The sequence below is a fragment of the Balaenoptera ricei genome, chromosome 7 (genome assembly GCF_028023285.1).
Source record: "Balaenoptera ricei isolate mBalRic1 chromosome 7, mBalRic1.hap2, whole genome shotgun sequence".
NCBI lineage: Eukaryota > Metazoa > Chordata > Mammalia > Artiodactyla > Balaenopteridae > Balaenoptera > Balaenoptera ricei.
In genome coordinates this window covers 70,622,171-70,766,349 of record NC_082645.1, presented here as the reverse complement: position 1 = coordinate 70,766,349, position 144,179 = coordinate 70,622,171, and the positions used below count along the sequence as shown (strand labels likewise).

The 144,179-nt window shown below is 35.2% G+C and overlaps 2 protein-coding genes across 2 annotated transcripts; both read left to right on the top strand.

Annotated features, from left to right (window-relative positions):
- The first annotated feature begins 23,269 nt into the window (after window positions 1–23,269).
- On the top strand, window positions 23,270–118,675 carry NCKAP1 (NCK associated protein 1). Its single transcript, XM_059928282.1, has 31 exons — window positions 23,270–23,616; window positions 39,420–39,530; window positions 58,006–58,098; window positions 58,299–58,355; window positions 59,085–59,227; window positions 59,315–59,405; window positions 61,987–62,124; window positions 62,950–62,998; window positions 67,231–67,387; window positions 70,030–70,086; window positions 72,860–72,956; window positions 73,339–73,445; window positions 74,193–74,325; window positions 76,769–76,850; window positions 78,489–78,547; window positions 84,398–84,543; window positions 86,605–86,737; window positions 91,226–91,345; window positions 91,990–92,129; window positions 93,000–93,131; window positions 95,451–95,669; window positions 95,859–95,989; window positions 96,219–96,316; window positions 103,919–104,012; window positions 109,506–109,588; window positions 110,041–110,121; window positions 112,141–112,234; window positions 114,710–114,826; window positions 115,417–115,526; window positions 116,614–116,703; window positions 117,738–118,675. Exons 1-31 carry the CDS (start codon window positions 23,509–23,511, stop codon window positions 117,852–117,854), a joined length of 3,387 nt encoding a protein of 1,128 aa, XP_059784265.1. The 5' UTR covers window positions 23,270–23,508; the 3' UTR covers window positions 117,855–118,675.
- A 21,139-nt stretch (window positions 118,676–139,814) lies between these two features.
- On the top strand, window positions 139,815–142,038 carry CUZD1 (CUB and zona pellucida like domains 1). Its single transcript, XM_059927526.1, is given in 6 exon segments — window positions 139,815–139,892; window positions 141,458–141,588; window positions 141,590–141,657; window positions 141,660–141,888; window positions 141,890–141,986; window positions 141,988–142,038. Coding segments are annotated over 6 exon segments (654 nt in total).
- Window positions 142,039–144,179: the final 2,141 nt, after the last annotated feature.

Here is a 144,179-nt window from a genome sequence, read left to right as displayed (position 1 = left end):
AGGATTTATTAGTAGACAGATGTGGGAAAAATTAGGATAATTCCAAAGTTTTTTGGCCTGAGCCACTGAAAAGTAGATTTTCCATTTACCAAGAAAAGGATGGTGTGGAGATGAAAAGTTCAGTTTGGGACATGTTAAGTTTAATATGCCTATTAGTCTACCAAATGGAAATGTCAAGTGGGAAGCTATACTTAGGAATCTGGACTTCATAGAAGAGATCTCTGCTGGTGATGTAAGTTTTGGAGTAATCAGCTTAAAGATGCCATTTAAAGCCATGACGCTGAATGAGATGATCTAGTAGTGAAGGTTGATAGAGAAGCCTGATATGTGCCCTCATTTAGGGGTCAGGAAGGTGAGAAGGATCCAGCAAAGGAGATGAAGAAAGAGAGATCTCGGAAGTAGGAGGAAAAGAAAGAGAGAGAGGTTGGAGGGTATAAATAAAGTGTTTCAAGAAGGACAGTGTGATCAGCTGTGTCATATGCTGCTGATAGTGATGGGTGAGATGGAGACCGAGCTCTTACACTAGAGTAAAGGCCTCCTCAGCAAGACCAGATGCTATGTCCCAGCACTAAACAAACATTATTTGATTCAATCTTCATGACAACCCAGTGAGGGAAGTAATATCTACCACATTTTTACAGAGCAGGGCATTTAATGTGCAAGTTAGTCTAGTTTTTGGACACAGAGTTTGTGTTTGTTTGTTAGGTTCTAGTAGCAAAGATGGTTGAACACAGTTCCATCTTACTCAAAAAGCCATGTTCTTTGCACCACATCATTCTGTAATGCATGAGTAGAATTGTTGATTACAGATTGGTAGCTGCAGTCCCTGCTTATAATACCGTAATACTAACATGCCTGCAATAGCATTGGATACTAACATTGGATACTAACATTCTTAGACTCTATCCCACTTAGCTGTTCATTTTACAGAAGAGGAGCCAAGGTCCAGAGAAGTAAACTGATTTGCCCAATGTCACATCATTCATTGTCCCTGGTCTCTTAACTTAGTATCTAATGCTTGTTCTACTGCATTATATGGTTATCTAAAAAGTCCTTTAAGGGAAAAATTCCTTTTCATTAAGCTAGCCTGAGCGCAGAAGAGTTGGAGTTCTGGCAGGAGAAAAAGAAGAAACAAACTGTTAGGAGACCCAGGCCAGAGGAAGAGAGTAGGAGCCCACCCATGGGAGAGGCATTGTTTATCCTGGGACAGGTTTGGTAAAAGATTGTCCTGGAAGAGGGAGCACATCCTTACAAGGACTAAGGGGTCTGGGGAAAAGGGGAACGTGTGAATTGAATATATCCTGGAATTTGTTCCCATTCCCACCATATAATTTCTCTCTCCTAACAGATTTAAGGTGTCTATGCCAAATGCTATGCATTTTCCTAGTATTATCTCTAAGCATCACAAGAATCTCACTTTTGGATAAAGTACAGTTGACCGTTGAATAATACAAGTTTGAACTACAAGGGCCCCCTTATACACAGATTTTTGTCAATGAATACTGTACTATAGTACTACACAATTCAAGGTTGGTTGAATCCCCAGATATGGAACTATGGATACAGAGGGCCAACTGTAACGTTACATTCAGATTATTGACTACTTGGTGGCTCAGTGCCCCTAACCTTGCATTGTTCAAGGGTCAACTGTAATTGAAATGCAAAGAGCTAGTAAGCAGTGACTCTTGTACTCAATCTCAGATCTGTTGGATCCCAAGGCCCACGTTCATCCCACTACATTTACACATTCTGACATATCACATAATAAAATCACCCTGGAAATATTTAATCTTTATCATCTCAGATATGATTTATATGGGTAAAAAATATTTATAAATAATCAAAAATCCATTTTGCATTACAATTTTTGGCTGAGTTAATAGTCTCAATTCTGCATTTCACTGAGAACACAGACACAGCCTGAAATGAATACAGAAAAAAACCAAATTCCTTGCATGGTTATAACACTGCTCCCTTTGCAATCTTTTTAAAGACATTTTTTTTTAAAAATTAGCTCAGTTGAAAAAAGTTTGAATGCAAATTTTCTTTATGAATACAATGCCTCATATGAATTTGTTACTGGAGCATTTTGATTACAAAACATAGTTTGCTTATAAATGCATGGTTATAGTAATAATACAAAAGAAACAACAAAACAGAAGCAGGAACTTTCTGTATTTCCTTCCAAATATTAATTATTTGTACGTCTGTGGTGATATTTAAGGATTCATATAGCCCAAAACAAGTGAGGTCTTTTCCAAAGTCTGGAGCAAAAGAGCTTAGGATATAATTCAGAAATTCAAAGTTCAATCTTTTGTGATACACATTTTTTAAAAAGTAGGTGCCACATACTTGTCTAATTCCTTTTTATATTTTCTACCTCCACTCCAAAAAAAAAACACCATTTTTGTTTTCATTTTTGAAATTAGTAACACGCTGGATATGAAGGTTATCTTTATTGCAGCCACGTCTGTGGTTCAAAACCACATAACCAGGAACTAAATTAACCAACAACCATTTATGGAGTATCTGCAATGAGTTTAATACTTCACCAACGGCTGTGAAGTTACCAAAAAATGGTATTTTATTAAATTTAAGATACCATTGATTATAAGACACCATTATAAGACCATTATTTTATGTAACACCAGGAAACGGGAAGTACTGCCAATTACATTGTTACAATGTTTGACATGATTGATGTTAATTAAGATGCATCTTGACTTCAGGGAAGTTAATAGTATGAAAAAATGTGCATTTTGGAACAGATAAAATTCAATAACAATTAAAAATAGATCCTGATTTCTAAGAGCTTATAGTTCCATTTGGGAGGGGAAAAACATCAACAGAGAAAAAAATAAATCACAGAATAAGAAAACCAGTATTAGCAAAAACATGGAAGTGAAAATAATACATGTTTGGGGGGAAACTTTCTGGCTGTTTAAGAAGGGTGCTTCTTGGGAGTACAATTTACACGGTATGCTAGGTCTAGATTATGTAAGCCTCAAAAACCAGGTGGAGATGTTCGGGCTTGTAATGTTTATGAACAGTAAGAGTGATACAATAAGAAATATTACTGTACAAGCTGAAGAAAATAGGGGACCAATTAGGAAGCAAAGATAATAACCAAGGTATAAGGGACGTGGCAACTTGGATTATGTGGAAGCCCGTAAGAAAAACTGATCGCTCAAAAGGTACTTTTTAAAAATAAATGAAAGTTATTGAAAGAATGAATATAGGAATTGAAGAAAGAGGCTCATCAAAGATGACTTCACAGTTTCTAGTTAGTCTTCTAGCTAGTCACAGTTTCTAGTTAGTCTCATAACCTCTCTAGAGGGTTATGAGTTGTATTTTTACAGAGTGTTGAGGAACACAATTTATTTACTTAGTGCCTGCCACAATGTAAGAATTTAATAAATATTTCACAGATGGATGAGTGAGTGAGTGAGTGAAGCCAGAATATCTGAGTTGAGTTGAGATCATTCATGTAGAGGTGATGGCTTAAAGAGAAGAAATGAATTTCTCAAAGGAGTCAGTTTAGAGAAAGCCCAGCCAAGGACAACATCCTGGGGGACAAATCTTGGGGACCTAAAAAGCAAGTGAAACATGAAAAAAAAAAACACATAAGGAGAAGTTAAAGGAACCTATAGAAAACCTGGGCCATATAATCAAAGGCTAAATAGAGTTTAAAAAAATGTTGTATAAAAAACTACAGAGAAGCCAGGATACAGAGAACCAAGAAGAGAAACTTGACACAATAAAATGAAATCAACTGATGATTTTACATAGAAGAGCCTCAATAAAGTGGTAGGGACAGCTGTCAAATTAAAGAGATTAAAGGGATTTAATAGATTGGAAGTGGGGGCAGACAGAGGTCATATTCAGAAAGTGCTAGATTGTCAATGACAGAAAATTCCATTCCAGGGTGTAACCTCAAGGAATGTTGACCTCCTCACTTTCTGTCAGGAAGTTATTCTTCTTTAAACGTCTTTAATTACATTAATTATAAAAAAGGGGGGAAATAAAATATATGTGGTATTTTATTTAAAATGATAAAAAACTGAGAAATATGACCAAATTATTTTAAATCAGGAATAATATGGATCATGTCAACTAAGTTAATAAAATCCTAGAACATTTCAAATACTAAAGGGACTTCCCTGGTGGTCCAGTGGGTAAGACTCTGCGCTTCCAATGCAGGGGGCCCGGGTTCCATCTCTGGTCGGGGAGCTAGATCCCACCTGCATGCCACAACTAAGAGCCTGCGTGTCGCAACTAAGACCCAGAGCAGCCTAAAGAAATAAATAATAAAATAAATAAATATTTGCAAAAATAAAAATACTAAAGAGTGTATCTTGAAATTTGAAAGAAGTAACTTTGAGAACTCCCTGGTGGTCCAGTGGTTAGGACTTGGAGCTTTCACTGCCAGGGCCTGGGTTTGATCTCTGGTAGGGGAACTAAGATCCCACAAGCCACATAGCATGGCCAAAAAAGTAAATAAATAAAATAAAATGAAATAAGTAATTTTATGTCAACCAAAAAATCATGATCAGTGGTAAAGCTAACTGAATATGTTGTCTAAAGCACCGGAATAAGCAAACAACAGAAAAATGGTCAAGAAGTTTATAAAACATTTGGATCTTACGTTACATGATCCAGTTTATTAAGGAAACCATCTATTTTTCTGGATTTTTAGATGGATGAATTAGAAAGCCATAGTACTTCCCCTCAAAATGTATCTTAGTGTCAACGTTTAGCTGGATGACAAATTGGTCCAAAACAAAATGACATGTCATATTTTTATCTTCAATTCTCTCTCAATCGAGTCAGGAGTTCCACATAACTTTTTTTCCCCTAGAAATACTGCTAAAGAATAAATATTTCTCTGGTGACTTCCCTGGTGGCGCAGTGGTTAAGAATCCGCCTGCCAATGCAGGGGACACAGGTTCGAACCCTGGTCCAGGATGATCCCACATGCCGCAGAGCAACTAAGCCCATAAGCCACAACTACTGAGCCCACGTGCCACAACTACTGAAGCCCGTGCACGTAGAGTCCGTGCTCCGCAAGAAGAGAAGCCGCCGCAATGAGAAGCTCCGCAACCAAGAGCAGCCCCTGCTCGCCGCTAATCAATTAGCCCGCGTGCAGCAACGAAGACCAAATGCAGCCAAAAATCAATCAATCAATCAATTTATATAAAAAAAGAATAAATATTTCTCTGGGAATATCCCTATAGATATTCTATGATGATGAATAGTAGAAACTAGAATCACTACACCTATGCATATAGGAGAAAGCGCTCATTCTTTGTAAACAATGTGTATTCAAAATTATATTAATTACTTTAGGATGAGACTACATAGAGTGAAAGGATTTTTTTCTGATCTTGGAGAGGTATCTCATTCTATGATAATTAAGTCCTGTTACTTTTTGGTTTAAAAGATCAAGATGTAAAGACTTTAGATTTTTAAAGACTTGGATTTAATATAAATACATTATTAAATAAGTATTTAACAAGAACAGTAAGGCATATTCAATTGATGAATTTGAGGGGAAAATACAAATTTCACAAATCTTTCAGTACTGAAATTCAAGAAAGCAGTGTGAGAAGAGCACTAAAGTGAAAGGGAATAAAGATTATATTACCAGCTTTTTTGCTGATATCAGTTTTTGATTTTGTTGCTTTTCAGCTGAAGAATTTATCCCAGCTCTAAAACTACATGATGCTTCAGTTGGAAAATGGCAGCATTTTTTTGAAAAAAATTAAGAAGCTTTACATGACTATTTTTATGAAAAGACCGTGAAGGATGATGTGCTGTTTTATAGTTGTATTTTTTTGGTACTTTTTAGCAACTATAGAGTATTTGTTTACAAATCAAATATGTTAAAATAGTTGTCTTGGGGGAAAAAAGCAAAAACATATACTGATTTTGTTTATTTGATGTACATTTCTTATGTTTCTATAAAACAAGTCAAGGTGCATGGCTTCCTTTAAATATACTTCTAAATACATATGTACTAATTAGCCTTGAAAAAAATTAACTCTGTTATAAGAAAAGAAACACAAATGATGCTGTGTAGCTTCAAAGCTAAATGTGGCTAAATCATCAGTGTATTAAATTCCTTGAATGTTTGAGGAAACAAGATTATTATTGTTATTATTCTAGCTCTAGTCATTATTACATTACTGAATTTAGTGCTTCATGTTGCACCCTAGACACAATGAAACCTTTGAAATTTCCAAGAAAAGTAGAAAAAAATCCAAATTATGGAGGAAAAAAAGGTTTTTTATTGGCTACTGTAATTATTCAAAATAATCTCTTTCATGATGTTTTGGATTAGATTTAAAATGATGGGGGAAAGCAGATAACCAACACAACTGGCCTAATGGTTACAGGTATTGAAGCTGGGTGATGGATACATGGGGGGCGGTGTGTTTGAAAATTTGAAAATGTCCACTATAAAAAATAAACAAAAAAGTAAAAAAAAAACCAAACTTTTAATCAAAACATATGCCTTTGTAATCCCCTGAAAGTGGTCAGTCTTTCAGAAATTTAAGCATCTTAAAAAATATATTTATTGGGTTTCCCTGGTGGCACAGTGGTTAAGAATCTGCCTTCCAATGCAGGGGACATGGGTTCAAACCCTGGTCCGGGAAGATCCCACATGCTGCGGAGCAGCTAAGTCCGTGTGCCACAACTGCTGAGCCTGCGCTCTAGAGCCCACGAGCCACAACTACTGAGCCTGTGTGCCACAACTACTGAAGCCCGTGTGCCTAGAGACTGTGCTCTGCAGCAAGAGAAGCCACCACAATGAGAAGCCCGCGCACCACAACAAAAAGTAGCCCCCGCTCGTCACAACTAGAGAAAGCCTGCTTGCAGCAACGAAGACCCAACACAGCCAAAAATAAATAAATTTATTTTTAAATATATATATATATATATATTTATTGAAGGAAAAGAGAAGGCAAAAAAAGGAAAGGAAACAAAAGAAAAAAAAAAAAAGAAATGACATAGCCAACAAGATGGAGACAAAAACACTAGGCAAATAATTTTGCCTAGTATTATTGAAAGCTTTGGGAAAGTAACTCAAGAAACTTTCTGTAATATACTCTGGATTTTTTTTAATGTTCTTATTTTTATATTTCCACTTGAAAGAGCAGTGACATCTAAGAAGTATATTCACACTGTTTATTTTACAAGTTAAGTATGTTATTAGTCTTTAAGCTTGGTTTAGACTACTTTACAATGTTCTTAAAAAGTAATTTTTATATAATTGTACAATATTACTTTTTAAAATGTCTAGAATTTACAGGTTCTTCCATCACTGGAGATCAGCACTGCATGGAATTTTATTATTATTATATTACAAAAAGAGGGGAACAAGGTAACTTCAGTGTGCACGTGTGCCTGGGCTCCTGTGCATCTATGTGTATATATGGCTATTTATGTCTTAGTAGCATAGAAGACTCTAACTGGAAAGCTATAGAGTCATACAACATGTGCTCATCTCCATGGTAACCATTTCTAAGACAAATGCACTTCTGAACAATTGTCCCAAAATAGTCTATTACCCATTTTTGTAGATTTCCATCGTAGCAGCAAAAAATAATTTTGAAAAACTTTGTTCCATTTCTAACCAACAAAAAGAGAGACAACAAACATATACCCAAAACTGCAGAGAAAATATGTTTAAGTGTAATGACAATTTCTGCCGGGAAGTTATTCTTTCTGCCAGGAAGTTACTCAAGATTTCATTTGGTCTAATTTTCATTTTATGGATTATCTATACTTACTGCTTCTCTTGCAACTTTTTGGCTTCCTACAGTTGAGCCATTTATCCTTTCTGAAATTTCTGTGCTATAAAATGAAAAGGAAAAACTGATCTCCCAGGTCTATTTAGCTCTCAAATTTTACGATTTTCTTATTTCTCTACTCAATTTGAACCATTATGAGAACATGAGCTCAGGAAATAAAAACAATTGAAACCTAAGTCAGGCGATCTTTTCCCCTTACTAGGTTAGATAAAGGAGAGTTTTTAAACTACCATAATGACTGGATTGCCATTCCTACAAATCCTAAGTATTTCAGTCTTGCTTTTCCTATGAAAATTGGCTACATTTTCTTTGCATTAGAATATTCTGTAGCTTTAAAGATGCTCATTTTGCACTCACCCCTCCACATCTCCTCTGATGGAGTTTCAGAGTCAGAGCCCTCCAAGGAATTGGGAGAGTGTTGATGATCCTCAGATAGGCTGGGCCATAGCCTGTGCCAATGGAGAGAATGGTAAAAAGCAGGAGTTGGTTCTACCCAACTCTTTTCAGTTCCAGGGAAATGGAAAGCTGACTCCCTGGGTTTTGGTATCTCTACTACTTCCCCTCCCATCACAACCTCCAGTGACACTAAATTCTCTATGCTCCAAGATTTAGAGGAAGAAGGAGGAGGCAGGTGTCCTAAACCGTTATTCAGGCAGCTTTAGGCAGAATTATGGCACCACACATTTCCTTTGAGAGCAGTCCTTACTTTAAGCCCAACTCTACAGGCAAATTCCTTTTAAATTGCTTCCTGCCTTTGGAGTTCCACATCTACTCCCACAGCATTCTTGAATGCTGACTCTCTTTAGAGAAGGGAAACTTCCTCTTTCTCTTATCAGGGAAGACAGACTCCTTACAGCACAATCTGGCCAGACCACCAAGAGTATCACTGTCATTTTTCCCCTTAGTAAATATACTACGTTCTCTTCTGTCTTACCCTCAGTATGAAGCTGCCTCCTGACCTAATCCATGCTTCACAAAGGAAAAAGAGGGACTGGAGAATTTGCATTTACCTTTTGATATAAGTACGTTTTAAAGGCAGCTCTTTGTGGTCTGTGCGGCTACATTTTTGGGCTAAACTAAAGGATGATGGGGATTTTAAAAGGGTAGAGCAACACCATGGAATGCCTATGAAAGGGACAGTTTTGACAATGGCCTTTTCAGTCTATGAAAGGGATGGTTTTGGCATTGGGCTTTGTGGGTACCACAGAAGATACAAAGAATCCAGAGTGCAAACTTCATTTTGGTCCCCAGAGGTTAGTGGATTTTAGGCTTCAAAAGTCCACCTCTATCAGCCATTGTCCAAAGTCCAAGTGGCTCTTAAAGCTGCTGTGCCTGCCTTGTCCTGACCCCTTGTTAGACTACCAAGGTTTCAGATTCCCTTATTTGAAGGCCTATTTGTCTGAATAACTTAATCTTGGATTACGACCTTTAAAGGGGACTGAAAGATAGTTTAGTATTTCACTCACTTTCTCCCTTCTGCTGTAGAATCTGAGCTGAGGAAAAGTACCACTATAATACCTTGAGTACCAAGAGCTTATTGTGTTACTCATATCACATCAAGTTGGTGATGTACTTGGTTTCGGTACAGGGCCTACTCTACCTATAAAGACATAACTTTTAGTTCTCAGAAGCTAATAGAAGACCAGGAACTTTTATCAAAAGCCCCAGCTAGCAGGAGATCTACAACAGGTTTTGGTTAAGACATGGATAACCATGTTTTCTTTCATTGACATGGAATTGCTTAGAATTTTCTTGGTGTGGATGTTCTATAACTCCTGTAACTATTCCTTACCATGAGAATTTAGGTTGTGTCTCATCTATTTTATTATAAAAATATCCTTGTGCACAATTTTATTTTATTTAGGATTTTTTTTCCTTAGGGAATATTTCAGGAGCTGAATATATTAGTATGTATTCATATTTAGAAGGCTGGATATTTTGAATGTTCTTTATACATATGCCCAGATTAATCTTCAATGGGGTTTGAAAGTGCTCTTTTCACTACAAAAGCAGTTTAGTTTTTTTGTTTTTTTTTTTAAGTAAGATTTCTAGTGTGTTTTTCTTTTATTTATTTATTTATTTATTTATGGCTGTGTTGGGTCTTCGTTTCTGTGCGAGGGCTTTCTCTAGTTGCGGCAAGTGGGGGCCACTCTTCATCGCAGTGCGCGGGCCTCTCACTATCGCAGCCTCTCTTGTCGCGGAGCACAGGCTCCAGACGCGCACGCTCAGTAATTGTGGCTCATGGGCCCAGCCGCTCCGTGGCATGTGGGATCCTCCCAGACCAGGGCTCGAACCCGTGTCCCCTGCATTGGCAGGCAGATTCTCAACCACTGCGCCACCAGGGAAGCCCCAGGGAAGCCCCCAGTTTAGTTTTAAACTTATTTTTTCTTGTTGTCCAAAGTATGGAGTCTTGCTGCTCTAAATTTTAGAGACTTCTTTTTTTCCCACATTATAAATTCATGAAGAAAATACAGTTTGGATTTTTGTATGTTATAGAGAGAAAAAGGCACTTGATATCACAAACAATACAAAATTATAAAGACTAATATTTCTCTATTTTATTACAGCTTTTTTTCTTACAATGGATCTTAGGCTTAATTTAAAATTTAATAAACAAAAATTAAATGAAGAGTATATTAATCAAGCTTATCAATATAATAAGTTAAATATCCCAAAGATATAGCCAATACTGCCAGCAAAAATGCTCTTCTATGATTCTTTGAAAATAAAAAAAGGATAAACTATTCTTAGACTGAATCAATCAAAATGATTTTGTAATTTTTCTTGTCAATTAGTGCAAATTTCTAGTAAATGTTTAATACTAGCTGAAAAACGTTTTAATAAATAAAACACTATGATTCTGAAAATTATCTAATCTTTTAAAAATTGTTTCTGTTTACACCTACATACCAGTCAGAGAGCTTTTTACATAATCAACTTCCCATAATCAAAGTTGCCTGAGAGCAAAATATATGAAACAAGCACTGGGTGAATATTATTATAGACAGGACAGGTAGCACAATGCCTGGTGGCTTCATGCCTGCCAGTCTTCAAAGAATTGTGAATCACCTAGAAGAAAAAAATGTGATTGTTCAGTAGGTGGTTTATCTTCCTCTCTTTCAATCCAGTGACTCAGCACAATGAATACACTGAGTGCATTCTTCATTTGCTTCTTGAAGATAATCAAGATTTAGGAAGCCCAACTCACACAGTGGTGTATCACATGCTATTAGCTTAGCTTCAGTTTGATAGAAAGATATGTATTTAACTGATCTTAATAAGTTTGACCACTTGGTTTGGCTATTGCTAAGCATGTCACTTTGATATTTATTCTTACAGTCTCCTCTTTTAAAAATGTTTCTAAAAATTACCATTAAGCACCATGAAAATAAAATTAACTTCTGTTAAGAATTCTGCTAATAAGTCCAGTTCCTTTCTGAAGAAACAATAGTTGTCTTTTTAAAATAATTCAAAATGATCTCTTCCAAGAGTTTCTAATTATTTATCATTTATATTATTTATATTCTAATTATATATTACTTATTGCATAAATAAAAGAATTCTAGTTTTGATTACAGACACATTAAAACACTTTACAGTCAAGTTTGGGAAAATGTTAAGTGTCAAAGCTGAGTAATGAGTACATGGGAGGTCATTATACTCTTTATTTTTTTATGTTTGAAACAATTTGTAACAAAAAGCTAAAATAAAAAAAATCTTCCCACTAAAGGTAGGAACACCTCTTGAAATAAAAGAGACATAAAAGAAAAAGAAATCTTTCACATAAATTACTAATCTGTCTCCCATGGAGGGAAGAAAAACTACCCCTTAATCCTAGTTTTTGATTATCTTTTTCACATGATCTCATTCCACAAAGAATTTGAGCCACCTCACCTAACTGATAATTGTAGTCAAGTCCATTGTTTTGTGTCAAACAGTTATTTAATGTTAAATGATGGTGGTGGTCTTTACTATATATTTACTTTTTGCCTACCTGAAAAAGCAATAGCAGTATGAAACTTAGGGCATATTGTACAGTGTAAAGGGGGAAGTTGCCACCAGGCGTCGAGGTCAAGAGAGGGGACATTTCACTAACAACAGTATATTGTCAACATTCAAAGACATATAAATGTCTAGGTATTTGAAAACCTAACCAGTACTGGATTTTCTTAGAATTTATTGCTTTTTGCATTTTTGTGATCCTTTCATATATTCTATGTCCCTTTCTTCTTCATGTTAAGTTTTACTTGTTGTAAGTCCAGTATGAATACAGTGTACCAGCAACAGATTTCCAAATGTGCTGCTTTATACAAAGCAGCTTTGAAAGCTGAAAAGCTGGCTGGCTCTGCTTTAGCACCAGACTTCTGAGACTAAATTTACAATTTTTTCTGCAGTCATTCTGAGGCAGACTAACTATGGCTTACGTAATGTGCAGAAGCCATAGAATCTCTTTAAAGTACTGTACGTTTCATTAAGGAGGCAGCCAACCCTGAATTACACATAGCAGTAAGATAAAGGGCTACGTAGGCAAATGATAACTTGCATGCAATTCAAAAATTTAGTGCTAAATAGCAGTTTCCTTTGCACTAAACTGTTTAGTCAAGGTATTCAATTGAAAATAAAACAACTTGGGTTGCATGCTTTCGGCTCTCCTTCCTACCTTCTGTTGGAGGTGACAAAGGTCTGGCAGCCAGACCGAGGCAGATAAAGAGGGAACTTGAGTAATCTAACTGTGGTGGGATATTTTGTCCTGATAGAATGTAGATTACAAAGTCTACTCTATCACTTCTGTGGAAAGATTTCCATGGAGTTGGTTGTAATGCATTGAACTGATCAGGAAAGAGATACTTTTTGCATCTCTGGATGATGCTCTAAAAATTTGTTTTTCAACATTTATGTCAGATTAAACCTGGACATTTAACACATGATTACTTTGGGTATACAATTGCTCCTACTGTACCTTTTTGGATGGACGCGTTACAATCCAGAATGGCTCTGAATCTTATGTCCATGGGTCTTTATATTGGCTTTAGTGAGACCATGAACTCTTTAAAATTGCACTAAAATTTTGTATATTTTTATGGATAGGATGTCTAGTTTTACTAGACTTATATAAGGTCCATGAGCCAAAGCTAATTAGGAACCTTAGTTAGAACCAAGAATTAATTTGGCCTATAAAGACCAACATGTAAGGAAAAAATGATTGCAGCTTTGTTTTTGTTTCTGCTTCAACTCCTTGGGGGAAATGAGTAAAGATGAGTTGTTCACTTCATTCCTTTCTTCTGATTCAATTCATGAGCTTTAAGTCTATCACACCCTCTCCTAAAACAAGAGAGTGAGCTAGGCTAACTTTGTTATTTCCAGAATTGATTGACTACCAACCTTCCCTTCTGGTGTTTGGAAGTACTGTAGTTTGTAAATTAGTGGTTACATTTTTAGCTAATCTATTAGATAACAGAATGACTACCATTTTTAAAGCTAATATATTAGATAACATAAATATTTTCTATTTAAATCGAGTTACAAATATCAAACCATTCTATAATTAAAAGCTGACACAAGAAATTATTTATACGTATATATGTATATGCTAAAGTTTGTTTTAACATGCTCCTAATATTGTAAATGTGGAATCTATGATATGAAATAAGTAAAAAATTTGATACTAGCTGGGAAACATGGCTTTCCTCTCTTCACAAACTGAAAGTTAACTGTTCAAATACAGCACAAATAAAGACCATTGGGAATGGGAGAAATTCACAAAGTAATTGTGGAAAATTTGAATAAATTCTGATTCTAAAGTTTTGTTGGGAAAAGAGTAATCAGTTGAACTAATTAGAAATAATGGAAGAAATGGTAAAAATGTAATATGCAAATAATCTGGGTGGGACAGTGAATGTTCATAGTTTTAAAGCAGAGAAACAGTAGCAGTTTTGTATGATGGTGGTTAAGTAACACTGGATTTGAATTTAAGTGGGAATAGAAAGTTGAATTTAAGTATCAGTGAACACTTGACTTATTGTAAACATTTAGACTTCAGTGGTGTTTTAATGGAGGGAAATTATCTTATAATGAGTTTATAATATTTTAGCATAATGTATATTTTATAATAAGAAATTATTTAATGTCCCTAACATTTGCACATAATCAACACTTAGAAGCTTAATGATTATGCTGTGTGTCTAACATGAAATAGAGAAAATGTCGCTTTCAGAAATTATTACTTTGAAATAGAATTTGTCAAGCAAAGCAATGTTAATATAATTAGGTAGGTTTTTAAATTTTTAAATTTAAATTTTTACTTTGAAATAGAATTTGTCAAGCAAAGCAATGTTAATATAATTAGGTAGGTTTTTAAATTTTTAAATTTAAATTTTTAAATTTCTCTCTCTCCATGGCACTCAACTAAAAAAAGAAAAATCTACAACCCTCCATCTCTTTTGTGCCATGTACCAATGTAGAAAATCACACAACTGGGCAGACTGAGGCAGTAATAATAATCACCATAATAGTAGTAACGACAAACATTTATACTCACTGAATTACACAAGGTACAGTCCTAAAAATTATCCCATACATTCCTCAAACAATGTAGTGAGGTAAGTACAATCATTTCCATTTAAGGTGAAAAACTGAGGTTTAGAGTGCTTTGGTCACATATCCAAGGTCCACTGTAAGTGGCAAAACCAGGATTCCAACCCTGTTAGTCTGACCCCAGAGCCTAGGCTTACCTCTGTTAACCATTTAAATATATAACATCAAACTCAAATGAACATTCAACAATTTCTGACACATGACCTCCTGTTTAGGCTGATGAACTATTTCTAATTTATTGAGAAAATACAAGATATGAGAAAACTTTCTGATCTTCCACAAACCAGTTCTATTGACCTACATCAGTGTACACATCAAGTGGTTAATAGCCTGAGCTCCTCCCCTTACCAGTTGTGACCTTAGGTACAACTTCTTCATCTGTTTAATAGGAATGATTTAGTGTTCCTATTTCAGAGTTTGTTATGAAGATAAAAACACATTAATACATGCAAGACAGTTGGAACAGAGCATGACACATTGCAAGTACTCAATAAATGTTAGCTAGTATCATTATCCTGTCTTTTCCTGAAACACCCAGTCAACATTAGTTTGGCTGTTTATCATCTGCTTCCCCTTCACCTCTTTCCTTCCTGTTCTGTCAAGGCTTCTGTACCTTTGATGATGCTTTCTCTCTGTACTGGGTTATACATCTCTCCCTCTCTACAGGATAATCTGACAACTACCACTGAAAATAGACAAAGAACCCTCCCTTGACCCCTCCAGCTATTGCGCTAGTCTCTGGTTCCCTTCACACTCCTGTTCAGTCTTATTTGCTGACTACTCTTCTTGTATCTAATTCCTAAAAGTCAGAGTTCTTCAGGGCTTTGGACTAGGCCCTAGTTTCCTTTTTAAAATACTCTCTCCAAAAGTGATCTCATCTATTGCCATGATTCCAAATACCACCCACATTCTGATGATCCTAAATTTACATCTCTAGTCTAGAGCTCTTCTTGGAAGTCCAGTTCAGTATGTTCAATATCCTTCCCAATTTTTGAAAAACTGTTCATCTTTAAGGTAGACTAAATGTAAAAATATAAATGGATTTTATGTTCAGCTGGAAGTTGGTTATCATCACAGGCTTAGCCTGTATTCTAACTCAAATTTTTTTCTACCATTGTTTTTGCCAATTTTACAGGTAGCATTCTAATATTTTAAAAATACTTAAGATCAAACTCCAAAGATCAACCAATAAGTGTATGTATACACTGATACGTCATCTACTATTTAGGTATAAGTCTAAGCACAATACATTTCTTTAATAAAAACCCCAAAACTCACAAGTCCTTTGTACTGAAAAGAACCAAGAAAGTTTAAAACCAATCATAAACTGAAATTGTTCATTACATTAGAGTTTTTCCACAGAAAAAACTGAAGTTCTTTGAGTGACTTTAAAAGGAAAGATAAATCTATCTTCAGTTTGCAGAGCAGAAGCAAATAAACATGTGTGAAGTACATTATCAAGATCTGGCAGGCTGTAAGATGAATTTCATTGGATGTGAATGGTCAAGATCAAGGCTGTAATGAATTTTTCATTGTTTTCTTTTTGAACTCTTTGGATCAGTTCTATTTCTGGCATGTCTTCTGTTGACTACTGGAGACATCTTATGTTTCATTTAGACCTGTCTTGGTTACTCCTTTGCAATACCAAGTTGCAATCTCTGGTTAAGCCTTAACTCCTTATTCATTTACTATAGATACTGAGATACCATTGCTCCATCTTTTCCCTATTCATTTTCCTAATCGTTTTTAGTTGAGTAAATTTTCATACCCTGTGGTCTTTGGATATGTAGGAGAACAGAAGTTTAAGTATGGATTTAGCATATATCTTACTGTCTATCCTTTTTATGACCACAGTTAAACTACAGTGATACCTCCTATTGTCCTTTTCCACAGTTCTTCACCCAAAGTCGGTTCCTCTGTCTTCGGTATGGTCCAACTATATGCAGTCTTTATTTTTTATTTTATTTATTTATTCATTCATTCATTTATTTTTGGCTGCGTTGGGTCTTCATTTCTGTGCGTGGGCTTTTTCTAGTTGCAGCGAGCAGGGGCTACTCTTCATTGCGGTGCGCGTGCTTCTCATTGTGGTGGCTTCTCTTGTTGCCGAGCAGAGGCTCTAGGTGCGCAGGCTTCAGTAGTTGTGGCACATGGACTCAGTAGCCGTGGCTACGGGCTCCAGAGCGCAGGCTCAGTAGTTGTGGCGCATGGGCTTAGTGGCTCCGCGGCATGTGGGATCTTCCCAGACCAGGGATCAAACCCGTGTCCCCTGCATTGGCAGGTGGATTCTTAACCACTGCACCACCAGGGAAGTCCATGCAGTCTTCAAAACAATTTAAAAAGTAAAAATTCCTTGCAACACTCCATTGATTTCTTGTTTACATATGCCTGATCATTTTGCCCACAGCCTGACCCATTTTTTGCTTTCTGCACTCAATTTTGTCAGAAGGTAGCAGTTTCGCAAAAGGAAGGGATGGAGGACAGACAAAACCAATATATGTCTACTGCACTATTTCTAGGCTATTTTTCAGAGAAATTTCGTCATACTTTTCTAGTCATACATAGCTACCTGGTTTGAAGTCTGATGTGAGGGAAAATGTTGCATTTGTCTTTAAGAATTAGTGGAGAGGGCTTCCCTGGTGGCGCAGTGGTTGAGAATCTGCCTGCCAATGCAGGGGACACGGGTTCGAGCCCTGGTCTGGGAAGGTCCCACATGCCGCGGAGCGATTAGGCCCGTGAGCCACAACTACTGAGCCTGCGTGTCTGGAGCCTGTGCTCCGCAACAAGAGAGGCCACGATAGTGAGAGGCCCGCCCACCGCGATGAAGAGTGGCCCCCGCTTGCCGCAACTGGAGAAAGCCCTCGCACAGAAACGAAGACCCAACACAGCCATAAATAAATAAATAAATAAACTACATTCCTTTAAAAAAAAAAAAAGAATTAGTGGAGAGAAAGAGAAAAAAAAAAAATTAGTGGAACATTAACTTTGACAGGAGATATCCTAATCAAAGGGCTTTACCCTAAGAACCCAGGAAGAAGCTCTTCCTCAATTTTTCTTTCTTTTTGTCTTAAATAGGGAAGCAACAGAAGGCTGGGTGATTTAAAAAGGCAAACTGAAATATACTTCATGATTAGCAAAAAGTGTTACAGAAATAATTCCCATTCTAGTTTCTGGAGGAGGCAAAGCTAAAGAAAACCACATAAAAGACTGGTATACCAGTCTGGGAAGAATATGGCAGAGTCTAGCTGTTAACTGAAAAAAATTTAATGAAGGGACTGTTTATGAAGGTCTGGGCAGAGTTAAGGAACTCTAGCAGAAACTACAGAATCATGTTCACTTATGCATGCCAAATTTATGCCATCCAACTTGTTGTCAGTTACATCACAGTGGTTAAGAATATGCATGAACTTTGGAGTCAGACTGATAAAGAATCTAGTAACAGATTTATCACTTCCTATAAGTGTGACCTTCAGTAATTAAAAACGAAAAAACTATCTGCATTTCAGTTTCCTCACCTATAAAATGAGGATGATAATAGCTCAAAGGATTGTTGAGAGAGGTGATGAGAAAACTCAAATAGTAGCACTTGACACAGTGCAAAAACACTTAGTCAATATTAAATCTGATTATTAGTCCTTGTTTTATTCCTAGTAGTGATACTATAATGTTGACCTCAAAAACTGTTATCATTTAGGATCAGGTTTGGCTGTGAGTAATTAAAAAAAAAAGTCCCAGATAAAAGAAGCTTAAATAAAACTTTCTCTTTCAAACAAAATCCAGATGTAGAAAGGGCAGGTTTAGTATGGTAGTTCTGCTCTAAGAAGTCCGCTTATACCTTCTATTTCTATGTTCTGCCATCCTTAGTGAGTGGCCATTGTCTTCATGGCCTAAGATAGTGGTCATTGCATCCTTGTTTCATGTGGAAGAACGAAGAAGGGAAGACTGGCAAAAAGAGAGCACAGCAGTCTCTTAAGGAAGGTTCCTGAAAGCTTACATCCTAATGGCCACAACATTAGTCATATGGCCATACTAGGCTGCAAGGGAGACTGGGAGATGTAGTCTTTATTCTAAGAAAGAAAGAGAAATATACTGAACGATAATTAGGAATCCTTGTCACAGTCAGCAACTATTTCAAATTTTCTTTATTAACCTCAAGTTCCCAAAAGTTACCTTTAGTTCTCCCATTTTTTTTGGATATTTCTTCTTCTCCATTGAATTTTTTTCTCCTGCTTTAGCAGTCATAGGCCTACATATTTTCTGTTCTACCTCCAGCTTTATTTCCCATTGCTTCTTTCATGTACATAATGAGCATTCCTATTACTTTCCTGCACTTAAAAAAAAATTATTTTGCATTTATTAAAGTTGAACCTTCTGCTTAGAATGCCCTTTTCTATAAGTTTTTAAGTCCAAGACTTACTTCTCATTCAAAGTCCAAATGTAAGTTTTAGAATAACTCTTAGGAACTTCAGGTTGGAACTCTTCTCCCTAGGTTTCCCTTGTAGCCCTGTATCTCAGGCTGACTTATATTAGACTTCCTTACGTATATTTCTATTCTCACCGAGAATGAGAGCTCAAGGAGATTAAAATCTATATGATATAGATTTTAAAATCTATATCTTATAGATATCTTATAGATATCTTATCTTTATATCTCCTCCTAGAACAACAGCACTTTGCACAATTTAAGTATTTATTGTTCAATCAAACACATAAGTTTAATTATTATATAGAATAGAAAAATATTCTTTAAATCCATCCAGGATTGTTACTATGAATGACTGAACATTTTCCAATTAGGATTTTCAAATGTTTACTTTCCCTAGAGTGGGTACCATTATACTTCTCTCAATAAAAAAATAAATTTTCAAACATAGATATATAACTTTTAGTCAGATTTATTAAGATATACTTTATGTACAGTAAAATTCACATTTTTTAAGGTATACTGGTCTATACTAGCTAACTTTCTATGATTACTACAAATATGAAGCTATCATCTACTTTCTAAATCTCTCTGAAGGCTTATGTTCTGAGACAAACAGCAGAAATCTCTTAACTGAAGAGAAACTATTTGAAAATCTTTAGTACCAAAGGAACTGTGAAGAGCGTGCTTGATACGATGAGGGAAATAAAATCTTCAATCATGCTTTTTAAAACTTACTTTCCTAATGTCTTTTTTTTAACTTTCCTAATCACTCTTAAAATGTTATGCTTTTCCAGAAAACTATAGCAGGAAAAAAATCTACAAGAGGGACAATTCTTTTAATAACTTTATAGACTGATTCACATGGTATGAAAACTGAGAGGAAATATAAAATGACACATACTAGTTACACTTGCCATAAAATCGTACATGCATGGGAAAATATATGATTATTACCTTAGCACTGACAGTATAGTTTATACTACACATACAGTCAAACTTCCAAAGGGTTGGCTCTTAACAACAAAATGCTTTTTGATGGAAAATGTAGAGAAATGCAAGAATTGTGAATACTTCATCTAGACCTAATATCTTTTACTCGAATAGACATGCTTCATTCAATCTAGGGCCAATATGTCTAAAAGTTGGTTATAATAAAAATTCAATAATGAGATTAGAATCCACAGAGTTCTCCCTCTATTGGGTACTCTGAGTTATAAGCAGCTACAAATGTTCAAGTTCATATGGAAACATGACAGTGGCTTTTCTTGAGTGATAATTGTGTTCAAATTTTAATATGGCACCATTTTCTTGTTCTCTCTATACAGCATTTTGAAAAACTAGAAAATGATATAAACTTTCTTTGGTGTGATTCTGTAATTCTGCCTCTGGTTAAATTTGTCTGTGGTCCCTGAAGAGAGCACATCTTTACTCTCCAACCCCCTCCCTGGACCCTCTCCTTCCCAGGTCTGCTCTCACTATCTCAGGCTCCAGAATCTTACCTCCTCTAAATTAATATTTAAACTATCAGGTTGGAATGTAACCAGATAGATTAAATCCCCCCAACGTGCTAATGACTAATCATAGCTCAATAGGTGATCTCTCTGAGGTGTTTGCATTAAAAACCTTCATTCAAGTTAAGTTCTGTGTACAGGATTCCAAGCACAAAGGCAGGTAGGACTTTTTGGTGGACTTAGGACTCTATTTAAAGCTTCTTAAATCAAATTCAGTCCGTCTACGGCCTATCTCTCCTTGGCATATTAAAACGAAGATTTCTGTAGGAACTGTACGTATACTAGCTTAAAAAATGTTTCAAAAGATATTCGTCAAAATTTCCTTTCCCATTGGACAGGTACATGTAAAAGTATGAAATTAGAACACTCCCTGACACCATGCACAAAAATAAACTCCAAATGGATTAAAGACCTAAGTGTAAGGCCAGACACTATCAAACTCTTAGAGGAAAACATAGGCAGAACACTCTATGACATACATCACAGCAAGATTCTTTTTGACCCAGCTCCCAGAGAAATGGAAATAAGAACACAAATAAACAAATGGGACCTAATGAAACTTAAAAGCTTTTGCACAGCAAAGGAAACCATAAACAAGACCAAAAGACAACCCTTAGAATGGGAGAAAATATTTGCAAATGAAGCAACTGACAAAGGATTAATCTCCAAGATTTACAAGCAGCTCATGCAGCTCAATAACAAAAAAACGAACAACCCAATCCAAAAATGGGCAGAAGACCTAAATAGACATTTCTCCAAAGAAGATATACAGATGGCCTACAGACACATGAAAGAATGCTCAACATCATTAATCATTAGAGAAATGCAAATCAAAACTACAATGAGATATCATCTCACACCGGTCAGAATGGCCATCATCAAAAAATCTAGAAACAATAAATGCTGGAGAGGGTGTGGAGGAAAGGGAACACTCTTGCACTGTTGGTGGGAATGTAAATTGATACAGCCACTATGGAGAACAGTATGGAGGTTCCTTAAAAAACTACAAATAGAACTACCATACGACCCAGCAATCCCACTACTGGGCATATACCCTGAGAAAACCATAGGTCAAAAAGTGTCATGTACCACAATGTTCATTGCAGCTCTATTTACAATAGCCAGGACCTGGAAGCAACCTAAATGTCCATCGACAGACGAATGGATAAAGAAGATGTGGCACATATATACAATGGAATATTACTCAGCCATAAAAAGAAATGAAATGGAGGTATTTGTAATGAGGTGGATGGAGTTAGAGTCTGTCATACAGAGTGAAGTAAGTCAGAAAGAGAAAAACAAATACAGTATGCTAACACATATATACGGAATCTAAGGAAAAAAAAAAAAAAAAAAGGCCATGAAGAACCTAGTGGCAAGACGGGAATAAAGACACAGACCTACTAGAGAATGGACTTGAGGATATGGGGAGGGGGTGGGGTGAGATGTGACAGGGTAAGAGAGTGTCATGGACATATATACACTATCAAATGTAAAATAGATAGCTAGTGGGAAGCAGCCGCATAGCACAGGGAGATCAGCTCGGTGCTTTGTGACCACCTAGAGGGGTGGGATGGGGAGGGTGGGAGGGAGGGAGATGCAAGAGGGAAGAGAAATGGGAACATATTGTATATGTATAACTGATTCACTTTGTTATAAAGCAGAAGCTAACACACTATTGTAAGGCAATTATACTTCAATAAAGATGTTTAAAAAAAAAAAAAAAAATTTCCTTTCCCTAAAGTGTTTTGATCAATACAATGATATTTACTCTTACAATGTCGTTTATTGAAGGTGGCAGAATATTTTGTCATTCACTTAAAATTAATGAATATAATATAAAAGATTAATACATCAGAGGAAATTAGCGCGAAAAAAACCATCAGAACAGCTTGACTCCTATTTGCTGGAATTCCTCACCCCAGTCAATGACATAAATCCTTAATTTTGCTCACTTTTGGAACCATATCTAATATATTTGACCAGAGGGAGTAGCCTTCGGGGGTGACTGGGAGGAAATTGATCAGGAAAAAGAAAAGAAAGAGAGATGGAAAAGTAGAATGTTGCCAAGAAGGGGTGGGATTTGGGGTGGAGGCCAGAAAAAAAAATGGGACCGTTCCTTCATTCATTGAACAAACATTTATTTCTGCCTCCCACATGCCAGGGCCTCTTCTATTGGCGTCTTCTCCGGAAGGGTGATCCTCGTCGACAAATTCCAGATTCTGATTATCTCAGGAACTTGAGTTGCCCTCACTTCCGACCTCCTCTCTCACGAACTGCCTTGAGGCGGGGGAGTCAGGATGGGATGGGGAGGGAAAGAGAGGCGAGGCCTGCCTCGCAGAGCACATCTGCTGTGTTCAGCCGGGAACGTCTGTCAAGCAGTGGGAGGGAGAAGCGCATGGAGCCACCAGCCCACTCCCGGGAGAAACTCGCCAGAAAAACACCCGCCCTGCCCCCGCCCCACTCCTCCCCGCGGGCTTCTGCTGGTTTCTTTAGGGAGGTGGTGCGGAAAGGCAACTTTTGGGAACTTGAAGGAGAGGGGTGTGTGGCGAACAGAGAAACGTGACCTCATCGGATTCCGGCTTAGACTCCGCTGCCGGGATCAGGGGCAGTGGGCGGGCCAGGCCGGGTCGGGACGGGTGTTGGGCCGGGGCCGCGTCCCGAGCGGCGGCAGCAGCGAAGCCGGGCGGGGCGGGCGAGGGCCCCCAGGCGCAGTTCCCTGTCCGGCCTCGCGGGGGCGCCGGCGCGGCCGATCAGGTGACCGAGCGCTCGTCCCGGGCTGCGGGAAGCGGCCTCGTTCTCAGCCGCCGGAGACGCCGCCGCCGCCGCCACACCTAGTGGAGGAGCCCGGGAAGGCGGCTCGGTGGGGGCTGGGGCGGAGAGCGCCGGGGGTGGGGACGGAAGGGCGGCGGGCGGAAAGCAGGAGGTTGCCGGGGCGCGGGCTGCTGAGGGGAAAGGGACCCCAAGGTGTCCGCCGCGGCTCGCTCTGTCACCGGCGCGGGTTAAGGGCGCGAGGGCCATGGGCGAGCTCCCCTGAGGCGGAGGTCGCGGGCGGGAGGGGAGGAGGCCCGACAGAGGTAGCTGCGGAGGCCGCGGGCCGGTGACTGGGCGCCAGGCGGCCGGCGTCGGCGGCGGCACCACCACCAGCACCACCAGCACCTCCACCATGTCGCGCTCCGTGCTGCAGCCCAGTCAGCAGAAGCTGGCGGAGAAGCTCACCATCCTCAACGACCGGGGCGTCGGAATGCTCACCCGCCTCTACAACATCAAGAAGGTGCGCACGGGCCGGCGAGGCCGCGGCGGGGGCGGCGGGCGGGCTGAGGAGGGATGGAGAGCGGGGGAGGCCCGGGCGGTGGGGGCGGCGGGCGGCGCCCGGGACAGAAATCACCGCCTCGCGGCTGCAGGCCCGGCCGGGGTCGCCGGGATGCGCCGCGGCCTAATGCGGAGTCCCGGCGCCTCTCCCGCTGGCTCGCGGGCCGGCCAGGGGCGGAGAGGAGCCATTTCCCCGCTCCCAGCGGCCAGATCCGGCCGGCCCGGCGCGGGGTGAGGGGCGCTGCCGCCGCTGGCGCCCCCTCCTCGGCGCCCCGGCTCCCGGAACGAGCTCTACGGGAAAGAGAAGAGGGTCGGTGGGCGAGAGTCTAGGAGGGGGATAGGAAAACTTGGCTGTTCCATAACTGAGGTCGGATGGTAGGAACCTGGCGGAGATGGAAGCAGTTGTTTTCTGTTTGGGGTTTGTAAGTGTGGGAATGTGGGAAGGGAATGGCTAATCAGGATGAACCCCGCATCCCCTCCACTTTTGCCATTTTATTTTAGATTGCCAAATAAAAGCCATTTGAGAGCGTGTTGACGATTTGGAATTATTTCATTTTGAAGGTGGAGAGGAGGGGGAAGTGAGGGTGGAACCAGTTTTCTCCTGAAATACTTCTGGGTTGTGAGTCACTAGAACAGGAATAACAACCTTCTCTCCCTTCCCTCTTTACTCCTCCTCATCTTAGTTTTTCCAGCCATGTCTGATAATACCAAAACATCATTTCTTAAAGTTCGGTGTCTATACAAAATAAAAACTGTGAATATGTTGCTATTACTGCTGATTTTATCGCGTATTCTGATAATTTGAGTAGCTCTAGCTAATAGGCCTATTGAAAGTCTACGTGGCTTCAGCAGATTAAGGAATGAGGGGCTGAGTTGGAGTTAAGAAAAATAGATGCAAAGATAGAACAAATATTAATTTATCTTAGGAAAGAAAGACCAAAATCCTCTTTCTTTTAAGACAAAGTTAGTAAGTTTTAAATAATTTGATAAAGAGAAAGTTAAGATTTTTTTTGTTACAATCTAGATCCTGACAGTTTCCAATGTGTATTTGATGTTATATCTTCGTAATTATTTTTGTTGGCTTTTTATTGCATGCTGAATGTTTCCTTTTAGTTTAATCATAGCAGTAGAGTTGTAGCCCTTGTGAATTAGGACTCCTGAAGAAAGAATATTTAAAAAAAATTCATATCATGGGGTTCAGTGTAAAACTGACTTATTTGAACAATTTGATGTAGACACTGAATTCTAAAGGAGAAAACTATCCTGGCTTAATAGTGATAAATTTTGTGTAAAGATAGCTATGTTCCAGTCGCTTACCTGGATGTGAGGATTGGTTGACTTTATACGCAGTGCAATCTGGATAGTAACTGCAACATGACTGTTCACTTTGTTACATTTTATGTGGCAGGAGCTCGGGGTCTTTATAAAGAAGCCCTCTGCATTTACGAAAGAGCCTTGGTTATAAATTTATGTAAATTAGGAATAATTTAATTTTAGATAGTATTACTTATAGGTTTCATTGACCTGAACTTTTTTGTGAAATTATGCTCCTTAACAAACTTGGAAATTGGTTCCTATATGCCCTTTGTGCAAAAAACGAGCAAGTCAAACATTACTAAAAGTTTCTAGACATGTGGTATTGTGGTTAAAGGAAATGGTTATGATGGTTTCCAGAAGAGGAAGTGAGAGTAACATCAAAAGTGATTTGGGTATTTGGGCAAAATACCTCTTTTTAAAGAATTCATTGAACATTTTTATGGCATAAATACAATCAGACTTTACATGTTTCATCTTCATAAATGAAATAAGGTTGGACTAAATTCTAAGCATTTGAATGCTTATAATTCCAGTTCACTGCCTTTTCTCAAAAGCATATTTTTTTTCACTTCCTGTTTTGAGAAACTCCAGGCTCTTGTATTATTAAACTAGTAAAATTTAAAATGAGTTGAATGTGATCATTATATCCAAGTGGCTAATATTTTGAATTATTGAAATGTTATATTTCAGCACTTAATGGCATTTATAATTTCTTGAGAAATATTTTTCTACCTCGCTTGATTGATTATGAGTTCTCTCTAGGTGGAGACAGTGTTACTTATTTTTGAATTACTGGTACTTATTTTTGAATTACTGGTACCAGGTACTTACCTGGTCCATGAGGCCTTCAGTTAGGACTTGTTGAAAAGGATGAATACATTATGTATAGTGTATTTTATATATATGCAACATATATATGAATATGTGTATAATCTTGCTCTATTTTTAATAATAATAGCTTTTGCTCTGCTCTCCTTGTGTGATTTTGCATACAAATACATCAGATGGATTTTGAATCTTTTGGCCTGTATAGAGTTGTCTGTAAAGGCTGGCATAGCTTCCTGGCTGGCTAGGATTGAAACATTTGTTCAAAAATCTTGCCAAAAAAGTGAGTGAGATCTGTTTACCATGTGTTTATAAGGTTCCTGCTGTTTACATTTTTATGACAGTATAAACCACATAATCTTTTCAATCTCTATCTCTTATACCTCAAAAAAAACTTCTACCGCATAATACGTGCCTGCCAGTCAATTATCACATTTTTATTAATGCATGTGTGCATTAGATTGTCTATCAGATCTGATTGCTCTGTTTCAATTGAAAGTCTGCAATGGCAATATTTTAGTTAGCATACACAGTGAAAAATACTTCAGTGACCTAAGTAAAATAACTTTTTAAGTTACTGTAATCAAGAGTAATAGGCTTTAATGCTTATTAGGGGAATGTAACATGGTTTCTGGAAAATGTTTTGCTTTTTTAAATAAAATTTCATCAATTGAAAAATTTTTGAGATCCTTATATGTACAGGTTATGAAAATTTTAAGGAATTTGTAGTCTAATCAGGGATGGAAGAACACATAAAGGAGGATTTTAGGGAAAAGAGGTGAAGGTGGTAGGTAGTTTCACATTTAAATTTATTTATTGCATAATTCCTTAATTTTTTAAAAATTAAAAATATGTCTTCCCTTTTCTGGAAGCTAATAATGCTACTCACTTATATAGTGATTTTTAACATTTTCAGGCTACTTTTACATCTGCTACTGTGGCATGGCAGGCAGTGTGGTGGTGGAAATAAAGTGTACTGGGCCAGAAGTTAGGAGACCTGCCTTCCAATGTTTCAGTCTGTCTCTGAGAGATTTTGTAATATTGGGTAGGTGTCTTGACTTCCCTGAGCTTCCTTTTTCCTCATCTGTAAAATGGGGGAAAATTAACTGTGAAAGGAACACTAAGGTCTGTTCCAGCTCTGATTATATTATCTTTACAAGTAGATGTTAAGTCCTATTTTATTTTATTTTATTTTTTTAAAAGGCAGGTGGATTAGGGTCTGGAGGATATTTATTTATTTATTTATTTTATTTTTGGCTGTGTTGGGTCTTCGGTTCGTGCGAGGGCTTTCTCTAGTTGCGGCAAGCGGGGGCCACTCTTCATCGCGGTGCGGGGACCGCTCTTCATCGCGGTGCGCGGGCCTTTCACTATCACGGCCCCTCCCGTTGCGGGGCACAGGCTCCAGACGCGCAGGCTCAGTAGTTGTGGCTCACGGGCCCAGCTGCTCCGTGGCATGTGGGATCTTCCCAGACCAGGGCTCGAACCCGCGTCCCCTGCATTAGCAGGCAGATTCTCAACCACTGCGCCACCAGGGAAGCCCTAAGTCCTATTTTAAACAGTAACTGAGCTCAGTTTAGTTTTCCTTAATACAGGGATGGTAATGTGTGCTCTGCCTACTTCACAGAATTGTTTTTGTGAAGATAAAAGATAATAATGTGAAAACAGTTTAAAACTTCTATGAATGTAAGATAGTATTTGTTTAGGAGTCTCAGTAACTTTTTGGGGCAACATTTGTTTTTCTGAAATTTTACTGCTGCTTAGCAAACACATATGCCGAAATTCCAACAGAAGACGTTTTAGCTGACCTTAAAAATATTTTCTTCTTGTTTACTCTTTCTTGTTTTTTCTATTTTTTCCTACACCATCACCAACATGAACTTGATAACAACTGATAACAAAAGGTATCAGTTAATACTTTCATATTTTTCATCTTGTTAAATTATTGCTTCAATTTTAAAGGATAGAAAAGGAGAAAAGACCTACCCTACTATTGCAAACTTCTTTTTAATGGAGTATTTTTGCAGGTTTCAGTGTACTTTTACTTCTTTATTTGAGGAGTACTTCTTTTCCCACAGTCTTTTCCCCGCGATTTTGGATGAATCTATTTCATGAGGAAAGAAATTAATAGAATAGCAGTGTAAAATTGCAAGTCTTTAGCTGGTATCTGCTTATCTAATGGAGGAAAAAAAAATATATGTGAAGGATGCAGTCGAGGTAAAGCAAGGGGAATCAGATTTAGTCTTCCCTTTCAGTGTTACGTTTCTCTTCATTTAGGGCCTTATTTTCTGTGTTGGTTGATCAGGAGCAGAAGCATGTTCCAAAGATTGGGATTCTGGCAAGTTGTAGACTAATAAACATTGTTAGTATGCATAGGATTTTTTTTCCTTAGGGAGATTTCATTATCAAGATCCTTAAACGTGTTAAGAAGAAAACAGTCTCTTCATAAATCTGTATTTAAATAATATATATATTTACATAAACAAATCCTACTATATCTGTTTGTAACTTTCAAGGAAGCTGCCTGTAAAAATGAAGATTTGATAATTCTGTTTCTTGTTATGCTGGATGGTAGGCTGAGGAGATTAAGGTCACTGAAAAATTGCATGGGAAAAAAAATTATTTTTATTTTTTTAAGTGGCAGTGGTAGATTATCCATCCCGTGTTTCCTTTGTGGAATTGTTAGATAACTTAAATATTAATTTTTTTAATGATTATAAAAGGAATACATGTTTATTATCAAAAACTCAAACATGACTTCAGAAATTCTCTGCCTGCTCATCTCCCACTTTTAAAAATAAGCTGTATATAGTTAAACAATTTTCTGTACAAATGCTGACATATGTGCATGCATATTTTGTATTATGATTAAATTAAGTTCTTTCCAAAAGTAAAATTGAAAAAGTAGCATGGTACAGTTTTATATATCAATGAAATTAGGGTTCTTAATCTATTGCTTGTATACTTATATTTTAAGAAAATTACAGGGATGGACATATTTAGCTAGCTACATCCAATATGTTAAAAATGAGGGGAGCCAGATGAGAAAGTGTGTCAGTGTTGAAAATTCTTGTCCTTAACTGGCTAGGATGATTAAAAATTTAATTTGTATTCTTTGATAATTTACTAGCAGTGTTACTGTTAAGTAAAATTCTAACAATAATTTCAGATCACGTTCAGTAGACGTACATTTTATGTTAGAACTAAATAGTTTTCTCTCTTTATTGTTCAACAAAAATAATGTGTAATAAAAGTAATGCTAGCTGCTATTTATTGAGACTCTATTATATGCTAAATTAAAAAAAATTTTTTTTATTTCTTCATAGATCTGTGATGTAGGTACCTATTCTATAGATAAAGCAATTGAATTTAGAGAATTAAATTTGCCCAACCTTTACTCTTAAAAAATAAGAATTTGGATTGGCACCTTTCTTTCTTAACCCCTAAGTCTGAGCTCTTAATTTATTTTTGCCATTAGATTTATAGTCATTAGTGAAATTTTCATGGTAGATATAATTAGATTTTTAACACACAATAACCTTAAAGAAATATGCAGTTATATTACAGAAATAATTTTCCTCTTAGACTACTTTTGTATGAACTTTGTACGGATTTGTTATGAAAAGATCATTGAGATCATAATTATCAGTATACCAGTGATTATTAAAGACTTCTGTTTAGCTTCGTAATGTATTAAAATGAGAAATAGTTTAGAATTAGGAAATTTAAAATTCAGTTTATTAGCATTTTTGAGGACATGTATTTTGTATTTACTTTTCATATTATGTGCATTTTTCCTTTGTGATTATTTCTAATATTTAGTTCATGACATATTAAAAATACAAACTGAAAGAACTGACCATACAAGTAATACTAAGAAAACTAACAGGAAATTTTGCTTTAAACTGGGGGTAGAATATATATAAAGCAGGAAGGAAGGTGTAAACTCAAAGAAACAGTGAAATAGCATTTATCTTCCTTAATTTTAAGGACGCATACAATCATTTCCTCACTGAAGATATTCTATCTTTAATTTTGAGATTTTAAATATACTTTTTTCATTTTACATTTTGATTCCTGAAGTCAAATGGTAACACTTTTTTCATTGAAAAACCCTGCATGAATTATAAGAAATGCAATTAAGAAAGTGTAACCAGTAAGTGTGTTTCTTTCTGTCTTGGAGTTTACAAAAATAGCAATATTTTTTTCTATTCCCAAGGCATGTTTTTCTGTTGACTGTTTTTAGTATTGTCTTTATTAGTAAATGTAGTAAAATCTTCTTAATTTTGATCCTATTAGGAGTTTGCAGTACTGTAATTATTAGATTTTGATTTTCTTAATCTGACAGTGATGAGAGAATCTCCTCCTTAATCATTTTGTCGCATACTATTGTACTGAAATGTTTTACTTAAATAAGTTAAACTTAATAAGCTCTTGAATTGTTAGTTTGTCTATGTTGTTCAACTCCATTTGCAGCGACATAAACATCTTCTTGAGAATTGAATGGTAATTAGTAACTTTTATTTGAATCTTTAACATTTTTAATAATGAATTTTGAAATGTATAATGGGTTAAAGGTTTCGAAGGAATCTCTTGTTTTAAGTAAAAGAGCCTGTACTGGAAAATACTTTCTTATTGCATAGTTGATTATTTTAGGTACTTGACAGTAATAAACCTGTGTCTTTAAAACTATTTTATAAGTCACATGAACTATTCTTTTAGTTAGTACCAAAAACTGAGAGTTTCCTTTTCATTCATTCATTTACTCTTCATTTATTGAATGTCTTCTGGACACTGGGGAAACAGATACGTTAAGATACAGTTTCCAAGGCCAAGAAATTCATATTGTAGTGGGTGAGAGAGATGTATAGATAACTAACTAAAATGCAGTGTTTAAGTGTGGTTGTGGGTGTCTTGAGAAGGGAGTTAAAGATTCCTGTCTGGGAGAGATGGGAACAAGAGTTAGTGACTTTTGTGCTTGGTTTTGAAGTATGAATAGGAACTTTAGCTGGGCAGTGACAAGGAGTAGCCAGCCAGTCATTATTCAAGATTTCAGACATTTTTTCAGTGGAGTATATAAAGATACAAAATATAAAGTTATAAAATTCCCTGGTAATATCTAATGTCCTTCTTGCTGGCATATAGCCTCTAAACTTCTCTGTTATTTTCTCATACTTGTAGCATATTCTGTGGGTTGAGAGGGCTAGATTCTAGGTAAAGCTCTGATCCTTTTTTTTTTTTTTTTTTTTTTTTTTTACTTTGGACAAGTTGTTTAGTCTTTCTGAACTGAATTAGGGTTTCTTTATTTAGAAATTGAGGGGACCAGTGGTTCTTAGTCAGGGATACACAATATAATCATTTTAGAAGGTTTTTAAAAATACATACATCTGGGTCATGACCCAAACCTACTGAATAAGAAAAAGCCCCTGAAGTGGTTCTGATGTTAAGAACCACTAAAATAAGTAAAGTGTAACTTCTTAATACTTCTGATTTCTTTTTCTGATAATCGTTCGCTATAATGATTTAATTTTAGTTTTTGGGGATAACTAAATTTCTGTAATGCTAAGCTGCACGTAGACCCTATACTAGCAAAACCATCTATAGGGTACTTATTTGCTCTCAGCTTCTCTTATGCTTCAAGTTATATTTTTTGGTTTTCTAAGCCGTATTAGTCTTATTGATTCTAATTCTTGCAATCTTAGACAGATATTCCAGTTTTCCCACATTTGTGGAATACTCTTTAATTAGCCTTATAAGGTTGACAATTAAATGAGTTAATTCACATAAAGTGCTAGTTGTAGTGCCTGGCACAAGAGTAAGAAGTGAATAAATGTTAGCTATTAGTTCTATTTCTGGGGCTTGAAACATAGTGGACATTTACTAAATGTTCATTTTTTCCTATTAATCCAGCTCAAGACCACCTTTAGGAAACATTTCTTAATTATTCCTTTTTACTGTCTGATATTATAGTTTGATATCTACTTACTGCTAATACAAAATAACTATTTGTACTTCAGAAGTATGTTTCTCAGCAGTCCTTTAAAGAGCAACTTCTTTAGAGTAGTAAAAATGTGACCACATGTAACACTTTAAAAAAACTGTAACAGAATGCCTTTGTTTTATAAACTGAAATGTTTCTGTATATGAGAAGCTGAAAAATGAGAACAACAAGGACATAGACATCTTCTTGAGAATTGAATGGTAATTAGTAACTTTTATTTGAGTCATTAAAATTTTTAACAATGAATTTTGAAATATATAATGCATTGAAATATTTCTTAAGTTTATGGTTTTCCCAGAACCTGTGCTTAGGAAACAGTAATCATAATTTATATACCTTTAAATCTGCTACTGTTGACTCTAATTAAGAGGTAATGTATAAAATTACATTAATTTTAAAGCATTTCTAATAATTTCAGTATACTTTCCTATCAAGCTTCTTAATCCAAACTGTAGAAGTGGGTTACTTTTTTTTCCTTCCTTTTTTTTTTCCACCTACCCCAGCTCAAGGGAGAAACTGAAAGCAAATTGGTTGGCCAAAGTATAGGTGATACGAATGAGGGGAAAAAATGGAAAATTAATCAGTAATAATAGAATTTGAAGCTTGTTTTGGTCTTGATAGATTTTCCAATACTTACTGGAAAATTTCACACTGTATTTCATTATTTTTAAAATTAGAAAATAAAAGAATTATACACAAGTTCCTTTTACGGTCCATGATCTTATTGGGTGATGTCCATTTTTCCTCTAGGCATTAATTTCAATTTGCTGAAGACTCAAGGGAGAATCTTTGTCCCTTTATGACTTCAGTTTTGCAAAACCTGCTTTAAAACAGGTTTATTATTTCTTGTTTATTGAGTAAAAGTTAAATTCCTCTTTCTAGCATAAATTGGTCACATTTTGTATTTTTCTCCTCTTTCCTGATATTCAGATGAGGTTGATTTCTTTCCTGTGCTCTCAAAAATAGCATTCTCACTCTGATCCCTGGGATTTTGTTCATGGTCTTTTCAATTAAGTTATTGTATTAAAAGAAATCGTTTTGTTCTATAGTATTTTGGCAAAGGAATGTGTTTTATTGCTGAGTTAGACTAGAAATTAAAAAATAAAACATCGAAATAATCGGAATTTTCCTTTAATAGTGATTACTCCAATAAAAGTTTTGAGCAGCTGAGGTATTGAAAGAATGGAACTATTTTTATATACATTTTTGGGAGCATATATTTTTATTTTTTAAATTTACTTATGTATTTTTAATTAATTTTATTGGAGTATAGTTGATTTACAATATTGTGTTAGTTTCTGCTGTACAGCAAAGTGAATCAGTTTTACATACACATATATCCACTCTTTTTTAGATTCTTTTCCCATATAGGTTATTGCAGAGTATTGAGTAGAGTTCCCTGTGCTATACAGTAGGTTCTTTTTAGTTATTTATTTTATATATAGTAGTGTGTATATGTCAATCCCAGTCTCCCAATTTATCCCTCCCTCCCTTCCCCCTTGGTAACCATAAGTTTGTTTTCTACATCTGTGACTTTATTTCTGTTTTGTAAATAGGTTCATTTGTACCATTTTTTTAGATTCCACATATAAGCAATATCATACGATATTTGATATCATATGATATGATATCATACCTTTGTCTTCACTCAGTATGACAGTCTCTAGGTCCATCCATGTCACTGCAAATGGCATTATTTTGTTCTTTTTTATGACTGAGTAATATTCCATCATATATATGTACCACTTCTTCTTTATCCATTCCTCTGTTGATGGACATTTAGGTTGCTTCCATGCCTTGGCTATTGTGAGTAGTGCTGCAGTGAACATTGAGGTACATGTATCTTTTTGAATTATGGTTTTCTCCGGATATATGCACAGGAGTGGGATTGCTAGTTCATATGGTAGCTCTGTTTTTAGGTTTTTAAGGAACCTGCATACTGTTCTCCATAGTGGCTTTACCAATTGACATTCCCACCAACAGTGTAGGAGGGTTCCCTTTTCTCCACACCCTCTCCAGCATTTATTGTTTGTAGATTTTTTGATGGTGGCCATTCTGACCGGTGTGAGGTGATACCTCATTGTAGTTTTGATTTGCGTTTCTCTAATAATTAGTGATGTTGAGCATCTTTTCCTGTGCTTTTTGGCCATCTGTATGTCTTCTTTGGAGAAATGTCTATTTCGATCTCCTGCCCATTTTTTGATTGGGGTTTGTTTTTTTGATATTGAGCTGGGAGCATATGTTTTTATTTTTATTTCTTGAAAATTTTATTTATTTATTTATTTATTTATTTATTTATTTATTTATTTATTTATATCTTTGGCCACGTTGGATCTTCGTTGCTGTGCGTGGGCTTTCTCTAGTTGCGGCGAGCAGGGACTGCTCTTCGTTGCGGTGCGTGGGCTTCTCACTGTGGTGGCTTCTCTTGTTGCGGAGCACGGGCTCTAGGTGTGCGGCTTCAGTAGTTGTGGTGCACGGGCTCAGTAGCTGTGGCGCACGGGCTTAGTTGCTCTGCGGCATGTGGGATCTTCCGGACCAGGGTTTGAACCCGTGTCCCCTGCATTGGCAGGCGGATTCTTAACCACTGCGCCACCAGGGAAGTTGGAGCATATGTTTTTAAATAAGTGTTTTTAGTGTTTTGGAATCTTTGGGTACTCAAAGTTAGTAACTGTAAAACCCTGAGCAAGTCACTGAATTTCGGATGCTCCTTTCCTCTCTGTTGAGTGATGGTTTAGATAATTTCTAAACAAAGGTGTTTTGCACGCAACAGCTGCCCAGTAAATGTTCCTTTTACTCTCTACTCTTGTGTTTTTATTGTTTTCCTTTTTCATGATTGTTGTTTAATCTCTTATGAATAGAGAGAGGACTATTTCTATCTATATATTTTTTTAACATTGTGGTAAGGCAGTTCTTGAAAAAATACGTAACATTAACCATATGAAGTTAAGCTGTGGTACGTAATCTATATTGTGACAACTGAGGAAAGGCCTTGGGAAGGAATTTTGGTGGTAGATTGGCAGAAAGATTTGTTTTAAAGTCATATTTAAAATTACATGAAATCTGATTTTGAGGTTTCTAATCAAAGATGTTTATTTTGTGCCCTGAATAAAATATTATGTGGTTTTCTGAAACATCTTTGTTCTTTATTTTGGGTAATAACGTTATATTTGTGTTTTGTGAAAAAACGAATTAGGAAATACTGAATTGACAATACTGACATTGAATTGGTTAAATGGAAAATCTTATTTTGATAATTGGGAACTCACTATAGATATCCAGGTGTTTTGAAAAGTTTTATTTAAAAAAATAGAAGGTAATTGTTTAAAACTTATAAGTACTTGTGTGCCAGGCACCTGAAATAAGCACTTTATGTGCATTTTGTCTTTTAAAAATCTGAACAATCTACCCTATGAAGTAGGTAATAATAGTATCCTCAGTTTATGGGTTAGAGTACTGAGGCTTAGGTTAAGCAACTTGCCTAAGGTCATATGGGCTGTGATCCACTTAGAGACAAGAATTGTTAATTATTATGTTTAACAGTATTTCCTTTAACATTTGTGTAATTTTATCTGCCACATTAGTCTTAACTTTGTTGAATTTAAAGATAATTAGAATATTCATGGGAAATAAAGTTCTAATTCTGAAAACTGGAAATTTAAGTATATAAATATTTAAATTTGCTTAGATCTTCTGGGATTTTAAATTATAGTATTTTATGCATTATGAAATCATGCTGAGTCAAGATAAAGTAAAACATAAGGTTTTAGTGTGGTGCTTTTTAAAAAAATTCTGTAGTTCAGATATAGTTTCCTTTTTGTCTGGTGAAATAGCCCTTTTAGCCAATTATGCAAAAAACCTTTTATTGTAGGGCTTTTAAGATTCAGGGGTTTAGACACAGTTTTGCCCTCTACTCACCTTTTCTTTTTTTGGGGGGCGGGGGTGGCGGTTTGCAGGTTAGAAGTACTGAAGAGTTTTATTTAATTGAATTGGTAATTTGTTAAACCTTTTGATTCAATCTTTTTGGTAGCGTTTCTGGAATGTATTAGTCTAAAATGTATTGATAACTAAATATAGTAGTCTATATCATTTTCTTAAATGTGGTATTTCAAAGGGCGATACTTTTAAGAATGAAAGATTAATTTTGTGTAATATTGTTACTGCAGTAGGATAGGGTTTTAGGTGTATCAACTGCAGGCTGTGTTCTTAAAATATAAGTTGTTATCTTATGATTCCTTTGTCCTCAATGTCATCAAAATGAAATTTTTGAGTTAGAGTGGGAAAGAAGATTAATCTTTATAAAATGAGACATCTGGTTAGTTGGAATTTTGCTGTACTCTTTCAGTATAGTAGGACATTCTTCTTAACTGAATTATTCAGTATGGCTCTTTGCCAAGATGTACTTACCTAGATGACCTTAGGCAAGTTGCTTAACCTAAGCCTCAGTACTCTAACCCAAAAACTGAGGATACTATTATTACCTAGGTACTTTTAGTTAGGTTTTACTTTTTTCTTGCACTTTTTTTTTTTTCTTGGCCTGAGTATTTGCAAGTGTCTGTATTGGTGTTAAGTAAATAAATCAAGTAGGTTGATTTCAGAAAAAAATAAAACCTATAAAAAAGAAGTTTCATAACTTCTTCACACTTCTGTATAGTGTCTATTAACCTTATATTTTTTATTAGCATTTTTTGAATGCTTCTGGTATACCAGATACCTTTAAGAATTCTGCTCATGTACACACATACAGACACTCATGTAATGGGCTGAAAACCTTTTTGGGTACATTGTAATTATTATCACCTAATTAACAGATGAAGAACCTGAGGCACAGAAAATCACTTGGTTATGTTACAGTTAGGAGCCAGGATTTGAACATGGACAGCCTATATCCATGTTTTTAACTACTAGGCTAATCTTTTTCTATAAGTAAAACAAACTTGGTATGTCTAGACTTGGAGTAAATAAAGAAATAAGTGATTGGGGGAAGGAGTTGTAGTCATTATTACTAGTTCTGTATACTCTGATAAAGACTATTCTGTGGTTACTATTCATATGAGACTTTTAGGTAATTATAATTATAGCTATTGTTCACAACAGTTAACATTTTTAGAGCACTATGTGCCAGTCCTTTTGCTAAATACTGTACATGGCTTATCTATCTCTCTTCTAATCCTCATAATTACTCTATGAGGTAAGTACTGATTTCCCCATTTACACATGAAGAAACTGAGATTAGGAGATGTTAATGTAATATAGTCAAGGTTCGATGGATAGTAAGTGATGAAAATTGAAATTCAGCCAGTCTTATTCCAGAGTCTGTATTCTTAATCTTTATGGCATACTGCCTCCCAGTGTAGTTTGTTTAGATATGGCCCACTGAGTAGTGTGGAAAAAGATAAATTAATTCCAAGGAAAGACAATATAACCATTTATTTTTCCACTGAAATGAAATTCCATTCTTTATGTTTTCAGTGTAATAAGAGCCATTCATATATAGATATATGTTTAATTACTTGATTAAATTCTTACATAATAAAATTTGTGATCATTGGAAATGGGTATGATAGTCTATCATATTTTCATTTGTTGATTGCACTAATACTGTTAGGATGGATAACTGAATTTTTAAGTAATTAGAGTATGAAAGATAATACATATCATTTAAAAAGAATTTGGCATCACTTTGGGATTCTGCACTGCCTCAGGCATGTTTATGAAACTTGCTTTTCATTTTATCATTGATATAAGGAAATGCTAATATGTAACTATTTCTATTGGGACAAATTCTTAGTTATGTGGTTCTTAGTTATTCTTATTTTATAGTATAATATTTTTGGGGAAGTAGATTAATTGGAAGATTAATTTATGAGAAATAATATTTTAAGCAAATGATAGTCTACTCTGAGGAAAAGTCAGATATATTTTAATATTTATGATGTTGAAATGGAATTTACAAAATAGCCTTTTATCGGTGTGGTGAAGGATTACAAAGTTCTAAATTTCTTATCTAATTATGTTTGAGAATTAAGATAATTCTTATTGCATTCCTATTTCCATTTGGAAAATATAGGAATGTTTGCATTGATTTTTATACTTTGGCTTGGAAAGGAGTTAGTTGATATTTGAAAAATAGTTTTAATTTGAGCTGAAGTGCAAAAGTCATCCAATAACGATTTATTTTTATTCTTGGCTACCGTTTCTTTTTAAGGTATGTAAAATTTCACTGATGGTTTTGCTCCTGTTTTTATAGTTGCATGTAGTCTTTATTTTTCCTTCTAGTATTATTTTAAGTTGATTTAGAAAGAGCACCAAGAAACTGACATGGTTGTACACCTACACAGTAGTATTTAAATATATATAAATAATATAAACTTTATAAATCTATTGTATACTAAAACTTGCTACTTAAAATACCTTTAAAATTATAGCACCATATAGTTCTCATCTTGTTTTGTTATTCATAGTCTGCAGTGCATAAGTTCTCTACTGAAACGTATGTCATAGTTTGAGAATCATTGTTTACAAGTAATTTTCTCTCTTTTTATTACAATGCTTCCCCAGCAAGGACAAGTTTGGAAGGTTTGCAAAGCTTTTCACCTTCCCTCTGCCCGCTTGCCCGCTTTCAGATCAGTTTCATGTTTCATAACTTCTCTTTCTGCAATCCACAACATAGCCATAGTAAATGATAAAAAACATTAGATTGCAAAACTGTATTTCTTCACACAATAGTTAACTTTTCAAAGGACACATCCTCTTTAAAATGCAATAAAAAGAAGTTAAGTAAGAATGTTATAATTTTAGTAATTCCCTAAGAAATAGCATCTCACTAGAAAGCAGTTAATTAAATGTCACAGAATGAAACTGAACAATATTGAAGATTATTCTGTATTGCTAATAGTTGAGATAAAAAGTTCTGTCTAATAATAATACCTTACATTTGTACAATGCTTTACAGTTTACTAGAGAGAATGCTGTACTGCTGATGTGGTCAAAATGTAAACATTTCCATTTGTTCTGTGCTTAAGAGATATAGAATAGATGTAGATTTCATTGTTTGAAGTGCTGCTGGTATGATGGAAAACAATGTAACTCAGATGTTCGGAGGAACAGGCAACACAGCTTTAGTGCTGTAAAGACAATTTTAGCAGCTTCCACTTCTTTTGAACTAGGGCTCTTGTATTAAAATGTTTAAAGTGAATGAGGAAAACATTTTGGAAGAGACATTTAAACATAAGCTTTTATTATATAACACATAGAAAGAAACATTTCCAGTACTCTACTGAATATTTAATTTTGTAATATTTTAATAGCTTCAAATGAATACAGTCCTACCTCAAACCAAGAATTTTTTTTTTCTTTTTCTTTTTTTTTAGGTTTGAGCTTTTTCCTTCACTGCTGTTCTGCGCTAACTGCTTTGAAACTTTCCATGCATTTTTTTCAGTAGAAGAACATCTCTGTACTGTCTCCCATTGCATATTTCAGCTGTGACAGTCCCTGCACTTTGCCTATTCATTTTGTCACCTGCTCACCAAAAACAAATATCTCCTTAATTTCTGATTACAGATTTGCTATTATTCCTTGGTTTTAGAAGAAGGATGCATTTCACTTTTATTACTGTTGTTTTATAGGCTTGTGGAGACCCCAAGGCAAAACCATCCTACCTTATTGACAAAAACCTGGAATCTGCTGTGAAATTCATAGTCAGAAAATTCCCTGCTGTAGAAACCCGCAACAACAATGTAAGTCATTTAAATTTTTATATTACTTGATTTTAGCCATCTGTAGTGGTCAGTATAATGCTTGAAGTAGCTGTTATTTATCTGCTTCTTTATATTTAGACATACAAATTGCATACATTGATTAAGGGCTTTTAGAGATAATATTCTTATCTCTGAAACTGGAAAAAAAAATGACTGAGCTACATTGCCATTTTATTATAGAAAACATATGATCTTAATTTCTTATATACACTTATTACCTTTCAAATTGCAACAAAGAGTAAGGTAATAGATACATGTGTATTTCAAATATTTGCATGACTAGTTGGGGAGTTTTTTCTTATAGTCACAGACTTAACTTTGTCTTGAAGTTAGAAAATGTCTTCATAGGGCTTGTATTGTTTTTAGTAATTAGCTGTATTTAGCTTTAAAATGTATTTGTTTCTCTAGTTTTTTCTATAATTGAGAAAAACATTTTTGAAAAATTATATAACAAGCTGATGGTGTTAAGGATCTTTATTATCCCATATTACTTTTCTCAGATGGGAAAATTTTTCATAGTACTCTATTGAAATATTTAGAGTCTTCCCAATATGTTCACATATCTTTTGGTAATTACTTATAATAACTGCTATGAATAACTAATTTTAGGAAATCGGGGTTATTTTTCACCTTGCTGTGGCCTTTTCATTTAAATTTTGTTGACTTGGAATCTTTCTGCATGTCTTCTCTTTTTCTTTATTTTTTTCTTTGATGGTCTTATAATTCTTGCTATCTCTTTTTCTTAATGTACAAACTTAGTCTAGAAATTTCCTCTTACATGTGATTTCCCTACTTTTAAGAAGCTCTGCTTAAGAAATATTTTGTCATCTTTTGGTTTCCTCAAATCGTGTATGTTCATTGAAGATTTGTATTAGCCTGTTGATTCATCTTTCACTTAAAAATATTTTAATGTAGAGGAAAAATACCAGTCAGAATTAACAAAATACATCTGATAAAGTGCTTTTTAAAGAATTAATTTTAAAGTTTTTATGTTTTTTGTGAGTATGGGTTATTAGAAGTCTTTCTTTGTTTCACAGAAGATTGTGTTTTATCATTGGTATATTAAGGTATCACAGTTAGTTCCTGATTACAAGTGAGTGATTCAAAGCACACATCCTTAAGAACACTGTTATTTGTGTGGAGAACTCTTTTTTTAGTTATTGACGTTAATTAGCTAACTCATCTGAGAGATTATATACTCACTCTAAATTAAAGAGATTTTATAATAAAATCTGTCTTACATTTAATTTCATATACACTTCTCTTTCTCATGGCTCAAAATCTCTGTGATATGAGCTCTTCAGAGAATCTTTTCAGTTTAATTTGTATACATATATATGTAAATTTCTGTGTGAGAATGAGCATTTTCTTAGAGAATTAGCAAGATCTGATTAAATATAAATATATATTCACTGTTTCATAACAGTAAAATTTTTTGTTAAAGAATAAATGGAGAATCTTTGTTCTTGATTTGCTGGGCAAGCTGTTTACAATAATGCTGTTGGGTTTTTTTTTGCTTGTTTGTTTTTTAATAGTTTTACTTGCCTTTTCAACTTTTGCAGTACAAAATTGATTTTTTAAATAACAGCTTTATTGCAATATGATTTACATAGCACGCAGTTCACCCATTTAAAGTATACAATTCAGTGGTTTTTAGTACCTCCACAGAGTTGTGCATCCAATGCCACAATCAATTTTAGAACATTTTCATCATCCCCCAAAGAAAGCCCAGACCCAATAGCAGTCACTCCTGCCAACATCCACCCTCCCCCGCCTCCAACCCTAGGCAAACACGAATCTGCTTTCTGTATGCCTGCCTATCCTGGAGATTTTATATAGAGTCAAATAACATGTCTTTTTTGACTGTCTTCTTTCACTTAGTGTAATGTTTTCAGTTTATTCAAGTTGTAGCTTGTATCAGTACTTCATTTCTTTTTCTTGCCAAAAAATATTCCATTGTGTGGGTATATCACATTTTATTTATCCATTCATCAGTTGATGGATGCTTGAGTTGTTTCTGCTTTTTTGACTGTTATGAATAATGCTGCTGTGAATATTTGTGTAAAAGTTATGTGGACATATGTTTTTTATTTCTCTTGGATATATACCTAGGAGTGGAATTGCTGGGTTATGTGATAATTCTATGTTTAACCTATAAAATCAATTATACATCGTTGTTGAATGTTATGACTACTTGTAGAATGTACTCTGGTTGTTTTGTTTGCAAAGTCTGAGTTCTGTCATATGGTCTTTACAACTATTCTATGTAATGCTATTCTTTTTTTTGTTTTTTTTTAACCTGCTGAAGTACTGTGTAGTTTTTGAGTATTTGTGAAGTTTTGTGATCTTAGTTTTGATTTGGGACTGCTAAAATCCTTTGAGAAGTTCCTAGCCAGTTTGGGTTAGGAAATGAGAAGTGAGGAGTTTAGTTTTATTGTTACTTTTAATTCTAGAGAAATAGTTAATAGAAGCTTAAGGACAGGGAATGACAGTAGCATCTTGTATTGATAGGAGCTTGCAGATTTCTGGCTACTAAAGCACACTGAAGAAATGGCATGATATCAATGATATCACAGTTGGTTTTTTTCTTTCTTATTCCTTACTCTTTTCTTATTCTTTGGGCCATTGTATAAATACATGCTTCAGACCATGCTTACTTTATCTCAGGGATGAAGGAGATTACTGGTTAGCACTTTTTTGTTTTGATTTATGTTATACAAGCACCACTTGTCCCCAATTCCAGAAAAGGCAGTCACGAAAATTAAGATTGTTTCAGTGAAAAATTCAGCAAAATTTTTGCTTTCAAGTTTCTAAAATAGATTCTTACAAAAAAGCCAGTCTTATTTTGCAGCCAAAAAATTGTTGATTTTTGATTGTTTCTTTAGTAACTGCTCCTGCTTCCAGCTCCTATACTTTTAAATCCAGTAGAAGCTGGGAGCACATAGATATCTAGTATACAATGAAGGAAGGCAGTGCCAACTAATAGCAGAATTGGTTCCTAACATGGCTTCAATAAGTGATGATGTTGGACTCTGTTGAGTCACTTTTACTGTCTTGCTTAGGCCCCTTTGTGACCAGTTATAAACTTACAGACTTTTCCCCCCAATTCTGGACTTAGGGAGAGTCTGTACCAAGGAATATGATTTTGCTTTTTTCCTGGGTCATGGTGTTGAACTAAATGCCCTATATGCTTCAAAGCAGGTTGATTAAGTAAAATTCATATGAATAAAAGCCATCCAGTTTTATAATTATAACAGACACTTAATTGAGGGTCTAATATGTGCCAGGCTATATATTTTAATAGACTTTATAGATTTTCTTATTTAGTTTAGATTAAGGAAAGCATTTCTGAGCTGAGAGATTATTTAATTTGTCTATAACATGATATCTTCCATTATTTTGAAAGTGTAACTGTCAAATAGATTTATGATTTGTTTCTCATAGGTTTCTTATGAGTATATAGAGGGAAATCTGTTATTTCCCTGGATGGAGAAAATAGTAGAAACTCCTTATTTTATCAACAGGTAAAAATTGTTTTGCCCAAGAAATCCTAAAAGCTAATGTTCAGGTGTATGTTAAAACTTTTCTTAAGAAATTTTTTTTTCTAAAATTTAAGAAACTTAATCCCCCTTCCCCTTTCTTCCTATGTTGTATTTACATTGAAAAGCTAGTTTGTGTTTTTAAAACAGTAAAAGCATCTGGCACAAAAGTGTCGTTATGGGATTTTCCTCTTTGTTGTCCATTTTAGTACAAAGTTTTGGACTTGATTCCCAAATTAAGGGGGAAATGATATACTGTCCTGTATATGTTAAATTAGATCTTAACACCCTAAGAATGAAGACATTGTGAGTAGAGTGGCACAATAATAATATAGGGATTCTAGACTTAGATACAGGCCATTATTGAAATAATTTGAAATTAAGCTTTCAGACTTAGAGGAATATTTTGTGTTATAGATATTGTTTATTTCCTCTCTCAAGGAGCACAGTATTACAAGATACTATGTAATAAATTATATTTTTTATTTAAGTAGCTTACAAATGTCACTCAAGGCAAGACAAAATAAAGCAACTCTAAAGGTGTCGTCATTGCAGTAAGGTTTGTTCAGAGATACAGCATTAGAGTCTGTTTTTAGACACCATTTTATCCCTAGTGCTTGGCAGATAAGAGGCACTAAATAACGATGAGTGAATGAACCTAACTGATATGCTTTAATTTAGCTAGCTTTCATTTATTCAAACATTGTCTTAGAACTATGTCAGGATTCAAACTTACCAACACTTTTAAAAAAAACTTCATTATGTTATTAGCTATAAAAATAACTGTACCTTTTATTTTTAGTGGAGTCCCAGCTTCCTGAAAACATAAATGTGTTCTGGGGGTGGGGTGGTGGTATTGGGGATGGGGATGGGGAGGCTCTTGACACATGCACTGTGGTTTAGTCAGGAGTTAGAAGGAAAGGGTAAGAAAACTTGCTCGTTCCTAGTCTCTAAATGGGCATTACTTGTCTTATCATGGCTTCCATTATGATGGTGGTATACTAGTTAAGAGGATGGACAACAAACCAGAATTTGAATTTTGGTCTTTCCACTTATTAGCTGAATAATTTTGGGCAGATCATTCAACATCTTAAAGTCTCTTTGTTCTTATCTCTAAAGTGGTGATAGGGACTTTCCTGGTGGACAGTGGTTAAGAATCTGCCTGCCAATGCAGGGGACACGGGTTCGAGTCCTGGTATAAGAAGATCCCACATGCCGCAGAGCAACTAAGCCCGTGCGCCAGAATGACTGACCTTGTGCTCTAGAGCCTGTGAGCCACAACTACTGAGCCCACATGCCACAACTACTGAAGCCCGTGTGCCTAGAGCCCGTGCTCTGCAACAAGAGAAGCCACCGCAATGAGAAGCCTGCGCACCGCAACGAAGAGTAGCCCCCGCGCTCAGCAATGAAGACCCAACGCATCCAAAAATTAAATAAATTGATTAATTAATTTAATTTAATTAAAAAATAGATTAAAAATAATAAATAAATAAATGGTGATAATTCCAATCTTAAGAAGCAGTTTAATATCTCCTAAAGCACTTAGCAGATTTGTGTAACAAATTGCTTTTGAAAAATGGAAGCTGTTATATTACTTCTCTGACTTTTTGGTCTACTTTACTGGCCTTTCTTCTAGCAGCTCTTTCAATGTGGGTATTTCTAAATGACCTTTTTTTTCCACACCCTGCAGTATATATGTATGAAAACATTTTACTTCCATGGCTTCAACTAAGTAATATACTATCAACTAAGTAATATACTAGATACTATACTATCCAGTAATGTACTATCTGTAGTTACCGTTTGGACAGCTCCTCAAGCTAAATATCAAACATTGTATCCAGTGTTGAATACATGATTATCCTCCATTTTGTTTCTCTTCCGTGTTCTCTGTTTTGAGCCATCACCATTCACTTGGTTACCTAAACTAGAACCTTCGGAAACCCCTTTCACTTTTTTTAATATAAATTTATTTTATTTTATTTTATTTTATGTATTTTTGGCTGCGTTGGGTCTTTGTTGCTGCGCGTGGGCCTTCTCTAGTTGCGGCAAGTGGGGGCTACTCTTCATTGCAGTGCGTGGGCTTCTCATTGCAGTGGCTTCTCTTGTTGTGGAGCACAGGCTGTAGGCACGTGGCCTCGGTAGTTGTGGCGTGTGGGCTTAGTTGCTCCGCAGCATGTGGGATCTTCCCGGACCAGGGCTTGAACCCGTGTCCCCTGCACTGGCAGGTGGATTCTTAACCACTGCACCACCAGCAAAGCCCTGTAACAGAGTTTTGATGATGTACTTTTGTGAAGAAGTATGTGTGTGTATCCTAATGGCAACTTAAAGAAATATTGGTTTTGACCAATTAAACTTTACCAAAATTCAAAGAATTCTAATACAGTGAGAACTAACTTGTGTCAATATTCTTTTAAAAATATATCTTCAACATTTAGTTAATATCTCTTCTACATGTAATAGTCTTTAATTCTGGCTTGAATAAAGAAAGTAAATATAAGAATGAACCCCTCATTAGAAGAAACAACTAAGCCTTGCTTTGATATATTTGAAAAGTATTTGAAATAGGTCAAGTGATGGCAGGGAATTGCATCAGCACTAATGACCTACCTAAACTGGTTTAAATCTTTTTATTTTTATTTTTAATTTTTACCATGCTAACATGAATACATGATAGTGAATCGAATAGTCTAGAAGAATTTAGGATGAAAAGCGAGTGTATGTAATCCTACCCAACTCTCTCCCACCCTGCTCATATTTTTCAGGGGGAACTTCTGCTTTTAGTATATCTGGAGGTTACCTCCAGAATTATAAGGAATATGCTAATTCTTTTATATATTCATTTGCCAACTCTAGACAGGATCTATTAATTCTTTGCTACAAAATATGAAGATTTAGCTCATTAAGTTTCCTCCCCTCATTTACCCTCTCCCCTCTTCCTGATGTTTGATAGTTTTTTTGTTAACATTTTTGGATCATTGGTTACTTCCTTTTTAAATTTTAAATAGTATAGTTCTTTATATTTGTACCCTTACCCTTGGTCATTTATACTTTTATGTTGTCAAAATTGTTAATGCTTTCCTTTGGTTCTGTAACCATAAAGTGTTCTGAGATTGAATTATATGCTGATTCTAAAAATTAAGATTAATAAAGACCTGAGTGTTCGGTTTGCATTGCTGCACTCCATTATCACACTTTGCACTTTCTTATAAGTCCAAATAATATAATATGTTTACATTATATGTATTTTTATATACATAATGTCATATATTTATTATCAAAGTGAAATGGATTCTCTCTTCCAGAATATTTCACAGTTAAATTTGTTGCATAGATACATTGACTTTCTTGAATTAGTTGAGTGCCTTTATAGAATTTTAAAATTTATCCAGTCTAATAATCGTACCACCTTTCTGTAAGCTTTTTTTTTTTCCTGGGGCCCACTTTCCTATAACCCTCTGTCTTCTAACTTCCCTCTGGACAATTTGCATAAGCCTGCTGCATAGCTCTCGTCCTGGGACATATTTCTCTTTATTGTCCTGAGTGTAATGGTTTTCACCTGAACTTTCACACTGAGTTTCATAGAGTTTGGAAATCCTCTGAAATTGTGTATGGAGTTCTTGTGTGAATGTATTTTTCAGCTTTTGTCATGTTCCCAAGGGTGGTTCTTATGATCCCAAAACACATCTGTTTTAAAATCACCTTATGTTGTGAATCTTGCCCACTCTATATTCTAATCATACTAAACTGCAGTAATACCTTCTTCAGCTCAAGGATGCTGTCAGTTTTTCTGCAAATGAAATGACCAATGAGCATTATACTGGGGTTTCATAGCATAGTCCCCAAGGAGATGCATTCCTGCCATTTGCAATCATTTATCCATTTTCTTCAAATTTCCTGAAGTTATATCTTGCCAGTTTTTCAGCTATCTTCCAAATGTTGTTAGCCAATCCCTTTGGCTGCAATGGTGATTATGATTTCCTTCATAATAGCAAAGGATGTTACCAGTACCTAATCACCTGTTGATCTTTAGGTTTTGTTTTCTTGGTCATTTCTTTGAAGGGGCCTTTAGCCACTTTTAACCTGGTATCCTTTGAGTACCTTTGACATGGTATCTTATTATTGTTTTTCATGGCCAGTCCGTTTTTACCTGTTGTCAAATCAAAAGTTATTTGCCAAGATCCAAAATCGAAGACAGCAAAGGAAACTATAAGGGAATGAATAACAGACGTTGTAAAATACTTATTTTCTTTTGTTCTTCCTAGCACTCACTCATCTTGGCTAAAAATGTTTTAAATATGTACAGTAATGGTCTTTGGCCAAGAACATATAGGATAGTATACTGTGTTAGTCCTCATTGTCTGGTGTAGGATAGACTGTAGAAAATGGGGAAATAGATTTAATTGCTTTATTTTTTAAAGAAATATTTTATTTTGGGAGAGTATACACTTTCATGGCACAAATGGCCATTCTTTCTCTTGCCTCTGGGTCTTTTGTTTATGCTGTTTCTACTATCTAGAACGATCTTTCTCTCCCATATTCTTTCACTAGGATAATTTCTACTTGTCTTTCAGGTCTATCCTTAGATGTCACCATTCCAGAGAAGCTTTTTCTAACTCTTTCAAATTAGGTTAAGTGCTGCTTGTGTATGTTCTCATAGTCCTCTCTATTATTCATTTATTTATTTAAAACATTTACTGGATGCCTTCTATTAGCTAAGTCCTGTTCTGGGAGAGGGAATCCAGCAGTAAATAAACAAGTCACTGGGCTTTGTAGAGCTTACATTCTGCTGGACAGAGATAGACCAAAAAAAAACCCAAACAAACAAACGAAAAAACACATAATGCCACGTAGACTTGAGTTCTAAAAAGAACAAAGAGTGATAGTGGGAAGATGCTAATTTACTTGACCTGGGGAAGGCCTTACTGAGGAGGAGGCAGTATAGCAAAAGATTTAAAGATAGGAGGGAGTGAGGTGAGCTGGGGGAGGAGGCTTCTGTGGTGAGGGGGCAGCAGTGGCAAAGGCTCAGGTGGGAGCATGCCTATCTTGTTCATGGAACAGGAAGTAGGCCATTATGAATAGACCAGAGTGATTGGGGAAAGGGGCTGGGAGATAGTGGTAGGAGATAGGACAGTGATTGAAGGGGTAGACAGATGAGATAGGGCTTTCTAGGACATAGTAAGGACTTTGGCTAATTACTCTTGAGTTGAGATGTTATTGGATAAGAGTGGTAGAGGAATGAAGTGATATACCTATGATCACTGTGGTTGCTGGGTTGAGAAATAGTCTGCAGGGGAACAGAAGTAAAAACAAACTGGTTAGGAAATTTGCAGTCATTGAGAGGAGAGCTGATAGTCGCTTGGTCTAGGGTGGTAGAGGTGAGAAATGTTCAGATTCTGGATGTTTTGAAGACAGAGCCTACGGTATTTGCCAATGTATTGGGTATGGGGTATATAAGACAATGAGAAATTTAAGACCCCAAGGTTTTTGGATTGAGGAAATATCAAGATTTACTGGAGTGAAGAAGCAAGAGGAACTGGTTTGGGGTGGGAGTATAGAAGGGATAGTACTCAGTAGCTTGATATTAGATATGTTAAGTTTGAGAGGCCTACTAGAAGTCTGAGTGGAGATGTTGAGTAGCCAATTGTATATATAAGCCTAGGGCTCAGGCTAGCATTAAGCTGAGAATCAAGTTGAAGAGGAATTATTGAGAGAGGAGGAGTGGAATAATCACTGAGGAGAGTGGGAGAGTGAATTGATGGTGAAAATGGCATAATGTTGCTACTCAGTTACGTTTAATGATCGTGAATTCAGGTTGAGATGGAGTCAGCATAGACATAGGCTTTCTCCTGCTGTGGGTTTTATCAGGTAATTATAATAGAGGGAAAGAGGGACAAGGGAGTAATATAATGATGGGCCATTTAATCTTAAGATGGATAAAAGAGGAAACCGAACACGAGAGGGTGTGTTTCAATAAAAAGATAGTACGGTGAATGAATAGGAGCTCCCTCCGAGCTCAAAGAATTGATGAAGGTAGGGTATTAAGAGGGTATTAGAGATATCAAGTGGGAAGTATTCTTCCATTGATGCCACTTCACCTTATCTCCAAATCTCCCAAGAACAACAGATGTCCAAAAAGGCCAGAAAGAAGTCAAGACAGCTTAAGCATAAACTTTATTCCTCTTTACAGGCCTACTGATTGAGGCAATTTAATATGAGCCACCACTCTCTTGTCAGTATGTAATCAATTAACAGAAATAATCCCTGAGTGTTCTCTGAGTTTTAGGCCCTCTAATTTTCCCCATCTTGTTTCTCATCTTCACCACCCTTAGAAGCTCTGACCTTTCTTGTTATTGTCTTTCTCATACTATTTTGTGTGTGGGTTTTTTGTTTTTTTTTTATAAACCTCTTTCATGTTATTACAAATTGGTGAGGGTCTTTGTCTTGAAGGGAAGGTGGGAATTAATCATTGTAGTTTTTCACCATCTTTGAACCTTACACTTAGAAGTTAGTGTGGTGTAACCAGATTCTAAAACTGGATATTTATCTAAAAAAAGTGAGAGTTACCTGTATATCTAGATATACAGTCCTCACTAGATTGTATACTCATTTAGGGGCAGTGTCATCATTTTATTCATAGTTTTATCCCCAGCTCTTCCAGCAGTGTCTGACAATATAATATCAGGTTGGGGTATTTGTTGACTAAATGAATAATATAATTGTTAACTAAATAATTGTTAACTAAATGAATGAATAATATTATTACAGTAACTTGTCTCTTATTAGAGATTACTTTTCATATCACAAGCCTCTCTGAATCACATCTGGGAACTAGGAAGCAATACCACTCGTCGGAATCTGCTCAAGAAAAATGAAAGTACATTACATGTCCACATATAGATATGTTTATAGCAGCATTCATTGTTCATAATAGCTTAAAACTGGAAATAATTCAAATGCCCATCAACTGATGAATAAAGTAAATTGGTGGTATATGCATTTAATGGAGTACTATTTAGCAATTAAAAGAAACAAGCTACCAATACATGTTACAGCATGGATGAACTCCAGAAACATTAGGCTAAATGAAAGAAGCTAGATGTAGAAAGCTTATATATTATTTGATTTCATTTTATAGGGAATGTCTGGAAAAAGCAAATTTATCGAGGCAGAAAGCAAATCAGTAATTATTAGGGATGGGGATAAGAATGGGATTAACTGCAAATAGGCACAAGGGAACTTTTTGGGATAATGGAAATGTTCTAAAACCGGGTAGGGTTGGTGGTTGCACAACTCTGTAAATTTAGTAAAATTATTTAATTGTTCACTTACGATGGATGAATTTTATGATATATAAATTATACCTCAGTAAACCTGTAAAAAACAAATGATTTTGAGCAACCAGAAATGGTAGTTTATAAAAAATGAAGTTTATTCAGAAATAAGCTTTTTGGTTCTCACTCTGCCCAAGCTTGTTGAGTTTGCTTAGGTAAAATTGTAACACGTATATTTTCCAATGCATTGTACCTTAAAGGGTATTCTCATCAGGAGCAAATGATAATTGATAGGAAGAGAAATAAAAACTTTAAAAACTAAAAAGTATAGCCAGCAAGGACTGTTTAGTGTTGGCATGTTACCTTGCACATGTCAGTAGCACCTGAGGCCATCTTGACTTAATTAGCTCAGTATAATTATTGATTACAATTATGATATCTAATCAGTAAGAAAAGCCTGACTTATTTCTCTGTACCCAGGTTGTGAAAGCAAGCTAATCACATATTTGAAAGACTTTTAAAAAATATTATTAAAATTGAGTGTAAAGGGACTAGCTTCAATTACATTTTCATTCATAATGGAAAATGGTACCATTATATGAGGTAAATTGTATTTTTCATTAACACAGTGTGGTATCGTTTATACAAAGATGTTAGATCTGACCGACCACACTATACTGGGGCATATATTTAGTGCTTTTCTAGTACTAATGATAAAATTAGTTTCATCAGTTTGCATTAATTTAACAATCTTGTGACCAGAAATCTTAAACTTCCAAGATTCTTCCTGGTGCAAGTTAATGTGCTCAGGTGGTGAAATAGAGATTATTTTAATTTCTTTTATTGAACTTTATATTAATCTTTGTTTCAGTTACCTAGTGCTGCATAACAGACCACCCCAAATCTTAATGGACTTAAAACAATGACAACTTATTTCATATTCTGAGGTTGATTGGGCAGTTCCTCTGCTGGTCTCACCAGCCTTAGGTCACAGCTGTGTTCATCTGGTGGGTGGTTGGGGCATGGGGCCTGTTGGGATAGAGGATGTGGAACCTTTCTTTCCGTGGGATATGTTAGCTTTCCCACACATGACACTTTAGGACAGTGTTCCAAAAAAGAACAAAATGTGAAGCTATAAGGCCTTGTAAGTTAAGAGTATCACTTCCGCTGCTTTCTCTTGGTCAAAGCAAGTCACAAGGCCAGCTGAGATTGTAAGGGTGGGAAAATAAACTACATCTCTTGATGAGAGGAACAGTAAAGTCCTATTGCAAAGAGGCATGCATAAAACCTTTAATTTTTTTTGCCTTTCTGTTCTTTAAAAAACAAAACTCTTTGATTTTCAGAATTAATTTAAACAGATGACAGCAATATAAACTTGAAAAAGATCACTTTAGTATATAAAATGAAGAGGTTGAATTAGAGTTCTTAGAAGCTTCAATCTGTGAGATTGATGAAGCTACAAATTAAATAGGAGTATTTTCTGAGAAGAAAATAGCCTTAGCTTTGCTTATCCCTATACTACTTTTGTCATGGTATGGCAACTTGAATTTTAAAGTGTATTGAAGAGGTGTTTTGAACTTTGAAATCTGATTGACCTGGATTAACATCTTACCCTTTTCTAGTCTGTTTCTATATCTGGAAAATGAGGATAAATATATACCATGACTGGGAAGATGAAAAAAATTCTGGAGATAGGTGGGGTGATGGTTGCACAGCAATGCAGATATATTTGTAAGTGTGAACTGCACACTTATAAAGTATGGCTATAGTGGTAGACTTTGTTACGTTTTACCACAATTTAAAAAATGAACCTTGCAAAGTTGTTATGAGGATTAAGTTTAGTAACAAATATTAAACACTCAGTAATGCTTATTTACTAGGCAAGTGTTAGGATAACTTTCCCTAAAATTTATTTACTACCTTTTGCTCAGAAAAGTGCATTTATGAAATATTGAATGCCAATGGAATCATTTGTATATAATAAAATGAAAGTTCGACAAGGTCCCATGAACCTTTTTTAAAATGACTAATCTTTGTGTTAATTTGGATTTTCATATAATCTTAGGAGATTTGCTTATATTTGATATGAATATGTCATTCTCTTTAAATGTTTCTCATTTCTTATCCTGTAAGGACATAATGAAGTATTTTACCCAACAGGGATTTATTCAGGGGATTAAATCACCACTCTGTGTTAGGATACATAAACTCATTTGAGACATGAATTGATACCTGATATTGCATTCATTGATAATTAGTGCAATTTAAAAGTTGATTCTATGACTTACGTTGAGAAACTTGAAGATCATTTATTTATTCATTTAAAGTGCATCTACTGTGTGCTAGTATTCTAGACCTTGGATACAATAATAGCATGAAATAATACAAACCTCCTTGCCTCTGTGGAATTTCAATTCAAATTAGGATGTTAGACAACAAACAACTGAAGTGAATAAATACGTACTTTTATTTGGAGATAAGTGGTAGGAAGAAATAGAAAGCAGGATGAGGAGTAAGAGAGTAACGTGGGTGAGAAGACTATTTTAGGTAAGTGCACAACAGTGGCTTCTCTGAAGAGAAGTGAAGGATTGAGCTATGTGAAGAAGTAGAGAAGAGCATTCCAGACATGATAAAGAGCAAGTGCAAAGGCTCAGAGGTGGGACCAACCTTGGTGAATTTATTTGATGAACATAGCACGCAGACCAGTATGACAACTACTGAGAGAGGCTGGAGGAGCATGAGGGGAGATGAAGTTGTAGAGACAGGCAGGGGTCCTATTCAGATTTTATTCTGAGACATTGGTAAGGACTTTGTATTTTAAGTGTGATGGGAAACTATTAAAATTTTTTTTAAAACCGTTTATTTTGAAATAATATTAGACTTAAACAAAAATAATACAGTGAGTTCACGTATACTCTTCACCCAGAGTTAATATCTTGTATAACCTTCATTGGAATCATCTCTTCAGGGTAGTGTGTTACCTTATAATGTCCACTCTCCTGCTACTATATGGAGAAGACTGAAGAGGCAAGAGCAGAAGTACAGAGATCAGTTAGGAGGCTTCTATACTATAGTATTCCACATGAGTGTTGATGAGTAGAGTAGTGACTGGACAGTTCCTTAAAAGAGGTTTATGCAAATAGCCTCTCAGCACTCTTATTTTTAAAAGCCTGGTTTAGGGACTTCCCTGGTGGCGCAGTGGTTGGGAATCCGCCTGCCAATGCAGGGGACACGGGTTCAAGCCCTGGTCCGGGAGGATCCCACATGCCGTGGAGCAACTAAGACCATGTGCCACGACTACTGAGCGTGCACTCTAGAGCACGCAAGCCACAACTACTGAGCCCTTGCACTGCAATTGCTGAAGCCCGCAGGCCTAGAGCCCGTGCTCCGCAACAAGAGAAGCCACCACAATGAGAAGCCTGCGCACCACAACAAAGAGTAGCCCCTGCTCGCTGCAGCTAGGGAAAGCCTGCGTGCAGCAATGAAGACCCAACTTAGCCCCCCCAAAATAAATAAATAAATAATAATAAAATTTAAAAAAAAAAAGAAAGAAAAGCCTGATTTAGAATATCATACTAAGAAATTGAACAAAGCCTTCCCTGAACCAAACTTCTGTACTTGGTTGTTTTTTAAGAGGAACAAAATACTAGCATAGTTTAGGTCAAGAAAAATAATTTATTATGCATAAGCAGTTTCGATGATGAAAGAATATTTGAAATGGGTGAATAAAGGACTTCAGTCACTTTCCTTTATGTTGAAAATCTGTGAGTTAGCTCTCTTAGTCATTGGTTCCTTATTGTAATTTGCTAGTATCTTTTCTTTGAAAGAATGAAAGCTAGTAAATACTAAATTTCAATCAGTTTTTTAGATACTTAACATTTTGTGTAGAAAATGCTTCTTAATTGTACAGAGATTAATTACCAAGATTTTTCATTGCAAAGATATGATCTTATTTTGTGATCTGCATGGCTATTTATCCTGTTTATTTTGTTTCTACACATTTTACTTAAATTTTAAGAATAATGATCCACAGTTAGAAGCTTCAATGAAAGCATTTTACAGATATTTTGCTCATATAGTTAACCCATGTATCCATTATATGCTTTTAAAGTGTTAGCGAATATTGATAGAATCATTTCTCAAAATTGTACTTTTCTAATGTTCTGTTCTATAGCATCAAACAATCTATTACTGATCTGTATTCTTAAACCATTTCCTACTTTTTATTTACTATAAAACAAAGAGATAATGGGGAAAAAAAAACTTGTTCTGGATGTTGAACCTAGAAGTTAAATACTTTTTGGTAGTGTCTGCTCTACTTCACTTTAAAAACTAAAATGGAGCATTTTTTGCAGTTGAAGCCCAGGAGTTGTAGACACTTTTATTCTTTGTTGTTATAGTTGAACTTTCATGCAGAGCTTTATGGAATTTATTTTCATTAAATAGGAAACATAATTGTAACTATATGTAGAGATGTTGAGGGGATTTTGTGAAATACTTGTATGTTATTTGGAACACTGCCTGGCAAAGAGAGCATGCTCAGTTAATATCAGCTCTTATTAGAAGTACTATGAGTAGTATTGGGATTATTTAAAACAGCTTTATTTTTGCTTATTTTGGAGAAGTGGTCTGTGAACATCTTCTGTTATTCACTTAATATTTAATGAGCAGCTTCTGGGTGCCAGGCACTGTAAAGTGTTCTCATGTATATTATCTTGGCTAAACTGCCCACATTAGCTCCCAGTTTGATAATGAGGGTATTAGACTCTGAGAGGTTGAGTCATTTAGCCGTGATTTCACAGTAAGAGGTGGGTGTCACTTGCTAAAACATGTCATCTGATGCTGACATATAAAGGTCTTTTAAAATTGTCCTAATCACTCATCTGATAGATGTTTATATTGTGTACTTCTTTATGTGCAGAGCTGTATGATATGGGCTGTGGAGTTTGATACACTGTCTCATAGTGTTGGAGGTAACTGATATAAAGTAGAAAATGATATTATTATAAATTATACACATTTAGAGGAGGGAGATGTTATTTGCATTGAGGGAAAAAGTTCAATCAGGGATGTTTTCTTGAAAGTCAACATTTAAATTGAGTAGTTTAGGAGTAGTAGGATTTGGACATACATGAGTGGTGGAATTTGGACATCTCAAGAGAAGAAACAGTAAAGAAAACATGAGATGTGTATAGAAAATAGTGAATAGTTTGTTTTGGGTACTGTGTGTAGTGTGTGAATGGATGTAGGGGAAATTTAGATTGGAATGGTAAATTAGGACCAAATTATGTAGGGTCTTAAAAACTTGAGTAGTTATTTTGAATTCAGATATCCATTAGTTCAGTAAATTTGTTTTATCCAGTGTAGAGGCTAGTTACATACAATTTGGGGGGAAATAAAATTGAATGAGAAATTGAGACCATAATGAGATTTTACTATTAAAAAGGAAGATGGGGGGCATGTGGAATGGTAGAAAGAACACTTTATTAGGAGCATGGATATGAAATTTCTAATCCTGGCCTTGTCATGTTAAGTAGTTATATAACCTTGGGAAGATTCTTTTAAGTTCTGTGAGCATTAGCTTCTTAATATGCAAAATGAGAATTTTTTTTAAAAATTTTATTTATTTGTTTTTGGCTGCGTTGGGTCTTTGTTGCTGAGTGTGGGCTTTCTCTAGTTGCGGTGAGCGGTGGCTACTCTTCGTTGCGGTGCGCGGGCTTCTCATTGCGGTGGCTTCTCTTGTTGTGGAATACAGGCTCTAGGCACGCGGGCTCAGTAGTTGTGGCGCATGGGCTTAGTTGCTCCGTGGCATGTGGGATCTTCCCGGACCAGGGCTCGAACCCGTGTCCCCTGCATTGGCAGGCAGATTCTTAACCACTGCGCCACCAGGGAAGTCCCGCAAAATAAGAATTTGTATAAAAGATCCTTAAGGCCCATAATAAGATGGTGACTGTGTCATTTTTTTATCCAAACTAGGACACTGAAATTGAAAGGAGGCGCTATTAATAATTAACCCAGTAGCAACCAAATTATACTTTTGCTTTTTATCCTATTATATTATGAGTTTACTTTCACCTGTTACCTTGCAAAGTTCAAATTTAAAGTACTGAAAAGTAGGGGAAAGGATTAAGACATCAATTGTAAATATCTAATGTTATTGAACAGGGTAAAGGTAGTATAATCTGAGGAAACAGAATCATTTAAAAATGTGTCTGCTTGATGTTGTGAGTGGTAATGATTAAAAGTGTGCATATAAACATAGAATTGTTTTGAAACATATATTGTTCAAAATAAAGTCACCTACTCCCACAGATAAAGCTAGAACAGTTACATACGTCACTATAAGTATATATCTCAGTTTGCCTGGCATATAGGGGAAGTAGAGATACTTCGTTTATGCTTTTTTTAATGTCCTCAGGGACTGCCGTGTCTAGGGCACTTTATAATAGTTGGGTCTACCAGAATGCTGTGCTTGCTGTTTTTTAAATAGTCTTTTAATAGTTTTTTTAATCTCCTGATGTTATGCTCACTATTATAAATTTTCTGACTTATCATAATAGTTCAATACAATTATGTGTAGAAGCACCTCTCCCCCAACACTCCTGTGTAGGTGTAAGTATGAACTGATTGAGGGCCTCAAAACTGTATGGGCTTTGATAGCAAGTTTGATATTTTGAAGCACTTCCTCATATTTTCTGGTTTTCTCATGTTCTAGGTGAATTATTTTATATTTAATGTGCATTCAGATCACCTGGGTATCTTGTTAAATGGCAGATTCTGATTTGGTAGGTTTGAGGTGGGCCTGAGATTCTCCTCTTCTAACAGAAGTGGAAGTTTCTATTCTGTAGACTACATTCAGAGTATCAGATAGGTTCTAGATGTTTTTCTGGAATTCTGGCAGATGATGTTAAATATGGCTGGATTCTTTCAGAAATTATATTAATAGCTGTTTTAAAGAGAAAACTTAGGACTTTTGTAAATTTAATAATACAGTTGATTGAAACAATATTTGTCTTTTTTATTCACATTTCCTTCTTCATACGTTTACCAGTGTCTTAACTCTAGTTTTGCTTCTTTCTCATTTCTTTTTTGTTGTTTTGGTTTTTGCTTTTCTTTAATGTATTATTGTGTTTTGTGGATCTGGTCAGGGAACCGTTACTGTATTTTATGTTTGTATCTACATTTTATTTTGCATGCGTAACGTGGCTTTGCCTGGATGTTCTTTTTGGTAAGTTCCAAATTTATAAAGCATATTGTTTTTTGTAGTGTAAGTTACAGTGTTTTTCACCTTCTTTTCTACCACTTCTAGTAGTGTGGTCATGCTCATGAGTTGTTTTTAGTTTTTTTAAAGAGTTCATTTGATAATTATTTTTTCCTAACACTTTCCAATTTTCCTTAATAGTAGTGCACTTTGGTACTAATCTGCTTTGATTCGTTTTATAGCCTCACAATGTCAGTTGCTGGTCCCTATTAGCAGTTGCTGTCTCAAGTATATTGGTTTTTTAAAAGAGCCTTAATCATCTAGAAATATTGTCCTAAACGCTTGTGCTTCCATTTAGCAATCATAAAAGAAGATAGTTTGTAGTAAAACTAAATAATTTTGTTCTCAGTAAACAATGCATTCTAATTTTGTTTTCGCAGCAACAGCTTGCACAACTACAGAAAGAAAAATCAGAGATTCTGAAAAATCTGGCATTATATTACTTCACATTTGTAGATGTTATGGAATTTAAGGTATGTATTTTAATGTATAGAATTTAACATTTCAGAGATAGATTGATATTTGTTAATCATATAAATTGTTCTGTCACTTATAGATAATAAAATTAGAATTCTTCTAGAACAAAAATTCAAAATACATTTTATTTGTGTGTGTTTTCTGAATTTAGTAGTATTCGTATAGGTAAAAGGTTTAAATAAACTTTTATTTTCAGGACCATGTTTGTGAATTGCTGAATACTATTGATGTTTGCCAAGTCTTCTTTGATATTGTAAGTATTATTTTCAGAAAAATTTCCAATTTTTCTGTCTGTTTCTAGTAGAACCAAGGGGATCAAATGCTTTTCTTTAGAGAAAATATAAATGATTAGTATATAAAGTTTCAGCATTGTTAATTTGGCTTGTATTTTTTAAGGTAAGGAGTTATACTGTATTTTCACTTGTTTATTTGATTGTCATTGAATATAAATCTTGTACATATTCGGAAATAGTTGTTAATTTTAGTATTTATTTTAATAGGCCCAATTTTAAAAGGTTGCACAAGTAATCCTTTTCTCTCTAAAAAGCATACTTGATAAAATCTTTCTTAAGTCAATTTCTAGATATAGGAAGTCAAAGTGAAAAACGTCTCCACTGACTTAATGGTGAACCTATTTATCTATTTAATACTCCTTTTTTCTTGCTTGGTGAGATTTGCTTTCATGTTTATTATTTTTCTGGTTTTGGTTATTCTTTTAAACTGTTAGCAGTTTGAATAGGGTGATCACAGACTCTTTTTCATCCATAAAATTGTGTCACAAACACAAAACTATTATCTATAACTCCCAAATTTTAGGCATGTTTTTGGTGAAAGGACTTAGATAGAATTTCAGAAATGGGGATAAAACAAACAACTATAGAAAATTATTAGCTTTCAGTAGCTGCCATGAAGATTTTTGTGTGTGTGCTTAAAAGTTTGTGAAATAGGAAGGAGTTGAACTTAATGTTTTTTTTTTTCCTAGACTGTAAACTTTGATTTAACAAAGAACTACTTAGATTTGATCATAACATATACAACACTAATGATACTGCTGTCTCGAATTGAAGAAAGGAAGGCAATCATTGGATTATACAACTACGCTCATGAAATGACCCATGGAGCAAGGTAAACCTGCATTATAAAAATCTATGTGAAATTCCCAGTTAATTTTATGGCTTACAACTCAGTGATATTTGATATGTCTGTTTTAAGTGACCGAGAATACCCACGTCTTGGTCAGATGATTGTGGATTATGAAAACCCTTTAAAGAAGATGATGGAAGAATTTGTACCCCATAGCAAGGTAAGAGCTGGTTTTTAGGGGTGCTTCAAAAGGCATATGAGATAGCTTAAGGGTGGATAGTTAGAGTGATAAACTACTTTTAAGAAAGAAAATTATAATGAGATGTGAATAATAGTTATGCATGGTTTTATCTAATTGTGAACCAGAGAACTCATTAATTAGGTTCAGAATAGTGAATAGAGACTCAGGAATATATTGATCCATTGTAGTTTTTAGGTTCAGTATAGTGTATAGAGATAGTGAAGTTTAGTATTTGAGAATGTCTATACTCGTATCAGATTGCTTGGGTTCTAATCCCAACTCTGCCAATTACAGTGTAATATTGGGCAAGTTACTTAACCAACTTCAGTGTACCTCAGTTTTCTTACCTGTAAAAGTGCAGTATTAAATGAGTTACTTTGTAAAGAGTATTTAGGTACATAGTATTTAATAAATTTTAGCTATATTATTATAATATAGCCTCTTAATGAGAGAAATATTACAGGAGTTTTGTGATAATTTGGCATGTCTTTTATGGTATATTAAAAAAATAGTTCTTAATGAAATAGTTTTGGTTTAGAGTCTTGCCTTTATGGCTTCTCTGAGGGAGGGCTAGTTCCTAAGCACATCAAGGAAATTTACAGGTATCCTCATTATTTATAGATAAGGAAATTGAGGACTGGAGAAGTGATATGATGAAGTAAGCTATTTGGTAGCAATAGTGGCAAAACTAGAGCTAAAACCCAGGATATTAGAATCTTGGCCCATTGTTCTCTTTGAATGATGAGAGTTAGACTTTTTTTTTTTTAATTTATTTATTTGTTTTATTTTTGGCTGCACTGGGTCTTTGTTGCTGTGCGCGGGCTTTCTCTAGTTGCGAGTGGGGGCTACTCTTCGTTGTGGTGTGCAGGCTTCTCATTGTGGTGGCTTCTCTTGTTGCGGAGCACGGGCTCTAGGCACACGGGCTTCAGTAGTTGTGGCACGCAGGCTCAGTAGTTGTGGCTCGCGGGCTCTAGAGCACAGGCTCAGTAGTTGTGGCGCACGGGCTTAGTTGTTCCATGGCATGTGGGATCTTCCTGGACCAGGGCTCGAACCCATGTCCCCTGTCTTGGCAGGAGGATTCTTAACCATTGTGCCACCAGGGAAGCCCGGAGTCAGACTTCTTAGTAATACAGTATTTTTTATGAATCTATGCTTTTTTTTTTTGACATACAGCTGACAGCAAGAATTTTCCTTCAGTTTTCTTACTCCCATGAAAATTCTGAAGATGCATTTCCGGTTTAATTTCTTTGCATAGCTGTATTATACCTACAAATTTTTGTAGGTTTAATGTCTTGGAGTTAGTTGAATCATTAGTTTGAAAGAGGCTAGTAGATGACATCAGTTTTGAAGTAAAAATCAGCATTGTAGATGAAAGTGTCAGGATTCCTCAAAGTGCTGAGCAGATCATTGTTGTCTGTCTCTCTGATTTTGATAGTCCTTTTTCCTCACCTAGAAATGTCTTCCCTACTCCTTTCCTATCTTTTCTCTGGATCTGTTTCTAACTTCTTGCCAATCATGTATGGCCTTGTTTTTAGTTAGCCACTTCAGATTTGGTTCTTTTCCCAGTTAGATGATGAAAATTTCTTTTAAAGGCTGTTGGATCTCTATTTAAGTTCTCCATAGCCATTAGCATATATTAGACAATTAATAATTACTTGAGGAGAATTGTCCATTTGGATTAGACCAGTTTTCTCCTAATCTTGATTTTTCCAATGTTCTGTGATATCTCAGGGTTTTGATAGAAAGGCCATCATGTATTTGCTAGGATTTGTTAAAATTCAGTTAATTTAATTTAAAAAGCTATTCTGAATAACTTGGTGGAGTGTGATAAGAACAGATTCCTGGGCTTTACTCCCAGAGGTTCTGGTTCAGGCAGAGCCCTGGATTCTCTTTTTCTGAACAAACTTCCCTGGCAATTTATATGCAGCCAGATTAAAGAACCACTCGTACAGAATTTTTAGGAAGGAGGGATGAATAGCAAAGAATAGTTAAAAGCAAGCAAGAATCAGATGAGATGAAAAATTAAATACCTTGATGATAAAGCTGTAATTAATAGACCAAATGACAAGTAGAAGTTAAGTAATTTATTAAGATAAAGTACAATGGGTTATTTTTAGAAGGCATTCTTTGAAGAAATATGAAACATGTTGAGCTGTATTAACACTTAGTCATGTAACCCTAATGTCTTTTTCTTTCAGTGAGAGCTATTGAGTAGAAAGTGATGCACAAAATGATGACCCTAGACTCTCTACCCTTTTTGAAATAAAGATCTCAAGATTGCCAAACATTTTCACCTTAAGAAAGTAACATGATTTCTTGAGCTAAGCTTTTGCTGAGGAATGCAGAATCTATGTAGCTTCATGAAGTTAAAAAAAAAAAAATCTAGAGGAGGATAACTGGAACCCACCTCAAATATTATACGGAGCGTAGTTGTAATTAGGCTCTTGTTGTTTTACGATGATACAGTTAGAAACACACAGCAGTTGTAGCTGGAATTTAAATGGAAATTGAAAAAAAAAACCATTTTATTCCTCAACTTTCTTTTTTTCTATTTAATTAGTCTCTTTCAGATGCACTGATTTCTCTTCAGATGGTGTATCCACGAAGGAATCTTTCAGCTGACCAGTGGAGAAATGCTCAATTATTGAGTCTCATCAGTGCACCCAGTACAATGCTTAACCCTGCACAGTCTGACACTGTATGGTTCTGTATTTTCTTTTTTGAATGAAAATAGTAAAGTTGATTTTTTAAAAAAAATGTCAGTTAAGCAGTGCTATTGCAGTTTTTCTTCTAATTAGTATTAGCCTGTCAGTGAAGTTTATTTATTGTAAAATGCTCAGTATTTAAATCATACCATTTAGTTTTTGTATTTCTAGATTCTGATGCTAAGTTAGTAAAATTAGTAGTATGAGTATTTTCTTTTAAGGTTTAAAAATTTGCTTTGCCTTATTATGGTAGAAAATTTGGAAGATTCAGAAAATTATAAAGAAGAAAACAAAAATCATCCCAAATCTCACCAACTAGAGAAAATCGCTATTGTATTCTGTTACATTTCTTTTCAAGCTTTTTTCTGTGTATATGAACATAGATGTTATGCATATGGAGAATACACACACATAATTACTGATTTGGGTGAGACAGTGAACATCGAGGTACATAAATCTTTTCTTTAACTTGACTAAAATTTTATCCTTTGGAATACTGCAAACTCTGCAATAGACTTGGGAAATTTGGAAGTAGTCATTTACCAGATTGAACACAATTTAGCAACAGTGTTTTTTAAAGAGAGGTTTCAGGGTGTGTAAATGTGAAAGAGGCACAGCTTTCATTGTCCTTTATGGACTGCAAGTATAAATATAGGTTATAAAACTTTCATCCAACTTTTCAAATATGTTGTGGTGGTATATGAACCAAGAGTTGAGTAGTCAGACTTCTCAGGAGGAAGAGAAGGAGGAGTAACTCAGTACAGAATATTTTTTTAAGAATTTCTTTAAGCCACAAATTTATATTTTCTCTTTTTAAGATGCCTTGCGAATATCTCTCTTTGGATGCCATGGAAAAATGGATTATCTGTAAGTAAAATTGGTTAGTTTTTGATTACCCCTCACGTTTACATTTTAGAGAAAAATAACAAGTAACATGTATTACTTTTGTGCCAAGCACTGTGCTAAGCCTTCTATGTACATTACCTTATTCAATCCTTATACTCACCCTGTTAGGGTAGATGGTCTTTTTTACAGATGAGGAATCTAAAGTTTAGTCCACACAGCTAGTAAGTGACAAAGACAAAGAACCCACACTAAATCCAAGGCTGATGGTCTACGTTATATTCCCTCTCAACACGGCCATCCAAACTAAATTTTTATTTTATTTTTAATGATTTTCTTCATATTGCATTTATTCAGTTAAGGTTTTTGGTCTTAATTTACTTTAGTATATGTAATAGATGACTCATATGTTTGCATGGGAGATAAAATTACTTGTTTGCACTCCTAGGAAGTCCACAAACTATGGGAGAAATAGACACACAGATATAATATAAATGAGAATTGCTATAATATAATTTTTTCTACCACCCCAGGTCCACTGGCAGAGGGGAATAATTTTGAGCAGTTTGTGCTTTTTAGTTCTTATAAAATAAGATTTTAATAAAATAAATTTGTCTCTTAATTTATTAATATTTAGGTACTATTTGATGACTTTTTATTATACTGTTTCTAAAACTGGTGAAGGACCAATTTTTCTTTTTTAGTGATTTTTATTTTTTTTTTTTTTTTTATTTTTTTTTTTATAAATTTATTTATTTTATTTATTTATTTTTGGCTGTGTTGGGTCTTCGTTGCTGTGTGCGGGCTTTCTCTAGTTGCGGCGAGCGGGGGCTACTCTTCATTGCGGTGCGCAGGCTTCTCATTGTGGTGGCTTCTCTTGTTGTGGAGCACGGGCTCCAGGCGCATGGGCTTCAGTAGTTGTGGCACTTGGGCTCAGTAGTTGTGGCTCACGGGCTCTAGAGCGCAGGCTCAGTAGCTGTGGCGCACGAGCTTAGTTGCTCTGCGGCATGTGGGATCTTCCCGGACCAGGGCTCGAACCCGTGTCCCCTGCATTGGCAGGCGGATTCTTAACCACTGCGCCACCAGGGAAGCCCTTTAGTGATTTTTAGATTGATACTTTTATAAAATACAGTGGAACTGAATTATTGGAATTATCAGAAATAAAGTAATAAGCAAAGACAAAATAAAAGCCCACATTTTAATTATTAGATTCAATTTAATCTAACAATTTGATTGTTATTAGGTTTCTACTTATAAATTGCTGTCAATGAAAAGTTTTCTAAATGAAAGTTTCTAAATACTCTCAGTTCTCTACTTAATCTCAATATGCACTGGCAGTTTGAGTAGCACTGTTATTAGTATGAAAGAGGAAGAATTTAGCACATACTCCCTGCCCTTAGCCATTTTTATTAATTATAATTTTTATGTTGATCAGGTTTGGATGTTTATATTTTCTTTTATAATGGTAGTTAAGGTTTTCGTGCTTTGTTGATTTAAAAACACAACTTTCAGAGTATTGATTTTGCTCAAAAGTGTGGTGATCCTTGACTGTTTTATGTTTATGGATGTGTGGATAAAGAACTAGTGTGATTAGTAGAGTTAGGTGGCATGAGTGACCTCTAGCGTTAAATAGGACTGTTTCCCCCCAGTCTTTACCTTAAAAGGGAATGCTGAATGCAGGCTTTGTGTAATGAGCAGGGATGTGAGTCAGAAGGCAGACTACCCTAAGGGGAGGATACCTGGGCATGGAAAAGGCAAACAGATTTGGGATAACCACAATTGCCAAAAGTAAGGAATGTTTACTCAGTTTTGCTGCTTTCATTTATTTGAGCCTTGAGTAGAATTAATAGAATTAGGTCAAACTGTGCACTTCTCTTTTTGACACCAATTCCCACACTAGGACTTTCTATAGAAGATGGTCTACTTTCTTTAGAGCTTTGCTCTACATTAGTTCAAAGGCTAGCAACATCACCTAGGAACTTGTTAGATATGCAGAATATTGATCTCTACCCTAGACCTACTGAATGAGAAACTCTGAATGGATCCCAGCAACCTGTGATTTAATACGCCTTCCCAGTGATCCTGCTAGAAAGCTAAAGTTTCAGAGTCACTGGTCTAGATTATAGCCTAGAACCAAGCATTGTTGAGGGTCTGGAATGTTGAGGACCCCGCTCTTTTGAATGCAGTTACACCATAACTTATCCTGATATTCTTTTCAGGGTCTGTTCTTACTCTATTAATTACACTAAGAGGACTCCTTGGGAAAGACCTCTTTTAAAATTGATAGTACAGTCTTTCTTTCTTCAAAGATTTTCTCCAACTTTCTTGTCTAGTATTGGTCTTCTATCTTGTTTTCTAATATTTTTATTGCTTAAAACAATTTTTTTTTCTGTCCTTTTTTTGGGACCTTAGTGGGGAAAGGAGGTTAATGTGTGCTTCAATTAATAAATTGTCTTCCTAATCTTGGGCTATTTTAAATTAATTTACCTTTTATTGATCTTATCATAAACAAATGAATATATCTTAATGTATAATGTGACCCATATCTTAAAAAAGTAAAATATACAGTAACCCATAATGAAACTGATAATATTCTCAGAGAAATTTTATTATCAACAACAATCTTGTGAATCTAAGTATACATTGAGGTACAAGGCACTAAGTGAAATTTCATTGTACTAAGGGGATTAGAGTATAAAAAGTCAGTACATGGGACTTCCCTGGTGGTACAGTGGTTAAGAATCCGCCTGCTAATGCAGGGGACATGGGTTCGAGCCCTGGTCCAGGAAGATTCCCACATGCCACGGAGCAACTAAGCCCGTGCGCCACAACTACTGAGCCTGCGCTCTAGAGCCCTTGAGCCACAACTTCTGAGCCCGCGTGCCGCAACTACTGAAGCCTGTGTGCCTAGAGTCCATGCTCTGCAATAAGAGAAGCCACTGCAGTGAGAAGCCCACACACCGCAACGAAGAGTAGCCCCCCGCTCGCTGCAACTAGAGAAAGCCCGTGCACAGCAATGAAGACCCAACGCAGCCAAAAATAAATACATAAATTTATTTTTTTAAAAAAGTCAGTACACGAGGCAAAAATTTTTACAAAGCTTTTCTTGAGGATTTTTAAAACTTTCATACAGTATGTTCTATTTCTTTGGTTACGTACTAGATCAAATAATTAGGCTTGCATTTAGGGACCCTGTTGTATGAAAAACATCTTAATATATTTCAGGAAATTTAAGGAAGTTCAATGTACTCCTGTATGTAGGACTCTCAATATATGCTTAAGAGTTAGCTTGCTTGTATAGTGACCCTTTAAAAGGAAGGTTGAGCTAAGAATAAAAGACAAGTGGCAAGTTCAATGTTAACGATTCAGGAGTTTAAAGATGGGAGTGACGATTGAGAATCAGAGGGAAATCTCACAGAAAATAGGATTGAATTTGTAACTGGCCAGTACGGTACCTACTTTATAATATGCACTCAGTAAATGTTGAAGGAATGAAAGATGAGGTTTTATGGCCTAGAATATAGAGCGCTAGGGAAGACATCAACAAACATACAGGATTACACATTTGTGTAGGATTTCTAAATTAGATGACAGAAGGTAAAAGATACTCAAATTCATATGATAGAGAGCAGCGTAATATATTGAAAGAATATTGGACTTTAAGGGTAACTGCTTGAAGCAAAGTCTAGCTCTAATACTTTATTAGTATAACTTTAGGCAAGTCATTGACCTTCATTTCTTCAATTATAAGAAAAGGATACCACTGGTTCTTTCTACACTATAGGATAATCATGTCAAAGAACTTATTTAGTAAAAACTATAATTTGCTATGAAAATGTGAGATGCTATTTAATTTCTTCTAGAGATTTAGAAGAGTAGATTAGCTTTCTTTATCAGTTTTTGTAACAACTGTAATGATTACTGTATTACGTGTAAATTGGTAGCTTCTGATCTCTGGCTTAAAGTATCTTTTACTCATTTTTTAAAACCACTTCCTTCTCAACCCAGAAGTGACATTTTCCCCCATTTCATCAGTATAGGTTCAAAGCACTGGTTTTGCAGAGTACAGAAAATTATTATTGAAAAAGAGAAATATTGCTGGCATCTTATGTGTATATGTATTATTAGCTGTCACTTAAAAGCCTCGGTTTAGTGATTTGTTAATGTTTCTTTACTTTTAAAAAGCTACCCTGTAACTGAAATAATCTAACTTTGGAATACTTTTATATTTGCACTTCTTTTTCATTTGTTTAAAGTTGGCTTTATTTTGTGCCATGGGATCCTAAATACTGATGCAACAGCACTGAACCTTTGGAAGCTAGCTCTTCAAAGTAGCTCTTGCCTCTCTCTCTTTCGGGATGAAGTTTTCCACATTCACAAAGCTGCGGAAGACTTATTCGTAAACATACGAGGGTATGGCATTTTCAATTATTTTGTCTTTTTTGGAGAAGAGTAGTGAGTGGAATATCTATTAAAGTTTTGGGGATAGAGAAGGATCATATTACACAAGAAGATATAGCCTGTACCAACTTACCAGTCACACCAAGTTGTTTTTAGCAATGATCCTGATATTTTTTACAGGTAATTTCACAGCTTAAAAAATCTAGTGTTCCTGCCCTTTCAAAATGTACATTCTAGGAGAAAGAAAATATGTACTGTTTTGCATATTGTAATATGGTTTTAGACATTACTAAAAGCACAATGTACATTTTAAGAGTTGAAATTTTTAGAAGTGCTATTTTAGAAGTGTATTTTAGAATATCTTGCATTTAGAAAAGTATATGAATCAATCAAAGACACGTCATTAAATTAATTATAACAAGTACAGAAGTCAGACACTGCAAAAAGGAAATCATGTTTCCTTATAATAAGGAAGTATTCTAAGTGATTCATTCCCTGTAACACAAATGATCCTCAAATTTGTTTTCTTGGAATTTTTAATGCCTGCATTTGTTGAACTCAGACTTGGTTATAAAATGCTTTGAAATTAGGAGCATCTAAAATATCCTGGGGTCCCCCGAACCTGAAAATATTGAATAATTGTGTTGGGTTTGTCAGCTTCATAGAAGTGAAATTTACCTACATTTATTTCATATCCAATTCAGTAATGTCCTAAAGAAATTGAGATTTTAAAAAATCTATTAGTTATTAAAATGTAAAGCTATGTCTAGTACTGACAGTTTAAGCCACTATACTGTCTCAAATTTTAGTGTGCATGTGAAGTACCCTGGGATGCGAATTAAAATCCAGGTTCCTGGGCATCACCTCTAATGTTCTATATCTCCTTTATCTGTATCTTAGAGAGATTAAAGAAATGCCCTTCCTCCCCCCCCCAGTAGTTTATTGAGGTAAATTTATGAACAGAAGAATGCATAAATTTTAGGTGTACAGCTCAACAAGTTTGCATATGAATACTCTTGGTGACCACTTAGATGAAGATACAGAGTATTTCCATTATCCCCAGAAAATTCTCTTGTGCCTCTTTCTGATCAGTACTGCCACCCCTGATCCCTCTCCCTCTAGCCTTCTCAAGTGATCACTGTTTTGATTTCTGTCACCATAAGTGATTCTGACATTCTCATGCAGGTAGTCTCTCAGTCATAGTACAAGAAACAGTGCCCTCTGTATTTTTCAACTCTTAGTTCACCTTTTATTTTATATGGTGGAGTACCTGGAAATATCCTGTGTCGTTGTGGGCTTTGTCATTTTCTGATTGATTCAGTTCAAAAATCCTGAAACTTATGTGATGTCTTAGCATACTGACATCCTCTCTGTGGAATTATATTTAAATATATGTAAACATTTAGAACCAGACAGTCTCCATATATTGAGTGAGCAGATGGTATATATGGTACAGATAAGTTTAATGGCATCATGAAACTGATTGTCTTTTTGTTACGCCTTTTTTTTTGTCCATGCCACACGGCTTTCAGGATCTTAGTTTCCTGACCAGGGATTGAACCTGGGCCCACGGCAGTGAAAGCACTGCATCCTAACCACTGGACTGCCCGGGAATTCCCTTGTTACGCAAATTTTTGTTAAATTTACCATTTAAGAATCTCTGTATTTAAAGTTGAAAAGTTTTAATTTTTTATTAAATCGTGAGTGATCGATCCAACTTAAAATGTGAATTATTATAGTAATTACAAGTCAGACCACAAGTATAAAAGCTCATTATTTATACAGGTCAGTGATTACAGAATTAGTGTATTTTGGACATTTCCCTAAAGAACACAGAAATCTTAGCGTACTTAATTTTGAAGTTGAAGTTCTTGGTCTAAGTGGTTTTAGCCAGGTGGTCAGGAAGATAATTTTTCTTTAACATTTTAGGAATTTTGAGTTTTTGCGTTTACTAGTAAGGAAATTAACATGTATTTATTAGCGTTTATTTTTCAGATGGCACCTTTAAACTGTTTGATGTTGGTGTTCGGTTCCTTTTATTTAAATGTTTTTAATTTGAAAAAAAAAGTGTTTTTTTAAAAATGGTGAGTAAAAATCACCCATAATTCTGTTCCTTAAAATGATTTAAAGTAGTCAAATGCTTTCCTGCCCCAGTTTTCTCCACCACAAAAGCCGTATTCCCAAACAGTCACTAGTATTGATCACTAGTATATGTCCTTTGAGAAATTTTTTTATGGTTACGAGATGGCATAAAAAGTCAGAAGTGATAAAAAGCCAGAAGTAATAGCTTTGTCAGCACTTCCAATTTTTGGAAATCACTGCTAATTATATCAGAAGTATAATTTTAATGTCTCTATTGGGGGTTTAAGGAAGTGTATTTAATAAAATAAAAATCTGCATGGTAAATTTTAATTTTATTACTGGATTTTAATATAATATGAGATTTATTTTTCTAGGAAGAGTTGATTGGATACTTAAGGTGCTAGAAAAGGATGTGGATAGACTTCTTCCATGTATTTCCAGTTTGAAGGCCAGTTTTTCTTGTTGATAATAAGACATTTTTAATTGACTAGTATCTGACTAACTTATTTTTACTGTTATTGACCAAATTAAGTTTAACATATTTCCTTTTTTTTTTTTTTTTTTGCTCATAGCTATAATAAGCGTATTAATGACATAAGAGAATGCAAAGAGGCAGCCGTGTCACATGCGTAAGTAGTTCTAACTTACCTGTGGAACTTTTAATCAGGAATTCCTTTATTAAAGCATTATTTTGTTGAAGTGAGTGCAGATTAATGGTGTGTAAGATATGGTCATAGAAGTGAAGGACTTTCAACCAATGAGGAATAAGTTTATAACCTCTGTATCTGTACCAGAGTACAGTGTATTAACACCAACACCTCTGTATTGGTGTTAATGCAGACAGATTTTAAATATTTTTGAATTGTTTTTAAAAATGCTCTAAGGAATACCATACAGAGGACTTTATTTTGGTATCATTCAGTTCTCTTATTGCCACTATGCTTTGGTGCCAGTATTTTGCAAGTTATGATGATTTTTATGATACTTCATGAAAATTGACATATCTTTACACTCTCCCAAATAATATTTACTTTTCAAAGTATGTTAATCCCATACCTTTCCCAAATTTTAGTAAATATATTTTATTAGTAAATATATAGATAACTTAAATTAGAAATTAATGTATTTAAGATGTTTGAACAACTTTTCAATTTTCTCATGAATAATTTGATATTTCATTTAATTGTTATATATGATATACTTATATAGAATAGTTTCTCCTGTAAGTCTAGGTAATGTAGAGATAACATCTGATCCATCAGTATTTCTATAAGGCAGAGAAAAGATAAGCACCATTAGTCACAGGTAAAAATATAAAACCACAAGAAGTTTTAGAATTTAGGTTTAGGCTGTAAAATGGATATTGGGAATTTAAATCATCTTTATTCATTGCTAACTGTAGTATATTATTTCCCGTGCATTTTTTTCACTTGAATAAAGTGCTTATATTATTATAAAATCATTCTCTAGTACAAATAACATACTTTGGAGCGTGTTAGAATTTCTTTCCTGACCTACATAAAATATGATTATGATTTATTCATGTGTTAGACCCTAGGCAGATATATGGTGTCTCAGCTATCTTTTATAAAGATCTTTTAAAAGTAAGACATTTTGGATAAAGAAGATGTGGCTCATATATATATGATGGAATATTACGCAGCCATAAAAAGAAATGAAATGGAGGTATTTGTAATGAGGTGGATGGAGTTAGAGTCTGTCATAGAGAGTGAAGTAAGTCAGAAAGAGAAAAACAAATACAGTATGCTAACACATATATATGGAATCTAAGGGAAAAAAAATAAAGGTCATGAAGAACCTAGTGGCAAGACGGGAATAAAGACACAGACCTACTAGAGAATGGACTTGAGGATATGGGGAGGGGGAGGGGTGAAATGTGACAGGGTGAGAGAGTGTCATGGACATATATACACTACTAAATGTAAAATAGATAGCTAGTGGGAAGCAGCCTCATAGCACAGGGAGATCAGCTCGGTGCTTTGTGACCACCTAGAGGGGTGGGAGGGAGGGAGATGCAAGAGGGAAGAGATATGGGAACATATGTATATGTATAACTGATTGACTTCGTTATAAAGCAGAAACTAACACACCATTGTAAAGCAATTATACTTCAATAAAGATGTTTAAAAAAAAAAAAAGTAAGGCATTTTTATTCCCTTTATTTATTATATAAAACAGTTATAAATAGTAAGGAGTAGTAATTCTTATCCTTCATTAACACGTGCCATAGTACTCCATATTTTCTCTCGATGTTAATATTCCTTGCAGCGACCCTGTGTAGTAAAATAATCAAAACATTTGCCCACTTTCTTCTTAGATATTACACCAGATGAGTTTATTATTGTCAGTTAAAAGAGAGCTTGTCGTTAGAATTATACTGGCATTGTAAAGGTACTATATATTAGGCATCATGAAAGATGTATTTTTTGAGTCAGCTGTCATCATCCCTGCTTTATAGATGAGAAGCTGAAACTTAGAGAGGTGGAACCTAAGGTCACATAGGCAAAGATTGGGTTTTAATGTGTCTTCTAAAATTAATCTGTTGTGTCACAGCTTAATTTCTGGTGTTGCATATTTCTTCTATCAATACTTAGTTTGTTGGCATATGGTGTGTGTGTGGCCATTTATTTTTTGCAACTATCTAAATTTTAAAACTTTTTTGGAATGGTGTATATTTTGAATAGTATGAGGAGTTGGAATTTTTAGAATATTCTATGATTTTTTTTTCCTTGTTAGTGTGTGAGAATAAATTTTTCTAATTTGTATTTTATTTTTAAGATACCTAGTACATGAATATTTATAATTATCCTTTCCTCATCTTTCTGTTTTTGAACAGTAGCACCAAATAGATTTCATCCCAATACCTTAATTGAATATAGCTTTTATTTAGTCAGTTTTATATATTTAATAGGAATATACTTAATAAAGGAGGATATAGATTGTCAGATATTTATTAAGTTATATTTATTGACTCTATGTGGGGGTGACAAATGTATACAGTAGAACAGTGCTTACTTTTGAGGATTTCACAGTCTAGTTTATAGAGTGCTAGTCTCTATGGTACTAAACTGGCAGAAATTATTCAGAAATAGACATCTGTATATTGGGAAATACTTCTTGAAGGACTGGTCTTGAAGTTTGGGTAGGATTTTGATAGCTAGAGAGAAGAAAATAAACATAGTTAAAAAAGCAGCACAAGTAAGGCAGAGATAAAGATGAGATTGGAAAGTCACTTAATGACAAACACATAGAAGATATTTGTAAGGGCTTCTGTTTCCTAAGAAAACTTTGGAAGTTGACCCTGAAATGATGTTATTTAATTGCCAATAATAAGTTTACTAGAAACAGATAAACTGTAATGGTGAGTGTCTTTCCCTGTAGTGGTTCAATGCACAGAGAAAGACGCAAGTTTTTAAGGTCTGCACTGAAAGAATTGGCTACTGTCCTCTCTGATCAACCTGGCTTGCTAGGTCCCAAGGTAATTGATTTAATTCTTATTTCAGCTACAACAAGTGTCTCATATTAAAATTTAAAAAAATTTTTTCTTCTCTCTCTGTGAAATTTTACTAAACTTTGAGTCAGGGACTACATAAGAGGATTTTATATTTAGCTGAGAGTGGATTTGCTGACTTGGCACTCGTAAATCAGACCTTCCTGCATTTTCCTCACATCCTGCTTATGTGCATGCTTTCCCTGATACATACTTTGAAGTTTTCTTCTGTTTTCTCATTTCTGTCTTTTAAAGTTGGTATTATCAGTTTTGCTAATGACTTTTCACTTGGAGAAAGATTATGAATACGTTTTGTTTTTAATTGTTGCATGAGAGTAAATAATGTTATTATTTTTTTAATATCTATCAGGCACTTTTTGTTTTTATGGCATTATCCTTTGCCCGTGATGAAATTATCTGGCTACTTCGTCATGCAGATAACATGCCAAAGAAGAGTGCAGATGACTTTATAGATAAGTAAGTTAGCAGCATTTAAAAAAAATATTTTTTGTATATTTTGATTTATGGGCTATAGAATTTGGGGACTAAAGTGACATTATTTTTAAAAACATTTTTTAAGGCTTTTCATATTTGTCATAATGGAGGAATATTTATAATATATCGTTAGGTGGTATGAATTACAGTGCAAAGTCAACTTTAGCTTAGAATTAGGGCTTTAAATGTTTTCTCTTTAGTACTCTAGGTGGTCATAGACATCTTGTTTGTTTTCTTGCTATAGTATAGTATTTCTTATGGAATTCATGTTTCAAAATTATGTACTACACAGAAATTTGAATAAGAATCCTAACAGAGTTGGAACTGTGTCGTTTGTAATATCTTTCTCTCATTTTAGTCCACGGTCCCTCAATACAAGTTAGATAAATGAATCAGAGAAATAAGAGCATACAGAAAAATCTTACTTCTCCCTAATACTGTAATCTTCTTTCATTTATGATTTTTTAATGATGTATTTATGAGATGTCCTCATTTTATTTTTATTTTGTATTTTCCTTTATCAGTTTTTTATTCTTAGCTTTTTTTTTGCTTTCCATGATTTCTTTATTTATATGAAATAATATAAAAAGAAATTAGTTGACATTAAATATTTAACAATGCTTTTTCTAAGGAAAAAACTTAATGTAGCAATATCAAAGGCATTTCATATTTTCCTTGATGACAGTGAATTTAATTTTTGCAATATTTTTCTTGAATTTTTTTAAAAAGGCACATTGCTGAATTAATATTTTACATGGAAGAGCTTAGAGCACATGTAAGGAAATATGGACCTGTAATGCAGAGGTATTACGTGCAGTACCTTTCTGGCTTTGATGCTGTTGTCCTCAATGAACTTGTGCAGGTAAAAAATTATGTCATATTCTCCCTTTTGTTCCTTATTTCCCGCCTCTCTAATAACTGATTTGTTTGCTCAGTAAACATTTACGAAATTAATCTTTTACCAAGTGGTGAAGATACAAATGTAAATAAGTCATGGTCATATTTTGTCAAGGGGATCATCGTCTAGAGGGGCAAAAACATTTTGTTGTAGTACAGTGTGATGGGCATTATGCTTACTTACGTGTGTATAAAGCTCATAGTGAACACATGCAAGGAATAATTCTTTATCTTGGGGGTGGAGGTGTATGGTAACCAAATTATAGAGGGTCTTGCAAAAGAGGAGGTTAGTCATAAATCAGATTTAATACTTAGGAAGATCACCCTGACTCAGTGTTGGCGATAGATTGCTGGGGGCCAAGTGAGGATGCAGAGAGATCAGAAGAAAAATTACTATAGTAGGCTAAGTGAGAGCTATTGGGAGCCTGAACTTGGGCAGTGGCTATGGAGATAAAGAAGAGTTGATGGAGACATTATAATTGATAATTAAGTATTAGAGGAAAACAGAAGATAAATCTTTTTGCATAGTGTGTTAGAGAATGGCCAGTAAAAAAAAATTCATCTAGATATCATAGTTTAATAAAATGTCCTAATTTTATTTTCAATTTGGATTTTCCTCTATTGATTTTTAGTCTTAGCTTTTTTTCATTTTTTTGCTTTCCATAATTTCTTGATTCAGTCTTTTTAATCTTAATATAGATTTCTTTTTATTTTTATTCCAAATAAATTGACTGTAAGGAAAATAATATTTCAGTGTTTTCATTTTAAAAAATCACAGATGTCTATAAACTACTATAAGCTAACATATGTAAGCTAAGAGAGGAAGAGCAGCACGAATTCTCTTTACATTAAGACTACTCTAAAACTACTCATTTTCCACATAAATAACCGTACTTTGAAATCCGAATTTTCTTTCAAACTTACCTAAAAATGCAAATAAAAAAAAAATTGTTCATGTAATTGTTTGCCCTGGATTTTATACAGCTTATAGTTTACTATCCTAAACTACTTTATTTCTTTTATCCACTAGATGGAGCTCATATGCTTCCTTTAATAATGGCTATTAAAAGGGGGAATAGAAAAGCTGATTTTATCCTTAGAGTGTTATTGCTTTGCTGCAGTTTTTTTTTGAATAGTTATTACTTACCAGATAAACCAAAGGCTACTGTGCTATCACAATCTAAAAAGTAAACCAGACTCCTGGTTTCATGGCATTTTGAAACTTACTATGACTAGTTGGATATTTATTAATAAATTTTACAGATTTATGTTAAAGTGTTAGAATTTTTAAGTCACTCCATGTCTTTTGGTGTCTTTTATATAAACTGGATTTTAACAATACTGAGAAAATTAATTTTTTATTTTTTCTGGGATTATAGTAATAGTAGTAGTAGCAGCAGCACTAATAATACTAATATTAATAATTGGCAAATTTATTGATAGTATATTACTTCTGTACAACAACTCTGTGACGGTAGGTATAGTGAAGAAAAAAGACCTTATGTAACTTGATCAGTATTGCACAGTTCATGAGTAATAGAGCCACTATTTGAACTCAAGTCTTAACTCAAATGTCTGAGCTTTTTACCACCCACTTCTGTTGTAAAGTATATGCATAGTGTTTTTAACCATTTGTTACGATTTAAATTTAGAACTAAGATTAACCTGTTAAAATAATTCATTGTATTAGGTATTAGTTTTTTTTTAATTGTGGTAAAATATACATAACATAAAAGTTACCATTTTAACCATTTTTAAGTGTACAGTATAGGACATTGTGTACGTTTACATTGTTGTATAAGTCTTAATGTTTTGAAAATTGTTTATGCTTTTTGTGAGTTAAGCATCCACTTTTTAAAAAGTTTATCATTTAGCATCTACTTTACATGCAGTTATCAAATATTCACTTTTTTTAGCCAGTTTGAGAGGGCTTTTTTTTGGCCCTAATTTTGTTGAGGTAAAATTTATATACGATAAAAATCATCCATTTTTAGTGTACTGTTTGAATTTGGGCAACTGTATTCATTCATGTACCATCACCAGTCAAGATGTAGAGCATTTCCAACACTACAAGTTTTCTTCTGCACCTTTGTAGTTGATTCCCTCTCTAGACCCCCAGCAACCCCTTGTCTGCTTTTTGTCACCTTTTGCCTTTTAAAAAAGTTTTTCCTATAAATGAAATTGTCATGATATAATTTTTTGTTTTTCATTTCTTTCAATTAGCATAATGTTTTTGAGATTCATCCATGTTATTGTGTGTATCAACCTTCCATTCCAGAAAGGAATGTTTTTTGCAGAAAAATATTCCATACTATGGATATGCCAGTTTGTTTATCCATCTACCAGTTGATGGACCTATGAGTTTTTTTCCCAGCTGGATGTTTTTATCATTATTTTTTGTTTTTCAGAATCTTTCTGTTTGCCCTGAAGATGAATCAATCATCATGTCCTCTTTTGTGAACACTATGACTTCTCTAAGTGTAAAACAAGGTAATAAGTCTTTTAAATAAAAACATATTTTCTTGTAATCAGGTTTCAAATTCGATTATTAAAGAGAGGATTTAGCAGTTAGTTTTTACAGAATTACTTACCTTATTTTTGGGCATGTTTAACCTGTTCTCTTTTGTTTTAACTTTGTTCGTACTGAAGCAAAGGTTTCCAAAATGGATGTGTGATGATTATAAAAATCATGAGACATACAGCTTAACATTTCTTATTATTCAGCAGGGGGGAAAAAGCATTTTGTAATATAAAAAAAAAAATAAAGAAAAATGAGCACCCCACATCGTAACAAAGTGCATATTTGGTCCAAGCATTACCTATGACAATAATGGATACCATTAATAAAATGGTTAATCTGGGCAGGCACTTTATATGTATTATCCTATTTAATCCTCATCAGTGTTAAAAAGCTGTTATTACTTTTATTTGACAGATTTGGAAACTTAAGGTTTGAGGGTTAACCTCTCAATTATTTAACATGGTTTGCCCACACTCTAACAGATGTTAAATAGTACAGTAGGATCTTAAGTTCAGGTCTGTCCATCTCAAAACTTGATGTCTGCCTCTCCATTAGTTGAATACTCTATTCCAGTAGACTGATATGATGTTTAGTTTTATAATATTTAAGTAAAAGTTATCAGAAACCTTGAAAATTTCTGAGTAATAAATTTATTTTAGTTTTATTAATCTTTATAGTTATCACACTTAAGTAATGAATCTACTGTAACCTTGCCTGGTGGTGTTTGGTTTATATAAAGTTATTTTGTGGAACTGCAGCATGCTATCCAAAGTTTCTATTCACAGGATTCCTCATGCTCTATTTTAGGTCCTTTAAATTGACATGTAAGCAAAATGAGAGTCACAGGGTTTAGGAGAGAAGTCTGTACTTTACACTTCTCTTAGCATAACTGCCTCCTTTATCATCATCTTTATAGGATATGAAAATTATTTCGCTCTTACCTATTAAATTATTTTTATTTTTAAATTGTAGTAAAATAAACATAGTATGAAATTTACTACCTTATCATTTTTAAGTGTACAGTTCAGTAGTGTTAAGTATACTCACATAGTTGTGCAATAAATATTCAGAACCTTTCATCTTGCAAAACTAAAACTCTGTAAAATAACAATTCCCCATTTTCCTTTCCCTCCAGCCCCTGGATCCACTATTCTACTTTATGTTTCTATGAGTTCGACTATTCTAGATACTTCACATAACTGAATTGTACAGTATTTGTCTTTTTTTGTCACTAACTTATTTTACTTAGCATAATGTCCTCAACATGTGATCCATGTTGTAGTATGTGACAGAATTTGTTCCCTTTTTAAGGCTAAATAATGTGCCATTTTTGTGTTTATATCACATTTTGTTTATCCATTCATCTGTTGATGGACTTTTTGGTACTTCCACCTTTTGGCTTTGTGAATAATGCTGCTGTAAACATTGGTGTACACATATCTTCCAGACCCTGCCTTTATTCTTTTGTATATATGTCCAGAAGTGGAATTGTCTTAGCTCTTAAATTTTAAAATGTGATTATAGGTATGTATAATTACATTATTACAAATTATATTAATTACAAATTAATTAGATTAATTTGCTTTGTAATCTTTTTCCTATTGTAGTTGAAGACGGGGAAGTATTTGATTTCAGAGGAATGAGATTAGACTGGTTTAGATTACAGGTAAGAATAATTTTCATTGTCATTCTGTTTTGTTATTGAATACCTTAGTTAACATGAAAACATAACTTAGGATGAAAAAAATATTCATTATTGTACACCTATTGAAAAGACTTCTTTCGTATAACTAACATAGTCTTTACTTCATGGAAGAAACTTTTATATTGAGATATAATTGACATGAAGCGTTCTGTTAGTTTCAGGTATACAACATAATGATTCAATATATAAGTGTATTTTGAAATGATCACAGTAAGTCTAGTTAATATCCATTACCACATGTAGTTACAAAGTTTATTTTTTCTTGTGATGAGAACTTTTAGGATTTACTCTCATAGCAACTTTCAAATATATAATACAGTGTTATTAACTATAGCCACCATCCTATACATTACATACCCAGGACTTATTTATTTTGTAACTGGAAGTTTATATCTTTTGACTACCTTCACCCATTTCACCTACTCCTGACTCCCTGCCTCTGGCAACCACCAATCTGTTGTCTGTATCTGTGAGTTTGGGGTTTTTTTGGTTCATTTTGTTTTGTTTTTTGTTATTTTAGATTCCACATGTAAGTGAGATCATATGGTATTTGTCTTTCTCTGTCTGACTTCTTTCACTTAGCACAGTGCCTTCAAGGTCCATCCATGTTGTCACAAATAGCAGGATTTCCTTCCTTTTCTCATGGCTGAATAATATTCCACTGTGTGTGTGTGTGTGTGTGTGTCCCCCACAACTTTTTTATCCATTCATCCATCAGTGGACACTTAGGTTGTTTCCATGTTGTGGCTATTGTAAATGATGCTTCAGTGAACAAAGGGGTGTAGATATCTTTTTGCAGTAGTGTTTTCATTTTCTTCAGGTAAATACCCAGACATGGAATTGCTAGATCATATGTTAGTTCTATTTTCAATTTTTTCAGGAACCTCCATACTGTTTTCTATAATGGCTGCTCCCATTTCCATTCCTACCAGTGATGCACACGGATTTCCTTTTCTCCACATCCTCACCAACACTTGTTATTTATTGTCTTTTTGATAATAGCCATTGTAACAGGTGTGAGTTGATGATTAGTAATGTTGAACATCTTTTTATGTACCTGTTGGCCATCTGTATGTCTTCTTTGGGAAAAGATCTATTCAGATCCTCTGCACATTTTTAATTGATTTGTTTGGTTTTTTGCTATTGAGTTGTATATATAGAAGACACATTTTGTACTAGTTGTTAAATTTGGATAAATATATTTCTCACTTATACCAATATAAAAGTTTTTGAATACAGTATCATAATTTTTACATAACTAGGTTTTTGGGCCACGTAGTCTTTGTTAGAACTACTCTGCCATTGTAGTGTGAGAGCAGCTTTATTTAATATGTAAACAAATGGGCATAGTTGTGTTTCAATAAAACTATTTATAAAAGCAAGCAGCTGGCTCACAGACCATAGTTTACCATCCCCTGATCTAGTGCTAAAAGCTTAATTTTTCTGAAATGCAGAAATAAATGATATTAGACTTAAAAAGTTTTTATTCAATATATAACCATCACATAAATAGTTTTTAAGGACTTTTTAAAATTCAAGCCTGAAATTTTTGTATGTACTGTAAATTTAATGATAGAATTTAATTGCCCCTTAAATATTTCTAGTAATTATGGGGAAACTGTGGCATGGTATTTTCAATAACTGTATATTTAAAAATAATAATAATATGTTCTCATTATAAAAAGTCAAAGTATCCAGAGGTAACGTAGAAAAGGAAAATTCGCGCTTTTCCCAGTTTCATTCCCCAGAAATATTAACTTCTAATAATTGGCCTATGCAGTATCCTTTTAGGTGTTCAAACCTATAGATGAGGTTATACTGTATACTGTTCTGCAACATAAAAAAATTTAAAAGTGTTTTAATTAAAAGTGAAAATATAACCACTATGTGTTTGAGGAAGAGATTTTTAGATGAATACAGTCTCAGGAAGGACTCACAGAAAGAGCGTACTTTTCTGGCAGTCTGCTTAGTTCCCTGAGGTGCTTTTGCTTTTGTTAGGTTCTTTCCTTCCAATGTCAAAATATATAGGCACTTTTCTGTCTCTTGCTCTGTGTTCTACAGCAGCATATTTTTAGAAATTAAGATTTTATAAATTAAGCCACAGTTTTAAGTAACTTGCCTGAGATTGTAGAGCTGGTTAGTGGGAGATCAGGGAAAGAATACTTGAGATACCACCATCCCAAAATGTTTAATGTGTATATATTATAGGTTATTTTCTTCCAGTTAAAAATAAAGTTTAGAAATTAACATTTTCTTGTTTTAAAAAGTGCTATGAAGCAATACATAAGCAGTGCTTATAGAATGAATGAAAATAGAAGTGGAATTACTCTGCCAAAGGATATACACATCAAAAATTTAAAGAGTCATTGTCACAAAGTTTGAACTGCTTTCAGTCTCTTACTCTTAGTTTGTGGGAGTGCCTAAACCAACATTTAGGTTCAGAGAATTTTAGAGATTTAGGTGCATTTCAAATTTACCCTTATTAAATACTTCCAGGATTCTTAAACTTATTCATTTGAAAAATTTACTTGAGAATTGTACCTTTGTCCAGTGCAGTCATACAGCAGAATATAAAGCATTTGAGTGAGCATTAGAGATATAGAATTGATATATCCCTCTGTGAGATTTTTAAATTTTCCTTAGCTTATAAATGCAACACTGTAATGACATTGCTATCTCTCTTCACATAGTCTTCCTTCTTTGTTTATCTCTGTATCCAAATTTCTTCTTTTTATAAGGACACTGATCATATTGGATTAGGGTCCACTTTAATGACCTCATTTTAACTTGATTACCTCTATAAAGACTCTTTACATTCTGAGGTATTAAGAATTATAATTTTGGGGGACATAATTCAACCCGTAACATTGCTCTTAACCAGGATTGTGACATACAGTCACTCAACCCCTTTCTATTGCATAATAGATTCTTATTTTTTAGTGATAATAAGTCAGAACATACCAAGGAAGGAAATAATGGGACATAAAACTAAGCCAGAGAAGTCTTAACTAGGAAAAGGGGGCAGAAGTGTGAGGTGGGAGGCAGTGTCCAGAATGTAGGAGGTTTGCAGAGATTATTAAGAGCAGGTCAACAGTGAGGGTTCTAAGACTACAGACTAGACCATAGGATGCAGGAGATAAAATATTGTCGGTAGTATTATATAATCTGTAGAAGAGTACAAATCCTCTTTTGGGTATTTTATAAATCTGGCTATGAAGACAAGGCACAAAACATGAAAAATTAAATAGCAGTTTAAAAATCTAAAAGCTTACGTTAAAATATGCCACCGACAGAGTATGATTAACAATTAATTATAGTTTTCTTAGGAAGGAGAAAGTTTTTTTCAAGTTGGAGTTGCTAGTAATGGCTTTATAGAGAAAGCAACGTTTTAACCCAGACATTGAAAGATAGGTAGAATTTGAATAGGAAAATAGCTTACACAGGAAAGGGCAAGTAAAGAAACTCTTTAGTGTAAAGTATTACTACAAGAAGGAAAATATCAATATCTTCACAAAAGATATGAATGATCTGAGTTTGATCAGTGATCTGGTAGAAGGACAAGAGTTATTAGGTATAAGCATATGGCCAGAGAGAGATGTAGAGCTCTGTAGATATCACTTCTTGAGTGGAGCAGGGCTAGAAGGATAAACATTTGGGAGAATGTTATAATATGCTTTGTGCCTTCACTGGAGTCTTTGTAGTCTTAAAAGAAGAGTTCTCCTTCTCTACATGTATTCTCTGCCATTTTTTTCTGCTTCCTAAGGCATCTCATTCCACTGTGTCTCATTAGTCCCCTAAGCATCTTTAGTCACTCTTTCATTTAGCTTCTTCTCTTCTGCCTTCTAATTTACTTGGTTTGTTCAAATCTTAGACTTTTATTTAAACCAATTCTTTTTTAGTAATGTATGTTTCTTCTTCCATTGTTGTCACGCATTTCAAATGAGTGTTTTAAATCAAATTATCTCATTTTGTCACCATCTATTTCATCTGAATTTATTTTCACAGTGATATTTTAATTCAGAATTTTTAAAATGAGGCTCAGTTAATGGAAGTCTTTATTGAACTCATGGCCACTACTGGTTTCTCTTTATACTTTAAATCTGATGAAAGGTAAATTAAACTTCCATTAGACTTAGTTTGTGATGAATATCCAGAATATATCTTGCCATTAGAGTATTGCCATTATATTCCTCTTTCTCCTCCCTTTACTGGCAGACACAAACAACAAAATATAAAACTCTGCTTTGTGATGTGCCTGCCTCAGTGAATGGTACTTTCCTCCATGTAGAAGCTGAGATTTCCCATTGTAGAAGCTGAGGTTTGATTTTTATCCTACTTAAAAGGCAATAATTATTTAGTCTCTTAATGTTTCATGGGTACTAGCAGAAGACATGGGGGTCTTGGATCAGAGACAAAGGACTTAATTCACTGCACAGGAAGTGGCATGAACATCAGTATATACACATCATTTTTCCCTTGTTTCCTTGTCTCGTGTGGGTAGTACAGAGAGACCCAGATGAATGCTATGCATTGGTCATATCTTGCAGCTAAGGAGGACTGAGTTTGAGGAACTCTCTGTTTTGTCATCAACAGTAAGCATACTTGCTCTTTGTTCCAGAGGGACACATTTCTTTATTTCTCAAGTTTGGTAGATGCAAATATAACCCCCAGAAATGGCCTGGATAGTGAGTGGTCTGGGCCTTGCGTTTTTGGCATATCCAGCAGGGTGTGTAGGCACACATATGAGATTTATGAAGGAATGTCTCCCAAAAGCCAGAACCCTGGCCACCATCCATAATTCTCTGTTGCCTATCACATCTAGTCATTCCCAGATTAAACACTTTTGAACTGTACGACCCTAGACCATAGCATAATCCTGTGTGGATTATTGCCACCACTTCCTCCTAAAAGATCTCTGCCTTCTGTTCCCTTTCTGCCCACCCCTCTCTGTTTCCCCCTCCACAAAGAATAATCTTTCTAAACAATAATTAGCCATCACACAGAACCTTCGGTGGTTCACCGAAAAGTTTAAATTCTTTAACATGATATTCAAGGATCTGCAGGATCTGGTTGAATCTCTTCTTTCACCATTTCCTTTCTCTTCTCTGCACTCTAACCGCGGCCATAGTGAGCAGTGTTTTGTTCTGTAGGCAGCCCTCCTATTCTTGTTCTCCACCCTTCTGAAATGTCCACCGTCCGTGGGCAGGTTTCGCTTTCTGTGAGTTGGTACCTCTTTAGTGGAATTTCTTTTCCTCACAACCTATCCTGATGGTTTTGGTTAAGACCTATCGCCTTTTTGGTCAACCTACACTAATTTTTACCATCTTCACAGTGGTTTTCTAGAATCCATCAGTTAATACAGTGTGTTATGTTATCCAGTTTTTAATGATTCAGTATAATCTAAAACCTCCCTGAATCAACATGTGCAATACCTACTTTCATCTTACTGTTTCCTATGTATGTTTTCTCTTGAAATAGATTGAAAACCTCTTTTGGTAGGAACACCATGACAATTCGTTGTTTTATACTTTTGATATTGTAACTTCACTTATTTTGGGCATTCAAGATGAATGACCCATGTATTAGATTCTGTTTTATGGACAGAATTTCAGTTTATTTAAATAAATTCTTGATAGGAATTTCAAGTTTGGGTCACTGTAGACAATTTTTAAAAGGTGATGTTGCTCATAATAAACTTTAAGTATTTTTCAGTAGTGGGTGTTTTTTTTTTTTTCCTTTCCCCCCTGTAGACTTGCTCTATACCTAAAGTCATTACCTAAACTACTTTTGTTTTTTGCTTTACTTTTACAGGCATATACTAGTGTCTCTAAGGCTTCACTTAGTCTTTCAGATCACAGAGAACTTGGAAAGATGATGAATACAATAATTTTTCACACAAAAATGGTAGATTCCTTGGTGGAAATGTTGGTGGAAACATCAGATCTCTCCATATTTTGGTATGTTGTAATTTTCTTTAAATCAGAATTTGAAATTTTTATTATCCAAAGGTATGTTTCTTGATTATTTTATGTTAGTGTGGTGCTTAGTACAGTTCAGTAGTAGACTCTTAAGAATAAACGGAATAGTGGACAACTTGCCAATAGAATGAAGTTTACCAAGTTGGGATTTTGTGTCTATTTTTAATTCTCTATAAGAGCAACTCTTACTGATGTGAATTTATTTTTTACACTTTCTTTGAGGAGGTGAAAAACAGTCACTTCAGATTGTGTCATTAGACTAAAGGAAAAAAGTTTTGGATCAGGGTCAAATAGAGCAAACATTGGATATTAAATAGCACATAATTTCACTCTGCAGTATTAAGTTAAGACATTAGTATTATGATGATGTGGTGACTATTGCCTCCATTGTGCTCCACTCTCCTTTGCTTCTATCATATAGCTCTTTTGTTATACTTAGTACTTTACAACTCTTTTTCTCCCCCACATAATATGGTTCTTTTTAAAATTTATTTATTTATTTTTGGCTGCATTGGGTCTTTGTTGCTGTGCACGGGCTTTCTCTAGTTGGGGCGAGCAGGGGCTACTCTTCGTTGTGGTGCGTGGGCTTTCCATTGCGGTGGCTTCTCTTGTTGCGGAGCACGCACTCTGGGTGCGCGGGCTTCAGTAGTTGTGGCGCATGGGCTTAGTTGCTCCGCAGCATGTGGGATCCTCCCAGACCAGGGCTCGAACCCGTGTCCCCAGCATTGGCAGGTGGATTCTTAACCACTGCGCCACCAGGGAAGCCCCATAATATGGTTCTTGAAGATGGTCATATTTTTGTTTCCTTCATGTCTAATATAGTAGGTACTTAATAAATATTTAAATGAATAAGTGAGCTTGATTGTAATAAAATTAATAAACAGTAGTGTCAGGACTCAAACTTAAGTATTCTTACTTCAGAGCTGTACAGTAACAACTCTGTTTCTGCTTCCTAACCTTTTTTCCTTTAGGGAAGCTGATGGGAATAGTCTAGTAGATTCCTTTAATTCTAAAATGCTGAGATAGTCTCAGTGGATAGTGATAGTTTCTTTGTATTGAATAACGATCATTATGAAAAGCTTCTCGTTGCTTTTATTTTTGGGGAAAAAAATCAATCTACAATGATTTTTGCAGTTTGTAGTATGGCTTTAATTAGCAGTGTTACAGAAGAAATCCAAATCGCCAGGCGGGGAAGACATAGGGATCTCTTAATGCAACTCATGAAGCACAATTATCACATAACAAGTTTGTAAGAATTTTAAGGATTATTTGGTACCCTATCCTATTGTCTGACCCAAAGGCTACCTTGGAAAGAAAACGGAACATTTTACGTTTAGGTATTTTTGAGCTACAGAAAGGTTCCTATTGCAAAAGAAGGATACAGCAATCAGAAATTCCTCTTCTCTTTCTGGGAAATAAAGGCACTTTGAATAATGTTTAAAATTTGCAAATTTTCAGTCATTTAATTAATTTTTATCCATATTTTCTCTTAACCACATTCTTACTTTGTCATATCCAAGATAAAGACATGTTTACTACTTCTGTTTGTCTTCATTATTCCAAGATGTACTATATTTTATCACCTCACATTCTTTTAGATTTAACATCTCTTAAATCCGGAAGTAATTTAAAATTGATGGTGTGTCATTGTTTAATTGACAATGTTTTTCTTTCTTAGTGGTACATAAAATAATGGTGTTTCTTACAATTGATAGTGACTTAGCTTTGATAAAATTTGATGATGTAAGATTTGAATATCGTATATTCATATGCCATAGATATGGTTTATCTTCTCTTTTAATTTTTTTATTTAAAAATGTGTTAATGTTATATAAATAATATTTTTATTACTCTGAAATGATTATTGGTGTGTAAGAGATAACTCTTTGGAAAAATAACTTTTCTCTTCCTAAGAGAATAAATGCTACAGTTGGTAATTTTTGCTCACTTGAATCAAATTAAATTAATTATAAGGTACTGTTTCATAAAATTTTAATTTTAACTATAAAAATTGTGATTCTAATTTTTGTTTCCTTATAGTTTTTATAGTCGTGCTTTTGAGAAGATGTTTCAACAATGTTTGGAATTACCCTCTCAGTCAAGATACTCAATTGCATTCCCACTACTTTGCACTCATTTTATGAGTTGCACACATGAACTGTGTCCAGAAGAGGTAATTTCAGAGTAGTATTGCAATTTATATGGTATGCAGAATAAACTACTCTAAACATAAAGCTGACCAAATGTTCACAAAGACTCACAAAGTTCTAATTATCTAATCTAGCTGCCCACTTAATGCATCTCTATGCAGAATCAGAAGAATGCTTGAATAGATATATGATATAGACATAATATCTATTTGAATGATCAGATAAATATACATACATGTTTATAAGAACATATCATAAAGTCACTTGGAATTACCTTTATTAAAATAAATAGTGAGTCAGGTATTAATATTTATGGTAAAGTTATATAGTGATTGATTTTTGAATGCTTAGTTTTCCTCTGAAACGCTAATTGAAAAGACTTGAAAGTTGTAGAGATTACTGACTAAACATAAACATTTCAAAGAGGAATTTCACTGACTTGTCAATATAATTGATACAGTAAGCAAAATCCAGATTTGCTGGTATTTGTAATATATTCACATATAGGCACACACAGTTACTGAGTAATTGAACTACTCAGTTTTACAGATACCAAGTATCTATAAAAAATTTACTCAGTATTTCTTCTAATCTTTCAAGAAGAAATATCACTTTGTGAGTATGGTAAGAATATATATTAAAATTAAATAGTATTTTAAAAAATAATTTAACTTAGTCTTGAATGCCTTTACTTAGAGCTGCAGAACTTGTAGAAAAGAAACTTACAAATAGCAGCATTATTATTATCTTTAAGCATTAGGTAGTATCTATTGCAGATTGTTTTTCAGCATTCCATTGGAAGCAGACTCAGACAGAAATTCGCCTGCAGGAAGTTTATTAGGGAGTGCTTTTAAGATTAATACCTGTGAGGATATAATACCACCAATTTTAATAGATTTGTAGATTTTTTACAATTAAAAGATTTTTTCCCCCCAATCATGACACCTAAGATATACTGTCAGTTTTTCCTCACCATCATCCTTCCCATTAATTACCCATCAAGTCCTCTTAATTTTATTTGTGTGGTATATTGTAGTTCAGCTTTTCAGTGTTTTTCATCTGTACTGCTAAATAATTTTTCTTCCTTCAATATCTGCCTTAAAGACTAACACAATGCCACCAGAGTGCCTCTTTCCTTCTTAAAGAACCATCAGTGGTTCTCCATTGCATATGGAGAAAGTAAAAATTTAAAATCGTCAACAATTTGATCTCTACCCCCATTCATTTTTTTTCTTTTGTTTTTTTGTCTTTAAGAAAAATACATATATAAACATAAAAATGTCATTTTAAGTATTTTAAAATGTATAGTTCAGTGACATTAATTACCTTTACAGTGTTGTGCAACCTCACCACTGTTCATTTCTAAAACTTTCATCACCCCAACCAGAGACTCTGTATACCCTTAAGCAATAGCTCCCCATCCTTCAGCATTCCATTGGAATGGTATACTCCAGTCTGCTTTCTGTCTCTATGAATTTGCCTCTTCTAGAGAGTTCATATAAGTGGAATCATACAGTGTTTGTCCCTTTGTGTCTGGCCTATTTCATTTAATGTACTGTTTCAAGGCTCATCCGTGTTATAGATATATCAGAACTTTCTTTTTATGAATGATAATAATCCATTGTATGTATATATCACATTTTGTTTATCCACTATATACTCACAGTCTTCTACTTTCCACTCCCTACTGTAACTATCCCACCTTAGGTAAACTGTACTAATTTACTAGTCTACTTTTTGGCATCTTAGAGGCTTTTTCCTCATACATAAAATTCATTTCACTACACCTCTACCTGTCGTACTCTTACTTTTTCTTCAATGATCAGCTTAAATCCACCTCCTCCAAAAAGGTTTTCAGCATTGCTCCAGTTAAAATCTGTCCCTCCATTACCATATTTTCATGGCACTTTCATCATTATTTTATCTATCGTCATCTAACCCGTAGCATTTATTTTAATGTTTCTACCTCATTTTGTTGGTAAAGTTATGGTTCCCTAATGGGGTAAGACTCAGTTCTTACCAAATAATTACAACAGGTAATTAATAGTGTGTTTATATTTATATAGAACCATAGAATTTATACAGCATTTCTCATCTTTTGTTGCATTTGATTATTACAACAAAGTAACAGCATAGTCAGAACTACTGATAATTTCTGGTGGACTGATGTTTTTTTTCTCCCTATATTCATATAGCTAGTAAGTGGTACTATTCTGTTTTTCATTTAGCTAACTTGTTAAAGCCTGTTATATTCCAGCTGTGCCTTCTTAAACCTGTGATTGAAAGGATGCAAAGACACAGTCTTTACCCTAGACAAATCCGTGATCTGATGATCTGTGTTGTGGTAGAAATATACATGGGGCACTCTGGGAACGTTGAGGGAATTCATCTAAGGGTGATGAGGGAATTCACCTAAGGGTGAGGATAGAGTAAGTTGGTGTGCACAGTTAATAGTTCTCAGTGCAATCTTGCTTTGTAATTTTAGTTTTAGCCATTCATCTCATTTAGATCAGAAAGGTTATAGAAAAGGCCTCTAGAACAACTTCTTAATGCTGAGGCTTTATTTTAAGCTGTAGTTCTTACAGTGAATTTGAAGAAAGATGGTACCTTTTGAACTAGATTTGAAATTCACACCCTCCTGGGTCAGCAGGATTCCCAGATAATGGTAGCCAGTACTAATGAGAAACTAATTATCGTGTTGCTATAACTGTACCATCCAGTAGAGTAGTTCACTCATCTTTTCCAGTTTCATTGTTTAAAAATCTTCCATATGCTAATGTCTCCTAAATCTATATCTGCAGCCCACACCTTTCCCTTCGAGTTGGATTTTCTCTGTATCCTGCTGCAACTTAGGTATTTTTAACCATCTGAAGTGTAACATGTCCAGAATAGACTTACTGATTTTCCACATCCACCCCAACTTGAAGCCTTTCTGTTTTTGGCTCTGCCTTTATATATGTTTATATATTCAGACTCCTGCCTCCTCTCACCCTTGAACAAGCCACATCATCTTTTGCCTGGATGATTGTTATTGTCTCCTAAGTGGTCTCTTTGCTTCTGCCATTATCCTCTGTTCTCAGCACAGAGCCAGAGTTAAGAAATCTTAGTACTGTTTTCTTTCCAGTCTTAGCATTTTTGAGCCATTGAAGAGAAGTAGTGAAATCAGATCTGTATTTTAAATAAGTTAGTCTAGTAAGTTTGAAGCAATGCTAGTTCAGTGTTCTTTTTTTCCGGAAGAAGGGATAGCAAGGGATATGTTTTATCTTTCAGGAGTCAGAGTCTGGTTAAATAAAACACAAATGTTTATAATTTGAAATTTTTCCTTAAATAAAGTGAACCATTATTTAATTGTATCTGGTCTGTAGATCCCTTTAGGTTTTGCTTCCTATTCAAGTTTTAAAGGGCATTTTAAATAAAATACATTATAAGGTAGCATGGTACATCTAGAAACAGTTATTTTACATGTTTAAGTATTTTTATATTCTTTTATATTATCTTACATTTATTTCAGCATAGAAATAATGTTTGTAATGTCTGCATATGTTTGTTATATAATTATGGAAGATCAGGGAAAGAACACTTATAAAAATCTGTCTCCAGAAACTAACACAACATTTTAAATCAACTATACTCCAATAGAAATTTTTTAAAAAGCTGTCTCTTTGTAAGTATTGCAAATGTATAGTGCAAAGTTGTACAGCATTATATACTCAACATTCCAGTTACCATTGACAAGAAAAACCCATTAAACTATTGCAACACCCACCAAAACTAAAATGATACAGAATTCTGTAGCTAGAGATAGATTGATTTGAGTGAGTGTATGTATCTACATATATGTATATAATCTCCCAAACGTTAGATATAATATTCTTTTTTTCCCCTGTTGTGTTCAGAAAATGCATTCGTGGTCAGCTTTTTTTTCTCTTCTGGGATAGGGAGTTTGATTTTAGAGAGTTGAATGCCTTGTGAATTTGTTTGTTTTACTGAGTTGATTTCTAATGATTTTATTTAAATATTTTAACATTTCTTTTCTGTTTATACACTATAAAATTCTATGTTTTCAAGATTTTTATGTATATATATATATATACACACACACACACACACACACACGTGTGTGCGTATAATCAGGTGAGATCAGAAAATATAACTCTAAATCTGATCTTTCATATTGTGTGTTTGATATTTTATTATTTAAGAACTGGATATAGGACATTGGAATTTGAAAATTAACAGTTTTTCATGTTAAGGAAGACACTGGTCCTTTCAGATTCCTTGCAATCATAATTGTATAATCACCAGGTACTTATTTTATGTCAGTTGTGTGCAAATACAATATGGTAGGTTAGTTGTTAAAAGAGATAAAAGAAATCTATAACATCTCCCATCCTCACTCCTTATTGTAGAATAGACTTGAACCTTATTTTCCATGTTTATTTAAAAAGTGTTTTAATTCAAACTACTTTCTTATAGTTTTTATTATTGTTGTTACTGTTTTGCTTTAACAGAGACATCATATTGGAGATCGCAGTCTTTCCTTATGTAATATGTTCCTCGATGAAATGGCCAAACAAGCTAGAAATCTCATCACTGATATTTGCACGGAACAGTGTACTCTTAGTGACCAGGTGATAATTTAAATGTTTCCTTACAGATAGGAAAATTGTGTAGGAAGGCAAGAAAATGATCTCTTAGCTAGTTTTTTTTTTCCTTTTTTTAATTTTATTCTCACACTCTCAGTAAATCTCATTACGTTGTGAAGCTCCATTATTAGGTTTTTAAAAAATTCCCTCCGTCCTTAGGATTACAGTTTAAAATTAAGCTTCTAGCTTGGCATTCAAGTCCCTTCCTAAGGTAGCTCAAACCGCTCTAACCTGTACTTTATACTCCACTACCTAGTCATTCTAACTGGATTCTGAACACATCATGTCCTATCATAGTCTTGGTCTTCATAGGCCATTTTCCTTTCAGTAAAATGTTCTTTCTTATTCCTCATTTGCCTGGTATTTTTTAACTTGTCCTTTAACTGTAGCTTTGATTATAACTACCTCTATGAAGTGTTTCTTCACACAAGATTTACCTGTTTCTGTTTTTCACCAAGCTGAGTGGGCTCTCCAAGCTGGCTAGGTAAACTCTACATCTCACTTATTACCTCTCTTCTTAGTGCTAGCATGATATTTGCCACATAGTCTGGATTTAGCTAAGGTTTGTTTCAGTAGTTAATGTTTTCAAAGTAATTGGTTTGTATGATTTCGTTTCTTTTTAAATTCAGTTGCTGCCCAAGCATTGTGCCAAAACCATCAGTCAAGCAGTGAATAAGAAGTCAAAAAAACAGACTGGTAAGAAAGGGGAACCTGAAAGGGAAAAACCAGGAGTTGAGAGCATGAGGAAAAACAGGCTGGTAGTGACCAAGTAAGCCATCCACTATTATTGTATCTTTTTGTTATAGGTAGAGGAGTTTTTTTTTCATTTTTTGTATGGCATTAGTACTGAGGAAATGCTGGTAATTGTAAATTCTTCATTTCCCAGTTGTTAATTTTTTTGACCTTTGTGAACTTGATTAGCCAGTTAGTGCTTAATTTCATCTCAAAATACATATTTTGGATTTTTGAAGAAAATACATGTAATAGATGTCATTTGTCTTTATATGTTGAATATTGAAGGCCAAGAATCTGTCTAAAGATTTGGGGGGGTATACTATAAGCAGTCTATGATTTTCAGTTTATTTAAAATCAGATGTCTGACACTACTTTGGCATCTTGTCATATATTAGAAAATACTTGATGTCCTTCTTTTTTAATGGGTATATTAGACTAGATAGCATTCAGTGCTGTTTGTTTGTTTGTAGGGGAGGTATAGATGAGCAATAATAGGTGAATATTTTTTGTTTAAAGTAATTGCCTACTTCCTTGCTTCCTATGTTGAGCAAGCTATTGGCCATTTTGTAGACAGCTTTCTTCCTCCAGAACAGAAAGTACAGCAGGAGTTGGAAATGATTCTTTATGAGTGCAGAATAAGCTCTTTCTTGTATATTAAGTCAATATAGTCATCATCTGAATGAAGAAACAAATGAATGATGCTATCTTTAGAAAATTGCTCTCAAAGGTTAGTGATACCCTTAGAGATTTTGAACTTGTCAGTTCAGATCTTAAGAGAGAAAAAATCAATTTTGCAGTTATTATTCCCAAATAAAGTCTGATATGTGTATAAAATTAATTTTGTATTGCTGTGATGAAATGCTAAAGAAAATTTTTAATTTACTGTTCAATAATATTTTTTCAGCCTTGATAAATTGCACACTGCACTTTCTGAGTTGTGTTTCTCTATAAATTATGTACCAAACATGGTGGTTTGGGAACATACCTTTACCCCACGAGAATATTTGACTTCTCATCTGGAAATCCGCTTTACTAAGTAAGAAAGAGTATAAACTGTTTTTGTTTGTTGGTTTAGTTAATGAGTTTGTTATATTTATTCTTCATATCTATGCAATGTTTACTTTTATGAGGGAAAGCATTAGTAGAAATCGTATATAAATGGTATATAAATTAGTAGAAACGGTAGTACAAAAAATAATGAACTGGGAAGTATAAAGAATAGTGAACTGGGAATTACTTAAATTACCCAGATTCTTATCCCATATTTATTAACTAGTTGCAACACTGGACAAGCCAGTTAATCTCTGTGAGTCTTAACTTCCTTGTAAGAAAAAGGGAGAAGATTGGAGCAAATAGGTGTACTTCAGCGGGCAGGTGGCATCCCAGTAGGATCATGAAATCAGTTTAGAAGGTTGTAATCAATATTTGAAGGAAGAAAGAAGAGGGAGGGAAGTAAAGAAGGAAGAAGAAATAGGAAAAAAATCAGTGCATTGCATGTAGTAAGTAGAAATACTGCTTCATGAAACTGTTTATGTATGTGTGTAGTGTGTTGTGATGCTAGATACATATCTTATAGTGGATCACAGTCAAATGTGTGAAAACCTCAGGACTAGATGAACACTTAAGTCTTGTGAATTCCAACGTATGCTGTTATGCCAGTAGAATTATAGACTCTTGAGGCGCTCAATTCTAATTACTTTTATAAGTTATATATGTTTCTTGAAATGATATTTTATGTAACAAGTCAGAAATCTTTTAATTTTGTAAATATTGCTTCAGCCTTTTTCTAAAATTACACACTTATTTATTAAAGAAAATATTGATTCAACATGTTTTTCTTGAAGGCCTTAAGGCAATTTATGAAACAAAATTTTGCCAAAGGTTTTTCAAAAAGTTTGGCAAAAGGTTGTAGTCACTAACAAGTGTTTGTGCCATATGCATAACATTGTGTTTGTTAAGTACTATGAGTAGTAATGAAACGGTATAAAGCTTAGAGCTTCGACAATTATAGAACAAAATAGAATATTTAAATGGGCAGTAAATTGAGTGTTAAGTCATCAGCTGAGAAGAGTCCGGTGTTGAGCAAAGACTACCTTTTGCTCTTCTTTAGTAAGGTAGGCATCCTGAGAGTGAAACCCAGACTGCTCCAGTATTTAGACCGGAGGGACATTACGCCTTCTGGTATTTATGGCTCTCAACTGGGTGGGGTAGGGAGTGGTGGGTGGAAGGTAGGGTTCAGTTTACAGCTCCCTTGTTTTCCTTCTGTAAACAGTCTGGCCCGTTAATCCAAGGAGAAGCAGATGTTCTTTTTACCAAACATCTACTTAGTGATCAGGATCAAGGCAAGGCTATATAAACTTGTTTACCTGGGAAAGATTTTTATGCCAGGACAAATAGCTTGTGAGTATTAGTTTGTTGATTTTTGCTGATCACTTGAGCACAATCTTAGGACTTAGGGGCTGTGTACAAGGATAGCAGTTTTTGTCTTGAGTTGTTCTTCTGGGACTGTTACTAGTGATGGGGTTTGTCTGGTGTCTTTAAGGATTCATCCTTACAAATACAAGTCTAAGATCTTTGTAAATCTAATGCTCAAGGAGTTTTAAAGAAGGTGGCTAATGTGGGAAAAGATCGTTTAGGAAAGTATTTTCAACATTTGTTTCCTTTTAGGCTTATACAGTTTCTTGGGATATAAACCAAACAGATCTGTGTTTTATGTGGTGTGAGTGATTATTGTACAATAAAGCCTTTGTTGTTGTTGCCATGCTTTGATTGTCATGCATTTTGTTGAGAGGTAGCACTAAGTCAGGCAGATGTGGGGTCAAATCCTAGACCCACCACTTCCAAACAAAGTGACCTTGAGCAGTTTACTTGAATTCTGCACCTTAGTTTTTTTTTTTCCCCCTCTATGCAATGGTGGTGATAACTGCATAGTAGGGTTATTAAATATGAAGACTGTAGGTAATATATATAAAGCCTAAAAAACTACTGGCACATAACAGTGCCAAAGGAATTCAGGCTATGGACTAAATAGTCCACTGTACTTGCTGGAGACAACATATCATGTTAAAGGAATTTTTTAAACCTCTTTATTCTTAAATCATTTTTATTACTGATGCCCTTAGTATTTTTTTTTAATCACTTGCATTCCCATTTCATTATACCTTTTAGGTATATATTCTTTTTTAAAGTTGTTTCTGTGAGATAAACGTAGTAGTAATTTCATGAATTTGTAACAAAGTGTATTTAAAATTTCATTGCTTATTTAATATTAGAGATCAGTAGATTGAATGGCCTGTTTATATAGATACAACAATTAGAACTTTTTAATTCGTTTTTTACCCGCCCCCGCCCCCAGGTCAATTGTTGGAATGACTATGTATAATCAAGCCACACAGGAAATTGCAAAACCATCAGAGCTTCTAACAAGCGTAAGAGCATACATGACTGTACTCCAGTCAATAGAAAACTATGTGCAAATTGATATTACAAGAGTATTTAATAATGTGCTTCTTCAACAAACACAACATTTAGACAGTCATGGAGAGCCAACCATTACAAGTCTGTACACAAATTGGTAAGGAACATATTTAGAAATTCGGAGTGATATAAAGTTTCTTTGTAATGAATGAGTTATGAAAGTTTTTTTTTTAATGGATAATTGCTCATTCATATTATTAGTCAACTTTAAAATTATATGCAGGAATGTATACCATAATAAATTTTGAATTAATTTCTCCATTTGTAAATTTACTTTTCGCCTTAGGTATCTGGAAACTTTGTTAAGACAAGTCAGCAATGGTCATATAGCTTATTTCCCTGCAATGAAAGCATTTGTGAACTTACCTACGGAAAATGAATTAACATTTAATGCAGAGGAATATTCTGACATATCAGGTGAATAATACTCTGACATGTTTTAGAGAATGAAGAATTCTTTTGGTTTTGATTCTGTTATTACTATTTTCATTCAATTATATGGATAATCATACATTGTATCTTAGACTTAGCTTTGCATTTGTGTTCTTATTTATTCTACTGACTTTTCTTAGGGTTTTCCATTAATAATTTGCTTCTTAAAATGTTTGCTCTGTCAAAGTATAAAATTAATTCCATTTCCTTTCAGAAATGAGGTCGTTATCAGAACTGCTAGGCCCATATGGTATGAAGTTCCTAAGTGAAAGCCTTATGTGGCATATTTCATCACAAGTTGCTGAACTTAAGGTAATATAGTCTTTATTGATTTTAGCTTTAAAACATTTCAAGAATATGAGCAGCAAGCCTAGAAGCCTCAGGGAACAAATTTCTCATCTTTAATTTACTTTCTTGTGTTCCTTTCAGTAAGAGATAATAGAAGAGTTATGGTCCAGTAATTTAGCTTTTGCCAACTATTTTTTATTTCAGACTGAATAAGCATATTCTTCTAGAACTGTTTGTATTTTTAGTGCTTCTTTGCCATTTAATATGGTGGGTTGAGTACTATGATGTGATAATAAAAACTAGTCTATTCATATCTATGAGAATTCAAGGTATCTGATGTCCTTAACAGTGCTGCAAGGCCCCTAGAGGATCTGGCCTTCCACTTTTTCTCACCTTTTACACTCCTCCATCCTGGCTGGCCTACTTGCTATTGTGTCATCTCAAAATACTCTTCACTAAGATACTGTCTTAGCTTGTCTTCTCATGACATTCATGTATTTTCAATTATCAGAATATCCCTCCTTGACCACACTTTTAAAAATAGCAACCATTACTTTTTATTCTTTTTATCCAGCTTTATTTGTATTTTACTGGTGACCTTCCATATCATGCATCTTATGTCACTCACAAGAATAAAAACTCAATTATAAACTCTCTTAAAACCTTGGTGCTAAATTAGTGTCCAGCACATAGTAGTGCTTGGTAAATATCTGTTGGATTCAAAAATAAAAATAGGTAGCTTTCCTTACTCTTTACTTTGTTCTAGGACTTTTCTAAGCTCTTTATATATTTTTTATTAACTCCTTTAAATCCTTAAGACTGGTATTGTCCCTATTTTACAAATTAGAAAAGTGAGACCAGGAAAGGTGAAGTAACTTGTCCAGGCTCACATGCTAATAAGTGGTGAAACTTTTAATTTGAATCTGTATAGTCTATCTGGCTCCAGAGCTTATACTAGTACCCTACTACACTGTCTTGAGAAATGCAAGAGATCTTAGCAGTCAGCTAACCCACCCTTATCTGATGCCGGAATACACATTTTTCTAGGTGGATGATTTGGTCTTCTTGAAAATGAGACAGTCTTATCAATTACTGCATATCTCTAGTTATGTTAATATCTAAATAGTAATTTTTGATTGGTCCTCATTCTTACATCAAGAGGTAGAGACTGCCTCTAACAAGATGACCCTTCACATATTTAAAAACTTTCGTTGGTATTACCTTTCTCTTCCCTAGGTGAAGTATATTCATATTTAGTCTCACTCTCTTCTGTTACAAATTCTATCTTGTTGGTGTCACTTTTAGAGGCTGGTGCCCTGAACTGAGAATAAACTTCAGCTAGAGATCTGAGTAGTGAGGGTGTACCTACTTACCCTGGACACCATACTTACTGATACAGTTTAAGATAGCATCAGCACTTTACATAGCTATACCATGCTGTTTTCAACTTGGAATCAGGTGCCTTTTTTTCCCTTCCCCCTTCCTCCTTCTCCTTTCCTCCTTTCCCCTTCCTTCTTCCCCTCCCCTCTTTTGTTTTCATATACAGACTTGAACCAGGCTTTCTACATCTTATATTTTGTGTGATTTCGTTTTTTAGACCTTTATTGTTGTTCCTTTAATAATTTATCTTGTTAGATATTGTTCATTATTTCTGGATATTTTTTTAGTTCAGATTTTGTTATAGTCTTTCAGTAATCCTTCTATAAACTTAACTGTCTTAGCTATGTCCTTTAGTATCAATGTTATCAAATACATTCCTGCTCTTTAAAAGAAATGGAAGGAGCTTATGTTTTAACATTTCTCTTTTGTATCTTGGAGTGACCATATTTTCTTTCTCAGATATTAAAATTGAATTTAAAGTTGATGTGATAATAGTATAGTGTTGACTTCTTTTTTAATACTATGACTTTTCTGACTCTAGTGTTATTTCTTGGCTGGATTCTTTTTCAAATATTTGGTAGTATTAAACCTGAGTTAAAAAGCTAGACAAAAGAAACTTTTTGTGTAGGAGCTTAGATTTATTATCTTTGGAGATATATGGGTGTGAATTAGCTTGGGTTTCTCATTGAATGTAGTATACCCCAAAACCAAGATGGTTTAGGATACTAAAACTTTTTTTTCTCTAAAACTTTTGATTTTAGTAATCTGTGTGATTTTCCTTACTTAACTTTTCTTTTTACCTTCATAAAAACTTGCCTATTTTATTAATGATTTAATGTTACTTGTAAGACTTTTAGAAAATCACATGATTATGTTTTGGTATTTAGGGGCTTTTTATTTTTATTTTTTTGCTTCTCAAACACTAAATCCTGATTTAGTTGAGTATTTTTCAGAAGGCTTCTTCATGTGGTCAACGATAAATATGAAAGCTTTACATTTCTAGCATTGTGCCCATTATCATTTAGATTTCTGCAAAACAAAGCTAGCCCTGAGGATTTAGTTTTCTGGAATTGCACAGTGCTTTACAGTGGTTTTCTTAGATATCCTTCTTAATAATCCCAAGTTGTAGTTCAGATTTCTCTGAATTTATTTTATTTTTTTAAAATTAATTAATTTATTTATTTTGGCTGCGTTGGATCTTCATTGCTACGCGTGGGCTTTCTCTAGTTGTGGCGAGCGGGGGCTACTCTTCATTGCAGTGCGTGGGCTACTCTTTGTTGCAGTGCACCGGCTTCTCATTGTCGTGGCTTCTCTTATTGCAGAGCATGGGCTCTAGGCACGCAGGCTTCAGTAGTTGTGGCTCGCGGGCTTAGTTGCTCCGCGGCATGTGGGATCTTTCCTGACCAGGGATCGAACCCATGTCCCCTGCATTGGCAGGCAGATTCTTAACCACTGAGCCACCAGGGAAGTCCCTCTGAATTTAACTATTTGTATATTATTAAGAACTGGAGGTGTTATTTATGACTTTGTATTCTCAGCCTCTGTGTACTGAGGCATACTTCAACGTGTATTCTGATAATTTATTCCATAAGAAATCTTACGATCATAATATAATGGTGTTTCATATAGACAACTTCAGTGTGTTTTATACTGTTCAGTGTGTTTTATATCTCATTGAGATAAATCTCCAGAAGTACTTGTCTATCGGTGCTGATTCTAATTGCTTTGCATTTTTCAGTGTCCTATAAAATTACTTTCCTTAGAATAATCAAATTTATGAAATTACAGAAGTAAAATAACATACAGATTGCTGCTTCCAATACTGGTAGGCTAGGTTATTTAGATCAACTTTTCGCTTAAGGACAACTTTTTTTGAAATGTATATATATATGTATATAAAGAAAAAATTTTCTAAAGAAGAGCTAAAAAGGCAGTGAGGTGTTTATTTCTAGGCTAAAATCAAGGAAAGCACTGGAAGCCACTTTGCTGATGTGAGGACATTCGCTGATCCAGAAGTAACATTTGTTAAGATTCAGCTGAGTCTTGGTGGTCTTGTGGGGAGCAAGGGGCTCCGTAATCAAAACCCAAAGACTGCCCAAAGTAGGAGTGGAAAGGAATTCTGCTTAAATTCCCTTTCGCCCTCTTTACATAGATACCCCAAAGAGTTATACCTTCAGGGTAACAGTGAACTGGAAACGATTCACCCCCCACCCCCCAGGATTTGCAGCCCTGTTTGTGTTACTCTCTTTGTCTTGAATCTCAAGTCTTGAATGTGGATTAAAAGTGGTCCTAGATTAGTAGTGCCCCAAGGTGCTTGGCAGAAGCCAATAAAAATCCTCTCTGGAGAAAGGTATCTTCATCCTAGGATTCAAATGATTCCTGCAAATAATTTTTCACATGCAGTCAGCTCCAGCTGAAGAGTGGAAGTCTGTTGGAGATTAGGGGAGGGAGGAGGGACGAGGTCTAATACATCTGGCTGGCTACAGTGATTCTTAGGTCGTTCTCCCTTTCTCTCCGGCCACCTTCTGTTCCTGATGTTCCTGAAAGTAGAGTCCTCCTTGTCAGCATCACTTCTTAAGACGGTGAGGAGAAGTTGGGTGTGTAATGACCACCCCCCCACCCCCGCACCTTACAGACATGTAATAACCCTCTTGTTATCAAGCCCAAGTCTTCCTTTCTATGCCACTGCCTACAATTTCTGAATCCTACCTAGGCCCTGAGGCTTCCATTAGCTTGCCTTCTGCATAGTATCTCCCCTGCAGGAACTTAACTGCTCAAATTTCTCTTCTCCACTTATTCTTTGCTCCAGTTTTCATCTTCTAGAATTTTGTTGGCATCTCTCATTAGGTCTTCTTTCTTCTGTTGTTTCCTTTGTTACCAAAGATTTATGCCTTTTTATTTTTTTCCTATCACTTCAGTGTATTTCTGGAAGAAGCAGAGTTTAGACATGCATATAGAGTTCTCTACATTTAGCCAGCACTTCCATGTAGTCTACATACTTGTTTGAACATTTCTACAGGACAAATTTCTGAAAGTGGATCAAAGAATATGTACATTTACATTTTTTTCTGATATTGTCAAATATCCCTCAGTAAAGATTATAACTCACACTCTCCATATTAGAGCATGATGATGCCGATATAGCATTTTAATCTTTATGAAATTAGTGAATACAGTGTTTTGGGGGGAATTATAATATATTTAAGATAGTTCTGTAAGATCTTAGCTTTTAATTTTCTCTTTTTATTTGCCATTTATTTATTATTTATATATATATAAATATATATATTATTATATATTATTATATTATATATATATTATATATATTATATATATATAATATTATATATATATATTATATATTATATATATATTATTATTTATATCTAAACTGACATAAACTAAATATAAACTAAATATTTATATTTAGTTTTTAGTTTTAGATATTATTTATATCTAAACTGACATAAACTAAATATTATGTGGCTGCATCTTCTTTTTATCTTAAAGATTACCTTAATTGATTGTTTCAGTTCCTGTTTTAGCTGAGGACCTTTTTATTTCAGAGTAAATCTGTGGGCCAATTAAAAAAAACGAAAGCTTCTTTATATTTAATGGTTGTGAGTAAATTGGGTGTCAGACATAGTCAACACTATGCACATGTAATAATGATAAAACGTGCTTATTACTTTCTGGAGAAGAAAACAACCAGTGTCTCCATTCCTACTAAAATTCTTGGGGTGTTTCATTTGGAGTTGTGCCCATCGAGTCAACTTCTTCCAGTCTTGCCAGTTCTTTCAGTTCTTCTAGTTCTTCAGAGTCCTAGAAGGATGAAGTAAGAAATTTAAATATGAATTGTGCCAAGAATTTAACACTTTCTAACAGAAAACCAACATTTTTTTTAGTAGTCTTGATTCGTTTCACTTGATTAGTCTCAGTTTGTTCCAGACTATTTAGTTACAATTCCTAGTTCCAGCATTTGGGCCATTTGTCAGAGATATTAATCAATGGCTTTAAATGTATAGAAAGCTCTGTTTCAGGGTGCAATTGAGGGAGAAAAGAAATGTATATAAACTGTACTTTTAAGAGGAGACATCATTAACTTTTTTTTAAGAGTAATGTGCAAACAGATACTTCGGGGTAATCGTTCTTAAAGCATGGTCCCCAGGTCAGCAGTGGCAGCCTTGCCTTGGATCTTAATAAAAATGCACCAGTTTTGGTTCTACCTAAGACATGCTGAATCAGAACCTGTGGAGCTAGAGCCCAGCAAGTCCTCCAGATCATTCTGATGCACACTGAAGATTAACAACCATTTCTTTAGGGATTAAGAGCGTGGATTTTAAAATCAGGCATACCTGAATTCAAATTCCAAATTCCACTGTTTAATATCTATAACTTTGGGCAAGTTATCTAACTTCTCTGAACCTTAGTTTTCTCAGTTGTAAAATTGGACTGTCACCTCCCTCATTTGGATCAGGGTAAATGGGATTGTTTGTAAATTGCCTAGTAGAGGAGCTTAAAAATGATTACAGAATCTTACTATTAAATATATACAATAATTTATTGATTCTAAAACAATTATCCTATATTAGCATTTCTGAAATTATACGTCTTATATGATTAGAAAACATTGTGTTAGTTTTAATTGGTAGAGTTTTTTTCTTTTTTCTTTTTTAATTTATTTATTTTATTTATTTATTTTTGGTTGCATTGGGTCTTCGTTGCTGTGCGCAGGCTTTCTCTAGTTGCGGCGAGCGGGGGCTACTCTTCATTGCGGTGCGCTGGCTTCTCATTGCAGTAGCTTCTCTTCTTGCGGAGCACAGGCTCTACGCGCACGGGCTTCAGTAGTTGCAGCGTGCGGGCTTCAGTAGTTGCAACACGCGGGCTCAGTAGTTGTGGCTTGTGGGCTCTAGAGTGCAGGCTCAGTAGTTGTGGTGCACTGGCTTAGTTGCTTCGCGGCATGTGGGATCTTCCCGGACCAGGGCTCGAACCCATGTCCCCTGCATTGGCAGGTGGATTCTTAACCACTGTGCCACCAGGGAAGCCCGAGTTTTTTCTTAATGGCACATTAGATAATGGTGCATTTAAAATTCATTGCTGTCTTTGATTCACTGATAACATGATATTATGTTCAAGGTGCATGAGCACAGTCAAGATTGAGCATATATTTGAGTGTATATTGATTGATGGAACAAGTATTGAATTGGTCTCAGAGAGAGCAGGTAGTCTAATTAGACACTGTAGAAGTTGAATTTAGCAAATAAACGTGACTGGAGCTGAACATCTGAATGAGAGCATAAACAGAAATGATCTCAAGTGGAACATAAGCAAAATTCATACTAGTATAGGAAAAATTACTTTTATAGATTTTCCATGTAGTTTTCCATGCTCCCCTTAAATCATTTGTCATCAGCCTTTGGCTTGTAACACAACCACTATGGCACTTTAACAATATGCTTGCTACATAACATCTCCACACCCAGACCTGCTGAATTGAGATATCCAGGCTTTCCAAATACATATACCCACTATCTCTGTCAGAATAAAATTAATTATATTTGTTTGAGTTATAATTTTTAAATGAAATTACTTTTCCAGTATTCCTTTTAAGAAAAGCATTGTTTAATGAGTTATACTTTTCTTAATTAGCTATCCTTCACTCTCTTCCCTCTCTTCTCTTCCCTTTTCTCACTGGTCCCTGAAAGAGGAGGTTGATAGTTGACATTTCCATTTTGTGCTAGGAAACATTGCTCTGTTCTCTGTGAAGTGGTACCATATCCCTACAAGTTTTTCTCCCTCTGATTTTATATATATATATATATATATATATATATATATATATATCCAATGATGAATTCTAGGCTATCTTTAGCCAGCTTTAACTTTAGCAAGTTCTTTTTGTTTTAGTTGGAATTTATTGCTCTCTATATCCACTTCAGTGTCTGCTTTTTATTATTGGTGCTGTTCTGTGTCTAAGCAGAAGATAATCCTTTATCCTACTACTTATCTTTATTGCTTTTTCCTGAACTCCTCCCTTCTTGAATTTGCAAACTGAAGGAAAACATTAATTTTATGTAAATAATTTTAAAATTCTTTTATGAAAACAATAACAAAAACAGCATAGAGCATCTAGATTTCATGTATTATTTTTCCCACTTGCTAGATTGTAATTTCCAAGCATGTTCTTATCTCATCAACATAAGGAGGTCTATGCCTGACCTAGGATCTTTCTTTTCTTTTCTTTAGAAACTTGTGGTGGAGAATGTTGATGTGCTAACACAAATGAGGACCAGCTTTGACAAACCCGACCAGATGGCTGCGCTCTTTAAAAGATTATCGTGTGGGTAACTCATGATACTTTTTATAAGCATTACAAACACCTTGACACTCAGTATTTAGCTTTTGCTCAAATTTTATAAATATAAATATAAGTAGTAAGTTATGAAAAGTACTCTTCAGTAATGAGGAGAACTGGAAAATTTTTGCAGTCAAAGGATCTTTTAAGTGAATGGCTTACCTGTTTCATAATTTTTTTTTCTTTTCCATACTCTTAGTACCATGTGTCAAATATTTGATATCATTATCAATTAGTTCATGAACCCATTAAATTAAATACAATAAATCTATATTAATTTAGACTAAAGGAGATTTAACTTTTGAGTCTGTAATTTTCTGAAAATCAACTTTATCGAGGTATTGCTTATGTAAGTAAAATGCACACATTTAAGTGAATGGTGTGATGGATTTTGACAAATGTTGTATACATCCACATAACCATTACCACAGTCAAGAGGTAGAGCAGTCCCATCACCTCAGAAAGCTTCTCATGACTCTTTGTAGTCAGTTTCACACCCCTAGACAGTGACTGCTCTGATTTCTATCACTGTAGATTAAATTTGCCTGTTCTAAAACTTCATATAAACAGAATCACAGAGTATATACTCTTTCGTATATATTGTTGAGATTCACCCCTCTGTGTTAAGTGAATCAGTAGTTTGTTCCTTTGTATTGCTAACTAGTATTCATTGCATGAAAACCTGAGCCTACAACTTAAAAAAATGTCTTCTTGATACTGATTCTTTGTGGGAGATATGTGAAATAGCAGTGAATCTTAAGTGTTTATTAAAGTATGTTTAGCCAAGTACCTATTTTAGATGTACTTGAATTAATTTCATTTGATTTTTGTCCTTGAACTCAAAGTTATAATTAAAAATTATTTTAAAGTCATACTTACTGATTCATTCAAAAGCCTTTACAACATTAAAAATTTAGTGAAATTCTAAATTAAATATTCTCTGTATTTGAGAAAACCAGAGTTTATTTTCCCAAATAAAAAATAACCCTGAAGTAAATTAAAGATGCATGTATTTTATATACTTCCCCTTTGATGTTTTTCTTTTAAATGTTTTGCAGCTATATCAAATTTTATAAAACTATAAAATGATTTAGAGAATCACTTTATTAGGCTATCTTATCCTGCTTTTAAAAATACAAACTTTGGGACTTTCCTGGTGGCACAGTGGTTAAGAATCCGCCTGCCAATGCAGAGGACACGGGTTTGAGCCCTGGTCCGGGAAGATTCCACATGACATGGAGCAAGTCTGTGTGCCACAAATACTGAGCCTGCACTCTAGAGCCCATGAGCCACAACTACTGAGCCCTTGTGCCACAACTACTGAAGACTGTGCGCCGCAACTAGAGAAAGCCCACACGCAGCAACAATGACCCAACGCAGCCAAAAAATAAATGAATAAAAAAATACAAAATTATTTAATAAAAATTACACTGAAAGGGGGAAAAGTCAAGTTTACTGTATGGAACTTTATAAAATGAAATTTAAAAAATGAAAAAGGAAAGATTGACTTGGTAGCATTATAGGGAGGAGGAGTGTGAATAAATACTTAGTAAGGGGACTTCCCTGGTGGCGCTTAGGAATCCACCTGCCAATGCAGGGAACCCAGGTTCGATCCCTGGTCCAGGAAGATCCCACATGCCGCGGATCAACTAAGCCCGTGCACCACAGCTACTGAGCCTGTACACCACAACTACTGAAGCCCGCGTGCTGCAACTACTGAGCCCGCGTGCTGCAACTGCTGAAGCCTGTGTGCCTAGAGCCCATGCTCTGCAACAAGAGAAGCCACCGCAATAAGAAGCCTGTGCACCGCAACTAGAGAAAGCCCGTGCACGGCAACGAAGACCCAACGCAGCCAAAATAAATTAAAAAAATTTTTTTTCAAATCTTAGTAGGATATTATTTTTTAAATCCCTATCTGATCTCTTTTGTTCATTGTTTTTCTTTTTAACATCTTTATTGGAGTATAATTGCTTTACAATGGTGTGTTAGTTTCTGCTTTATAACAAAGTAAATCAGCTATACATATACATATATCCCCATATCCCCTCCCTCTTGCGTCTCCCTCCCACCCTCCCTATCCCACCCCTCTAGGTGGTCACAAAGCACCGAGCTGATCTCCCTGTGCTATGCGGCTGCTTCCCACTAGCTGTCTGTTTTACATTTGGTAGTGTATATATGTCCATGCCACTCTCTCACTTCATCCCATCTTATTACCCTTCCCCCTCCCGGTGTCCTCGAGTTCATTCTCTACGTCTGCGTCTTTATTCCTGTCCTGCCCCTAGGTTCTTCAGAACCATTTTTTTTCCTTTTTTTTTTGGATTCCTTATATATGTGTTAGCATACGGGTATTTGTTTTTCTCTTTCTGACTTACTTCACTCTGTATGACAGACTCTAGGTCCATCCACCTCACTACAAATAACACAATTTTATTTCTTTTTATGGCTCAGTAATATTCCATTGTATATATGTACCACATCTTCTTTATCCATTCATCTGTCGATGGACACTTAGGTTGCTTCCATGTCCTGGCTATTGTAAATAGTTCTGCAATGAACATCGTGGTACATGACTCTTTTTGAATTATGGTTTTCTCAGGGTATATGCCCAGTAGTGGGATTGCTGGGTGTATGGTAGTTCTATTTTTAGTTTTTTAAGGAACCTCCATACTGTTCTCCATAGTGGCTGTATCAATTTACATTCCCACCAGCAGTACAGGAGGGCTCCCTTTTCTTCACACCCTCTCCAGCATTTATTGTTTGTAGACTTTTTGATGATGGCCATTCTGACTGGTGTGAGGTGATAACCTCATTGTAGTTTTGATTTGCATTTCTCTAATGATTAGTGATGTTGAGCATCCTTTCATGTGTTTGTTGGCAATCTTCTGTTCATTGTTATACTATATACTTATGTTTTCTAGTATGTTTTACTTTATTATTTTTTTTATTATTTTTCACATTTCTTTAATTTTTAAATACTCATTTGATCACCCAACTGGCCTTAACCCTACTTAATTTCATGCTAATAAACAACATTTTGACTGTGTCATCTGGTTAGAAGCAGCTAATCCACTGCAGTGTTCAATGCATGTTTACTGTTACTTTAACTCTTCTACTCGTGGATTTGAAACAAAATCTTTTTTGTGATTTGGAAAAAGAAAAGATCTGCTTGAGACTGACTTATTTAGGGGAATAGAGAAAGCTACGCTGTGAGTTGAACTGTTTTCCAGAATACTCTCTTTTGTCTCTGATCTCTTCTTTACCTTTGTGCTGCCTTTATCCCACATACAGAAATTGATTTACTTTTGTAGCAGTTTGATTTTCATAGTCAACAAACACATTCTTTTAAATACCCTAAAAAAGAGAAAGCAATATAATTTATTAAAAGTAGCTCTGGGGAATTCCCTGGAGGTCCAGTAGTTAGGTACTTTCACTGCCATGGCCCGGATTCAATCCCTGCTTGGGGAACTAAGATCTTGCAAGCCATGTGGTGCGGCCAAAAAAAAAAAGAAAAGTAGCTCTGAATTGGGAGACAATCTGAAATTAACTTTTAATTTTTTGGAATTTCTGACTATGTGACTTGAGCAAATTTATTTTATTTATTAAAACAATAAGTTAAACAAGATTTCTTAATGTGAAGTTTCTCAGAACTTTTAATATATTGTTATTGTGCATATTCAAGAGGAGGTTATAGATACAGTCTTTGCAAACTTCATTAAATTCTGAGTAACATCCTTTGGGAAGTATATGATTATATCACACTACTTATTTTCTGATTGTTCACCTTATTCTCTGCATTCTTTTTTCTGGGTTTGCTGTCTTGTTTTTTGGACTGGAATGCCCTTTTGTTCTCACTCCTCCTTTATGCCCATAAATTGGATGACATATTCTCAGAGAAATATTTTCTTTTACCCTCATTTCTTCTCTCCTTATCTGGATAGTAACTACTTTCTAGTCTCATTTCTTGAATAACCATTTTATTGAACATCTTCTAGTCTTCTGGGTCTTAAGCACTCTGCTGAGTGCCATAGATAAATAAAAAGATTAATAAGACTTTGCGCCTGTGGAATTTATAACATATTTGTGCCTTACATCGTTTTGTTAACACTCTGTTTTAATTCTCATCACATTTTGGCTTATATTTATGCCTTTCCATGTGTATTAATAAAAGATGCTTATGGTAAAGGTTTAAACAAACCACACAGGAGGTAGAAGGTCAAAACAAAATTCTCTCCATACCTACTTCTCAAAGGTGTAACTACAGTTAACAGTTTTCTATACATCTGTCAAGAAATTTATTATGTATATACAAATATGTGTGTGTCTGTATATATGTGTATACATATATACCTTCTCTCATATAAATAAGATCATATTTTCTTAGTTTTCTTGACCGTCCATTTAGACTGTTATTAAGGTCTAGACTATTATTTTGTTTATGTTTGCTTTCTTATTATATAGTACAATGACTTGTATATAGGGAGTAATTCAATAAATTTTGGCTTTTTAAACTACGAAGGTATTGATCCTTCTAATTCTAATCTCTCTTGATTTTATTTAACCAAGTTTTGATATTGAATATAATAGCAATAAATTTCAGAACAATGTTCTCTAACCAAAATGTAAGTGATCAAATCCATTCATAGTCTTCAGAAACCTGGTCTTACTGCTTATGATCTCAATAGTCATTTTTTGTTTCTGGACTCTCTAGACCTCAACAACTTAATTTAGCATCTCCAAGTTCCAGGGCCAGTTGATTTTTTTTTTTTTTTTGGCTGCATCGGGTCTTAGTTGCGGCACACGGGATCTTCGTTGAGTCATGTGGCATCTTTTGTTGCGGTGCGCTGGCTCCTCATTGTGTTGCATGGGCTTCTCTCTAGTTGTGGCATGCAGGTTTTTTTCTCTCTAGTTGTGGCACGTGGTCTGCAGAGCACGCGGGCTGTGTAGTTTGTGGCGTGCGGGCTCTTTCATTGAGGTGTGTGAGCTCAGTAGTTGTGGTGCACGGGCTTAGTTGCCCGGAGGCGTGTGGGATCTTAGTTCCCCGACCAAGGATTGAGCCCTCATCCCCTGCATTGGAAGGTGGATTCTCTACCACTGGACCACCAGGGAAGTCCCGCCAGTTGATTTTTGAGGATCCACTCTGATCAGCTTCTTCTTTTTCCCCTAGTCTCTCTCTCCTTCCTCCTATCACTACCATTAATGTGATAGGATTATACAGGTGGCTACTTGCGTGATTGTTTCAGGATTCTGATGAACCATCTAAACCATTTTAAAGAACAGAGTGTACTCCACTGGAAGTAAACTATAATTTCCTAATTTTAATATCAATTTTCAGTACCCTTGCCTCTTTAATCATTGGTTGTAATCAAATTGTTTTTAATTGTGCCTTTTATCATGGGGATTTTATGACTAAGAGTTTTCTCCATGGTTAAGAAAGAATCCAATTCACTCTCTTCTTTTCTCCCCTTCCTTCAAATTTAGCTGTTGACAGTGTCTTGAAGAGGATGACAATAATTGGTGTAATTTTATCCTTCCGATCATTGGCACAAGAAGCACTTAGAGATGTAAGAAACCATTATGAGTACATATCCTATAGCCAAATAATCCTTTTTAATTTCCCAGAAATTTAAAAGTAACTTTAAAAATTTATAGTTGGCAGTAATATAATTAAAATTCCAGTTTTCATAGTTTATATGAAATAAAGCATATAAAAATTATAGTTACTTAAACTCATTTTTTGTTTTGGTATTGAAATTTAGGGGATAAAACTTGCCTGAATATTGTGCTACTTTTTCAACCTTTTTCTTCATTAGAGCATTTTCCATTTTGACTATACTTGGTTTGGCATCAAATACATTCTGTTTATGTGTATTGTAGTACTTTAGAAAATCACTTGAAAATAGATAAAGTAAAATAATTTTATGCAAACTAGAAGTAATTGAATGATAATATCTCATAAGTTTAGAGGTTGCTTTTTAAAAATAATTCTGCATTCTTAATTTGTTTTCCTGCCTAGGTCTTGTCCTACCACATTCCTTTTCTTGTCAGTTCAATTGAAGATTTCAAGGATCACATTCCAAGAGAAACTGATATGAAGGTAATAAAACTTCTATTTGGATTTTACAGTTTCTAAAAATGACATATTTAACTTACATATGAAGTAAAACTTAATAAATCCTAAGCTACTATAAAGTTTATATTTTAGAGTGATGGGTTAGCATGCTTGCCTTTGAAAATGCATCTTAGAGAGCTCAGCACCAAAATACTATATAGGCATTTTGAAAGTCAATCTTCCTTGATCACCTATAGCAATGTAAAATGGGTTAATATCAATCACCTTTTCCTTAAACTGATAGCTATTTATACATGGTCATAAGCAGAATGAAAAAGATAAGCCAGTGAAATGAGAGTTGTTTTGTTTTAAATAAAGCTAATTTCAGTTTTTAAAAATTGATGTTAAAAAGTCTTATAAAAGGATGTTAATTATAGGCTATAATTTTTAAAATTAGTATCCTGTTTTAAACAAATAAATATAAGAAGGTTGGTAGCCTTACCAGAGTCCACAGGTTTTGTTTGTTTTGTAAATTTATTGATCATGAAATACAGCCACTGATTTAATCCCAGCAAAGATTTACCAGTGGTTACACATCTAGTAATTGACCTATCATATCTATATTTTCTAAACTTTCATGTTTCTTGGAAAGATTATTTTCTGTTTTGCATATTTTGAAAAGCTCTGACTTGAAAAAGTTATTTCTAAACTTTTTGTATGGCGTTCAAGTCTCAAATTTATTTTTGAGGCTTATCTTCCATTACTTGTTCCATCCTTCTCTCGCTCTCTTCACTTTCTTACTCTATCCCTCTCTTCCATTGGGTCCTGTAAGATGACCAAATCTTGTTGTGTGCATTCTCACATTTTCTACTTTGTTCTGTAATTTATTCTTCCTGAAAATCCTGGCTTCTATTTTTGCCTTTTGAAATCCTGCTCATCTGTTAATGCCTGATTCAATTGCCATCTTCTAAGAAATATTGCTGGATCCCCAAGTGATCATTTCATCTCTTCTTTCTTCTTTTTTTTTAGTATTATCAGAGAACTTTTTGTTTGTTCATTGTAGAATTAAATATATTCTGCCTTGTATTATAGTTGTGTTTTTACACTTAAATTTATACTAGATTGTAAACTTTTGTTGTTGTAATATCAAGGCTAACCAATTATGTAGGTAGTTTTTTGTTGTTTTTTGTTGTTTTTTTTTTTAAGTTTTGGCTGTGTTGGGTCTTCGTTGCTGTGTGCGGGCTTTCTCTGATTGCGGTGAGCAGGGGCTACTCTTCGTTGCAGTGCACGAGCTTCTCACTGCAGTGGCTTCTCTTGTTGCGGAGCACGGGCTCTAGGCGCACGGGCTTCAGTAGTTGTGGTGCACCGGCTTAGTTGCTCTGCGGCACGTGGGATCTTCCCAGACCAGGGATCAAACCTGTGTCCCCTGCATTGGCAGGTGGATTCTTAACCACTGTGCCACCAGGGAAGTCCCATGTAGGTAGTTTTTAACTGAGTTATTGAGCAGAGTATCCGTGAAATCCATATATGATACCAAAAAAAATTAATCATTTGAAATTGCTTTATCAGGTTTTAAATTAGTACTCCTTTAAAAATCTATTATAATAAGTAATTTACTGTATTTATAGATACAATATGATTAGGCATAGAGCCACTATAATTTTTAATTAAACAAGTATGGACATAAAACATAAGGCCAGTAATTTTGATTCACTTTTGTTCATTTTTTCATATCTGTTGGTTTGATCTTGATCTTACACTTATGCTTCCAAGAAAAATAGTAGCTTTAGAATGATTCTGTTGGAATTCCCATAGAAAGTATACAAGTTTTGTTTGGCTTAGTAGTGTCAAGTTATAATCAGCAGTGCACACACACAAAATACTAAATCAGCTTGTTCAATGAAGTTAGTTGTGCTGTAGTTCCCTTCTACAGCCAATTTTCTGAAATTCTCCAGTGTTCTTGTAGGCAGACTCTAATTTAAACACTATACCTTTTCTTACTAAAGTGAGATTTCTCAGAAATTTGTTAGAATATTTCTTACTCTATAATTCTTATTTTTTTAGGTTGCAATGAATGTATATGAATTGTCATCAGCTGCTGGATTACCTTGTGAGATTGATCCTGCCTTGGTGGTAGCTCTTTCCTCACAAAAATCAGGTAAAATGCATTAGTAATTATGTAGTAGTCTTAGTAAATAACCAGGACAACACAGATATAGGTGTGATACTTATCTATTTGTTCAACTTCCTGCTTTATATCAAGGGTTTTCTTTGTTTGTTGTACATACAGATTAGATATTTAAGTCACAAGACTGTATGAGGTTATTAAGCCCATTTAGTGTGCAGAAATGAAGAGGATCAGAGTCTGAGTCCTGGTACACTCTCAAGTTTAAGAGTTCAGGGAGAAGAGGAAGAACTACTAAAAGAGAAACTTGAGAAGGGAAGGATCTGTGAAGGAGAAGAAAAACCAGGAAAGAATCGCTTTGAGGAGAGTGGAAAGGGAATGATCAGCTATTTAGAATTAATACGTGTGACAAGAGCAGTGTCAGTGGAGTCTTAGAGGCAAAAGGCTCATTAAAGAGGGCTTAGGAGAAAACAAATTAGAGATAATGAGTATAAAACAACTCTCTCACAGAGTTTTACTGTAAAAAGGGGAGCGAAGAAATAAAATTATAGTAGCGGGAGGCAAGAATAAAATCAAGAGAAGGATATTTTTCAGATGGGGAAATAATAGCATTTGTATGCTGATGGAGATGGTCTAATAGATAGAAGCATTGTTATCTAGAAAAGGGTGTCCTGGGAATTCCCTGGCAGTCTAGTGGTTAGGACTCAGCTGTTTCACTGCCAGGGCCAGGGTTCAATCCCTGCTTGGGAAACTAAGATCCCGCAAGCTGCTATGCAGCCAAACAAACAAATAAATAAAATGTATAGAAAAATAGAAAAGGGTGTCCTATATTAATTGGACTAGAGCTACCTACCATAAAGAGTCTGTGCATTATTATGTAATATTAAACATTCAAAATATTTTAAAATCAGCCCTTTGAAATGTGGTACACAGAATTCTCTAGATATTTCTAGATTTTTCTACAAAGTAAAAACATTTCATCTGCTTCTGGTACTAAAATACCTTCCCCTACTTCCTTGGATGTAACATGGTGTTTGACTGAGTTCATCAGTTCTTTTTTGATTTGACATTACTTTTGTTTCATCATTCATGCAGTATGTTAATTATAGTCACATGGATAATTACTATAATTACTTGATTTGCCACAGCTATATTTTTCATAATCAGCCAGATTTTTTTTTCCTGAAATATAGTTGATTTATAGTGTTGTGCCAATCTCTGCTGTACAGCAAAGTGACTCAGTTATATACATACAGACATTCTTTTTTTTATATTCTTTTCCATTATGGTTTATCACAGGACATTGAATATAGTTCCCTGTGTTATACAGTAGGACCTTGTTGTTCATCCATCCTGTATATAATAGTTTACATCTGCTAATCCCACACTCCCAGTCCTTCCCTTCCCCACCCACCTCCCCCTTGGCAACCGGAAGTCTGTTTTCTATGTCTGTGAGTCTATTTCTGTTTTGTGGATAGGTTGATTTGTGCCATATTTTAGATTCCACATATAAGTGATATCATAAGGTATTTGTCTTTCTCTTCCTGACTGACTTCACTTAGTATAATAATCTCTAGTTACATCCGTGTTGTTGCAAGTGGCATTATTTCATTCTTTTTTAAGGCTGAGTAGTATTCCATTGTATATATGTACCACATCTTCTTTATCCATTATCTGTTGATGGACATTTAGGTTGTTTCCATGTTTTAGCTATTGTGAATAGTCATGACCAGCCAGATTTTTAAAATATATTCTGGCTCTTTTCTTATGTTCAATTCTTAGTTATATGTGTTGATAAATAGTAAGGTGACTAGACGTTCCCAGGTACCAGATAAGTGAAGTACATAGATAACCCACAATTTTAGTATATGGATACAATAAATATTTTAGATAAATTATTTTACAATAAATATTTAAAACCTTAGGACAATACTAGTTATATTCATTTATGACTGGTTTCTCCTGTCTTCTAAAATGGAGAGGTGAGAAATCCAGTCTTTCCACATTTATCTCTTCTTAATAGTACATTTCACTTATATCTATTTTAGAAAAAAAACTTAAGAGTTTTTTGGATGATTTTGCAGAGTAAGTTATGACATAATTTTCTATACTGAAACATAGAATTTTCCTATAAAGTAATTTATTATTAGTTTTCAATTAGGAAATTTTAGGATTCCAGTTATTCTAAACGTATTTTTAGTCCTATAGCTAAAACTGTATTTAGTTACAGGACTAATATTTTTAAACCTTACAGTTTAAAAAAAATTTTTTTTGCTTCATTGTTTTATTAGAGGTCCTTGAAATATGCCTGAGGACTTGATAATAGCCAATAGTAATGTGTTTTATTTCTATTCATTCTGTATTTCTTGTAACAAAATTGTAATCAGTTCTATAGAGACTCAGTAAAATACACAAAAATTAAAATGTGCTTTTTCTGGTTTAGATGATCAACTCTTAACTAATCTTGACAGAAATACCTTGACTTTATTTTTAATTTTTATCCCTTAGAAAACATAAGTCCAGAAGAAGAATATAAAATTGCCTGCCTCCTCATGGTCTTTGTGGCAGTTTCTTTGCCAACACTGGCCAGTAATGTGATGTCTCAGTATAGCCCTGCTATAGAAGGTAATAGTGGTTTAAAATTGTTTTGGCACTGGAAAAGTTAATGAGTTTTGACATAGTAGGTACTTTTCAATTAATTGATTTTTTTAATAATAAAAAGTGGGTTAAGTTCTGCCGCTTACTAGTTGTATAACCTTGAATAGTCAGTTTTTCTTTTTCTAAGCCCCAGTTTCGTATACACATATGGAATGTGTATATGTGAGCCTGTGGGTGCCTGAATGTGTGTGTGGAAGGGGATAGTGAAGGGAGTATCCAACTCTTAGGATTATTTTAAGGACTGAATGAGGAAATGTTTGTAAAGCAGCTAAGCACTTATTTTTTAAGTTTCCAAGACAATATAAAACTGATATATGGTTTCTTTTAGGAGTTTTTGAAAATGTGCCTGTTTAATACAGATATAATTATTTGTTGTTCTCTTCTACACTGTTTTTAAAAGCACTAGTTCTCATGAAAGTGAAGGGAGAGCAAGCAAGGCAGGTTATGCTTCAGCTCTGTTTTTAATCATGCCACTATTTATGTAGATTATGAAGTCATTAAAGATTTGATATTTTGGGATCACACAGAAACTACAAACCCTATTTGCGCTTTCTCAGGGCACTGCAACAACATACACTGCTTGGCCAAAGCCATCAACCAGATCGCTGCAGCTTTGTTTACAATTCACAAGGGAAGCATTGAAGATCGGCTTAAAGAATTTCTGGCGGTGTGTATAATCAAACAAAACTCATGACAATTTTTAGAGAAAATAAAAAATCGTAACTATGAAGTGTAACAAAGTAAATTCTCTTAATTAATTTATTTTTGGAATAAGGAATAGGTAAAGATAGGGCATTAAAGTCAAGGAGCAGTTAGTTTAGCATTTTTTCCTTTGACTTAGAAGTCTCTCATTTCTAGAGCTCTGCAATGTGACTTTTTTTTCTAAGCTGATGGTTGGACTGCCCTAGAATTTTGCCTAGAGTTTGAAAGAGGAAAAAACAAAACAAAGGAAAATTGAGGCAAAGGATGAATGTATCCCTCTAAAAGGATGTATTTTACTTATTTCCATTTATTTGGAGAAAGACTGTTAATGGAAACAAACTCAAAAGTAAGAATACTATTCACTGCCAAAAGAGGGTAGTAGTGCTAACTCCAGCCTCATGAAGTATAGCTTTTAGTTTCTATGGTAGTGTAGCTCTTTCTTCCCTTTATCAACTTACCATTTTCATATTTTAATTAAAAGAAAGATGCACTGTGATATAAAGAACACTAGAATATTTGCTTCTTTTTAAGTTATAAATCCTGTTAGCTTTAAAAATATATTTTTTTTATTTTTAAAGTAAACGTACTAGCAAACTAACTTGAGGACAAAATAACATCTATTTCAAAGAAAACAGTATTAAGAGTTAAAATTTTTCTTTTCATTTTCTTTATTTCCTTTATTTAAGACTTAATGTCTTAATCTCATTGTCGTCCTATTAATTCAAACTCAATGTGAAATTTTCTTCTTATTTGGGAATTAAAAAATATAGTTAATATAGCTACTGGGAAGAGAAAAAGCAATTTAAATCGTTTTTTAAAAAAAGACCTGTTCTGAAAAAAATCAGTTTTAAAGACCAGTAAGAATATTTGATTATATTTATTATCTTTGTATCTGTTTATACCTTAATAGCTCTTAAATTGTTGCTTGAATGTAAAGAACCTAAGCTCACCTTATGATGGAAATGTGTTGCAAGTTGAAGCATACTGAAAATAAGTGGTGAACATTTTATTTTAAAAAACTTATTTATTTAAAATGTATGTGTACTTTTAAGCTTGCATCCTCCAGTCTACTGAAAATTGGCCAGGAGACAGATAAAACAACAACAAGAAATAGAGAATCTGTTTATTTACTGCTAGATATGGTAAGTCTTATTTTAATTTTTGCTAACAACAAAAAAGTTCCAGTCATTCCTGATAGTCTTTTCTTGATGTTTCAGTCATTAAATTATAATAAGAGCTGATATATTTTTTTTTAAACATCTTTATTGGGGTATAATTGCTTTACAATGGTATGTTAGTTTCTGCTTTATAACAATGATGTATTTTTTTGACCATTTATATTCACTCCACCCAAGCCACACACTTTCTAATAATTGCTAAATAGACTGATATCACTTGTATTTTACCATATGGTAATCATATCAGAAAACAACAGAATAAAAGATCACCATTACCTATAGAGTATTCTTTTATGAATAGTTTTTCAACCTATTGGGAAACACTCAGGCTTTATATTTTCCTAGTGTATCAGTTTGAACTCGTTTCCGAATTTTCTGTTTTTTTACTTCATCCCACCCATCTAATAACATTTCCTGTAATTTTCTATGCCTCTTTAGTGCCTTCTCTTTACTGCCATGAAACCACCTGTGCTTGTTTCTACCATGTGATTCTTTCCTCACTTAGAATAATTTCCTTTATCTGCAGAGGTCTGTGTCTATCCTAATAATGATTCAGCGTACCTCGTAGCTCGAATCTTTTTTCAGATAGACTTTCTTGATTACTTTGGCCTATGTTAATTTTTCTTCTCTTTTGAACTCTCTGGAACTTAACAGCTTTCCACTTAATCGTAGATGGTCTCATGTTTGATTTGGCTTTTTAGCTTAGTGTTGGGTTCCAGTTAGACTTGATGATATGGACCACATTTTAAATGTGATATATTGTTGAGGGCAATGCAAGTGCTCAGTATTTCCTGTTGATTAATTGATTTAATTGAAAAGTAGTGATTTAAAATGTTTTGATAGCATACACTGTGGCACATTCGCATTTCAGATTTTAAAGTGAAAGGAAAATTTATGTCTATTCCCAATAACGGCAATATAAAATTATGCTTTACTAGTTGTCAGTAAATGTTACCATTATAAGTAAGTTGAATTGATGCATTTTTGGAATTTTTCAGATTGTGCAGGAATCCCCATTCCTGACAATGGATCTTTTGGAATCTTGTTTTCCTTATGTCTTGCTGAGAAATGCATACCATGCTGTCTACAAGCAAAGTGTTACATCTTCTGCATAAGATATCTACTTATTGAAGACAAGCACGCATTTTTGTTGCCTCGGTTTTACCTGTAAACTGTGGAACTATTTTACCTTAAGGCCTGAAAAACAGTTTCGTGGATTATTATAAATTTCTTTCATACAGTTGTGTTTTCGGATCATTGGTTTCTTAATATCGTTGTACTTCAGTATACTTGGTTGATTTAGGTTGCACATTCACTGAATTCACTGAAATTATTTCAATTTAGAGTATCATTTGTTTGAAAAACATGCATTCTCTATGTTTTTGATATTTGATAATGGAAAAAAAAAAACCTTTGCTTGTTTATTTCTGAAAAAGAATTGTATTTAGTGATTATTTTAGATAGTGATATAGCATTCATCTGTGTGTAAATTATTTCATATAGGGGAGAGTTCTGACCTGTACCTATTATGGTTCTTATTGAAAACAAAACTGGATGTGCATTTCTGTGATGTTATGAATACATTTCTACTTTATTTTGAAACATTTGCCAAACTAATTACTATAACACTGTATAACATTAAAAATGTTAAAGGACTGCTTAGCATTAGAAGCAGACTGTGTCCCAAAATTCTAAAACAGCAGCAAATGTTGTTGCTTGTATAAAGCCTAATGATAATTTTTAGACTAATTTCCATGGTGCCCTGTTGGCATTAGCACTACCATTGAACCCTGCTGTATAATAAACAATCTTAGACATTTATCAACTGTTGATACAAATGTTAGTCCCTAACCACTTTTTATATGTTTTAAATTTTTGAAATTCAAGTGTACCTGCCATAACATAAAATAAACACTAGACTGTATCACATTTTGAATGATTTCTTTAATTTGGGATCCTCAGAAATTTACTCAGTAATATGAAAGTTTTCATTTAAACTTAGTTTAAAATAAACTTTAATTTATTCTAGGAATGTCTAAGTAGCATGTTGATACCAGGTCACCTATTATAAGATTTGTTTAAATGTTTTGAAAAACATTCCTCTAGAAAAAATGTTAAAATTAGAAAATAAAATTCCATAGCTTTTTTTTTGTGGGGGGTGCGGGTGCGCTCCCCAGATCTTAGTTCTCTGGCCAGGGATCAAACCCGCGCCCCCTGCAGTGGAAGTGTGGAGTCCCAACCACTGGACTGCCAGGGAAGTCCTTCCATAACATTTTTTAAAAATTAAGAGCTAAAAGGAAACTTGTGTGCCATCAACTTGCTAATTTTATGTGTGAGCAAGTGGACAGATATATTTGAAAGATTGGGGGAAAAAATGGAATGATCATAGAATTAGTGAAAATGTTGAGAACTACTGCATCAGTCAGTAATGAATGGGAAAGACATAAAGGGCCTATTGCTTGGCAGTTGTCACGGAGGGCAGAGCAGCTCATTTAGTTTGAAAACTAACCAGATGTTTTGCTCTTTGATTGGCATTGTAAAGACTGTTTCTCAACAGCTGTGTATCTGGATATCGTATAGAGCTTCTGTTGTTCACAGCTTCTTCTGTATACGCCCTGGTAACTCGTGTTAAGATAAAAGAAAACTCCTGTGAACTTAGTTACAATTTTCTGTTGTTCAGATACTGGGATGAAATTGAAGTGCCACAAGATTATCATATTTCTATTTTGTGTATGATTTCTCCAGTCTGTATTTAAAGCAGGGAATAGTTGTCACTATCTGTTGAAAATTTCCAGTGGTTCCATGAGGATTTTCTAAAAGGGAAGGAATTTTTAAATGGAACGTTTTAAACTTGAAATAGCCTAAATACACAGGTAACAGTTGAAACTAAGATTAAGTGCTGTTTGCTTTGAAATATTAGGATCCTAGAGTGGTAATAACTTGTCGGTAATGATATCCTCGGAGGTATAGTAGGCATTTGAGTATGTACACTTTGATTGGGGTGATATGTTGAAGGGTATAAGGATGTACATAAGACATAATTTACCCCTCTTCAGGCCAAGAAAAAAATCGTTCTTTTATAGTCGTGTGAAGTTTACCTTGCCCCAGTTTTTTCTCATATATTCAAACTGGCTGACTGACTGGTGTCCTGTGTGATTGCTTTTTGCAGAGCCTTTCTACCTCCAAAAAATAAATTTAACATTTTAAAAAATAAAGTTAAAAGTAAATTGACTACTATTTTTAACATCTTGTTTTTCTTAACTTATTTTCTTCTGAATTTATACTACAACATACTGTTTTTATTGTTTTCTTAACAGTGATGTCATCATACCATGTATGCTTGCCTGTAATCTACTTATTTCACTCAAGTAGAAAAGGGTCTTTGATATTTATATTCTTTTTAAAGCCTTCATATATACCATAACTAGTTTTAACAGATTCATCTGGATGAACATTTAGACAGAATTCTTCTTTTTCATTACAGGCATACCTTGGAGATATTGTGGATTCAGTTCCAGACCACTACAATAAAGTGCATACCACAATAAAGCAAGTCACATGAATTTTTTGGTTTCCTGGTGCATATAAAAGTTATGTTTACACTGTACTGTAGTACGTTAACTGTGAAATAGTCTTATGTCTTAAAAAATGTACATACCTAAATTTAAAATGTTTCATTGCTAAAATAATGCTAACCATCATCTGATAATGCGGGGTTGCTACCAGCATTCAATATACAAAAAACGCAGTATTTGTGAAGTGCAGTGCAGCGAAGCGCAATAAAATGAAATATTCTTGTATTATAAATATATTGTATCTTAGTGAACTTGGATTATTATCTCCTTAGGATAATTTCTCACCAGTAAAATTGCTTGGTGGAAGGATATATACATTTTAAACTTTGATACCTATTAAATTTCCCTCCAATAAGATTATATCAGTTTTAGTCCTGCAATTGTGTGAGGATAATTTCCTCCTATAAGTAAACTATATACCAATTTTACTATTGTTGATGCATCTTTTCCTCCTTAAAAGATGAAACATAAATCTTGTTTTAATTTGCATACATTTGCTTATTAGTAAAGTGGAATATCTTTTTTTATGTTTACTGGTTTTTATTTAGTGAATTATTCATTTTCATTCTTTTTGTTGTTTTCAAGTGGAGTGGTCAAAAGATTTTCTCTTAAAATACTAATTGAACACATTTGCATGTATAAGATTTTTTAGTGCATGTATTTAGGATTGAAAACACCCCCATACAATGTTGAGTATAGTGATATGACTATTAAAATATACTAACAGTGCATAGTAATTAAAGTTAGTACACAGCTACTTTGATTACTGAATTTTAATTGACTTTTAGAGGTATAAAACATTTATTTCCAAATCCAAGTTAAGAACAGCATTGATATAAAAAGGGTATATACCTGTTAAAGACTGAAAAGATGTCCAGTTTAAATATATGAACTACAGAGTAGTTTGAAATTATACCAAACTCCTAATTCCTTAATTCTAAATTTATACTGTTAAATAAGTGTGTTGTAAATGACATAATAAGCTAATTCCAAAAGCTGCTCTTTGTGTGTTTAGATACTGTATGTAGGAAACTATATACCAATTTTAACCTCATTTCTCAGAGATATCATTTTGAAAGCTTTATCTTTCTCAAGTAAAAGCATCTACCAATCAGAAGGTAAAAAGTTGTAAGGCTTTCCTTGCCTTTCATACTAATAGCCTGGTATACATAATTTTCAAAAAAGAAAAAAATCATTTTCCCCCTAAATTGATGTAATTAATACTAACCTTTTAAATTACCAATAAAATAGCCAGTTAAATTACACCCTCTAAAGTTAATTTGTAAAACTCTTTATATTTTAATATGCTTGCTAAAATTACGTTTCTATTACTCATTCCAGCCCAGACTTCATTTTTTGGAAAGTTTTCCCATTTTACAAAATGTTTTGGAACCTAGGTAAAGTTGCCTTTTTGTTATTAAATATACAGAGGAAATAGAAATCTATACCATATATTATTTTAAATGTAATTAAGAAAGGAAATCACTGCCCTACTGGTCATTAATCCATCTTCATTTACTGTAATCATTACCTATTTAATAGATTGAACTAATGCAGGATCTCTGGTCACAAAGTGTCCTCTGTTCAGTCAATTTGAGAGCAGATGTCTGAACTGTTGGGGATGAAAAAGATGTGTAAGATCTTGCCCCTGCCTTCCTGGAGCTTAGAGTGAGCTTTGTACTGTTTTAAGTCATAATTTAGTCTGCTGTTTATTCTGTTGTGCCAGTGTTGCCAGTTTCTTAAACTACCCCCCCCCCCGCCCACCCCCCCCATAGGAAAATATTAGAAGTTCACTGCCATAGGACTAGGGCTCTGGTATCTATTCAGGAGAAAAGACAGTTGGGAACTTAGAGGCAAGAGAAGGTTGAGTCCAGAAAAAAAACTCAGAGCCTGGCTTTATGGGTTATAATTGGCACAGTGCTGTGCTGATAGCTGTGAGATGCAGTTGTGCAAGTATTGGCTGGGTGAGATCAATGTAGTTTAAGCTAGCAATACCCCTACCAAGTCTTTGTGTTTCCCCAGTTACTAAAACAGTACCTCAAGAGTTAAAAATGAGTTGTTCCTTCCTTTCTGCTAGACTCTCATTCCTTTTGTTTCTCCAACTTATCTCTTAATTTTTCCATCCTCTTTTCCAGAGGTAACCATGGAACTTGACACACGTGCTTCCCATGACTTCCATTCTGGATCTTCGAGTTATAGTCATTGTCACTCTTACTAATCATTTTCTTCTTTTCCCTTCATTCATTGATTCAACAAATACTTATAGATGCTTGGGTATAAGGGTGAGCAAAATAAAGAAGGTTCCCCTTTACACTTAAGTTCACATTTTAATGATGGTAGACAGTAAAGGAGCAAACTTCTGATAGTGATGGGGAAATATCCAGGATGATGAACTGAGGAGTGGAAGAGAGAGTTGCTTGGGGGTAGTACTTTAGAAAGTGTCATCTGGGAAGGCCTCTGTAAGAGAAACATGAAGGATGAGAAGGAACCAGAAATGGACAGAACAGTGAAGGTAAAGGCCCAGAAGACAAAAACATACTTGGCATATATGAGAAGTAGAAGAACACAAATTAGCATTTCTGTCAGAAGGAGCACTTGACAGAGCCTCATTTGGCTAGCTAGCGCTTTTCCTTTTTCTGGTTTGCCTGTCTTCCTTTGTTCTTTGATTGTATATTAAGAGTTCACAGATCCAGTCAAGGTAGGTTGGTTATAAAGAAGGAAATGAACTGAATTCACTGATGCTGTGGCATTGATCTGAGAATGGTAAGGTCTATTACACACCATCAGGTTTTCTAAACCAAGCCCAAGTTCTGTCAGGCAGTGAACCTTAACCTTCTGGTTAATTTACATGAAATCATGCCCACCCTTCTATTATAATGACTTGCCTTTGGGAGATTTCAGCTGTGCTATTTGTAAAGACTTGTGAATGAATAATCCTTAAAGTAGTGTAACTCCTTATATCTGTTCTTCATCTCTTTTATAGCCACTTGAGCATGAACCATCATTTCATTTGATGGTCTTGGCCTGAATTTCCAGATAGACAACTTGCCCTCTTTTTCTAAAGGTATACCATGACTTCTGTCTTTGGGAAAAGAATCGGTTTGAAATTTTAAATGTTTTAATCTTTAGTGAGAAATGATTTTTGAGTTATTTGGTTCTGTTGAAAGGAAAAATATTTATCGACTCTGCTCTGGTGTTATTTTCAGAGTGGAAAATTGCTTTAAATGTATTAAAATTGCATTCTTTCTTGTATGAACCGAACTTTCCATACACGTTGCTGTAGTTAACATTTCAAGCATGCCTAACTGAAATGTTTCATTTCCAAGAAAAGTTTTCATTTCATTTTGACCTGAAAATAACAAAATAAGATAAATTAGCAATCTAAAGTCAGGAACCTAGCCATAGAGGGCCATATCTCATTTCTGGTTAAGTGCACCCACTTGACCCTTACCTTTCTACTTCTTTCTCTTCAGAAGTAAGATGGATGGACAAGTCTTGGTGTAGGTTCTGGTCAACCTCTTACATGAGGTTCACAAACCTGGAAAGTGGGTGAGCTGGAGATAGGATATGCAACCTTGCTGACTGCCATGTCTTAACTGTGGTATATGGCTGAGTCACATTTATAGTGCACATAATGACCAAATGCTCAATGGTTGATTCTTTTTTTTTTTTTTTAAACATCTTTATTGGAGTATAATTGCTTTACAATGGTGTGTTAGTTTCTGCTTTATAACAAAGTGAATCAGTTATACATATACATATGTTCCCATATCTCTTCCCTCTTGCATCTCCCTCCCTCCCACCCTCCCTATCCCACCCCTCTAGGTGGTCACAAAGCACCGAGCTGATCTCCCTGTGCTATGCGGCTGCTTCCCACTAGCTATCTATTTTACATTTGGTAGTGTATGTATGTCCATGACACACTCTCTCACCCTGTCACATCTTACCCCTCCCCCTCCCCATATCCTCAAGTCCATTCTCTAGTAGGTCTGTGTCTTTATTCCCATCTTGCCACTAGGTTCTTCATGACCTTTTTTTTCCCTTAGATTCCATATATATGTGTTAGCATACTGTAGACAATGGTTGATTCTTGAAATTAATATTTGGCCAAGGCCTAAGTTGAAAAGTACCATCATAGTATACAAGTTCTAAAATACATGAATAAATTTTATTCAAAAATTATAATTTTATTACATCAATTATATTTTAAACTTTTAATGTAGTTCAGAATCATTAATTTCTCACTTTTGTCAGCTGCTCAATTGCTCCCACACTCATGTTAAACTACTTATTTCAGGTACTAAATAGTTACTTTCAAGTGTAGAGCAGAGACCAACTCATGATGAAGTTTCTATCAAATTATTATTTGCTTTTTCTCGATTAGTAAGTTAAAAGGTATTTCCTCTTTAACTCCTGGATTTAAAGTTTTGGGGGTCAGTGGTGATGATACAATTTTATTAAAGTATTCTCACAAACTGAAACTTTATGCACAATTGGATAAAGTTTTCAGAAACCTAAAATATGTTGCCCTTATTTTTTTTTCTAATGTTTTTTGCAGGGATTTACTGCATCACACATTTGCTTGAGAAAACAATTGTCAGTAAATGTTGGTTCTAGAAATCTGGCACTGGAGTGATGTGACTGGCTCTCAAGATAAAAATATTGCTTCTGAATTTCAAGTTGCATATCATCTTTAGTTGCGTGTATGCACACCAATTTCAGCATCTTCCCTGCAGTAGAAGGAGAATCTTTACAGCAAGCATCATGTAAGAAATACTTGCATTCTAAAGGCACATTCACACTTAAACTGGTGGATAGAATTCAACATGTAAAGCACATAGGGAGATTTTCACTCCCAAGTTACATCTAAAATGTTTATTTGAAAGTGAACATTCAATGATTAATTATAAATCAAGATGCCATACTAATTAGGTATGACCATAACCTATGTAATCACATAGTCATTGATTATACACAAGCTATGGGTGCCAGAAAGCAATCTGAACTAGGCATTCAACTGTTAAACCTTGCAAAGGCTGAAGTTGAGGAGCAGATAATGTACAAGTTCCCAGGCTGAAGCTGAACTTCAGTTCATTCCTAGTTCTTACCTTCAGCCAAAACGTACAAGGATCCTTGTATGCAGCATGAAGCAAGGCCCAGCTGGCAGAACTTGAGGTGGCAACGAAGAGAAAATTTGACCTTGACTGTTAATAGGGGTTTTGTCCAAACTGAAAATGTTGGCTAGAGTAATAATGAGAGCTAATGTTTATTGAGAGTTCACTGTGGTATAAGGTAAGTTTTATCTAATTTAATTCTCTATTGCTCATTTCGTTCTCACAATAACTGTGTGTGATGGTTATCCTCATTACCAATGTGGAAACAGAAACTCAGGGAAGGTAAGTAATCTGTTCAGACTCACACTGCGAGGAAGTAGCAGGGCCAAGATTTAAATCTGGCCTAGAACTGTACTTTTAACAGTACTTTGTCTCTCAGATATGAATGTAGGCTTTTTTTTAATCCAATAGTATTTAAAGCTGCTTTGCACTAATTTAACTGCAGCTCAAGGAGCAGAAGAATAACCCTTACTCAGTGCTTATATTGTGCCACTCTCGGTACTAGGCATTTTCATGTCCCTTATCTCATTTAATCTCTTAAACCAAATTACTTAGTAAGGATTATTTTTTCAATTTTCATAAGTGAATGGGAAACTGATTTACAGCCTTAAATCCCTTGCCCCAGTGTCACAGAATTATTGAGTGACAGCACTGAGGTTAAAATCTACAGCTGTTGGATTTCTAGCCCATACTACTACTGTATTGTGCTCTTTCCCAAAACACTGAAAAACATTCCCTGGGTAAATAACAGTGAGAAGCTAACCCAGCTGTTTTTTTGGGTTTTTTTTTTTGGCTGCATTGGGTCTTCATTGCTGCACGCGGGCTTTCTCTAATTGTGGCGAGTGGGGGCAGCTCTTTGTTGTGGTACGCGGGCTTCTCATTGCGGTGGCTTCTCCTGTTGTGGAGCACAGGTTCTAGGCACAAGCGCTCTAGAGCGCAGGCTCAGTAGTTGTGGCGCACGGGCTTAGTCACTCCGCAGCATGTGGGATCTTCCTGGACCAGGGCTTGAAACTGTGTCCCCTGCATTGGCAGGCAGATTCTTAACCACTACGCCACCAGGGAAGTCCCAAAGCTAACCCAGCTGTTGAAGTGAGATCCTACTTTGGAATATTCAACACTTGGCCTAGCATTAGACTTAGTGTAGGGAGCTCTGTAAACATGACTGATTAAATGATTCTGCGTTTTTGAAAGATGACCTTATTTTTAAGATAATGGCTAATACTTGAATGAAAAACCCATTATGCAGCAGTGATTGTAATAAAGGAACGTTTTAGTCTTTTACAGCTGGATAGAGCCTTAGGAGTTATCTACTTCACCTTACTCAAGGGTTAATTAAACCAAAGTTACTTAGAAAAAGACTATGGGATTAGAATACTGTCTTCATGATTCTTGGTATAGTGCTCTTTGTGCTGTGCAATGCTGCTGCATATATGCTTGTAGTTACATAGTCATAAAGTCTTAATCATAATGAGCTTTCACTGGTTCTTGGTAGGATTTCGGGGGTGGATGTGAGGTATGATGCCATGTCATCAAATTAATCTGGGATTTGAATCCAACTCTGTCACTTAGGGATGATTTGCTTGACTCTTCAGAGTTTATTTCCTTAAGTGTAGAATAGGGATAATACCTACCTCAAGGACTATTGTGAGAATTAAAGTAAAGGAGATTATGTATATAAATCAGTGAGATTGGGGCCTGCCACATGGCATTCAGTTAATGGTGGTTGTTTTTCTGATATTATTCAGCTATTTGGTTTTGCTTATAAAATTGCCTTCTGAGAGTTCCATCATGTTTTTATGAATAGTATAACATCACAGTTTACATTCGTGAGAATGGAACATCTTCGTGTCAGTCTATATTCTAGCTCTGGTTTGAAAGTCATTACGTTGTCTTAAATGTGGAAGTTTTTTTTTTAAAGACTGCTCTATACTGTATTACTTTATACTGATTTTTATATACTACATACAACAGAGGTAAAGCTTGTATTTTCAGATATCATTGCAACATCCAGAACAGTTTCAACAATTACTCATTGGAAGCCTCTGTACTTTTCCTCTTGTTGTTTCCTACCTCTGGAAATAGAATGTTCTTTTATATTCTGGCTGGCAAATCATCACCTCCCTTTTCCTTAGCACATCATCCTGTTTCTTTTGAACCTTTTAGGTAGCTTTATTATAGTACTTACTGAAGCACAGTGTATTTGTTACGTGTCTGTGTCTTCTTCAAGTCTGGGAATGCCTTAAGGTCAGGGTTCATGTTTATTTTGCCTTTCAGTTTAGTCATCCCCCCAACCCTGCACAGCCCTCAGAAAATATGCTGTGAGGTGGAAAAGACTGATGGCTAGACAGATACTATAGAACTCCATTGCTAATGATACCCATTGCTTCATGATGGGAACAAGTGGTTATTTTTCTCTTTGTTCTTGTGGAGGAGCAGGGCATTATTAGTTACAGGTAGGTGGGGTTTCTAGCACCTGGAATGGGCGTAGCTCATTGGTGATACAAAGAAGTGGTTTCTGTGATTTCTCCTGATGAGGTGATTCACATGTCTGGAGTATTTGGGGGAAAAGATGAGGGATCTGAGCTTCTTATATATCGATAAATAGGCATAAGGATGGGAGCATTGGCAGGAGATCAAAAAGGTATTCCATGTTATAGGAAAATGACTTTTTTAATTTGGAAATTAAGTGAAATGCCAAGGGCAAAGAAGAAGGACCATCAGAGAAATTACAGAGTGACTGCTCAGGTCACTGTTCTGAAATAGAGGAATGATCCTTTCATTCTGGTGACTTACCTCTAGCTAGAGTCTGTACTTCATAAAAGAGGCAGGAGCTTTGAGACACTTAATTGTAATCTTATCCCTTTGCAGAAATACCTCCCATACTCAAGCAGGTCTGATGGTCTTCTCATGTCACTAGGCACAAGGATTAGCAGACTTTGAAATGTTATCCTATCAGTATAACTTCACATTTATTCTCAAGATTGCACTGGCAATTACTTCCCTTGGCAGCTGATCACACAGTGAGGACCGACCAGGCTCATAGGCTTCCAAGACAGCCGAACACCCTTGAAGAATAAATGCCTCTGCCACTGGAGGTCACGGCACCCAGAAAGTGATTAGAGGAAGCAGCTGATGACCTCTCTAGTGAGTTCTGCTATTCCTGTCATATCCAAGCCCAAGTCCAAGGGTTGCTGGCAAGTGGACCAATACCATGACTCCCGTCTGAAAGATAGACCACACAACTCAACTATATTCTCTTCAGCCCTAAGCCATCCAGGCTTCTAGAAAAGCAGTCTGCATATTGATTCTATACAGCCTGTGACAGTTGGAAGATAGATAGGTGTGGTGTTTCAAGAACAGCTTATGAATCCCTCAGGCCACCCTATGTAAACCTATCATAGGAATTTTGCTTTGCTTCATATATTAACCTCATTGTACCATTGAGGTAGAGATTCCTAAAAAAGTGTACACAGGGTGAACCCTGTTAAAATAATGAGTTTAACTCTCTCTGCGTGTGAGAAGGAGGACACCGTGAGAGCACCTGTGTTCTTGGGGGAGCACCCAGGTAGAGGTGCTCAGCACATGCTCTGACATAACTACTTGCTCCCAACATGAAGCAAAGGGCATCTTTACCAGCGGATTTCCGTAACATTTGTCTAGCCATCAGCCTTTTCCGCCTCACAGCGTATTTTCTGAGAGAGAAATTTATTAGAGGGGTTTGTTTCCTTACCTTTTCAATCTTGAAATTAATAGAGCCCTTCGTGTAATTCTAAGTAGCTTAAGTTCTAAAGAGAATCAGAAAAGAGAGAATACTGTGGCACTTTTTAAATGTGCAGTATCGTCAACAATGGTTATTGTGGACAACGGGTTTCTGAGAGTCTCGTTTTCTGTGTTAGCTGTTTTAATTGATTTTTCAAAGATTAATTTGATAAGAGTTTTCATTTTAAAAGTAATGCTTGAGTCAGGAAATTAAAGAAACAAATTTCCAGCTTTAATTCTACTCCTCCTTGGAGCATTATATATCTTTCCAGAGTCCCAAACCTCAGCAACTATTATTTCATCTCCCTCCATTTTCCTTCTCAATGCCACATAATTCTAAAATTAAAAGAAACAGTGTATTATGTCATATCCTAGCAGCAGTTCAACAAATGTTCTTTACCTACTATGTGCCAGATACTAGGGGCAGAATGATAAAACTAAAAATACAGTTTAACTAGTCTATGGTGACCTGTCCTACTCACAGCTTCATCTTGGAGAGATATTCCTAATGGGGGCTCCCTTCTTCTGTGATTATGGATATGTGAATGCATTAGAAAATTAGTGTGATATCATTAGCAAATAAAATAAATTGCACTTAACTAGAATTCAACCTGGACTGGGCTTCCGTCTCTCCCTCCCTCCCTCCTTCCCTCCCTTCTTTCCTTCCTTCCTTTCTTCCTTCTTTCCTTTCTCTCTCTCTTCCTTTCTTTTTGAAATCTGGCTACAATATTATGCTAGTGCACATATTTTAATTTGGTGGAAGGCGTGCATAACAAAATAAGTGAAAAGCTATAAATGTTAGAGAGCACGTATTTATTCCAGTGACTAAGGAGTAATAAATCATTTTGTCAAGTTGCACTGTAGCAGTCAAGTTTCATCTCTGTTATGGCTAATTGGCCAAGAATTTGTAACTCCATAGAATGGGGAAAAAGTGTATTAACTTGTAGCAATAGATCATTGAACTTATTAAATGTACCTTTCCTAATTCATACTTTCTTATGCTGAAAAAAAAGTACCTCTCTCAAATATATAATTTTTACAGGTCACTGGAAAAGAATGCTGTACAACAGGATTATTATAATGTGCTAAAAATGGCACTTGTATCTCATTGGCACGTAGAGAGCTCATGTGAAACCTCTTTTTGATCTTTGCTGGCTTTTTAGCTGAAAAGATTTGGAAATCTTTTTGGCACTGGCAATGATAGCACTCTAGTGGCTGTTGGTCGATTTTTAGCAACAGATAAGATAGTCTTTGTTGAAGTCAGTTGATTAATACATAATAGGCAATATGTTGCCTTAAAAGCAAATGCATATTTTTCTCATATCAAAAAATTCCCCAGGTTTGCCAACATTCAGAGATATTTAAAAGAGGTCTACATTTTCTTTTCCAGTTGGTCCTATGTTGAGAAATAATACTGCAACCCTCTGAGTTTTAGCAGTTTTTTAGGTAAAAGGAATTGTTCATGATGTAATTGATATTGTAACTACTCAGCTGGACTCCAGCTTTCAAGGGCTAAATGCATTTGTTGATTTGTTTGCATTTCCTACTCCAGCTAAAAGAATTCAAAGACATGAAAAGTCTATTGTGAAAAATACATAAATATCGCAAAAGTCATCCTCAAGTGGGCTATCAGAAAGGGTACAAAAGCAGTTATTGCTTTCTAATACAATTATGAAAAACTTAAATTGAAAAAAGTATAACCATCTCAAATTTGTCAAGGCAGTTATAAAAGAGTACATAAGGGAAGGTTTCCCCTAAAATGTTTTTTTAATTTAATGAAGTCTTTTTCCCCAGCTTTATTGAGGTATAGTTGACATAACATGTAAGTTTAAGGTATACAAAGTATTGGTTTGATACACTTATATATTGCAAATATATATATTGCAAAATGATTACCACCAGCACATTAGCTAACACCTCCATCATGTCACATAATTACTACTTCTTTTTTGTGGCGAGAACATTTAAGACCTACTCTCTTAGCAACTTCCAAGTATGTAATACAGCATTATTAACTATAATCATTTGATCCCCAGAATTTATTCATCTTATAACTGCAAGTTTGTACCATTTGATCAACATCTCCCATTTCCCCCACCCCCACCATTGCCTGGTAATCACTATTCTAGTCTCTGTGTCTATGACTTTGGCTTTTTTAGATTCCACATGTAAGTTATGTACAGTATTTGTCTTTCTTTGTCTGACGTGTTTTACTTAGCATAATGCCCTCAAACTTCATCCATGTTGTCACAAATGGCAGAACTTTCTTCTTTCTCAGGGCCGAATAATATTCCATTGTACATATATACCACATCTTATCTATTTATCTGTTGATGGACATTTAGTTGTTTCCCTATCTTGGCTATTGTGAATATGCTGCAGTGAACATGGGAGTGCAGATATCGCTTCCAGATCCTGTTTTCATTTCCTTTGGATATATATCCAGAAGTGGGATTGCTGGATCATATGGTAGTTCTATTTTTAAGTTTTAAGATACCTTCATACTGTTCCATAGTGGCTGTACCCATATCTATTCCCAACAACAGTGCACAAAGGTTCCCTTTTCTCTACATCCTCACCTACACTTGTTTCCCTCATCTTTTTGACAATAGCCCTTCCAACAGGTATGAGGTAATATGTCATTGTCATTTTGATTTGCATTTCCCTGATGATTAGTAGTGTAGAGCACTTTTTCATGCACCTGTTGGCCATTTGTCTGTCTTCTTTAGAAAAATGTCATTTTCTTAGCTCATTTTTAATTGGATTGTGTGGGGTTTTTGTTTTGGTTTTGGTTTTGTTTTTTTTTTTTTTTTTTGCTGTTGAGTTGTATGAGTTCTTTATATATTTTGGATATTAATCACATATCAGATATAAGATTTGCAAATATTTTCTCCCATTCTGTAGATTGCTTTTTCATTTTGTTGATTGTCTCTTTTGCTGTGCAGAAGCTTTTTAGCTTGATATAGTCCCACTTACTAATTTTTATTTTTGTTGATTGTGCTTTAGGTATCATATCCAAAAAAATCATTGCAAAGATCAATGTCAAGGAGCTTTCTCCTTGTTTTCTTCCAGAACTTTTATGGTTTCAGGTCTCCTGTATTTGTGAATGGCATAAGATAGGGGTCCAGTTCCATTCTTCGTGTGGTTATGCAGTCTTCCCAGCACCATTATTGAAGAGACTATTCTTTCCTCATTGAGTGTTTTTGGCTCCCTTGTCAAATATTAGCTGACCATATACACATGGGTTTATTTTTGTGCTCTTCTGTTCCATTGGAACAGATTCCAGTGGAATCTGTTCCATTGGAATTTATGTCAATACATACTGTTTTGATTATAATAGCTTTGTAGTATAGTTTGAAATCAGGAAGTGTGATGCCTCCAGCTTTGTTCTTCTTTTAATTGGTGCTTTGGCCATTTGACATCTTTTGTAGTTCCATTCAAATTTTAGGATTGTTTTTCTATTTCTGTGAAAAATGCCATTGGAAGTTTAATAAGGATTGCATTGAATCTATAGATGACCGTGGGTGGTATGAACAAGTTAATTTTAATTCTTCCAATGCATAAACACAGGATATCTTTCCATTTATTTGCATTTTCTTTAATTTCATCAATGTCTTATGGTTTTCAGTGTACAGATCTTTCACCTTCTTGGTTAAATTTATTCCTAAGTATTTTATTGGTTTTGATTCTATTGTGAATGATATTGTTTTCTTTGTTTTTCACTGTTAGTATACAGAAATGTAGCTGATTTCTGTGTGTTGATTTTGTATCCTGCAATTGTACTGAATCCGTTGATTAATTCTGGAAGTTTTTTGGTAGAGTCTTTGGGATTTTCTACATCAGCAAACAGAGGCAATTTTAATTTTTTTCTTGCCAATTTGGATGTCTTTTACTTTTTTTTCTTGCCTGATTACTCTGGCTAAGACTTCCAGTACTATCTGTGTCAAATATATTTCAAGAGTGGGCATCCTTGTCTTGTTCTTTTTTTTTTTTTTTTTTTTAAATTTTTTTTTTTTTTATTTTTACTGATTTTTGGCCATGGTATTCTATTTATTTATTTATTTTTGGCTGTGTTGGGTCTTCGTTTCTGTGCGAGTGCTTTCTCCAGTTGCGGCAAGCGGGGGCCACTCTTCATCGCGGTGCGCGGGCCTCTCACTGTCGCGGCCTCTCTTGCTGCGGAGCACAGGCTCCAGACGCGCAGGCTCAGTAGTTGTGGCTCACGGGCCCAGTTGCTCCGCGGCATGTGGGATCCTCCCAGACCAGGGCTCGAACCCGTGTCCCCTGCATTGGCAGGCGGATTCTCAACCACTGCGCCACCAGGGAAGCCCCCTTGTCTTGTTCTTGATCTTAGAGAAAAAGCTTTCAAACTTTCACCACTGAGTCTGCTGTTAGCTGTGTGCTTGCTACATATGGCCTTTACTATGTTGAGGTATTTTCCTTCTGTACCCAATTCGTTGAGCATTTTTATTGTGAAAGGATTATAGTATTTTGTCAAATTCTTTTTCTGCATCTATTGAGATGATCATATGATTTTTATCTTTTATTCTATTAATGTGTATCACATTTATTGACTTTCATATGTGAACCATCCTTGCCTCCAAGGGGTAAATCCCACTTGATTATGGTGTATGATGCTTTTAATGTGTTCAATTCGGTTTGCTAGTATTTTGTTGAGGATTTTTGCATCTACATTCATTGGGGATATGGTCTGTAGTTTTCTTTTATTATAGTATCCTTATCTGGCTTTGGTGTCAGAGTAATGCTGGACTTGTAAAATGAGTTTAGGAGTCTCCCGTCCTCTTCAGTGTTTTAGAAGAATTTGAGAGAAAGCTTGGTCTTAAGCCTTCTTTAAATGTTTGGTAGAATTCACAGTGAAACCATCTGGTCCTAGGCTTTTCTTTATTGGGAGGTGTATGACTACTGGTTCAATCTTCTTAGCAATTATGGGTCTGTTTAGATTTTCTATTTTTTTACAATTCAGTCTTGGTAGACATATGTTTCTAAAAATTTATCCATTTCTTCTAGGTTAGTCAATTTGTTGGCATATAATTATTCACAGTAATCTCTTATTTGAGTCTTCTCTCTTTTTTCTTAGTCTAGCTAAAGTTTTGTCAATTTTGTTTATCTTTCCAAAAAACTAGCTCTTATTTACATTAATCTTTTCTAGTGTTTTTCTGGACTCTATTTCATGTATTTCTGCTCTGATCTTTGTTATTTCCTTTCTTCTCCTAATTTTGGGCTTAGTTTGTTCTTCTTTTTCTAGTTTCTTTAGGTATAAAGCTGGTTATTTGAAATCTTTTTTCTTAGTGTAGGTGTTTATCACTATACACTTCCCTCTTAGAACTGCTTTTGCAGCATCCCATGGCTTTTATATTGTTGTGTTTCCATTTTCATTTGTTTCAAGATAATTTTTTCCCTTTTGATTAATTCTGTGACCCACTGGTTGTTCTGAAGTGTGTTGTTTAATTTCCGCTATTTGTGAAATTTCCAGCTTTCCTCCTGTTATTGATTTCTAGTTTCATACCATTGTGGTTAGAAAAGATACTTGGTATGATTTCAGTCTTCTTACATTTGCTAAGACTTGTTTCATGACCTATCATATGATCTGTCCTGGAGAATGCTTTCTGTGCACTTGAGAATAATATATATTCTGTTGATGTTGGATGGAATCTTTTCTGCATGTCTGTTAGGTCCATTTGGTTTGAAGTATGTGCCAAATCCCACGTTTCCTTGTTAATTTTCTGTCTGGATGATCTATTGTTGAAAGTAGGGTTTTGAAGTCTAGTATTGTACAGTAAGTCCCCTACAAACAAACAAGTTCGGTTCTGAGTGTGCGTTCGTAAGTCCAATTTGTTCATAAGTCAGAGTTAGCCTAGGTACCCAACTAACACAGTCGGCTATATAGTACTGTACTGTAATAGGTTTATAATACTTTTCACACAAGTAATACATAAAAAACAAACAACAAAAAATAAAACATTTTTTAACTTACAGTACAGTACTTTGAAAAGTACAGTAGTACAGTACAACAGCTGGCATACAGGGGCTGGCATTGAGTGAACAGGCAAGAAGAGTTACTGACTGGAGGAGGGAAAGGAGGTGGGAGATAGTAGAGCCGAAGGATTGTCAGCGATAGGCGATGGAAGGCAAGCTGCAATTTCACTCACACCTGACATTGATGGCACAGGTTCTGGTTCCTTACTGGATTCAATTCTATCTACCCTCTTAAAAAAAGGATCCAGTGATGTCTGGGTAGTAGCTCTTCTTTTCTCATCATAGATGACATGGTAGCACTAGATTGCATTCTGAATTGCTGCTGCACCCTTTGTGTACCATTCTGCATTTGGGTCCTGTGCCTCAAAAACTAACACTGCGTCCTCAAATAAAGAAAATCCCCTTGCCATTTCCTGCACAACCACTTGTAGAGGATGCACACACGTGACAATATATGCCAGACACGTGAACTAACTTATGTGATTGGACATGCAAAAGCACGTTCGAATCTTTGAAAGTTCACAACTTGAAGGTTCGTATGTAAGGGACTTACTGTATTGTCTATTTCTCCCTTTACATCTGTTAGTATTTGCTTACTATAAGTGCCTCAGTGTTGGGTGCATATATATTTATAACTGTTATATCTTTTTTTTTTTTAATATTTATTTATTTATTTATGGCTGTGTTGGGTCTTCGTTTCTGTGCGAGGGCTTTCTCTAATTGTGGCAAGTGGGGACCACTCTTCATCGCAGTGCGCGGGCCTCTCACTTTCGCGGTCTTTCTTTTTTTTTTAATTTATTATTTATTTATTTATTTATGGCTGTGTTGGGTCTTCGTTTCTGTGCAAGGGCTTTCTCTAGTTGTGGCAAGCGGGGGCCACTCTTCATCGCGGTGCGCGGGCCTCTAACTATCGCGGCCTCTCTTGTTGCGGAGCACAGGCTCCAGATGCACAGGCTCAGTAATTGTGGCTCACGGGCCCAGCTGCTCCGCAGCATGTGGGATCTTCCCAGACCAGGGCTCGAACCCGTGTCCCCTGCATTGGCAGGCAGATTCTCAACCACTGCGCCACCAGGGAAGCCCCTGTTATATCTTTTTGATGAATCTACTGCTTTATCATTATATAATGACCTTATTTTTCTCTTGTTACCATTTTTGGCTTAAAGTCTATTTTATCTGATACAAGTATAGCTACCCTTTCTCTCTTTTGGTTTCTACCTTGCATGGAATATATTTTTTCATCCCTTCACTTTGAGCCTTCCTGTGTCCTTAAAGCTGAAGTGAACCTCTTGTAGGCAGCATGTAGTCAGGTCTTATTTTTTTTTAATCCATCCAGCCACTCCATGTCTTTTGATTGGAGAGTTCAATCTGTTTACATTTAGATTAATTATTGTAAGGCTTTACTAATGCTACCTTATGAATTGTTTTCTGGCTGTTTTGTAGTTCCCTTGTTCCTTTCTTCCTCTCTCTTGCTGTCTTCTGTTGTAAATTAGCTATTTTCCATAGTGGGTATGCTTTGATTCCCTTCTTTTTCTTTTTCTTTTTTTTTTTTTTGGCTGCACCATGTGGTTTGCAGGATCTCAGTTCCCTGACCAGGGATTTAACCCAGGCCACGGCAGTGAAAGCCCAGAATCCTAACCACTAGGCCACCAGGGAACTCCCCCCTCTATCTTTTGTGAATCTGCTGTGGGTTTTTGCTTTGTGGCTATCATGAGGCTTACATAAAACATCTTATACATACAACAATCTACTTTACATTGATAACAATTTAACTTCGATTACCTACAAAAACTCTACCTTTTACTCCCCCTTTTATATTTTTGATGTCACAATTTACATCTTTTTATTTTGTGTATCCATTAAGAAATTATTGTAACTATAGCTTTTTAAAAATACTTTTGTCCTTTAACTTTTATACTAAGGTTAAGTAGTTAACATACCACTATATTACAGTATTAGAGCATTCTGAATTTGACTATATGCCAAATTTAACCAGTGTGATATATATTTTCATATGTTTCATGTTACTAATTATCATCCTTTCATTTTAGCTTGAAGAATTCCTTTCAGCATATCTTGTAAAGTAGGTATAGTGGTGAAGAACACCCTCAGCTTTTGTTTGTTAGGGAAACTGTCTCACCTTCACTTCTGAAGGGCAGTTTTTCTGGGTAAATTATTCTTGATTGGCAGTTTGTTTCTTTTAGTACTTTGGATATATCATTTCATTCTCTCCTGATCTGTAAGGTCTGTGCTGAGAATTTGCTCTTAGCCTTATGGAGGTTTCTTTGTTATGTATTTCTCTATTGAATTCTTCAGTTCACTCAGTATATTCCTCAGCTCCAGAATTTGTTTGGTTCATTTTTATGTTTTCTATCTTTCTGTTGAACTTCTCATTTTGTTTTTCTGTTGTGTTCCTAATATTGTTAAATTATTTATCTGTGTTCTTTGTAGTTCTCTGAGCATCTTTAGAACAATTATTTTGAACACTTTGTTGGGCAATTCCTGCATCTCCATTTCTTTGGGGATCATTACTGATGGCTTACTGTATTCCTTCAGGAGAGTCATGATTCCCTGGTTCTTCATGATCCCTTGTAGCCTTGCATAGATGTCTCTACATTTAAATAACTAGTCACCTCTTCTGGACTTCATGGACTGATCTTAGCAAGGAAAGACTTTCACCTGTGGTTTGGGACATGCTGGAATGTGCTGTGACCCTGGTTCTAGTGGAGGAAGGTACCAAGTGTGGGGACATGTGGTGGCACTGGGTCCAGGGGTGCATGATGTCTCTTTGGCTCATGCTGCTGAGGTCCACAACATCAACAACTGTGTGGTCCTTGCGAGCACTGTGGGGGTCTACAGTGGCTGTAAGGGCTATTGGGGTCCTCAGTTATGCCTCTAAGTCCAGCAACTAGTGACCAGGCCAGACAGTGATGGTGGCTAGAGCCAGTAGTGTACATACACTTGGCTATGGGGCCTGCTGCAGGTGCCTGTGTGGTAGCTTGGATCAGCTGCAGACACATACACAGTGGTGGGGGCCAGGGTAGGCAGTAAGGGCTGGGCCAGTTGTGGGCTCACAGGCAGCTGTGGGGGCCCTGGCTGTTGGTGTGCTCTCCTATGACTGCATCATCTCCCTCTGTGTGCGCACTGCAGGGGAGGCCAGTAACGGGGGTCAGGCCAGGAGTATGCAGGTGCACAGCTGGAGGGCTTAATTGCAGGTAGTGTGGTGCAGTGGTGCAAGCCAGTGACAAAAGACAAGGCCTGATCCAAGCCCACAGGCAGTTATGGAGACCTTGGCTGTCAGCATGCTCTTCAGTGGCTGTATTGTCTTCCCCTGGGTGTGCACACTGCAGTGGACACTGGTGGCAGGTATCAGGCTAGCGGCATGCAAATGCACATCTGGAGGGGTTATGTCAAGTACACACTAGGAAGTGGATGTCAGCTGTGGGGGTCTAGGCTGGCATCTAGCACTCATGTAGCCACAGAGGACTGGGCTGGCCACCAGTGCAGTTCCTGGGCTGTGGCATGGGTGAAGAAGGAGGTAGCAGGGAAGGACTCAGGTGGCTGGTGTCAGTAAATACAAATACCTGTGGGGCAAAAGCTGGTGAAATCCCCAGGGGGTCTTTGGCAGCTGTGCTGGTGTTAGTTTTTTCAGTGGCAAAATCTTCTGGATTTGTCTGCAGAGCAAGTCACAAGTCACTACAAACCATGATTGTTATTGGTAACTCCTGCTTTTCTTCCTTGTTTCTGTCTCTATGTGTCTCAGCTTTGCCAGTCTCTGGGTGGGGTGAAACTGTAATGGGACCTTCTTATGGTGCCCCAAAGGCTGGGGAAGCTGGTTGCTCACTCCATCCACTCCTCCTTTCCTGGCTAGGGGAGCTCTTTCTAGCTGGGAAGTTCTCTCTTGACCCTGAGCAGTGCTGGCTTGAGGAATGGGATAATGCAGGCAAAATGAAGCTTTCTTCCTTCTCTTCTCATGAGGTTATTCTCAGATTTTTGTTCCACTGTGTTGCTGAAGTTTCTTAAGTGGACTCGAGAGCTCTCCAGAGTTGTTCTTATTCATGGAGAGCTGTCTAATTGCTGATCTTTACTGGGGGATGGAGGGCAGGGTTTTCTCCATCACTGTTTTATCACTCCTGCCTCCACTTCAGGGAGTTTGTGACAAAGGCTCTGTACTTACGTATGTGTATGCTTTTTCCTAGGGAAATAATTCATATTGTTCATCAGATTTTCAAAGAGGCTAGGGAAAAGGTTAAGAATAATTGCACCATATGACATATATAAAATATTTGTTACATGAATGCTTGCATTGGACTGTATTTCTTCTTGAAAGATTTCTTTTAATATGTACCATTTCTTCTTGAACAATATCTCCTTTAGAAACTCCTCAACTAACAAAGGTAAATGAGTAAACATTTAAAAAAAATTGTTTCCTTTCCCAGAGTTCCCTGCTCCCCTTTTCTGGAATCTTTCATAGTTGAGAGGCAAAGTACTCCTGAATGTCAGAGAAGCTACACAGACAAGTTGTGGCCCAAACACTTGGGAGCCATTTGTTCCTCCAAATATAAAGTCCTGGCTGTGGTGCAGCCAGAAACAACACAGCCGTCCATGTCTTCAATTAGCACAGGGCCCGGCTCTCATGGGGACACCGCATCCCATTCTGCCTGGCTCAGTTCCTCAGGCTGCAACGCTGTTTCTTGGGCTGAGGACGGCACTGGTGAGAGGTGGGGGAGGAGATGGCATAGCCTGAAAACTTGCAGTTGTGATCACCTAACTTTGAATTGATCTAGAATGAAACCTTTTTTCCCTCCTAAACTGCAAGTATTTGAAATGCTCAGTGGCGTCTTTGGGGTGGGAAATTAGCATAACTTCCTTCTCTCACAGTCAGGTCTTCCACCCTCCCAGTGGGGTTTCTCTTTGAAATAAGAGTCGTGTGTGTGGAAAGGATTCAGGAGCAAGGCTTGGAGGACCAAGAAGAAAAGCAACCGGCCTATTTCCCATCCAAAGAGTAACCAGATACAGCTGTAACTTTAGACTGAGGTGCTTGGGAAAATGATTTTTATTATTTATTATTTTTTAAGAAGCAAGTGTATATTGCTGAGGAAGCGCCTAAAATGTGGCTGAGGAAATCTAGCATTGATGATATAGTCTAATATACTATGTAAAATTTAACAAGCTAGTTGACTTTTTTTCTTAAGGAAAAAACTCTTAAAATTAATTTTTTAAAAAGACAAAATGAGTACATATCAATTTAGAAATACAAACCAGAGATTCTCAAATACCCAGAGGATACGATAGACTTATAGCCCATTCTTATTTCCTTCCATATTAGCTACATTCAAGTTTGAGCAATTATTGAAGGAAGTTAAAATTCTCTTGTGTTTTGACTACCTGTGGGAGGTATAATAAGATCTCAGCTGAAGCGGAAAACATACAATAAATCCTCCTTTTATGACTGACTTGAACATAGTTTATGGTGTTCGCAATAGTCATGTAACTTTGTGGGCGAAACAAGTAAATTACATTGTAAGTTATGTATTGCTAAATAGCCTCTGCTGAATAATAACCTGTTTTGTATATTTGCCACCTCTTTGTAATAGTAGCTTGTGTCTGCACTGTAGGTAGCACATAATCAACTGTGATATTGAAATGAAGAGAAAAGAGGCATTTGACGCTGGGTTTGTGAAAGGTTATATGTAATGGCATTTCCCATGAGCAAATTAGACCAAGGACTTCCCTGGCGGCACAATGGTTAAGAATCCGCCTGCCAGTGCAAGGGACACAGGTTTGAGCCCTGGTCCGGGAAGATCCCATATGCCACAGAGCAGCTAAGCCTGCGAGCCACAACTACTGAAACCCCCGCGCCTAGAGCCTGTGCTCCGCAACAAGAGAAGCCACCACAATGAGAAGCCTGCGCACCGCAATGAAGAGTAGCCCCGACTCGCCGCAACTAGAGGAAGCCCGTGTGCAGCAGTGAAGACTCAACGCAGACAAAAATAAATAATTAATTAATTTTAAAAATTAGACCAAAAAAGTTATACTACATTTTATTAGTTTGAATAGAAAAAAGGTGACTTAAAAACTAGGAAATATGTCAAGCACATGGTTTATTGGCTCAATATATTTTTTCAAGGAGTCATTATTTATGAACCTGAATGATACCCCCGCCCTTTCTTTTAGCCCATTCAAGAGAAGTTCAACATAGTTATTCTTTAATTACTGTCACCAGAAAACTAACCTTTAAAAAAGAAAGAAAAGGAGAAACAATTGTATTTTTTTGAGTCCAGTTCATTTGGAAAGCCTATGCTGGAGTCACCATATATGTGGGTTTGAACCAAACTTTTTGTTCAAGTAAGTCTATGCACCTCAGATCCAAATTTGGTGGTGTTCCAGGATACCTGCAGCACCACTCCCGACTGACTTTGCATCTCCAACCTGTGACCTCAGCAAGAGTGGATGTAATTGAGATGAGACTTGTAAGGTGCAAGATTCCAGTTTAACTCCTTTGAATTCTTGAGGAGTCTGGGCTCCGTGTATCTCGAGTGTAAGGTTTCATAGTGGTAGTAGTAATCAGTCTCACTGCCACCAGACTTTTTCTGAAGGAAAAGAGACATTTCTTCATACAAATAGAAGACTAATTCTGTCATAGGATGCATTCATCTGAAAAGGGGTTGACGGGCAAGTGGAAATTCAGAATTTCAGTATCAAATGCATTGAAACTCAGATTCAACCTTTTAACAATCTGCATCTGTTTTCATTCATGGTCCTTGTTCTGAATATTGTGATTGTGGCTACAATTCTAGCAAGGCATGTTTGTGAGTCAGAGAACAGACTACAAAGTGCAGAAGCTGCAGGACTATTAACTAAAGGCTTCAGACTTAAGTGAAATGCATTTCTCCTGAGTGTCGAAGAAGTGCTACCTTGTGGCTAGATACATTAGGAATAGATTAAAGAGGGCCCCATAAAAGAGGGGGGAAAACCTATAAACCACATTCAAGAAAATTAAAAAATAAAGAATCTCCTTCCATGAGACCTTTACACTGAACCTTTTAGGATAAATTCATTTCTACTCTATGTGCTATTTTCTGGAGTGTACCATAGCTTAAATAATAATGCAAAAATGGATTCACTAATGATTCCCATATTTTACGTGTACAACACCTAGGCCTCTGTCATCATCAGATTGAATCCCAATCTTCTGTAGCTGAAAAATAACATTTCCATATTTATTTCTTTAATGCATTCATCTTAAGAGCCGGCATTCTACAGAGAGGATATTATACTAGGACTACTCGACTCTAAGGTGATATTTCCTTGTGGAGGTAACCACATTTCTTCCTTTGTTATTAAACTGGGGAGGCAGTCTTAGATGGATAAACCAAGAAGGAATTGGATGCTGAAACAATTTTCCCTGTATTCCCCAGCCATCAGTACTTAGGTTGACAGGTTAGCTACCATTTTGCTTGCCATGTAAAGGTACTGTGTGGAATTAGGTTCATCTTCACTTCAAAAATCTGAAGATGTTTCCCAGATGAATTTAGAGTACATTAAGCAACCATTAAATGCCCTTTTATCATGTTTCAGATTATGGGAGGCTCACTGCCCTCAAATTTGTGTGAAAAGTCAGTTGCCTCAGGAGGTCCTAGGAGTTCAAAAGCTGTCAGTGCAAGTGTTCCCAACCCAAGGCCTGGGATGGCAACTGTGACTTGGTTCCCATGTCACCAGGCCCTACAGCACAGGAGATCAGCTCTGCCTGCCACAAAGCCTAAAGGGCATGAGACTACATTGATAGAATTTGGGCTTGGAAAGTGTAAACACATAAAAATATGCATTTTTTTTTCTTTGAGTATGATGTAGTCTTTTAATTGGTTAATATATGATTTTTTCTTCTAGTGTCATCCACTTAAATAATTTTTCCATTTTATAAAGTAATACTTGTTTATTGAAGGAAACATATATTTACTGAAGAAAATCCATGTTTTTTCAGGAAAAATACAGACAAGGAAAAAACACAAATGTTAAATCACCCCAAATCCCATCTTTATTAACATTTTATCTAGATACAGGTAAAAAGGTATCTATAGAGATTGAGATTGACATACATACACTATTGATACTATGTATAAAAGAGATAACTAATGAGTTATAAAGGTATATACTTTGAACCTCATGGTAATAAATACCAGTTCTTGTAAATCTTGAAAAAAAAAAAAATCATTCTTTGAAAAACAAAACAAAAAAAGATGTATATCTAGATATATCTATAAATATAGATATGTATACATACATACATATATACATTCTAGAGCTATATGCATTTCTATATTTACATTTATATCTACATCTACCCCGTACATCTGTCTATTGATCTATTGATCTACTTATCTATTTCAGCATCTATATCTATATACACTTACTTGAGATCATACAGTACCCACTGTTTGATAACTTTTTAAAACTTAACGTATATCATGAGCATTTTTCCGTGTCATTTTCTTCTACTACAGTATAGTCTACTAAATCATTTTTTAATGGTTTAATGCATAGTATTCCATGTGCCATACTTTTACCAGTCCCCTATTGTTTATTAAGATACATTCGTAGAAGTAGAATTATGAGCCAAAATTGTAAGGCTTCTGCTATTCAACATCACTGTCTTCCAGATGGTCTGTTCCTATTTCTACTTCCACCTGCAGGGTTTGAGAGGGCCTGCTTCCCTGCCTCATTACCAAACATTACTTTAAACTCTTATAGGGTATTCTTTATCAGAACAGCTCAAAGTGTCACGCAGACATCCACTTAACAATTTCTTCTCTACTAGGCAGGGGAGTGAAAAGGGTTGTTATACTTGGTTTAGTGAAAAACATTCAATATTTGGCTGAAGTAGGAAACTAAGATTAGGTCAAGCAAAGACCAAGAACAGACTCCTGGTCAGCTGAGTTCCCAGTTATATTTCTTTTTTTTAGATATATTGCCAGAATTTCATTTAACTATATGTTCAAAG

Coding starts and splice junctions, on each gene's coding strand:
- NCKAP1 (XM_059928282.1), top strand. CDS start 23,509: ATGTCGCGCTCCGTGCTGCAGCCCAGTCAGCAGAAGCTGGCGGAGAAG. Junction 93,132..95,450: donor CTGGAAATCCGCTTTACTAA/GTAAGAAAGAGT, acceptor CCCCGCCCCCAG/GTCAATTGTTGGAATGACTA. Junction 116,704..117,737: donor TTTATTTACTGCTAGATATG/GTAAGTCTTATT, acceptor GGAATTTTTCAG/ATTGTGCAGGAATCCCCATT.